General features: G+C 42.5%; 1 long non-coding RNA gene across 1 annotated transcript; it reads right to left on the bottom strand.

Moving 5' to 3' along the window:
• Nucleotides 1–25,567: 25,567 nt before the first annotated feature.
• Nucleotides 25,568–70,857, bottom strand: LOC125465715 (uncharacterized). Its single transcript, XR_007250303.2, has 4 exons — nucleotides 70,726–70,857; nucleotides 50,214–50,363; nucleotides 28,507–28,568; nucleotides 25,568–25,675 (listed from the first exon to the last, which is right to left on the bottom strand). It is a non-coding gene; the product is annotated as an uncharacterized LOC125465715 (long non-coding RNA).
• Nucleotides 70,858–144,179: the final 73,322 nt, after the last annotated feature.

Raw genomic sequence — 144,179 nt, 5'->3', positions numbered from 1 at the left:
AGTCGGTGGGCTTGAAATGCACATCTGTTTCTAGCTGGTTACCTGAGATGGAGACTGAGGTCCAGGAATGTGAGGGATGTGTTGGAGATGACCCAGGTGAACTTGAGGTTGGGGTAGAAGGTGTTGGTGAAGTGGATGAACTGTTCGAGCTCCTCTGGGGAGCAAGAGGCGGCACCGATACAGTCATCAATGTAACGGAGGAAGAGGTGGGGTTTGGGGCCTGTGTAGGTGCAGAAGAGGGACTGTTCCACGTAACCTACAAAGAGGCAGGCATAGCTTGGGCCCATGTGGGTACCCATGGCTGAAGGGTCTAGGCCCGAAACGTCAGCTTTTGTGCTCCTGAGATGCTGCTTGGCCTGCTGTTTTCATCCAGCTTCACACTTTGTTATCTTGGATTCTCCAGCTCTGCAGTCCCCATTATCTCGAAATAGGTTGAGTGTCAACTTATACGTTCTTCCCAAGTACACCAATGGTGAGATGAGGTCATAGCGTGGGAGAGATTCCTGTCAGCCATGCTACCACACAGAGAGAAAAAAAGAGCCCCTAAGTGAAGTAGTCGTGGTCAAGTCAAGGGGAAGTTGGTTTTAGTCAGGAGTTCCCTTCACAGTTAGCCAAGGTCAGCACCCAATCTCAGTCTCAAGAAGATTGATATGGCCAATTGTCTCCTTGTAATGGGCTGGCTCATAGTTTCCATATTATTATTGCCCTGCAGGCCCAGTGCAACCAGTGCAGTAATTATTAATAAGTCAGTTTGGGATTGGCCAGGGGTCTGGTCATTCATCAGTCAGGACTATCATTACCAGCCAATCAGGGCATTGGGAAACAGTCAGCCAAGGGAATTTCTTCAAAGGGGGTTATCAGGGGGCACCACTGAGGTAAACAATTTGGGAATTCAGTTGTAGGGAATGGAGGAAATGCACTAGAATGCAGAGGGGGCAACAATTGTGATTGGGCCAATTCATCATGAAAGGGTAGAAGAAAATAGTTCATTGGAGTACTGCAGGAGGCAGATGCACATCAATGGTCACCATCAAATGTTCGAAGCCAGGATGACACTGTAGCCAATGTTGGTATCACTAGTAGGCTGGGGCCTGGAGGCATTCTGTTGGGAAATAAAAGAGCTGGATTGGAAAGCATGAAAGCCCAAAATTGAGAAGGCCAACAGGGAGTCCATGGAAGAAAGAAACCTGGAGGATTAGGGGTCCCCTAGACGACGAGGCAGAGCCTATAACATACTCTGTGAAACGAGTCATGTGCTGGTTTCCATCCTCATCTAAAACACAAATGGAGAGAAAAAGTGAAAAATGGCTGCCACTACTGAGCAACCTAAATGTATTTTAATTTTCTGTGTGAGGTCACAGCATCTACTTGTGAGCAATGTAAGGCCTTTCAATGGGCAATTGCAGTAAATCAGGTGCTTGCAAAGTAGATTATCATAATGTGGCTGACTTTGTCAATAGAAAGAAACTCCAATCCATCAATGTGCAAGTGATCATGAATACCACGTTAAAGAAATCTGAACCAGGTATAGTGGGAGCTGCCATTGTGGCTACTTTCTCAAGAACTCTCAGGTTCCTGCTTGTTTCAAGACCGAATTAGCTTGCAAAGATGGTTACTAAACCTGACAGCCTCGGAATCATGGCTGTTATGCAGCCCTCTGACAGAGGTAGAGCATAGATACAATGCAGGCCATTCGTCCACCAGGGCCATCATGGAGTGGATGACAGGCCTCCTGCAGATGGGGTTGTGATGCTTAGATGCTTCTGGAGACTCTTGCAGTACAGCTCAGTGCAGTTCTGAAGAAGTGTCTAGGCCCGAAACATCAGCCTTCCTGTTCCTCTGATGCTGCTTGGCCTGCTGGATTCATCCAGCTCTACATCTTGCTTCCTCAGATTCTCCAGCGTCTGCAGTTCCTACTATCTCTGCACATTCATTTTGTTTGTTTCATAGTAAACGCTATCCTGCTGTTTCATAAAATTTAACATCTTTGACTGTCTGAAGGCATTTCTGACATGTGATGCAAACAATGACAAAGTGTTATTCTACCCTGGATATTTGTGAAAAGGTAGGCAGTGTTCTAACATGATATGGCATTATGGATGAGTAACCTGTATTGCATAATTCTTGTAGCTGTAGTTACTATGTCAGTTGATCAGACAAGTGATGGTGTAAAGTAGCAATACCAGTGTGTGCTTGTATTTCCAAGGAAAAGTTACCTGGGGCCTCTGAAGCTGTTATTTCCCATTTTCCTCCCAGTATTTATTCCGCTGGCAGTGGCTGGTAGTGATTAACCAATTGTACAACTGATCTTTAACTATGGTGCCAATAGCGAAAATCTCAGAAGAGCTTGTCAGTGATGAGAATATTCATTGCTGGTGTGATAAAGATGTAGTGCATGCATAATCTGGGGAGATGCGGAGAATCATCTTGGATAACCGGCTAGAGTTCATTGAGAGAAATGAAACTCCACAAAACTGACGCTTTGTTGATTTTTGGTACCACTCAGCCCTCAGTCTCACTCTTGCACTTTGATTCTGTTTTTGCGGCCTGGTGATCTGTGCTTTGACCCTTGTATCAGCAATGGTGATTAGGCATTTGACACAATTGCAACATAATAATTCCACTCAGTTGACAGGATAATACAAGCTTCTGCCACCGTTGCCTTGTTCTCAAATGCTACACTAAGGCGAATGCTTTAGTTTAAAAGCATCAGGCTGACCGCACGCAGTGCATGAGATTTCTTTTGTGTTAGGGATTATGAGCTGACAGTTCTCCATCTTGCTGCAGTATGTCAGGTCTGTAGATGGAATAAGAAGCATCTGGATGACACACACTAAATAATCATCTGCTGTAGTGCACAAAACAATCTGGCTGTTATTTCCAATCTCCCCTTCCCCTACTGCATCCCTAAACCAGCCTAGTTCATCCCCTCCCCCCACTGCACCACATAACCAGCCCAGCTCTTCCCCCCCACCCACTGCATCCCAAAACCAGTCCAACCTGTCTCTGCCTCCCTAACCGGTTCTTCCTCTCACCCATCCCTTCCTCCCACACCAAGCCGCACCCCCAGCTACCTACTAACCTCATCCCACCTCCTTGACCTGTCCGTCTTCCCTGGACTGACCTATCCCCTCCCTACCTCCCCACCGATACTCTCTCCACCTATCTTCTTTACTCTCCATCTTCGGTCCGCCTCCCCCTCTCTCCCTATTTATTCCAGCTCCCTCTCCCCATCCCCCTCTCTGATGAAGGGTCTAGGCCCGAAACGTCAGCTTTTGTGCTCCTGAGATGCTGCTTGGCCTGCTGTGTTCATCCAGCCTCACATTTTATTATCTTGGAATTCTCCAGCATCTGCAGTTCCCATTATCTCTGTTATTTCCATATCTGTGTTTCTATGTATAGCTCAATGTACTGCATTAAGACAATACTTGCATTCATTCTGACACTCCTCACTCAGAAGCCTTGGAGAGCCCATGGGTTTGGCTTCACATTTGCTGATACTTGGGTTCCTATCTGTCAGACTAAGGTGTTTAATTCACCTTCTTTTCTGTGGCAAGTGCCTCATTCAGGAAGGTGAATCATATTCGTTGCTGCTGTCTGGGCTATTTCAGGAGACCGTGCCACCGTCAGACAAGGCTGGCAAGCAAAGAACGATGTGGTCTAGTTTTAGCCATAAGCTCACTGACAGGCATTTTGTGTCATTTCTTTGAGTCCTAGACTGCACTTAAGATCAATCTCCTGTCGTAGCATAATATCAAGATGAACCCTCTGAATAATTTTTCTCTTTTTCAGACTATATTGGTAACTTTAGCAAGGATTTTGTATGCCTGGTCTCATTATCAGAAATGTCATTTTAAAACTAGGCATCTAATCAACCGGTCTCTCGCACTGTGCAATTTGTTTCACTCACAAAATGGCAGTTTAGCTGCTAAGAGGAACATTATAAAGTGTAGCAATGGGGCTGAACCTGAGACCAGCTCTGCACCCTGACAAAGCAAGACTCACGCTTATATAGAAGCTTCCATGACCTCAGAACACCTCCGGGTAGTTTAGAATCGACAAAGTTTTTTTTCTTTTATGTGTAGTCATAATATTGGAAATGTCCACCAAACAACAATAAAATCAATGACTAAGTAATCTCTATTAGATGGAAAGGCTCAGCAGGTCCGGCAGCATCTATTGTTTTGGGTCTAGTGACCCTCCCTCAGAACCAAACCCGAAACTTTAACTCTGATTTATCTTCACAGATGCTGCCAGACCTGCTGAGCTTTTCCAGCAACTTCTGTTTCTGTTTCTGGTTTACAGCATGCACAGTTCATTCGGTTTTTAATCTCTTTTAGGTATTGGTTGTAAGTTAAATATTGGCCTGGGCAACAGGGACAATGTGCTGTTTATTCTATAACATAGTGCCATGGGATCTTCTGAATCACATGAACAAACAAGGCCTTGTTTTAAGGACAATTTCATAAAGACAGCAGAAGTCGGCGTGTTCAAGTTTTCAACCTGTAGTTCTCTGACTCAGAAATGGGTTAACCACAAAACCGTGACCAACTGGTAAATGATTTGATAATCAATCATGTGCTTACTGGGGGAAGACAGAATCAATCTTGGCTGTGATGCCTTCCAAAGTCAATTAGAATTGACACATTGTTTTATGTGCTCGGTGAGCTACCAGCTGGGCTCAACGTCTTCTGCTACACAGAGAGAACCTATCTACGTCAGAACTCTCCATTCACGGAATCCACATATCACCACTAAACACCCACCACTTTTCTCCACATGTGGACACCCATTCTCAGGGTCTACGCATATTAATGGTGCCGCGGAATGCCCACTGTAGATGTCACTACAGGCAAATGGGAACCAACATGTACAGGCAGTAAAACACTTCTCATGATATAGTACGGTGCTTTAATTATTTCACGGTGCTTGGGGCATAATTGAGAATGTCCTCCTTGTTGCCCATCCCTAATTGCCCCAGAAGTGAATGGCTTGTATAGGCATTTTGAAAGGGAATAGCTTGATAAGCGATTGGAGTGGACAATTACAGTCACCTACATTGTGTCGATCTCTGGGTCAAACCAGTGAGGGCAGCAGATTCTTTAAAGAATATTAATGAACGAGCTGTGTTTTTATGTGTAATGACAACTTTCTAGTCACTATTACTGAGACTAGCTTTTGATTCCAAACTTGTGAACTACTGAATTTAATTTGTTTCTGGATGCCATAGTGAGATTTGAACAAGTTTGTGTCATTTGTAGAGGATCTTGTGGTGCAGTAATAGTGTCAGTGTCTTTGGGCCAGAAGCCATCCTAACACAGCTAAACAGGGTAACTAAAAAAAAATTCTCCAGAGCATTATCCTGAGTCTCTAAATTAAAGGTCCAGTAATATTACCACTTTTTCCAAAATTCAAAAACTTCTTGAGACTAGGTATAGACCAAGTTGCCTTTTTTGGGTGAAGAAAATGTGGAAAATTGGTCATTGTAACAAACTAAGAACAAAATTTCTAATGCCTCGTTATAGAATGAAGTGTAAAACTGTGTCTATATTGTCAAAGCAGACATCTACAGAAAGAAATAGAAACAGAAAGTGCTGGAGAAACTCAGTAGGCCAGGCAGCTCTGTGCAGAGAGACACAAAGCTGACATTTCAGATCTGATTGGACGCTCCTTTGGATCTGACCTGATAAAAGAATTGAGTTAACTCATGTGTAAAGTTAATAGACATTGCAATCAAACCCATTACATACACACCTATAAATTTTAATGGTCAGGTTGTCTTCCTATTCATTTATGGCCAGGTTATGCAGAAGAAATTATCAGATACTCTGAACAAATATTAGACAATTGCCAATCGAAGTTTGTTGTTGCAGGATTGTATCTGTGACTTGCTATACATGGAGAGATTCCAATTGTTCAGGTTCAGAACGGGATAGCAATAGTAGAATGAAGTACGCAGTCATCTACTGGACTCTGAGAAGCGAGAATGAGCCCATACCAAAGAGTGGTGGACTTTCTGTTAGTGGAGCTTTTATTATAGTGTAAGTAATAGGAGTTTTGCTGAAACCTTCCATGTAGTCACGGATAGTTGAGCAAACCTTACGAAGACATGGCAGACCCCAGGTTACCTGAAGAGACATCCAAATAAAATCAAACATGCAACAAAACCATAAACAACACAGCTTCATAGGCAGGTAAAGGAAATGAGAAAGAGGGCAGATTTAGTGCCCATGTCCACAACTGTAGTGTCATGTATTTACACAACATCTGTAAGTCCCATAGGAACTATCAGGCTCTGAACACATGTTGGGTCAACAGTTAGGAAGAGTGGTCAAAATATAAAACACCTCATAAATTTAAATAAAACATCCATGCTTCATATTTTATTCACAACAAGCCCCTATGTGACCAGCTTAATGTCTAAAATTGTGTTCTTTTTTCCTGTTTTTGAGCATCCTCTTTCCTGCAAGCAGAGGGTAGAAAGCAAAAACACCATTGAAGTCTCTGCTATACTGTTTGAGTCTGTGTTTGTCTGACTCATTTTCCCAAAAGGCTTTCGCAGTGACAGATTCACATTAAGGGAACTTTAAAACATATTCCTGCAGTCGTGTGGGGCGTACATTCCTATTGTTTATTCCTTTTAAGTCAACAAATTCTAGAGACAGTACTTTTGCTGGAAATATGTTACACTGTTCTCCCTGAACTTATGCTCCAAGATTGTGTGCTGTGTTCTCCATTTCAATGCATGCATCTCAATGTCAAGTGGCCGTTAGTTAATCACTTGTTTAGTGTCTGCCATTACAGTTGTCTGCATTCTCATTCTACAGCATGAGAGAATGGACTGAAAACCCATTCCAGAAAAATGAGCAGAACAGTCCTGGTGGATACTTGTATGAAACATTGATAATGCCACTCTGTTCAAGTGGCTGTACTTTTGATGAGACATTAAACTGAGCCCCTGTCGACTCTCTCAGGCAGATGTACAAGCCTAAGAGGTGCTGAAAATTGTAGGGGAGCTATCACTGATGTCCTGCTGGATGGGTTCTCTTGCAACTGAGGGCAAGTAAGTTGGTAGCAATACGTTGGAGTCAGGACTCAGAAGAAGTCCTGGGGAGTTAGAAAGTGGAGAGCTTGTTTCTTGTTGAATGATTGGAGACAGTAAGGACTGCAGGTGCTCGAAGCTAGAGTCAAGTGGAGCTGGGAAAGAGCAGTAGGTCAGACAACATCCGAGGAGTAGGAAAGTCAACGTTTCGGTCTTGTCAAAGAGTTTTGGCTGAAACATTAACATTCCTAGCTCCTCAGTTGCTGTCTGAGCTGTTGTGCTTTCCTAGCTCCAAATTTACTGACTTTATGTTGAAACATGTCTTGAGGAGCCTTCTGAGCATTCGAACTTCAATGTCGCTGAGAGAATGGGGGCGAAGAAGCCTGCAAGTTTCATTAGATCAGTTGAACTGAGCATACTTGGAGCTCATACAACACATTGAGATGGAGTTGGCTCAGTGAGTCTAGCTGTCAGTTAAGAGCTAGAGTTATATTTGAATACTAGACTGTAGTTACAGAACCCAGAAAAGGGAGGGTGATCAGCCACAATGGGAGCAGTCACTGATTGGAGAAGCTCATGAGAGGAAGTCTCAAGGCCAGATCAGCGGAAGTGAAGATTTAAAATCCCTTGTAACTCTTATTTTGTGATTCACTATGTCATTCATGTATAAAGGGATTTGCTGAAAAATCTGTGAGATCTGTCTTGATATCATTTGGTAATTGAACTACGCTGCAGTGTGTTTGTTTACTCATGTTTCTTACCTATGTTTAACACATGATAATTCTGGCTATTAGAAGTAAGTTGTTTATCTTTGTACTTCGCATCACTGTTCCTGCATTGCGTAGTGAAATTTACTGTTTATTCATAACTGTGGAATCTTTCGACTTTGTTCTCTTATTAACTGTCACATCCTCTCAGATCTAATGCTTTTTTAACTTAAAAACATGTGACATAGTTCCTAGTGAGATCATAACATTTTGAGGTCTGATCCAGGCTCATGACAATACTTACAGTGAGAAAGCCAGAAGCTATGGGAGGTTCTAAGAGAGAGCTCTAGCTTCTCATCCATGTTAGAGTAGGCGGGAGATTGAATGGAGTTGAAAAGGAAGTGAGACATGGTTGTCCAATGTACTCATCTTGTTTAATACCTTTTCAATGATATGTTGAAGGATGTTCTGATAGTTTTGGTACCTCCATTGTGGACATTTCTGGAAGAATTATGGAGCTTGCCTTTTCTTGGATAAAGTTGTGTTACTAGTGGGCACCACCTGAGGATCTGGTGCTCTTTATGTCACTGTCTTGTACAATAGAATAACTGGAGAGAGATCTCACTCTCTCCAGCTTGGTGTTCAAGTTTTGTGTAGCTTAGCAGAGGGTTTGTCATCCTGGTCAGAGGGTACAGTGACTATTCTAGTTGTTGTTTCATATCAGTACCTGGTCCTGATGGATGCTGGCCTTAGCCCTGACAGGCTTAAATCAGAATCAGGGTTGAGAAAGGACAAAAGATACTTTAACCTCTCTTATTTTTCTTCAATGACAACAGAATCACGTTGAAGGTAAATCAATGTAGTCAAACCGCTATTTTTCGTGCTTCAGCGCTCCTCTTTATGTAATACATGGGGGTCCTGTTGTTAGATCCACAATCATGAAGTGAACTTGGTGAAATAAAGGGGAAACAGCTCCGAATCAGAGGGAGGGAGAGCTATGGGAACTGCTTGAGCAGTCTGCAAGGAGCAGTAGTTTCATGTCTACCATATATTTTTACATATGTCCCACACATAAAGGTCGATCTGAGATATGATCTTCTAAAACTTTAAAGCCATAGGTGGGTTGCAAGATCTGTGGATTGATTCTTTGATCACAATAAAAATGCATATATAATGTGCAACTGAAGGAGAAACTTTTGGGTTTGGACTAAGTGTGAGAATGTGCTGTACATGCATGATCTGAGTTCAGACAGATAAATAATTGGTATTGTGCCCCTATCCCATCAACTAATGGAAGCATCAGTCAGGATATAGAGTGTATCAGTGCTGGGGTCTGCAGGCAGACAACAAGTTGCCCATGAATCTTACAGCAAATGGTATTGGTCACCATTCAGCCAATGGTAGCTCCATGACAAGGACTCAAATCAGTAGGCAGAAGGTAACTGTGGTCTCACTGACCAGTAGTCCTGGGAATGGAAGCTCAGAATTAAAGTATTGTCCTATGATGAACCGCAATCCGACAGTTAAAACAGGTAAGCCGTTATTGGTGATTGTTTATAGATGTGGAAATACAGAGACTTAACACTGCGGCTGAGCTTCATTCTATTAAGGGGAGGTGATGACCTAGTGGTATTATCACTGGACTGACAATGCAGAGACCCAGATAATGTTCTGGAGACCCAGGCAGATGGTGGAATTTGAATTCAATGAATATTGTCGATTGCCATAAAAACCCATCTGGTTCACCAATGTCCTTCAGGGAAGAAAACTGTCATCCGAACTACATGTGGCTCCAGACCCACAGCAATGTGGTTGACTCTTCACTGCCCTCTGGGCAATAAGGGATACGCAATAAAAGCTGCCTGGTCAGCAACACCCTCATCCCATGAATGAATAAAAGGAAAAAAAATGCTCTTAATTTTTCCACAAAACAGTGCTCTAAAAGAAGGGCAATCATTGATAGGAATCTTGCTAGTATTGGTAATAATAAGCTGCATGATTTCAGTTGATTCATTTCTGGAAATGTCCTAAAGCTCAAGATCAAGGTTTTTCTGCATGTTAATTTTAACGTCACTGTGGTACAATTGGGCTATTTCTCTATGCTGGCAAATTATAGCTTATTTTCAGCCAAACAGGAACTTGATCTTTGTGGAACTTGTAGTATTTTGAATTTTAAAAACAAAGTCTGTGTGGAGTTTGCACATTCCCCCTGTGTCTGCATGGGTTTCCTCTGGATTCTCCAGTGTTCTCCCACAGTCCAAAGGTGTGCAGGTTAGATGGATTGGCCATGATAAAGTGCCCCCTAGTGTCTAGGAATATGCAAGTTGGGTGGAATAGCCCTGGTAAATGCTGGAATACAGAGATAGGGTAAAGGGCTGGATCTGGGTGGGATTTTGATGTAGACTCAATGGGCCAAGTGGCCTCTTTCCACACTATTGAGAATCTATGATAAAATGTTTCTGACAGCCAGGTGACCAGGAAATATTGGCCCAAAGTGTTCAGAACAAAGGTACTGTGACCAACCTAAGAATGGAAATCAATTAATGTAACACAAACATGGGACCTCCAATGTCCTCAGTACAGCACAAAGGAGGGCACTTGCCATCACGGACCCCAAGTATATTCACATAAGAGAAATTTTATTGGTCTTGTACTTACCCTGCAAATGTAACTATAAGCCTTACGTGAGAGCAGTACATCCATCTGCTGTTTTTTGTACTCTACAGGAGGATGGTCCATTTGCATGATTTCACTCTGTCCATTAAATGCAATCAATGATCACAAAACAGGGTCCAGTGAGACCTCCAGACCATTAAACAAGATGTCAGGACATTTTTTGTTCTTTTCCTTCCCCCTTTGAGAGCTGACACAGAAGCAGAATTAAAATAACAGCAGCTCACTTGATGTAGGTTGGATGGATTTGTGATATGACCCAGAGACTTCCGACAGACGTCTCTATGAAAGGGGAACAGAAAGAAAGTGTGGCCGCGCAAAAGTGTGTTCAAGGAGGTCAGCTGCTCCAAGACACATGGGATCTGTAAATTCCGAGCCTTTAGAAAATAAAATTGATCTCAAAATCAAAGAAGGTTGCTACGAGGGTATACTCAACTACAAATATATATTACACAGTTAGATTTAAACTTTTGAATTTTTCTTATCTTTCTTGATGATAAAGCAAGTGATTCTTTTTAAAATTTTTATTTGCCTGATATTAAAATAAAACAGAATATTGCTTGCGAAATGACTCAGGGTCTGTGATACAGTATTAAAGTTTGCAAAGGTGTGAAGCTTTGGTTAAATCAGGTAGCGCCATAAAAAGGGCATGAGAATCATAGTATGTTGTGAACCCATATCCGTTCATTGAAATGGTACCTAGGGAACCAACATCCATTCGTTGAACTGGTATATAGAGAGCCCACATCTATTCATTAAAATCGTACCTAAGGAGCGCACATCCATTTACGAAAATGATACCTAGGGAGCCCAAATTCATTCATTGAAGTGGTACCAAGGGAACCCACACCCATTCACTAAAAAGGTACCTAGGGAACTCACACCCATTCACTAAAAGGGTACCAAGGGAACCCACACCCATTCACTAAAAGGATATCAAGGGAACCCACACCCATTCACTAAAAAGGTACCTAGGGAACCCACACCCATTCACTAAAAGGATACCAAGGGAACCCACACCCATTCATTAAAATGGTACCTATAGAACCCACATCCATTCATTGAAATGGCACCTGGAGAACCCACATGCATTCATTGAAATATTACCTAGGAAACCCCCCATTCATTCATTGAAATGGTACCAAGGGAACCTGCAACAACTCACTGAAATGTTACCAAGGGAGCCAAAATCCATTCACTGAAATGGTACCAAGGGAGCCCACATCCATTCACTGAAATGGTACCAAAGGAGCCCACATCCATTCACTGAATGGTACCAAGCAAACTCACATCCATTCACTGAAATGGTGTCTAGGGAACCCGCATGCATTCACTAAATAGGTACCGAGAGAACAGACACCTGTTCTCTAAAATTGTACTGAGGGTACCTAGAAAACCCACACCCATTTTTTGAAATGGCACCTAGTGAACATACATCCATTCACTGAAATGGTACCTGGGAAGCACATATCCACAATCCTCTTCCGTAAGCTACCCTTTCAAAGTCCTTATCTCAGCCCCCCTGCAGCAGAGTTAATGTTTGATATTCTTTCCTGGTAAGCTGACACTTGTAGAACCCTTGCCCCTTCCCTGACTATCCTGTCTACAGCCGACACCTTGCACCAAGTGGTGATGAGTGATGTCTTTCCCAGATGTGCTAATCCCATTCAGGCAGTTGTTGTGGAGAGATGGCCATGCTGGTATACTGCAGGAGGCTCCAATCCCAAGGTAGTGTTGCAAGCTTACTGGCATCAGTCAGACCAGGCCCTAGTGAAAAACATCAGAGTGCGTCAGCCAATCATATGGAGTTTTGTGAAGGGCTGAAAGCAGAGACTCGGAAAAGCAATTTATTTCACAGGAAGCAAAGTTGATTTACTCAGCCAAAAATAAAGCCTCTTAAAGCAATGCAGCATAAGGTAAATGCAAGGTGATCTCTACAAACAAGAGCAAACTGACTCGTGACTGAAATTACAACCGTCTTCCAAAGTGTTTTCTCCAGCAAAATATAGCTCATTGTACAATAAAAAATATTTCAAAGCAATCCCAGTTAATGCAGTCTGCAGGTATGATTCAGTAGATTACCCCATCTGTACTCTGAATGTGGAAATACTGTTGTCACTGTTTGCAGTTTTCAGCCTTGGACTGCTTATTGCTTTCCTTCCTTACAAACCTCTAAAGTGTGAAGACGAGGTTATCTCGGTTGAGTTCTGTTCTCCCTTGCTGTTGTAAACTCTGACCGCTCTATTTGATGATTGCTCAGCAGAAAACATGAGTGAGAGTTCTCTCGTCAGCTTCTCACTCCATCTGTCAGCTTCTCTCCTCAGATGGGACATACATCAAGCAGCTCCCTTCAGAAGGCTTGAACTTCTTTTGAGTTCTAATATCAATCACACGTAGATTCAGACTGTGAGATCAGTAGCTGAGAATGTAATGGATTCCGCTCACCACCCTCTCCACAAAGAAAAATTAAAATGGTAAAACTATTTTTTGCACAGGATGTAGACGTTACTAGAAATGGCCTGCATTTATTGTCCATCTTTGATCGTTTTTGAATTGAATGGCTTAATTGGCCATTTCAGAGGGCAGTTTTGAATCAGGCACATTGCTGTGGGTCTGAAATGAGAACAGAAAATGCTAAAAAACTTAACAGGTCTAGCAGCATCTGTAGAATGAGAACAGAGTTAGCATTTGAAGCCCAGTATTAATCTTTTTCTGAGCTGGGCTCAAAACATTAACTCTTTCTCTCTCTCCATAAATCAGCTGAGTTTTTCCAGCATTTCTGCCTTTATTTCTGATTTCCAGCATCCACAGTGTTTTTCTTTATTGCTATGAATCTGGTTTAAATCAACACAAGACCAGCCTGGCAGATATTCTTTCACACAGTAAAACTTCATTGCACTCCCTTCATAGTCAGAACATCCTTCCACAGTTAAGGAGACTAAAACTACGCTATTATCTCACAAAGGCCCTACACACTTTTTTTTCTCGACCTCCTTTTTTTAAATAGTGGGGTTGCATTAGTTATCCTCCAATTCAAAAGAACTGTTCCAGAATCTACAGAATCTTGGAAGATGACCACCAATCCATCCACTACTTCAATGGCCACTTCCTTAATTACTCTGGAGGAGGTGTTATCAATTCTGGAAAGTGTGAAAATAGATAAGTCTCCTGGGCTGGATGGGATTTATCCTAGGATTCTCTGGGAAGCTAGGGAGGAGATTGCAGAGCCTTTGGCTTGGATCTTTATATCATCATGGTCTACAAGAATAGTGCCAGAAGACTGGAGGATAGCAAATGTTGGCCCCTTGTTCGAGAAGGGGAGTAGAGACAACCCTGGTAATTATAGACCAGCGAGCCTTACATTGGTTGTGGGTAAAGAGTTGGAGAGGAGTATAAGAGATAGGATTTATAATCATCTGGAAAGGAATAATTTGATTAGGGATAGTCAGCACGGTTTTGTGAAGGGTAGGTTGTGCCTCACAAACTTTATTAAGTTATTTGAGAAGTGGACCAAACAGGTGAATGAGGGTAAAGCCATTGATATGGTGTATATGGATTTCAGTAAAGCGTTTGATAAGGTTCTCCACGAAAGGCTATTGCAGAAAATAAGGAGGCATGGGATTGAGGGTGACTTAGAGGTTTGGATCAGAAATTGGCTTGCTGTTAGAAGACAGAGGGTGGTGGTTGACGGGAAATGTTCATCCTGGAGTTCAGTTACTAGTGGTGTACTGCAAGGATTTGTTTTGGGGCCACTGTTGTTTGTCATTTTTATAAATGACCTAGATGCGGGCGTAGAAGGATGGGTTAGTAAATATGCGGATGACGCTAAAGTCGGTGGAGTTGTGGATAGTGCAGAAGGATGTTGCAGGTTACAGAGGGACATAGATAAGCTGCAGAGCTGGGCTGAGAGGTGACAAATGGAGTTTAATACGGAAAAGTGTGAAGTGATTCACTTTGGAAGAAGTAACAGGAATACAGAGTACTGGGCTAATGGTAAAATTCTTGGTAGTGTGGATGAGCAGAGAGATCTCGGTGTCCGTGTACATAGATCCCTGAAAGTCGCCACCCAGGTTGACAGTGTTGTTAAGAAGGCATACGGTGTGTTCGGTTTTATTGGTAGAGGGATTGAGTTTTGGAGCCATGAGGTCATGTTGCAGCCATACAAAACTCTGCTGTGGCCGCACTTGAAGTATTACATACAGTTCTGGTCGCTACATTATAGGAAGGATTAGAAAGCATTGGAAAGGGTGCAGAGGAGATTTACCAGGATGTTGTCTACTATGAAGGGAAGGTTTTATGAGGAAAGGCTGAGGGACTTGAAGCTGTTTTCGTTAGAGAGAAGAAGGTTAAGAGGTGACTTAATAGAGACTTACAGGATTGTCAGAGGATTAGATAGGGTGGACAGTGAGACCCTTTTTCCTCGGATGGTGATGGGTAGCATGAGGGGACATAGCTTTAAATTGAGGGGTGATAGATATAGGACAGATGTCAGAGGTATGTTCTTTAGTCAGAGAGTAGTAAGGGCGTGGAATGCCCTGCTTGCAACAGTAGTAGACTCGCCAACTTTAAGGGCATTTAAGTGGTCATTGGATAAGCATATGGATGATAACGGAATAGTGTAGGTTAGATGGGCTTCAAATTGGCATCACAGGTTGGTGCAAATCGAGGACCAAAGGCCCTGTACTGCATTGTAATGTTCTATGTTCTATGTTCTAAGGATGGGTGGCACATTGGCTTAGAGGTGAGCACTGCTACCTCACAGCACCAGGGACCCGGGTTTGATTCTATAGTCAGATAACTGTCTATACAGAATTTGCACATTCTTCCAGTGTCTGTGGGTTTCCTCCGGGTGCTCCCATTTCTCCCACAGTAAAAAGTTGTGTATGTTAGCTAGATAGGCCATGATATGGTGTCCAGGGATGTGCAGGTTAACATGGGTTAGTCATGGGGAATGCAGGGTCACGGATATCGGGTGGGGCATTGGAATTGGGTGGGATGCTCTTCAGAAGGTCAGTGTGGATTTGATGGGCTGAATAGCCTGATTCCACACTGTAGGGGTTCTATGAAAGGACATTAGTGGGCTAGATCAGTTTTAACAACATCAGTGATAATTTTGTGCTCACCGGGATTTATTAATAAAGAGAAATTTCTGGGAAAATACGGCACGTCCAACAGCAGCTGTGGAGAGAAAGCCGAGTTAATGTTTCAGATCCAGTGATTAATTTGATTGATTGATTTTATTGTTAAGTGTACTGAAATACAGTGAAAAGCTTTGTTTCTGTGCTGTACAGGCAGATCACAGCAGGCAAAGGTTTTACAGATCAAAAAGACTTAGAGACATACATGTTACATTGTGGATCACACTATTTGTGGTTAGAGACCATTCAACAGTCTGATAATGGCCAGAAAGAAGCTGATCACGAACCTGCTCATGTATGCGTTCAGGCTTCTGCAGCTTCTGTCTGATGGAAGAGGTTGGAGGAGATCATCACCAGGTGTGACGGGTCTTTGACGATCTTGGCCGCCTTTCCATAGCAGCGAACCTTGTAAATACAGTCCATAGATGGGAGGTTCCTGTGATGGTCTGGGCTGCGCGCTCCACTTTCTGTAGTTTCTTGCAGTCCTGGGCAGACCAGTTGCCGTACCAGGCTGTTATACACCTGGGCAGTATGCTTTTGCTGGTGCATCTGTAGAAGTTGATAAGGGACTTTATGAGCATGCCAAATCTCCTGAGCCTCCTGAGGAAGAAAAGGTGTTGTTGTACCTGTTTGACTGTTGTATTTATGTGGGAATTTCAGGACAGATTGTCAGTTATCATCACTCTGAGGAACTTGATGCTCTACACTGTCTCAACCTCAGTGTTGATGTAGATGGCGGCATGTTCTCCTTTCTTTCTGAAGCCGATCATTAGTCATTTAGTTTTGCCAATGCTAAGAAACAGATTATTTTCACTGCACCGTGTCACCATACCCTTTACCTCCCATCTTGTCGTTGTTAGATATCGGTCCCACTACAGTGGTGTCATCAACGAACTTGGAGACGGCCTTCATGCAGAATTTAGCAACACAGCTGTAGGTGTACAGGGAGTACAGTAGGGGCTGAGGAAGCATCCTTGCAGGGCTCCTGTGTTGAGTGTTATTGTGGAGGAGGCACAGCTACTCATTGTGGCTATGGGTCAGAAAGCTGAAGGTCTAGTTGCGGAGGGCAGAGCTGAGACCAAGGTCACAGAGTTTTGAGATCAGGAACAAAAACAGAATTTGCTGCAAAAACTCAGCAGATCTGGCAGCATCTGTGAAGAGGAAATTACCTTCTGAGGAAAGGTCACTGGAACCCAAATATTAACTCTGATTTTCACTTCACAGATGCTGCCAAACCTGCTGAGCTTTTCCAGAAAATCTGCTTTTGTTCTTGATTTACAGCACCTACAGTTCTTTTGGTTTTCATTTTTTATTCAGTTTTGAGTTCAATCTGAAGGGGATAATGGTGTTGAAATCGATAGCCAGAGACTTTTCCCCAGGGCAGGATTGACTGCCACGAGGGGTCATAGTTTTAAGGTGTTAGGAGGAAGGTATAGAGGAGACGTCAGAGGGAGGTTCTTCACTCAGAGAGTTGTGAGCGCATGGAATAGTTTACCAGTGGTACTTGTGGAAGCAGAGTCATTAGTGACATTTAAGCGACTGCTGGACATGCACATGGACAGCAGTGAATTGAGGGGAATGTAGGTTAGGTTACTTTGTTTTTGGATTAGGATTATTCCATGGCACAACATCGTGGGCCGAAGGGCCTGTACTGTGCTGTACATTTCTATGTTCTCGATGTTCTACGTTCTATGAAAGTGGAGCTGTAGTCAGCGAGCAGGAGTGATCCTTTTTAGAACAGTTAACTCTGCTTTCTCTCCAAGATGTTGCCAGTCCTGCTGAGTTTTCCCAGCAATTTCTGTTTCTGTTTCTGATTTCCAGCACCTGCAGTTCTTTGGTTTTATTTTTGATTTAGTTTTTCTGTAGAGTTAGTCTAGAATTCTGGATTGCTAGTGACATTTCCATTGTGCCACTGTCTGCCTACTTGAAAGGGAGCAGTCAATATTATTTTCAGTATTTCAAAATATATAAGCCTCACTAAGAAAAGTTTGGAAAAAGAATAACAATATAATGAAGATCAACTCAAAACTGAATGGAACTGCAAAGAATAATAGCAGAAGAGCATTAAAAATCAGGAAGGAAGTGTAGAGCTGAGCCCCTGCTCAAGAAGCCCAGAAGGGAGATTATTCACGTCTTTTGTCTATTAGTGGTATAAAATATAAAATTTTTATACTAACAAGCAGGCTCATTAGTACTTGAGAGGGTGGCATTGTGGTTCAGTGGTTAGTTCTGCTGCCTCGCAATTCTGGGGACCTGGGTTTGATTCCCACCCTCCAGCAGCTGGATGGAGTTTGCACATTCTCCCTGAGTCTGTGTGGGTTTCCTCCAAGCGCTTTGGTTTCCTCACACAGTCTAAAGATGTGCAGGTGAGCCGGATTGGTCATGCTAAATTTCCCATAGTATCCAGGGGTGTGTAAATTAGGTGAATTAGACATGGGAAATGCTGGGTTGTAGGGGAATGGGTCTGGGTGGGATGCTTTTCAGAGGGCTGTGTGACCTTGTTGGGCTGAATGGCCTGTTTCCACATGGTAGGGATTCTATGAAAGAGCTGCATAAATGATTCAGGTGGGATTCTTTAACCTACGTTGGTGAAAAAGCTGTGAAGACCTCAACAAAATGAGAAGGAAAGGAGCACAGCAGGTAAAAGGATTACATTTATGTAGCATCTTTCATGATCACTGATAGACCCACAGCACCTCACAGTTCATGTAGGCTTTTTGAAATGTAATTTCTGTTTGTAATGTCAGAAATGCAGTAAACAATTTGCATACAGCGTATAGCAGTTGTCAGATAATCTGTTTATAGTGTAGACTGTAGGGTAAATATTAGTCAGAATACAAAACAGAATGACCCTTTTTGCTCTTTGGGGAAGTGGCTCAAAGTTCTTTTATCTGTAAAGGCAATGCAGTATTGGTTCAACACCTTGGCTGAAAGGTAGCATCACCACAAGTACAACATTTGTTAAGTACTACACTAGAATGGCAGGCTTGATTTTTGTAGCTAACACATGGAGCAAGACTTGAGTCTAGAATCTTAACTGAGTGACAGTTGGCGCTGGAACAAAGCCAGTAGGGTGAAAAATACAAATATTTACATAGGTTTAAGAGTCTGTTATTGGATTTTTCGTGGCTTCCTAATTGTCCTGCATTGCTAAGAATCCAACAACTTTCTCACAAATGTTGCAAAGTTTATAATGAAAACAGCTTTCCCTCACTCCAAATTGACTTATTTAGTTTCCTGAATCTCTGGAAGATGAGTAGACTTTCTGGAGTGCCACTATCAGCACAGATGACAGACACCTACGCTGACACTACCACACATACACAGAATCCATCGTCACTTGTGAATACCTCATTTGATGCAATTTCTGTTCAAGACAGCAAGAGGAGAAATTGATCATGGGCACTGCAGGAAGTAATTGTTCTCTCTCTAATATAGATACAATTTATTTTTAAGATACAGTAGATATTACATGACAGACTTGTCCTGGAGTTTCCAAGATTTATAGATTGATCTCCAGAACACTGCTGCGAGCAAACCAGGAGGTACATTGCAGGTGCATTCCTGGAAATATTATGTTATTTTTCATTTAGTCAGAAAATTTACATTGTCTTGACACAGAAAAAAATGGAGACAGGTGAAAAGCACTGTAGTAACAGTCATGATCCAGTCAAGATTATTGAGCCCAGTCATTTCTGATTAGAGTGGGGGACTGACTTGGAGGTGCCCAATAGAAGGAGCATGGGACCGAATCAAAGTTGCTAGAAAAGCTCAGCACGTCCAGCAGCATCTGTGGAGGAGAAAACTGTTAACATTTCAGGCCCAGTGACCCTACCTCAGAACTGATGGTGGCTGGGAAAACGTCAGTTTATATGCAGAAAATAAGGAGGTGGATGGGGTAGAGAGTAAATGATAAGACAGAGCCCAAAGAGAGAGAAAGACATTTGGATAAACAAAGGAGTTGCTAACAATCAGGCTGGGAGGGTGAATGATAGCTAATGGGGACTGTTAGCCTGGTCATTGGGTCTAGGCCTGAAACGTCAGCTTTCCTGCTCCTAAGATGCTGCTTGGCCTGCTGAGTTCGTCCAGCTTCACACCTTGTTGTCTATAATTATATGCAACTTTGTTTACCTGTTCGCATTAAATGCAATAGGATCCTCTATGTCATGATACATTTTTTATAATGTTTAATTCCTAATCTTTATTTTGGAAAGGACTATTTGGTTAGTGTTTAAGATTCTGCTGACCTGATTCTGACAATTTACAAAGCATGGTGCATCTTAAACTGGAGTTTGCTGCTGTGGGTTTTCATTATATGTGACTGGTAGTTCATTGGATTGCATCATTGCTTCAAAATAAGAAAGTCTAGATTGAAGCTCCACAACAGAGATGCAGGAATATGATCTAGGCTAACAGTCTACTGAGTGAATAAGGGAGTACTCCACTGTTAGCTGTGCTGTCTTTGAAATGCAGTTCTAACTGAAACTATCTTCCCTCTAAATAGGGTACAAAAGATTCCATTCAAATAACACACTGCCCTTGACAACATTCATTCTGCAACAACATTGACGAATGACATGCAGAATGAAATAAGTGCACTTATAATAAAAAGAGATCCATTGAATAAACTAGATAACATTTCTGATGAACAGTCTAGGCCCGAAACGTCAGCTCTCCTGCTCCTAAGATGCTGCTTGGCCTGCTGTGTTCATCCAGCTCCACACCTTATTATCTCAGTTTCTCCAGCATCTGCAGTTCCTACTATCTCCGATATCATTGAATAAACTAAACAACTCTAAAGAACCTCAAATGCCTGGTCTTGCAAACAAATGTTTTAAAAGTATCTGGGTAAGAGATAACAGAAGCATTACTACATATGTTTAATAATTATTGAGAAAAGGATGTAGTGCCAGTTGAATAGATAATGCGGTCCGAGATTTAAGAAAGGGAATATAACATGCCCGGATTTTTATTTATGTCAGACGTCACACAACACCAGATTGTAGTCTAACAGGTTCAATTGAAATGACAAGCTTCTGGAGTGCTCCTTCATCACCTGACGATGGAGCAGCGCTCCTAACGCTTGTGATTCCAAATAAACCAGTTGGACCATAATCTGGTGTTGAATGACTTCTGACTTTGTCCACCACAATCCAACATCAGCACCTATACATCAGGATATTATAGACCATCAGTGGCAGGAAAAGCTACTGAATCTCTCCCAAAGGAGAAAATGGAAGAACATCTAAAAATGAGAAATGTTGCATCAACAGAGAAAAAAAGGGGGAAATCCTGTTTAACTAATATCACTTTTAAAGGAGATAACAGTGTAGATTCTGGTAATGTGGTTGATGTTATTTACCCAATTTTTGCTTTTCTACTTTTCTTGGGATGATTTCTGTGTTTTATGATGTAAAGATAAGTACAACATACTTATTTCTATTTGTGCTATCAATTCAACAATGTAGTTCCAAATGTTCTGTGCATTCACACCTATAATTTATTATTCTGGCTATTTAATATTGCTCCCTAATCTCATCTTATCTTTTTGGCATGCTCTTCTGTTTGTATGCTCTTTCCCTTCCTCTCACCACTCTGTTTATCAGTACCCACATCACTACTCCACACTATGACCTCTTCCTTTCTCCATTACTTTCCAAACCTCACCTCATTTGAACCCTCCCCCCCTACTCTTCATTTGAAAACCTCTCGATAGTCATTGTTACAACCATAATTATATATTCACTAGAACACTGGCCCAAGTGTTGTTCAGGTAAAGGCTATTTCAAATTCCAGCTTTCTTTCTGCTTGGTATTTTTGCCAGTGGTCTATGAATCAAAACCATTTCTCCCATACCAATCTTAATGCCATGTATTCAATTCTCTAATCTTAGTTATCCCCAGGTTAATTTCTTGTGGATCAGGTAGTAATTCAGATATTATTGTCTTTATGGCTCTGTGTTTCCTCGCTCCTTATGTTCCCTCAGTAGAACCTCTTTCCCATATCTAACAATGTCATTGGTACCCACATCGAGTGTGACAACTGGATTCCTGCCTTGACACACCAAATTCCTCTCCAGCACCAGGAGGATGAACTTAAACCTGGAACAAGACAGACAACATAGCCTTTGACAATCACACTCTCAGCTTCAGAGCATAGCCTCTATCCCAATAATTATTCTGTCCCTACTCTAATTAGACTAACTGTTCGTGTGCCCCGTTTTAATGTCTCTCTGTAGTCAGATGGCCATCCCACAAGCAACCCCTTGCTGACCTTCATCCAAGTTTCAAAAATCTTAAACTTGTTGGGTATTCTACTATTGCTATCCTTTAGGCTCTCATACCTGACACACGTCAGATTTTACTGACCCTGACTATGGACCAAGTTTGAAGGAATTAGCTAACCTAAGGGATTTAACTGCGCTCCCCCCCCCCCCCCCCCACCCCCAGAAGAAAATTTTCTGATAACTGGCACCTCCCTAATGTTCAGGCCTCAGCTCAACAATACTGAGCCAATATTTCTTGAGCTACGGATATCTACACAAATATGTTCCAAGAAGGGTCACGGACCCGAAATGTTAACCTGTTTTCTCCTTCACAGATGTTGCCAGACCTGCTGAGCTTTTCCCACAACTTTGTTTTTGTTCCTGATTTACAGCATCCGCAGTTCTTTTCTTTTTTATCTACACAAATGTGTTTGCTGCAGACTCTAGTCTCACCCACAGACTCTAGCTGCAACACATCACATGCCCTAGTGTCTTTAGTGTATTCAATTTTGGAATTATGATTCAGTTGTTATCTGTAGTTAAAACTACATAATGTAACTGTGCAGAATTATGCTGGTAACTAATTTAGGATTGTCAATCCACCTCACAGTATGGCACAGATATACAGGATCCTTTGCAGTCAGACTACAACTATTACACCTGTTTCAATGTGATAAAACGTATCACAGCCATTCACTTGATCATTTTTCAGGGCAATGACCTGATCAATTACAGTCATCCTGCTTGGTTTAAAATTTAAACAAAGCCTGGCAGTTAGTTCTTAATTATCATTAACTGGTGCATTATTCATGACAATGCCTCTATCAATCAGAATCTAATTAATAATCAGCACTTTCCTCTCACGCAGTGTAAGTGTTGGTTTTCTCTCTACTTTAGATGTTCCTGTAAATTGTGCTGATGAGTGTGAAATGAACAGTTTCAACAAAATGCGTCTTTTCTCAAAAGCACTCATGTTCGATACTGTCAAATGGCTATTAGGTGGAAATAGTTAGGCTACATGTGCAATGCAAAATGCATTCTCCCCAGGAACAATAACAGAAGTTGCTGGAAAAACTCAGCAGGTTTAGCAGCATCTGTGAGGAAAAAATCAGAGTTAACGTTTCAGGTCTGATGGTCCTTCCTCAGAGCCTGCTGAGTTCTGAGCAACTTTTGTCTTTGTTCTTGATTTGCAGCATCCGCAGTTCTTTCAGATTTTATTTTGTATTCTCCCCTCTACTGGTTTAAACTTCAGCTCATGTTCTAGAAGTTAAAATACTAAAAAGGTACTGAACAATCACACCTACTTGCTTGTCTAATAGACGTTTTGAGCAATCATCAGATTCAGCATTTGAAATATAATACAAAAAGCACTATTTCCTTTCTATGCTGCACCAAATTTCCGGTACTCAGAACTCGCCAAACTTTCCACAAAATTGAAATCTTAGAGCTCTTTGTTATTTATTGCGAATTTTCTCAATTTGTCACAACTAAACTAGCAATAGTTTAAAGAAAATTTAGCCAGCTTTTCTTCTGCAAGCGCTGAATGGATTTCTGTACTGCCTTCAAATGTACGTTACCTGTAATCCCTCAAACCATATTTCAAGATTTGGGTGCAGAATCTACCATAGCACTTTGTGGGATTGAGCAAAAATCCCCATCCTCTAAAATACTGGATGGGCCCCTGGGCTTTTCAAAACCTTTCTAAAAGTAAAGGGGACAGCTGCACTAAGCTCTGGGAAAAATACGCAAACTCAGAGATGGCCGCCTGGAACCATTGTTTAGCCTAAAATTCCAATTTACATCTCCGTTCTAAGAGAACATTTAGCTGAACCGAACACCCTAGGCTGAAACTAGCTTTGACAACTCAGGCTGCGGGGCACAGGCAGTACCATACATTCAACTTCAATCAAAATCCATTTACACATACTCTTAACAGTCGTGAAATCAAATAAGTTCAGAAAGAAACACCAGAATAACAATGGAAACACAGATTTGAGGGGAGATAATGGAGCATATCGCCTCTATAACTGCCAGCCCCGATCTGAGCTGAGGTGACAGCCTTTTTCAACAACAAGCTTTTGCAGAAACAGCATCCCCACAGGAATACCAGCCCCATCAAGCAGCTTCGGAGCCAAGAACCACAAAGGGCGAACAGGGAAGCTGAACTGGGAAGCCCAACTAAGGGCACCATCACAGCACAGGACGCCTGAGAAGGGGAAAGGCAACGAAGCGCTATCTGAACAAATGCATCCAGAAGCAGGTGTGTTCCAACACCAATCCAACCAACAGTGAGAAACTCAGCAACTGCACACCTTTTAAAACTATGTTTTTCCGAAATGGCGAGCTGAAACTCCTGAGACCCCAAAGTTCTTGATCTAGCTAGCAGGAAGGGGAAGGTGGCTGGGGACAGTTCAAATAACCCAAGAGTAGAAAGCCTGATTCTGTGATTAAAACTGTTATTTAGGCTCGAGGAGTGTTTAATCTGTGTTCAATTTAATAGTGTGTTTATTTACGGCCCTCTGTGTAATTGATTGTGTTAATTTCACTGTTCAGTGTTTTTACCTTTATTTCTTGTTACCTTTTGTACAATAAATAAAAGCAGAGATTCTTTCGCCTTCAAACACTGCCTACTGCCTTCTTCATTTCACATTCCTAAATAAGTCCAGTGTCTACAACCAGGGATCTGGAGGTGATTTAAACACTCAAAATCAGCAAATTACTGGTTGCAAATCAGAACCTTACACCTTAAAATGTGATACATTGACAGAAATTCCTTCCTTCAAACGGGATAGACTGGAACCTCAGTTATTATTTTAGAATGACAGTAAAAATACAAACACCAGGAGGTTCTCCTAAACCTTGGCGAAGTTTCTTTCCTCAACCAACACTGGCAAACACAGAGAAGCAATACAACACATTTAGTATCAACGATACCTGCAGTGTTTGACTGCTCACAGAGAACAGTGCATTAATTTCTTTCATTGTATGTTATGAGTTTTGTGAAAAACTCTAGGAGGGCTGATAAAGAGCTATACAAATGCTTCATTTTCTTTCTTGATTGCCACTCATTGCTCATTTTGATCATTCCATTTCCATTGAGTGTGGGAGAATTGTCACAGCTACTTCCACAGACTGAATCCAATGAGGTCTGTCTAGACAGTGGAAAGAAACTTTCCCAGGAACCTTCAACATTCTGACAGATTGCTCAATAGTGATAATCTTTCAGTTTAGGCTTTCATTTATTTATTCATTGCATTCAACTCATTACTGAGTTTAACTGGATTATTTTCCTTGTAATGTTGGAGGCACTTAATGTAAATTACTTTTCCCACTGTACCATAATCATTTATTGCAGCTTTGCCTGTATATGTTAGCTTCTCCACATAAGTCCTTTCAATTTATTTGCACTGTGTAAGTCTCTCCTGTATTAGCTCATTAGTGAGTCCATAGTTATATACCGTCCCTGTATGGTTATCAGTTCTGGAAACATGCTTCTGATTGCTATTTCTGGTTTATAAACAACTCAACATTTTTAAATACTTTTGATATGTTAATTGACCCAGTGGGGGATATTAGTTTCTAGATTACTCATATTTACCTCAGTGCTAAATGTGTCGAGGTTGTTTTTTTTAATAAGGCAAATTGGAAAAGCAAACAATGCATATATTTCCATTTCATTACTCTTTAATCAGTTTCAATGAAATTTACATAGTGATTTCTTGATGTGTGTCAGTGGTTTCATGGCATTTAGTGGGTGGCATGTGCAGCCTTGTGCCTCAGATGTTGGCAATTGGTTGACATAAGACTCAGAACATCTGCTAGTTGCTGCTCCACATCACTCCCAGGCATTCTGCGAAACAGTGGAGAATTCAGATCCATTGTGATATTATACCATTCAGGGGAATTTTACTGCAATTAACCCATTGATCTTCCCATTCCATTCAGACATGCACACATTAAAAAAATAGGATATTGGAGCCATTAGAGAGCACCTTTGTTCAAGTGATAAGTAGAGATTAAGTTTCAAACACGTACAATAAAATACATTTTACAAACAGTGTGATTTCAACTCTTACATTAATAGACTGAGGACGCTGAGGCCTAGGTGTTTCTGTTGCGGTTATGGAAATTCCTTATGTACCTCCAATGTATTGAAGTGGTAAATTCTTCAGGCCCACTACAGTTTTCTGTTACTTCTGGATTTTTGCCTAAATTAACATTGGGCTCAAAATATGTTGCCTGAAGTTATGTCAGCAAATGCAACAGTACAAATTACAGGCAGTAAACTCACACAAACAAGTAATTTAGTTGAATAAGCTGTTGATAACAAAGTGTGGAGCTGGATGAACACAGCAGGCCAAGCAGCATCTCAGGAGCACAAAAGCTGACGTTTCAAGCCTAGACCCTTCATCAGAAAAGCGGGATGGGGAGAGGATTCTGAAATAACTAGGGTGAGAGGGGGAGGCAGACCAAAGATGGATATAGGAGAATATAGGTGGAGAGGAGAATATAGGTGGGGAGGTAGGGAGGGAATAGGTCAGTCCGGGGAGGACGGACAGGTCAAGGGGGCAGGATGAGGTTAGTAGGTAGGAAATGGAGGTGCAGCTTGAGGTGGGATGAGGGGATAGGTGAGAGGAAGAACAGGTTAGGGAGGCTGGGACGAGTTGGGCTGGTTTTGGGATGCATTGGTGGGAGGGGACAAGCTGGGCTGGTTTTGGGGTGCAGTGGGGGGAGGGGGAGATTTTGAACCTTGTGAAATCCACATTGATACCATTGGGCTGCAGGGTTCCCAAGTGGAATATGAGTTGCTGTTCCTGCAACCTTCAGGTGGCATCATTATGGCACTGCAGGAGGCCCATGATGGACATGCCATCTGAAGAATGGGAGGGGGAGTTGAAATGGCTCACAACTAGATAGTGTGGTTGTTTATTGCGAGCTGAGCGTAGATGCTCTGCAAAGCGGCCCCCAAGCATCCACTTGGTTTCCCCAATGTAGAGGAGGCCACACCGGGTATAGTGGATACAGTATACCACATTGGCAGATGTGCAGGTGAACATCTGTGTGATGTGGAAAGTCATCTTGGGGCTTGGGATGGGGGTGAGGTAGGAGGTGAGGGGATAAGTGTAGCACTTCCTGCGGTTGCAGGGGAAAGTGCCGGGTGTGGTAGGTTTGGAGGGGAATGTGGAGCGGACAATGGAGTCCCGGAGAGAGTGGTCTCTCCGGAAAGCAGACAAGGGTGGGGATGGAAATATGTCTTGAGTGTTGGGGTCGGATTGTAGATGGCGGAAGTGTCAGAGGATGATGCATTGTATGGGGAGGTTGGTAGGGTAGTATGTGAGGACTAGGGGGATTCTTTTTTGGCGGTTATTGCGGGGATGGGGTGTGAGGGATGAGGTGCAGGAAATGTGGGAGACTCAGTCGAGGGCGTTCTTGACCACTGAGTGGGTGTGGAAGTTGTGGTCCTTGAAGAACGAGGACATCTGGGATGTGCGGGAGTGGAATGCCTCATCCTGGGAGCAGATGCGACAGAGGCGAAGGAATTGGGAATTGAGGATGGAATTTTTGCAGGAAGGTGGGTGGGAGGAGGGATATTTTAGGTAGCTGGGGAAGTCAGTGGGCTTGAAATGGACATTGGTTTCTTGGTAGTTGCCTGCTATAGAGACAGATAGGTCCAGGAAGGTGAGGGATGTGTTGGAGATGGCCCAGGTTGGGGTGGAAGGTGTTGGTGAAGTAGATGAACTGTTCAAGCTCCTCTTGGGAGCACGAGGCGGCGCCAATACAGTCATCAATGTAACGGAGGAAGAGGTGGGGCTTAGGGCCAGTGTAGGTGCTGAAGAGGCAACCTAGGCCCGAAACGTCAGCCTTTGTGCTCCTAAGATGCTGCTTGGCCTGCTGTGTTCATCCAGCTCCACACTTTGTTATCTTGGATTGTCCAGCATCTGCAGTTCCCATTATCTCTGAATAAGCTGTTGATTTGTTTTTGTCATTGATGACGGAGGAAGGGACGTGAAGCAAGACACTGAGGAAGCTCCCCCTCCTTTTCGTTTAGCTCAATGCTTTTCATTTCTGCCTGCCTTTACTGTCAGACATAATTTTAATGTTATGTTACACTTGATGTGAAGTTGTCGGTGCTGAACTGGGTTAGACAAAGTCAGAAGTCGCATGGAAGAGCTGAAATCGCAAGCTTTTGGAGCACTGCTCCTTTGATAGGTGAACTGCTTCACCTGATGAAGGAGCAGAGTTATGAAAGCTTGTGATTTCAAATAAACCTGTTGGACTATAACCTGTTGTCGTGTGACTTCTATATTTCACCTGAAAGAGAGGGCTACAGCTCTTTCAAATGTGTGCAAAGTGCGATCCAGATTTGGGGCTCAAACTGATGAAGTTCTGACTGAAAGGTTTGAATCTTCAGCTCTGACACTGAGCTCTTAAACAGTCAGAAAGACAAAAACATGCAAGTTCTTAGTCATGTTAATATACCACATTGGTGCTAAACTTCAAAATTGTGTGTGTGAAAGTTACAGGAGTCTTAGACTGAATTCAAAAACTAATAATGAAGGCAAATTGTTCATGTATGATGCAAATATGATGCCAAGTAATACAGATTAAAGAGTATTGGTCATAAGTTGTAAAAATATTAGTATCTTGGCTAACCCCCATTTTATTAGTATCCACCCTTACCTGCCAAGTCTGGACTCTTACTTGAGATTTTTAAAGCTTCCAGCTACCAGAGGTTCGTTAAGCTGTGAGAGAAGACATCCAACATATCTGTGATTTGGTTATATTAAAGACACTGGGCCCTAGAAAGGCTTCAAGCACATTCCCATCAGGTCCTATCTGCTTGGAGCTCCATTGAAACCATTCCAGGTTCTAGTGGGAGACATGCAATAACACAGTGTAGAGCTGAATGAACACTGCAGGCCAAACAGCATCATAGGAGCAGGAAAGTTGACGTTTTGGGTCTAGGCCCTTATTTTCTGAAGAAGGTCTAGGCCCAAAATGTCAGCTTTCGTGCTCCTATGATGCTGTTTGGCCTGCTGTGTTCAGCTCTACACCGTGTTATCGCAGATTCTCCAGCATCTGCACTTTCTACTATCTCAAGTGGGAGACTTGTTAGCTTTATGGGATAGAGAGTTACAAATGCTCATTATCTTTGGTGTGAGGATTACTTCCTTATGCATCTCCTGCCCTAGCTCAATTCTTAAAATTTTGCCTTTCTGTATTGGATTTTTAATAAACAGAAATTGTTTTATTGACGACAGAATTTTACTGAATTTGCTTGACACACTCCACCCTTCCAGATAAACCATCTGATGCACAACACAGGCAGCCCAAAGGATGTTAGCGAATATGTTGTGCAGATCTGCAATCTTTTATTTCATGTGAGCACAAGCTGACCAAAAACACTGAATCAGGAATTCCCACACAATGAGTTAGAAAACATCTCTTTGTTGCCTAGCTGGTTTGATGACAATTGAGATGATGGTGTTTTTTAACCTCGATGCTTTTAAGTGAAATTAGGCTACAACTTGATCTTTTTGCCCCTCTAGTACGAATAAACACACTTAACACATTTCAATAACATTTTATTGTCCTCTGTATTAGTGAAGGTGTTAACTCATTTCAAAAAAGCCTGAAAAATCTCCCTTTAAAAAGCAGACAAGTGTTTATCACAGGAACATATTAAGTGCTCAAACATTTACGCAGCAAATAGCTTTTTCCAAGCAATTCTTGATTACATGTAAAGACTCAGCAGGGACTCCTTTAACGAGGGCTTTGTCCTTTTCAAAATGAAGAACATGTCTTTGGACGAACTGAAGATTGTTTTTTACACATTTTTAGGACCAAGTACTTGTTTGTCAGGTACAGTACGTCCAGTTGGATCTAGGTTCTTCTCTCAATTCACACAACAACACAGTTTTGGTACAAAAGCTCCAAAGAGCACTTGTTTTGTACCCAGGTGTCATTTCCATTTCATACACAGTCACCATGTTGATAATCCTGAGCGAGACAGGCGTTTCAGGGCCAGTTGCTGTTGAAATATCCACCAAGGACATGCACACACTAGGAACCTGCTTGAGATTGCTCTATTCATTTCACTTAGGACCATGACAGCTATTAAAGAGCAGACTTTGATCCTATCAGTCTGAAATGGATTTAAATCATGGTGTCACAGGTAGAGGGAGGATGGTTTAACTCCTTTCAGCACACAGTCTTTGAACAGAAATGCATTCATCTTAGTGTCAGTTTGGTCCAGGTCTCTTTTACATTAGAATCACAAGATTGTTTGACCTTCAGTCCAGGTAATGTGCAAGTGATTGTAGTTTTCAGCAAGGAGTGCCTCATTGTGCGATTGGTACTCTTGTTTGTTATACTGGAAAGATTTGGTGTTGCAATTGTGACAGAACAAGGTAGCCTGATTACTATTCAAGGAATGTGGCCAAAAAGGAAATTAACTGCTCTTCATCTCACCTACTGCATGTGGCATCTTGCTGTGCAGAGGACTGCTGTTGATTACATTTATAAACAGTGATTGTATTTTAAAAGCAATTGACAGGTTTTAAGAGATGTCCTGAAGTGTGGTAACGCAGATGCAGATTGGTGGCATTGCAAAAAGCCTGAAACTCAGAAAGGTCAGCGCACTCAATTTCTGCTTGGCTCCCCCACCGATTGGAATAGCACTAGCGCGCATCAAAAGCATGCAGAATGGGCAGATCGTCATGGCAAAATAAATCGATTTGCCTGCATCGTATTTTAATTTGCACAACACAGGTTCAGTTAACACCCTCGCAGTCAGGTATGGCCGCGGGATGACCCACAATGCTACTTAAAGCTCTAACCAGAAACACACAAGTGCTTTTAACTTTCCTGGTGTGGAGTCTGTGTTAGTGCTGTTGGAATTCTACTGAAGGGACAGGCAAGGAGAGTTGGCCAGCCAGTGACACCACAAAAGAATTTTTAAGAAAGGATGGATTTTCAAGAGCAGTGATGTTGGATATCAACCACCGACTCCGTAGGCTTGAATGATCGGTTGGAAGGAAAATTGCTTCAGTAACAGAGGCTATCATTTCAGCTCCCCTTCACAGAATAGTTTTAGAGGGATATGGGCCAAATGCAGGCAAATGGGACTAGTTTAATTTGAGAAACCTCATTGGTATGGGCTACTTGGACCAGTTGTTCTGTTTCCATGCCCTACGGCTCTGTAACTAGTTGTTACAGCACAGAAAGGTACTATTTGACTCATCATGCCTGTACTGATTTTCAATCTCCTGACTTTTCCCCATATCCCTGCACACCATTTTTGTCCCAAAAACCATCCTGATCCCCTGAATGTTGTAATTGAATCCATCTCCACCACATTTCCTGGCAGTACATTCCATACCTTAACTGTTCACTGAGTGAAAAGGTTTATTTTCTCCCCACATCACCCTTGCTTCATTTACACATCAATTTAAGCCTATGGCCACTCATTCTTTTCTTGTTTCATGAGCGGGAACATGTTCCTCCCTGCAACTCTATTCAGCCCACTCACGATTTTGAAAACCTCTGTCAGAGCCCTTGAGTTGCAGTGGGACCTGCAAATGGAGCAGGGAGACAACCCAGAGGGAGGAGGAGAGATTTCATTAAAAACACAGCGCCTGGGAGATGTTAGAGAGCTTTTCTCCCATCACCATCTCAGCCAGGAACACTGCTTCGGTGTCATCAAGAAGGTGGGGACTGAACAGTGCCACTTTCGGAAATGGTGCTGCAACCTCAGAGAAGAGCAAGGATGGCACTGCCAGTGGCTGTTCAGGCCACCAGGCCCACTGTCTCAATGACTGACCATTCGTCCAGGTTGGGAGCAGGTTGACATAGAAACATAGAAGATTGGAGCAGGAGGAGGCCCTTTGGCCCTTCGAGCCTGCTCTGCCATTCTTCACGATCATGACTGCTCATCCAACTCAATAGTCTGATCCAGCTTTCTCCCCATAACCTTTGATCCCATTCGCCCCGCGTGCTATATCTAGTCACCTCTTGAATACATTCAATATTTTGGCATCCACTGCTTCCTGTGGTAATGGCTCAGCACTTTTTGGGTGATAAAATGTCTCCTCATTTCTGTCTTAAATCATCTACCCTGAATCCTCATCCTGTGACCCCCAGTTCTGGACACACCCACCATCGGGAACATCCTCTCTGCATCTACCCTGCCCAGTCCTGTTAGAATTTTATAAGTATCTATGAGATCTTCCCCCCCACCGCCCCCAACACTTGTTTGAACTTCAGTGAAAACAATTCCAATCCAGTTAATCTCTCCTCATACATCAGACCCGCCATCCCCGGAATCGGCCCATTTATTTTTCTCTGTCTATCGCTGTACTTAGGAGGTGAAACAGACCTGGTAAGGGAGGAGGGGCTTCATCAAATTGTTTTGGTCCAGAGGGAGGAGCAGGTGGTATGAGCACTTGTTTTTGCCAGGCTAGCCAGGTCTGCCAATGGCACAGAATGTGGTCAGCAGTGCACAGATGCATCTGTGAGGCCTATATGTTGAAACAAATGAATGAATGTTTTATTGTCACATACATCTAGGGAGATACAGTGAAAGCTGTTCTGTTGCCACAAACTAATGCCATTTTGATGTACAGAATAATAGAAAGAAAGCACGGCCAAAATGCCAGAAGATCAGCTTCATTGGCCAGAGTCCCAAACTTAGCTCCAAGACTTCTACAGGGCGCCAGCCCCAGGAGTCCCTGCTCTACCATTGCTGCAACTGACACCCTGCCACCATCCCAGGAATCCATACATCGGGCCCACAAGCCAGCAGTCACCACTAACACTGTCCCAGCCTCCCCACAATGTCAGGAAGGTAATGAGAAAGATAAAAGACAAAAAGGAGACAGAGAAAAACAATGCAGCCAGTGCCACCATCTTGTCACAACGTTGACAGGGAAATGTCCCATAACCACAGGGGCTATGTTCCATTTATGCGCAGTTGGTGAATATGACCATGCCCAGGGGATCCTGTCACTGAATGCCTGATCTTTTGGTAACAGCCAGAATGCATTCATCCTGTGCCAATCAAGTGTGTCCAGTCTGACGAGGAGGAACCACAGCCTGGCTACTGGATGCCATGGCATGCTACACAACTTCCTTTCTCCATCTGATCACATACAGGTAGCATACCTCCAATGAAAAGTATGGAACCCCCTGGAATATGGTGGACTAAACCGTCAATGTCCTTAGACATTAGTTCAGACTCTGAGAGCCCCATATCCCAGAAAAGATTCTCTGATGGTCTCCTCTATCACTTTTGATAGAGGAGGAGGAAGGGTTAGAGGCAGAAGAGGATATCTATTGTTGACCTCTCCATGACTATAAACACAAACTCCAGGTTCCCTTAGATCTCATTCCCACATCACAGTTGTTCCACGCCACAAACTTTCAATCCATTTGATACTCGCTGTCATAAGGGCCAGGACCCCAAATTTATAGTCACCAACAAAAATCCTTTCTATATTTTATCCAGTAGAAATTTGAACAACACGTACAAAACTATTGATGGTACATTTTCTAACATCTAATCTTGTGGGCACCTTTGCCTGGCTGGTGTGTCAATGCTATGCAAACAATATAACAATAACAATAATAATATTGGTAATTTATTATTGCAGGTATTTATGAAAATAGGGTAAAATATGCATCATCATCATTGGCAGTCCCTTGTAGAAGAGGATGACTCGCAGGGTGAGTCAGCAGGTGGTCGTACAGGCTGATGCAGTTACCATAGGCCCTGTTACACTTGGGGAAGAAGGTGGTTGTGGGAAGGAGTGGGTGGGGCAGTGTGCTCCTTTAATACTTTTGCCTGGCTTCTACTTTTCCCCCCAACACCAAGTCTCAAGGCACTTGACACCTTCCCAGATGCTCCCCCTCCACTTTGGATGGTTTTAGGCCAATGATTCCCGGGTGCCTGTGGGAATGTTGTACCGTTTTGGATACTGCTGGGGGGGATGACCTACCAGAGGAAAGCCATAGTAGTCAGTTCTCTGGCACTGAGCCTGACACTGTGGCAAAGAAGGGAAGAGGGCAGAATAGAAAAGTACTCGTGGTAGGGGACTCGATAGTTAGGGGAATTGACAGGAGATTTTGTGGTCAGGATCGGGATTCCCGGAAGGTATGTTGCCTCCCTGGTGCCAGGGTCCGGGACGTCTCCGATCGGGTGTATAAGGTTCTAAAAGGGGAGGGCGAACAGCCAGAAATCGTGTTACATATTGGCACAAATGATATAGCCAGAAATAGGATTGAGAATATAAAAAGTGATTTCAGGGAGTTAGGATGGAAGCTGCAGAGCAGGACGAACAGAGTAGTGTTCTCTAGTTTACTACCAGTGCCACGAGATAGCGAGGCGAGGAACAGGGAGCAGGCGCAGCTGAACACGTGGCTACGCAGCTGGCGTAGGAGGGAGGGCTTCAGATACGTAGATAATTGGGATGCCTTCTGGGGAAGGTGGGACCTGTACAAGAAGGACGGGTTGCATCTGAACTGGAAGGGGACCAATGTCCTGGGTGGAAGGCTTGCTCGAGTAGTTCGAGAAGGTTTAAACTAGTATGGCAAGGGGGTGGGAACCTGAGCTGTATACCGGAGGTGAGAGTTGATGCAGGTGAGGCAGTAGCAAGAGGTAGACCAGCTAGTGGGAAGGAACCAAGGGATCGGTTAAAGTGTGTTTGCTTTAATGCAAGGAGTATCAGGAATAAAAGTGATGAACTTAGAGCATGGATCAGTACCTGGTGCTATGATGTTGTGGCCATAACAGAGACATGGGTTTCTCATGGGCAGGAATGGTTGCTGGATGTTCCAGGGTTTAGAACATTTAAAAAGAATAGGGAGGGGGGGAAAAGAGGAGGGGGTGTAGTGCTACTAATCAGAGAGGGTATCACAGCTACAGAAGCTTCTATTGTCGAGGAAGATCTGCCTACTGAGTCAGTATGGGTGGAAATTAGGGACAGCAAGGGAGTAGTCACCTCGTTAGGGGTTTACTACAGGCCCCCAAATAGCAGCAGGGAGATTGAAGAAAGCATAGGTCGACAGATTTTGGAAAAGTGTGGTCGCAGTAGGGTTGTTGTAATGGGTGACTTTAACTTTCCTAATATTGATTGGAACCTGCTTCGAGCAGAAGATTTGAATGGACTGTATTTGTAAGGTGTGTTCAGGAGGGTTTCCTAACGCAGTACGTTGACAGGCCGACGAGGGGAGAGGCCATTCTAGACTTGGTGCTCGGAAACGAGCCGGGGCAGGTATCAGATCTTGTGGTGGGAGAGCATTTTGGTGATAGTGACCATAACTGCCTCCCATTCTACATAGCTATGGAGAAGGAGAGGATTAGGCAAAATGGGAGGATATTTAATTGGGGAAGAGGAAACTATGACGCGATTAGACACGAGTTAGGAAGCATGGACTGGGAGCAATTGTTCCATGGTAAGGGAACTATAGACATGTGGAGACTGTTTAAGGAACAGTTGTTGCGAGTGATGAGTAAATATGTCCCTCTGAGACAGGCAAGAAGGGGTAAGATAAAGGAACCTTGGATGACGAGAGCGGTGGAGCTTCTTGTGAAAAGGAAGAAGGTAGCTTACATAAGGTGGAGGAAGCTAGGGTCAAGTTCAGCTAGAGAGGATTACTCGCAGGCAAGGAAGGAGCTCAAAAAAGGTCTGAGGTGAGCCAGGAGGGGGCACGAGAAAGGCTTGGCAGAAGGAATCAGGGAAAACACAAAGGCATTTTACACTTATGTGAGGAATAAGAGAATGGTCAAAGAAAGAGTAGGGCCGATCAGGGATAGCATAGGGAACTTGTGTGTGGAGTCTGAGGAGGTAGGGGAAGCCCTAAATGAGTTTTTTGTTTCTGTCTTTACGAAAGAAACGAACTTTGTAGTGAATGAAACCTTTGAAGAGCAGGTGTGCATGCTGGAATGGATAGAGATAGAGGAAGCTGATCTGCTGAAATTTTGTCAAACATTAAGATTGACAAGTCGCCAGGCCCAGACCAGATTTGTCCTCGGCTGCTTTGGGAAGCGAGAAATGAAATTGCTTCGCCACTTGTGAAGATCTTTGCATCCTCGCTCTCCACTGGAGTCGTACCTGAGGACTGGAGAGAGGCAAATGTAATTCCTCTCTTCAAGAAAGGAAATAGGGAAATCCCCGGCAATTACAGACCAGTAAGTCTCACGTCTGTCGTCTGCAAGGTGTTAGAAAGGATTCTGAGGGATAGGATTTATGACCATCTGGAGGAGCATGGCTAGATCAAATACAGTCAACACGGCTTTGTGAGGGGTAGGTCATGCCTCACAAACCTTATCGAGTTTTTTGAGGATATGACTAGAAAAGTTGATGAGGGTCGAGCTGTGGATGTGGTGTATATGGACTTCAGTAAGGCATTTGATAAGGTTCCCCATGGTAGGCTCATTCAGAAGGTCAGGAGGAATGGGATACAGGGGAACTTAGCTGCTTAGATACAGAATTGGCTGGCCAACAGGAGACAGCGAGTGGTAGTAGAAGGAAAATATTCTGCCTGGAAGTCAGTGGTGAGTGGGGTTCCACAGGGCTCTGTCCTTGGGCCTCTACTGTTTGTAATTTTTATTAATGACTTGGATGAGGGGATTGAAGGATGGGTCAGCAAGTTTGCAGACGACACAAAGGTCGGAGGTGTCATTGACAGTATAGAGGGCTGTTGTAGGCTGCAGCGGAACATTGACAGGATGCAGAGATGGTCTGAGAGGTGGCAGATGGAGTTCAACCTGGATAAATGCGAGCTGATGCATTTTGGAAGGTCAAATTTGAAAGCTGAGTACAGGATTAAGGATAGGATTCTTGGCAGTTTGGAGGAACAGAGGGATCTTGGTGTGCAGATACATAGATCCCTTAAAATGCCCAACCCAAGTGGACAGGGTTGTTAAGAAAGCATATGGTGTTTTGGCTTTCATTAACAGGGGGATTGAGTTTAAGAGTCGTGAGATCTTGTTGCAGCTCTATAAAGCTTTGGTTAGACCACACTTGGAATACTGCGTCCAGTTCTGGTCGCCGTATTATAGGAAAGATGTGGATGCTTTGGAGAGGGTTCAGAGGAGGTTTACCAGGATGCTGCCTGGACTGGAGGGCTTATCTTATGAAGAGAGGTTGACTGAGCTTGGTCTCTTTTCATTGGAGAAAAGGAGGAGGAGAGGGGACCTAATTGAGGTATACAAGATAATGAGAGGCATAGATAGAATTGATAGCCAGAGACTATTTCCCAGGGCAGAAATGGCTAGCACGAGGGGTCATAGTTTTAAGCTGGTTGGTGGAAAGTATAGAGGGGATGTCAGAGGCGGGTTCTTTACACAGAGAGTTGTGAGAGCATAGAATGCGTTGCCAGCAGCAGTTGTGGAAGCAAGGTCATTGGGGTCATTTAAGATACTGCTGGACATGCATATGGTCACAGAAATTTGAGGGCGCATACATGAGGATCAATGGCCGGCACAACATTGTGGGCTGAAGGGCCTGTTCTGTGCTGTACTGTTCTATGTTCTATGTTCTATGTTCTATGTTCTATGTTCATGAGTGAGGCCTTGAGGGTATCACTGAAGCATTTCCTCTGCCCACCTGGGGCTCACCTGCCATTTCAAAGCTGGGAGTAGAGCACCTGCTTGGGGAGTCTCATGTCGGCCATGTGGACAACATATCCAGCCCATCGTAGCCGATCAAGGGTCGTCCGTGCCTCAATGCCGGGATCGTTGACCTGGTCGAGGATGTGGGTCTGTCTTTCCTCCCCATAGATTTGCAGGATCTTGTGCAGGCAGCATTGATGGTATTATCCCAGTGCCTTGAGGTGTCTGCTGTAGACAGTCCACGTCCCAGAGCTATATGGGAGGGAGGGAACCACAACAGCTCTGTATACTATGATCTTGGTGTTGGATCTGATGTCATTGTCCACAAACACTGTTTTTCTCAGGTGGCCGAGAGCTGTTCTAGCACAATGGAGGCGATGCTGGGTCTCTTCATCAATAGCTGCTTTAGCCAAAAGGACATTCCCAAGGTATTAGCAGTGGTGTAAAAATTGTAGATAAGTCACCGTAAACCAGTGACATTTGAACGATGTGAATTATAAAAAAGAAATAAATCATACAAGTTTTTTTTCATTTTTCTGTTCTATCCAAGGCTTCATGATTTTCTAAATGGCTACGGGGACGTCACTTCACTCCACGGCTGCCAAAGCTATCCGTGAGGCCACGACACCAAGGAGCAAGCATTCTGAAGTAGCTCCTGCTGCCAATGAGCAGACCCAGAATGTCACCTCTGTCAAGACCATCTCATCTCTGCTGATACTCCAAACGTCACCATAACCAAGAGACCATCCCTACTCTCCAGGGCGGGCTCCCATCTCAACTTCCAAGAACCAGTTGACCATCTGAATTAATTCCCGAGAACTGATGAGATCGTTCACTCTGCTGCTGCTGCAAATGCTGCTAAAATGTCAGAGGAAAATGTTGCTGATTTTTGGAGGAAGGGACACCGCTAATAACCTTGCATGGTCACCGCGACCAGCTCTGGGCCTTGGACTGAAAAGGAACACCGGTGTAGTGGTGAAAGCAGAAATTCGATCAGTGATAGAGGATGACAGGCCCTTGTTTAGTGCAGACCCTGTTAGTCCACTGGGTGACATTGTCAGAATTTGTGTGGAAAGTCTGCAAGTCCCTTCAGGAATTGGTATCTGCAGAAGCAATAGCAGCAGTGTAAGCCTGCATAGCTCCATCCTGAGTTGCACAGCATGGCCTGAATGTGAGCTTTTCACTGCAGAGCCCAGATACTGGGTTGCTGTAATGATTTGACAGAGCGACCATTAGATGTTCCGAGCTGTTCTTTCAACGTTTCACAAAGCTGTCTATCGCTTTTACACCAGGCATGATGGACACAAGATGTTACCCAATGCCCTGTGCCAAATTACAGAGAGATTCTTCCATTCGCCTTGATCATGATAAGACTCTGTGGCAGGTCAATGCACTAAATATTTGTCTGTAATTGTCCATCAGCGGCAGCCCGTACACATCTTCCTCCTTTGCAGTGTCTGGGAGCTCATCGTCCAATGCACTGGCACTCTGATATCCTTTCCCCCATGTCCTGGTTATACCTGGCATCTCATCCCATACTAATCTAATCTCCACACTGCCCTCTGAGGTAGACACTGTCCCAGCACCACAGCTGGTGGTTGTAAGGGTGAGATTGTGTAACAGAGCTCCACAAACCTTAATGAGCTCAGCACGTTAGTGTAAAGACGAGGCTGAAATATTTGCTTCTTCATCCAGAAGCGCTGAGTAAGAAGATTTGTTTTAACCACCCTCTGAGAACCCCAGCATCACAGCTTTCAGTTAATCTGATACACTCCCAGTTGACACTGCAAAGGCTACTAACCCTGGCAATATTCAGACAATGGTACTGAGGTCTTGTGATCCAGAACCAGACATTGATGTAGTAAAACCTACATCAATGACTTCTGTCCAGGAGAAGTTGTATCCTGCTTACTCACACACAAAAAACAGGATCTACACAATTTACTCAATTTCCATCCTACCTGTCTTCCCAATAATCAGCAAAGTGATAGGGTAGGAACAGAACCCAATGTTGGCCTAGCCGGTGACATCCACAACTCATAACTTTTTTAAAAAATCACTGCTGAAATTAGGGACTATCAGGAATGTCACTTTTAGTTAATGTTCAAACTATGCTGAATGCATTAGACAAAATTTCATTGATCTGAATGACCCATTAGTTGACTAGAGTGTAGAAAGCAGGGCAACGGTCAGATTCAATCAAACTGCGTCAACTGCAATTACTTATCTTTTTTTGGGAGCATGGCACAGTTTTTTAGGATTTCAACTCCCCATCTTCAGGGTGGCATGGTGGTAAAGTGGTTAGCACTGCTGCCTCAGAAACCCAAGTTCAATTCCACCATCAGGTGACTGTCTGTGTGGAGTTTGCACATTCTCCCCATGTCTGTATGGGTTTCCTCCCACAGTCCAAAGGTGTGCAGGTTAGGTGGATTGGCCATGGGAAATTGCCAGTAGTCTGTGGGCTATAGGGGGATGGGTTTGGGTGGGTGCTCTGAGGGTTGATGTGGACTTGTTGGACTGAAGGGCTTGTTTCGCCATTTTTAGGGATTCTATTCCAAAAATCTCCTTTCTTCGACTCCGACTGTCATTATCATTCTCTCTCTCCTTAAATTGTAAGGATCATGAACAAAGCAGGACCATTTGCATCTGTTGCCATTCAGTGCTAGGGATGGTGCTGCAGCTAAAACATGGCACCTCCCTGACATCAAGCTGTCCTGTTTTACTGAAGGCAGGCTCTCTGCAGAGAAGTGGTAATCTTGATGATTATTTCTGCCATTAAGGGTGCCTCCCTCTTCAATCTGGCTCTGCTGCTAGAGGTGGCAGCCTGGAACAGGTGATCAAAGTTGTCAGTCAGGGATTCTGACCAGCCATATGCCTGAACTGTGGCGTGAGTGTAAAATATATATTTTAATTGATGCCCTGTGTATTGTTCACTGCAGGCAGAGGAGAGCCATTTTGCAGAATTGATTTAACTCTTGCCTTGTTTAATCAATTCCTTCTGTTTCACCTTGCCTTTGATTGGTACAAACCTTAGGAAAATCGAGCAAAGCTCATCTTCAGTGGTCTTAGTTATGCTTATTTCAGCTTGCAGCATCCTGCAGTGCACATAAACATCAACAACTTGCATTTGTGTAGCACCTTTAACTAAACAGTCATACAGCCTTAGAAATGCTACAGTACAGAAAGGGGACATTCAGCCCATTATATCAGGCCCGACAGAATAAAGTAGCCATCCTTTCTATTCCCACGTACCAGCACTAATCTTTAGCCTTGCGCAGTGGTTCAAGTACAGAGCTAGGCCCCTTTTAAACGAGATTTTCATCATCCTTTAATGTCAAGGGAACATTTCTATGGCGCATTGTAATTAGACAGAAACGGATGCTGAGGTAAAGAGGGAGGCATTAGGCAGGGGTGACAATGAGGTTGGTCAGGAGTTGGCATTTAAGGAGGATCTTATCAGAGAAGAGAGAAACTGAGAGGTATAAAGAAGCAATTCCAGTGTCTGCAGTCCCAGGTGCCCAATCTGAAGGACTATGGAGGTAGAACTTCACAAGACACCAGGATCAAAATTCGTTGTAGATTATTATATATTGACTTGTCGCAATGTCCATGTAGTGTCAGACCTGATTTCTGAGAGAAGGATAGTTAAACCCCCTAAAAGAGGCAGGTGAACACAAGATGGAGTGTAACTACAATGTGGTGTAGCACTCAGATTGGCTTTTGGATGAATCAAATTTACTGAAAGTTGATTCAAATTTTTAGATAGTGCAGACAGATGAAGATGTATATGAAATGTCGTAATCACGAGTACTCAATGTGTATCTATGCCTAAATGTAACCACTCCAATACTCTCAGGCTCTGGTTGGAGATCTAGCCAGAAGCTGTGAATAGAGTATAGAAGGAAAGTGATTGAAATGTATGTTGTATTTTTTACACTCAGGATATTCCAGGGAACTATTTTGGAATTGTAATCACTGCTGTTAAGTAAGCAAATGTAGTAAGTAATTTGCACACAGCATGGTCCCATCAGCAGCTGTATGATAAATGATCAGCTAATGTTTTTGGACAGTGTTTGTAAACTATTGGTGGAGACATCGGGTGAATCCCTTGGTCTTTTTCTGAGCAGTGACATGGGATCTTTCACATGAAGCTGAGCAGGCAGGCAGGACATCGATTTAATGTCTCCTCTGAAAGACAGTGTCTCTAATAATGCTGTGCTCCTTCAGTATTACCGAAGGACTGACAGCTTGGATTATATCCCCAAGCTCTGGAGGAGAACACCACCTCCTGCCTCTTGGGTACAACTGTTAACCGGGCTGTCTGATCAGGACCAATACTGCAAGGAGCAGTTAGAAACAGTGTGAATGCAGCATGAAAGACATTACACTGTATAATATAAATACAAGAGTTTGTTCCTTCTTTCACTATTTTATACTGGTCCGTGAGTCACAGACTTATACCTAATGGAAGCAGCTCCTGTGGTCCAACTCACCCATGCCGACCAGGTATCCTGAATAAATCTGTCCCATTTGCCAGTGTTTGGCCCATATCCCTCTAAACTCTCCTTATTCATGTACCCATCCAAACGCCTTTTAAATGTTATCAGTGTACCAGCCTCTATCACTTCCTTTGGCAACTCCTTCCATACACACACCACATTCTGCATGAAAATGTTGCTCCTCAGATTCCTTTTAAATCTTGCCCCTCTCAACTTAAGCCTGTGCCCTCTAGTTTTGAGATCGCCTACTCTGGGAAAAGGACCCTGACTATTCACCCTATCCATGCCTCTCATGATTTTATAAACTTCTATAAGGTCACCCCTCAACCTCTAATTCTCCAAGGAAAATAGCCCCAGCCTACTCAGCCCCTCCCTGTAGCTCAAATCCTCCAATTCCAGCAACATCCTTGTAAATCTTTGCTGAGTCTTTTCAAGTTTAACAACATCTTTCCAGGGACACTAGAATTGAATACAATATTCTAAAAGTGGCCAAGCCAATGTTCTGTACAGCTGTAACAAAAATCCCAACTCCCTTACTCAATGCACTAACCAACAAGGAAAGTGTGCCAAATGCCTTTTTCACCCATTCTACCTGCAACTCCACCTTCAAGGAACTATGCATCTGGACAGTAAAGTCTCTCTGGCAACACTCCTGGGAACCCTAACAAAATTAACTGTATAAGTCCTGCCCTGATTTGAATTACCAAAATGCAGCACCTCATATTTATTTAAATTGAACTCCATCTGTCACTCCTCAGCCCATTGGCCCATCTGATCAAGATCCCATTGTACTCTGAGATAAGCTTCTTTGCTGCCTGCTGTGCCACCAGTTCTAAGTGTCATCTGCAAATTTTCTAATCACTCCTCCAATATGCACATCCAAATCATTTGTATAAATGACAAAGAACAGTGGCACCAATCCTTGCAGCACTTGCAACATGCCTTAATGACTACTGCTCAGAGGCTCTGATATCCATAATCATGAAACTTGTCAAGAGGCTAGTCAGGACCCACATCAACTCCAGTTTCCCAACCTGCATCAATCCCCTGCAACCTGTCTCCTGAGCAACAGGTCCACAGCGAATGCCTTTTCCCAGCCCTGCACTCATCCCTGGAACATCTAGATAACAAGGACACCTACACCAGACTCCTACTCATCGACTACAGCTCCACCTTCAACATCATAATCCCTCCAGATTAATCTCAACTGTCCAAAGCCTTGCTCTCAGGTCTGCCCTCGACAACTTGATCCTGAGCTTTCTGACCCATAGGCCACAATGAGTGAGGGTAGGTAACTGCACCTCCTTCACAATAACACTCAACATCCCCCCCAGAGATGTATCCTCAGCCCCCTATTGTACTCCCTGTACACCCACGACTGTGTTGCCAAATGTTGAATGAACTCCATCTACAAGTTTGCTGATGACACCACTGAGGTAGGATGGATATCAAACAGCGGCGGGTCAGAATACAGAAAAGAGATAGAGGGCTTGAGAGCTGTGCAATGAGAACAACTTCTCTCTCGATGTCAGCAAATCTAAAGAACTGATCGTTGACTTTAGGAAGAAAGGAGGAGGACATACTCCCACCTACATCGATGGAGCTGAGGTAGAGAGAGTCAACAGCATCAAGTTCCTTGGAGTGACGATAACCGACAAACTGTCCTGGGCTTCACACGTAGATGCGACAGTTAAGAAGGCACAACAACGCCTCTTCTTCCTCAAGCGGCTCAGGAAATTTGGCCTGTCCGTAAGGTCCCTCACTAACTTCTACAGATTCACCATTGAAAGCGTACTGTCTGGGCACATGACAGCCTGATATGGCAACTGCTCTGCCCAGGGCAGTAAGAAACTACGGTAGGTTGTATGCACTGCCCAGACCATAATGGACATCAACTCTCCCATCTATGGACTCCATTTACACTTCACTTTGCTGTGGAAAGGCTGCCAACATCATTAAAGAGCCATCGCACCCTGATAATGCTCTCATTCAACTGCTTCCATCAGGCAGAAGACACAGTAGTTTGAACACATGCACCAACAGGTTCAAAAACAGTTTCTTCCCCGTCATTATTAGACTGATGGATGGACTCTCTTACTTCAAATCATCTGGACCATGCTAATGTTGATCTCACTTTGCACACTTCCTGTGCAACGTAACCTGATTTCTATTGCCTTGTTTGCTATGATCTGCCTACACTGCTCACAAAGCAAAGCTTTTCATTGTACTTAGGTACATGTGACCACAATAAATTAATTCAAATCAAATCTCAAGCACACCACTGGTCACTGGCTTCCAGTCCGACAAACAACCCTCCACCACCACCCTGTATCTCCTACTTTCAAGCCAATTTCACATCCAAATGGCTAGCTCCCCTGGATTCCATGTGATCTAAACTCTGCCAGAAAGTCTTATGTGCAGAACCTTATCAAACACCTTGTTGAAGCCCGTGTAGACAATACTTACTACTCTTCCGTCATCAATCTTCTCAGTCACTTCTTCAAAAATTAATTCAAGTTAGTGATATACGATTTCCCATGCACAAAACCATGCTGACTATCCCCAATCAGTCCTTTCCAAATGCATGTAAATCCCATGGCTCAGAACCTCATTCAACAACTTACCCACCAGTGAAGGCCTGTAGACAGCCAGCAACTTTCCTGTAGGCAGGACCCACATGATACTGTTCAATGCCCAAAAGTGTTCACAGCAATGCTGTTACATTGTTGATATTTAACAGATGATATAATAAGTGCTGATATTTTAGTAACTGCAGTTTCAGAACTAACAGTATCTTGTGCCCTGTGAAAGCTAACAAGTTGTTCTTTTTCCCCTTGAGACGCATCTTGGGCAGTGTGACTAGCTGCAGGATTATACATATGTCAGTTTATTTTCACTGCATGATGAGACAATTTGCTGCGATGCCCAGATGTTCACTGGAGATCTGAGTGAGACACATTTGCCAGCACAATAATTATAGCTGATCTAGCATTGTGCCTCATGTCTTTAATTGGCTACCTCCACAGCAAAGAATCCTAATAAGACCATAAGACATAGGAGTGGAAGTAAGGCCATTCAGCCCATCCAGCCCACTCCGCCATTTAATCATGGCTGATGGGCATTTCAACTCCACTTCCCTGCACTCTCCCCGTAGCCCTTGATTCCTTGTGAGATCAAGAATTTATCAATCTCCGCCTTGAAGACATTTAACGTCCCGGCCTGCACTGCGCTCCGAGGCAATGAATTCCACAGGCCCACCACTCTCTGGCTGAAGAAATGTCTCCTCATTCCCGTTTGAAATTTATCCCCTCTAATTCTAAGGCCGTGTCCACGGGTCCTGGTCTCCCCGCCAAACAGAAACAATTTCCCAGCGTCCACGCTTTCTAAACCATACATTATCTTGTAAGTTTCTATTAGATCTCCCCTCAACCTTCTAAACTCTAATGAATACAATCCCAGGATCCTCAGCCGTTCATCGTACATTAAACCTACCATTTCAGGGATTATCCATGTGAATTTCCGCTGGACATGCTCCAGTGCCGGTATGTCCTTCCTGAGGTGTGGGGCCCAAAATGGGACGTAACTGGAGCTTTATAAAGCCTCAGAAGCACATCACTGCTTTTATATTCCAACCCTCTTGACATTGCAAGAGCATCTTGGAAAATAAGGAGGTCAGAGTTAAGTATTTTAAGTATTTATATATGCAGATCATTGTCATATTGCACTCTTCCTCTGGTCAACACATTTCAAAAGTGTCAATCCAAGAGTAATAAGATCTGCAAGCTAATGATGGCATAATGCTCCATTACCTCTCTTTCATCTTGTTTCATAACTTTCTCAGACATGGATGCTAAGTATCAGCTAAACTCTAAGCTTTCCACCACCTCAGGCTCTCCCAAATACTACGTGTTCTTAACTGAGAGATTCATTCAAAAGGTCCCATCATTACTCTTAATTCTTGGGCAAATATGCTCATCCATAATTAGTAAATCTCTCTCTTTCTTCTAACACTTGCCTTGGCTTTGAAAACTTTCCTTTAAAACTAAATGATTCTTCCCAATGTCCAAGATAGCTTCAGTCCTTTTGATATCTCTGAGATCCTTTCAAAAGCAGATTACCCTCAGTCTATGTCTCTTTGAAGTGTTTGATATCCATCTATGTTAAAGTTATGTCCATCCTCAGGCTCTATACTTGTTTTTCTTACACAGATTATATCTAATTTCCCCTTGCATAGATAACCTTGAACCTGCAACAGATTGTTGGTCCTACCAAAGTGTTAAAATGCTTCATGTTTTTCACTGCTCTATTGTTCCCTCACTGTTAGACACTCCCAGCACTTTCCTAAAGGCCTCACATTGTTCACTCTAATGTCTTGCTGTTTGTTATGTATATTTTTACTTTTGCTTCATACTTAAATTTCTCAAATACCCACCATTAGTTCTGTTTTTCTTAATTTGAACTTGTTAATTCCTGATCTAGATTGCTGCAACCTTTCTCCATTACCGTTCCTGACTTACCCAAAGCTCATCTCGATTTTTTATCATACTCTCATCCATTTCTAGTTCATCAGTTGTTGAACCTATTAGTCGATTCAGCACTTTCATCATTCTTAATAACATGAGCATTACTTTTCAAGCTCTGTTTCACCTTTATTTTCCATGTCCTTGTTTCATTTTTTGAGGTGAAACTTTCTAGTTTCCTTCTCATTTTCCCTTGCTTGATTAGGCTCCACCATCCAAACGGGGAAGAAATTTTTTCTTCTAATAACACATGGTTAAAATCTGTCAGGACACCTCACAGTGAGCCAGGCACAATGAATTATGTTGAAGTGCTGCCAGCAATTTTGTGCAGTGCAATATTGCATCTATTAATCTTGTTTTTATTTAGTGTTGATTATAGAGTGAGAAATTGTTCCCATCCTTTTTTTAAAATGGTGCTTGAGATTTGTAACAATCACCTCAACTTAATTGGCTCCCCATCTCCTCTGATGACCCATACCTGAAGTAGTGGAGCACTCTCTCATACTGTACTAGCTCCAAGGCTATGCACTCAAGGAAGGACTGGGGTGATTCAGAAGCAAGAGTGCACGGTTAACAATTCAGAACAACAGTGCAAGGCTGATGAAGTGCTGCAATATTTCTGCAACACATCCTAAACGAGCAATCCAGCAATAACTTTCAATCTGCTGTTTCCTTCCTGTGGGAAGTTTTCATCTTGGCCCAAGATGGAAGAGATTGATGAACTGAACATAGGTACCCAATGCTAAAGTAGCAATGGAGACGTTGAAGGAGATTTAAGAATGGCAACAGACATGGCACTAAAAGTGTCTAGACACTCTGAAGCAGAAACCAATAAAGTTAATGGAATGCTGAAATGAATCCTAAATCACCGGAGTAAAAGCAAGAAGATGTAGTGTTAAATTTGTGCAGGGGTTTGACCAAATAATGCCTTGTGGGTTACAACCAGCGTGAATCACATAGACTCAAAAGTTGACATTCAAACTCAGGATGATTTGAAGCTAAGCAAAGAGGTTGTTCCCTTGCATTCCATGGGCTGAGTTAAAAGAAAAAGACAAATTTGGGGCTTTTCAGTTCCAAAAGCAGTTGCCACACTGCGAAGAGACAGTAAATGTTACATATTCAGCGATTGTGCTGACTCCTGCCAGCTCCAAACATGATAAAGCCAATCCGAAGATCACAGGGAAGAAATGAATGCCCCACCCCACCCCCCACCCCCATCCCTGCATTCATTTTGACAAAGTTTGCAGAACGGCAGGTTTGCATGACTGCCTGAGGCAGGCTTTGCTCCTCATGACTTCATAAACAACTTGGGCCAATGTCACAATTGACCTGCTGCATCTCACAAGGGAGGAACTTTCCTGAATTTTCTGTCTTTTCCTCCAGCTACCAGCCAGATGTCTCAGTATTGTGTTCATCTGGACAGCTAGTAGGCTGTCCTGGGGCAAGCATTTTGTACCTGAAGCTTGCCTGCCCTTTCTCAATGGCCCTCAGTTTGGATCTAACTTCCTATCGGCATGATGGGGGTTGGCCAATTTGCATTTTTACTGAAGAGTTGTCCCAAAAAAACCATGGGATAGAAACTTAACCTAATATTTCAAACTAATGAATGGCAACAGGGCAAAAAGGGCACACGTTTGAGGTGGTATATGAGAGTCAGGTCACTTTTATTGTAATTTGTTGAACACTGAAAATACACAAATTAGAAAATGTCCTATGACTAAAGGCTGAACAGGTTGAAAATCTCTTCAATGGAACTTAAAAGATTGAGAGATTCTTAAGGGGCTTGACAAGGTAAATGCTGGAAGGAAGTTTGCTCTCATGGAAGAGCCTAGGGCCAGAGAGCTTAGACTGAGAATAAAGAGGTACCAATTTAAGACTAAGATGAGAAGGAATTTCTTCTCTCAGAGGGTTGAGAGTCTTTGAAACTGCTTGCCTCAGAGAGCTGTGGGGGCAGACCCCTTGTCTATGTTTAAAGATGAAGCTAATAGATTCTTAATCAGCGGGGAACATTAAGGTTATGGTGGAAAGGCAGGAAAGTGGCTGTGACCAATGTCGGATTAGTCATGATCCTTTTGAATGGTGGAGCAGGCTTGAGGGGCCAAATGGCTTACTCCTGTTCTTATGGTCTTATGATCTCAGTATGCAGTGGAGCCAAAACTTTGCAATTAAAAGATGACAGTTGACTGGATCTTTGGATAGTGACATTGAATAATATTTGGGACGAGATTGTAAATCCTGAATGGTCTGTCATAGGTGAATCACCTTGGGATTTTTTTTTATTGAGTATAGGAATAGGGAAATCTTGTTTTAATTGTAGAGAAGCTTGGATAGACCTCACCTGCAACAGTGGGCTGTTGGCCTCTTTATCACAGGAAAGATATTGTTACCATTGAGGGAGTGCAACAAATATTCCTCAGTTTGTTCCCGGGATATTAGAATTGTGTGAAGATATAGGAAGTGAGGTGGGGGAAACTGGGTCTGCATTTACTGGAGTTTTGAAGAATGGGGAATCTCATTGAAATCATAACATATTTAAAGAAATAGATTAGGATAGATAATAGCAAGTTTTGAGAAGATTTGTAGCTCAGGTTGAGGTTCTGGACGTGAGTTTGTTCACTGAGCTGGAAGGTTCATTTTCAGACGTTTCGTCACCATTCTAGGTAACATCATTAGTGAGCCTCCGGTGAAGCACTGGTGTTATGTCCCGCTTTCTATTTACCTGTTTAGGTTTCCTTGGGTTGGTGATGTCATTTCCTGCTCTTTTTCTCAGAAGGTGTTAGATGGGCTCCAAATCAATGTGTTTGTTGATGGAGTTCCGGTTGGAATGCCATGCTTCTAGGAATTCTCGTGCATGTCTCTGTTTGGCTTGTCCTACGATAGATGTGTTGTCCCAATCAAAGTGGTGCCCTTCTTCATCTGTATGTAAGGATACTAGATAGTGGGTCATGTCTTTTTGTGGCTAGTTGATGTTCATGTATCCTGGTGGCTAGCTTTCTGCCTGTTTGTCCAATGTAGAGTTTGTCACAGTTCTTGCAAGGTATTTTGTAAATGACGTTCATTTTGCTTGTTGTCTGAATAGGGTCTTTTAAGTTCATTAACTGCTGTTTTAGTGTGTTGGTTAGACAAAGGGTACATAAAGCTGAGATATTTCCAATTATTTGGTAGCGTGGAACAAGGACACAACTTAAAAATAAGGAGGATGTCATTTAGGACCATAAAAACATAGAATCTCAACACTGTGGAAGCAGGTCATTTGGCTCACCCCATCCTATCCCTGCATTTCCCATGCTAATCCACCCAGTCTGCACATCCTTCGACACTATGGGGCAACTTAGCATGGCCAATTCACATCTTTGGAGTGTGGGAGGAAACCAGAGCATCCAAAGAAAACCAATACAGACACAGGGAGAATGTGTACATTCCATATAAACAGTCACCTAAGGCCAGAATTGAACACAAGTCCCTAGGGCTGTAAGGCAGTAGTGCTAACCAGTGTGCCATCCCAAGATGGGGAGCTTTATTTTCACACAGATGTTTGTAATAGTTTGGAATTCACTAACTCAGATGGCCGCGGAAGCTTATTCTTTGAGTACATTTAAAGTAGAGATTGATAGATTACTGATTACTAGTGGTGTATGTGTTTGTGGGGATTAAGCGTGCAATGATCAATCAGCCATGAATGTATTAAATAGTGGAGAAGGCTCGATGGGCTGAGTGGCCTGCTCCTCTGAAAAGAGAAAATGAGAAATGTCCTACCGTTGGCAAGATAGCTGGTTGGTGATCCAGAGAGACACTGACAGTGAGGGTTCACTTCCTGCACCAGATCAGGTTACCATATATGCTTGTCAACCTCACCCCTCGCCTGAGAGGATCATGCAATCCTCTCAGCATGATTTGTCTCCCTGTCTAAAGAGAGAGCAGGATTATGGTGACTTCACCTTTACTGCAGGAATTCTAACATTACCAGTGACTATACATTCTGTTCCATGATGAGATAACAAGGTGTAGAGCTGGAAGAACAGAGCAGGCCAAGCAACATCAGAGGAGCAGGAAAGCTGATGTTTTGGGTCTGGGCCCTTCTTCAGAAAATGACCATCCTCCCTCCAGAAAGACCTCAGTGGATCTGTCTCCCACTGCAACCCTCTTGTAATCTCTTCAGTCCTGAAATGCCCGGCCTGCTGTGTTCATCCAGCTCTACACCTTGTTATTTCAGATTCTCCAGCATCTGCAGTTCCTACTGTCTCTGTTCCATGATGATCTGTGATCCCCACATGCACCCTAATATCAACACTCATTTAAGTTCCTGTACCAGTGTTAGTATATCCTTGTCAAACTTAAAAAAATAGTTTAAAGCCCATAGATGCATTTAAAATCTGCATTAAAGCAGATAGAATATATTTGGGTGGTTTTGTAAATTGGTATGTCATTTTGATAATTTTATAATGAATCACCACATTACCAAGAATTATTTTTATTTGTCCCTGAGTTTTCTTCTTGAACCTACACTATTGCTTAACTTCAGTTAATAAGTTTCAAAAGTCTGGCTGTATGTGGCATTGTTTCATTGAGCCATACAGCACAGAAACCGTCCCTATGGTCCAACCAGTCTATGCCAACCCATGCGACCTAACTTTACTAATTAGCCCACTATGTGGAACCTTGCCAAAGGCTTTACTAAAGTCCAAGTAAAGCTCAGTGGTTAGCACTGCAGCCTCACAGCGCCAGGGACCCGGGTTCGATTCCCACCTCGGGCGACTGTCTGTGTGGAGTTTGCACATTCTCCCTGTGTCTGCGTGGGTTTCCTCCATGTGCTCCGGTTTCCTCCCACAGTCCAAAGATGTGCAGGATAGGTGGATCGGCCGTGCTAAATTGCCCGTGGTGCTCAGGGGTGTGTGGGTTATAGGAGGATAGGTCTGGGTGGGATGCTTCAAGGGGCAGTGTGGACTTGTTGGGCCGAAGGGCCTGTTTCCACACCATAGGGAATCTAATCTAATCTAAACTGTATCTACCACTCTGCCCTTATCAATCTTCATGGTTACTTCCTCATAAAAACTCAATCAACTTTGTGAGACACGAGTTTCCTCACACAAAACCGTGGTGACTGTCCCTAATTATTCTTTGCCTCTCCAAGTGCTTGTAAATCCTATATTTTAGAATCTATATTCTGCATATAAACTGACATTTTCCCAGCCACAATCAGTTCTGAGGGAGGGTCATTGGACCTGAAATGTTAACTCTGTTTTCTCCTTCACAGACGCTGCCAGACCTGCTGAGCTTTTCCAGCAACTTTGTTTCTGTTTCAGAATCGCATCCTGGTCCCAATGCAGCTAAAAGTGGGGCCCTTTGTATCCTGGCCAATTTTCTTGCTCCCTCAATTGTAATAAGCTCTGCATCTTGTTTCACATTAGTGTTTGACCATCCAGGACTGCCTCCTTGAAGTTTCCTGTTGCTCCCATGTTACTCAATGCAACAGATCTAAATTAACATTCTCAATTAATAATTTCTTCACAGCCTTGTCCAGCTACATTCTTTAACTTCTCACACCATTCAATCTCAAAGCTAATATTCAAATCTCTTACGAAAGAAGGAGCTACTTTCATAAAGGAAGGGGAAATAAGTCAATGAATTTATAAGGCCTTAAAAATTATGAAATGATGAGGAGATTTCAATAAAGGTTAACCACTTTCCAGGAAGAATAGAGATATTAGATACAATGGGAAAGAGCGGTAATTTTTCAAAGAGGTTTATGAGGCCATGAAATGTGCGACCTGAATTAATGGTTGAACTGTATTAACATTTAAGAAGAAGTTGGGTCAAAGCAAAGAAAATGAGAGCATAGCAGGTACATCAACTGCTTAGCATCAAAGCTCTGTTGCACGATGTGATCCCTCACTAATTGCTTAATCTTACCACATTGATATTTCCTTCTTTTCTCTTAAAATCCTTTCAGATCTTCGATATTTTGGATGCTTTTGGACAGCCCTCGCAAATCTGAAATCAGTCTCTCCATCCGTCTGATTCGTCCTGCATTCACCGATTATCTCTCTCTTAACTCCTCCGTAATTCAGTCCATTCTTCCTGAGTCAAACGCTATTGACTCCGGCAAATGCTGCATAGTTCAAATCACCCCATTATCTCCCCTCTTTCTTTGTTCTACTGTTTGTCTACTTCCTGACAACTATAACAGGACACAAGGAGGATCTAGATGGGTGTAGATAGGTTGGGTGAATGCACAACAGTATGGCAAGTGGAGTAAAATGTGTAAAATTGGTATGTTGCTCCCTTGGCAAGTTCATAAAGACTCTTAACAATTTTTATAGATGCACTATAGAAAGCATCCTTTTTTGATGCGCCATGGTTTGGTGTAGCAACTGCTGTGCCCAGGACTGTAAGAAACTACAGAGCGTTGTGAATACAGCCCAATCCATCACATAAGCCAACATTCCATCCATTAACTCCATCAACATCTCTCTCTGACTCAGGAAGGCAGCCAACATGATCAAAGACCCCTCCCATCCCGGTTATAATCTCCACCAACTTCTTCCATTGGGTAGGAGATACAAAAGCTTATACACACATAACAAAAGATACAAGAACAGCTTCTTTTCCACCATTATGAGGCTTCTGAAATGGGCTTCCCAAATTTTCAATTAAATGTTGGTCTCACTCTTTGTACACCTTCTCTGCAGCTATAACATTGTATTTCTCATTTTGTTTTTACAAGGCTACACTTTGTATGGAATGATCTGCCTGCCCTGCACACAAAACGAACTTTTCAGTGTACCCTCGGTACACATGACAATAATAAATCAAATCAGATCAAATCTGACTGGAAGCTGTTCATGCCAAAACATTGGATGTTTTCAAGAAGAAGTTTGATGGTTCTTAGGTCTAAAGGAATCAGAGGGTATTGGGAGAAAATGTGGACTGTTGGATGATCATACACAATCATATTCAATGACACAGCAGGTTTGAAGTGTCAAATGTTCTACTCTTGATCCTATTTTCCATGTTTCCATCACTTTCTGTCTAGTGTCACACATGAAGAAAGACCATTTGGTAGATGTGCGAGCGTAAAAATAAAATGGAATGAACCAGAGTTGTGAAGATTGGTAGAGTGTGTGTGCTTGGAAAAGGAAAGAAAAGCTTCCATTCACATCTTTATTCCCCTCTGATCCCTAAACAACCATCAATGAGGGAGATTCTCAGTCATTGTGAATCAAACAAGCACAATGGATCACTTGCAGGCACTAACTCTCTGAGGCAAGAAGTTTGGCCTTCAAGTCCCACACCAAAACCTGAGCATAAAATCTTTGTTGATACCTCAGTTCAAAACTGTGTGTATACTGCGTCATTGGGGGTGCCATCTTACAAGGCTAGTCTGTGACCCTTTCCGCTCTATCCCAAATTTCAAACAATTTCCCTTGTTGTCTTACCAAACATATCCATCATGCAATGACTCAGATAATCTGGTTATTCTCTCAAGGCTGCTCTTGGGACATTGTTATGCGCAAATTGGCTGCCAGAGTTCTGACATCACAACAGAGATTACAATGAGAAACATTATTTCATTGGCTGCAAAGGTCTTGTCACACTGAGGCTGTGAGAGGTGCTATGTTAATGCAAGTGTTCCTTTCCTTTATTGAAACACTGAATCCTAAATCTGAAGTGCGGTAATCGAGGCTATATTAGCAGTAATATGATTGAAATACATTGAGTTACACAGCACAAGTATACCATAACATTATTGCACTGCAACTTGTCTATATTGCTAACCTTGGAGTATTCTGCACTTTAGTTTTGAAATTAAGAATATTCATTGTTAATTTCCCACTGGGGCAATTCAGCTACTTAAAAATTTCATGCCCATTTACTACACAATCGAAGCAAAAAATTAAATCTTAATGAAAATAAAATGGTGCAATTACTGAAGGTCTGGTGGAGGTTAAGTGTGCGCGCAATCTCCTGTGGCCAAAGAAAAAGAAATAAAATGCGGAAACTACCTGCGAAAGGCTGCACCATCTCTGTCATGTGTTATTCAGAAATGACTGGGAACAGATGGCCTTTAATGAACTTACTGAAGGGGGACTGTCAAGTTTCTCAATACCAGCCCACACTTCTTCAGCAGCTGCAATGTGTAAGTCTTCAGGGAGGTAGAAGCGTTTGGCTTGAAAATTTATCATTCTTCCTTCAAATGTTCGAGCTTGTCCTTTCCTCTCTCTAATATTTAGCGTCAACCCCTCTTAGACTGGCATCTGCAGTTCAGATGACTGCAGGAAGAACTTTCCCCTCGAGGGAGAATGATGGCAAGTGAGTTGGCTTAATCAGATGAGAGTTCAAAATTCCAATTCATGACGTGAAAGAAAAGCCATTCTGATTAAGTCCTCACTCCTTAGGTAACCAGCTGAGAATCTCACTGATGGCATGGTGAGAAGTTTAATTCCATACATTTACATTTCATTATGAGCACTATTATTAACATTGCATTTTTAATCTTCTTCACTGCCTTTGAGGAACTTGATGGTGCAAAAAGTCAGCGAGTAGCACAGACGTGTTACTGGCAACTTATCTCATCAGTGTCTGGTGCAGCGCACAAAACGGCTGTGCCTTCTCTCCAGCTTCGGGAGACATGGTGCTACTTCTTCTGCGCAAAATGCCTCCTTGGTCAGTGACCACACACTTTTCATGGACCCTTCTTCCACACACTCGCCTTCAACAAAGCAGTAGCCTCACAATATCATCATACCCGTTCTTTGCCACAGAGCCATAGAGTCATGCAGCATGGAAACAGACCCTTCAGTCCCAACCAGTCTATGCTGACCATATTCCCAAACTAAACTATTCCCACCCACCTGCTCCTGGCCCATATCTCTCCAAACGTTTCCTATTCATGTACTTACCTAAGTGTCTGTTAAATGTCAGAACTGTGCCTGCATCAACGCTTTCTCAGGAAGCTCATTCCACACCTTCCTCTGTAAAAACAATTGCCCCTCATGTCTTTTTACCGTCGCCTTCAAAATATGCCCCTAGTCTTGAAACCCCCCACCCTAAGGAAAAGATACCTAACATTAACCCTATCTATCATGTTTTAATAAACCTCTGCATGTCACTTCCCAACCTCCTGCACTCCAGTGAGAAAAGTCCCAGCCTAACTCAAGCCTTCCGTACCTGGTAACATCCTGGTAAATCTCTTCTGAACTGTCTCAAGCCTAAAGATATCCTTCATAAAACCAGATGACTAGAATTTACAAGGATGTTGCCAGGCTTGGAGGGTTTACGCTGTATGGAAAGGCTGAATAGGCAAGGCTATTTTCCCTGGAGCCTAGAAAGCTGAGGGCTAACCTTACAGAGGCTTATAAAATCATGAGGGTGAATGGACAAGGTCTTTACCCCGGGGTGGGGAGTCCAAAACTAGAGAGCATAGGTTTAAGGTGAGAGGGGAAAGATTTAAAAGAGACCTAAGGGGCAACTTTTCCACGCAGAGGGTGGTGCACGTATAGAATGAGCTGACAGAGGAAATGGTGGGGGCTGGTACAATAGCAACATTTAAATGGCATCTGGATGGGTATATGAATAGGAAGGATTTAGAGGGATATAGGCCAAATGGTGGCAAATGGGAGTAAATTTATCTAGAATATCTGGTCAGCATGGACAAGTCGACTGAAGGGTCTGTTTCCATGCTGTACATCTCCATGACTCTATGACTCTATAACTAGATGCAGTATTCCAGAAGAGGCCTCACCAATGTCCTGTACAGCCTCAACATGACTCCCAACTCCTATACTCAAAGGACTGAGCATTGAAGGCAAGCATGCTAAACACTTTCTTAACTTCAAATAATTATGTACCTGAACCCCTAGGCCCCTCTGTTCTACAATTCAGCCACAATGTCACATCTTCAGGCACCATCTTCAGAGAACAAGCACAGCCATGACTTACATGTTCGTGGCAGGATGTTTCTCACCCAGGGACAGACAGATAGCTAAACCAGGCTTTTAGTGCAGACAGTGAGTCAGACACCTCTGTGTCTTAGCCTGCTTTTTGGCTCCTACAAAGCGGGAAGCATCCAGTGGGGGGATCTGAACACTGAATGTATCAGGCAGAGAGCAGGTGTGAAACCAATCCTGAAGAAGGGTCCTGGCCCAAAACATCAAGTCTCCTGCTCCTCTGATGCTGCCTGGCCTGCTGTGTTTCTCCAGCTCAACAACATATTGGGTGGGAATATCTCACTGTATGTCATAGTGCTGAGTCAACATCAGAGTTGCATTATTTGCCAGCAGCTTGAATTGGCAAACACATGTGTGCTTGAAGTCAATTTCCAATAGCTTATAGTCAATAGGAAGTACTTGAAGTTGGGGATTCAAATAGGCCATGGTCACTCTTAACACTGCAGAGGGAGAGTTTACACCAGAAAGGTTATAGGAACCTCCAGAGTCATGGACACTGGGGAAAAATTGGGCAAATTAATGTTGATGTAATGGAACTTGTCTGAAACAGAGAGGCCGCAGGATTGCTGGTGAACCAGCAGCAAGAACACAAAAGGGAATATGAAGAATTGGGGTTCGTCTGTGGATCACAGGCAGAGCCTGCAAGTCACTCACTCAAACGCAAAGTTAGAACCTTGTCATATCAGATCAAAAATTCACTGCATGTTAAGTTCACAAAATGGACCTGAGACATGCAAACTGGAAGACTGTTTGAGAGATAGTAGGAACTGCAGATGCTGATTTCTGATTTCTGAAGAAAGGTATAGGCCCGAAACGTCAGCCTTCCTGCTCCTCTGGTGCTGCTTGCTCTGCTGTGCTCATCCACGCTACACCTTGTTATCTCAAACTGGGAGACTGTTTTCTTCCAAAAGGAGAAATTTGCAACATTATTTTTGTGTGCTGCATGAGGCAATTGCAACAATCGTACTTTTACTGCTAGAAGCATCGCTTTTCAATCTGTCTTCAAATCACAATTCTTCAGGAGATCAGTAATTATCAAACGCCTTGAGCAATCATAAGCATTAACACGTGCCCACTGATTGACTCCTTGTGCCGTAAGCTCGACATGTCTCAATATGACAAGGAACTACAAGCTGAACCTGATGCTTCCAATTATCAATAACAACCTATACAAGTACTGGAAGATGATGTACAGTACCTGCCATTTTCCCACATAGAAAGGTAAGTCTGAGTTGTGAATGGAACGTTGGGGTGTGCATTTTAAGGAGCCCACTGACCAGCCAAATTCCAAATGGAGTAGAGACACTTTGTGAAATAATTTCACAGAGGCCGATATCGCGTCACCATATCACCCTACACATGAACTGTCCTTGACTTCACTACTAAAATCTTGCCTCTCACATCTCCTTTAAACTTATTGTTTTTACCTTAAATCTAAATTCTCTATTAATTGACAATTCTACCCTGGGACAAAAAAAAGACACTGACTTTTAATTCCATCCATGCCTCTCATAATTTTATAAACTTCAAATAGCTTGCCCCTCATCCTTCGACATTCAAGTGAAAATAAACTGAGTTTGCCCAGTCTCTCCTCATAGCTACTGCCTTCCAAACCAGACGACATCCTGGTAAACCATTTCTGTACCCTCTCCAAGCCTCCATGTCCTTCTGCTAGTGTGGTGACCAGAACCATACACAAAATTCCGAATGCAGCCTAACTAAAGTTCTATACAGCTACAACATGATTTGTCAATTTTTATTGTCAATTTTTATAGCCTGGGCTGCTACCAATGAAAGCAGGCATGCCATATCCTTTCTTGGCCATGTTATCCACTTCTGTTGCCACTTTCAGGAAACTGTGGATCTGTACACCCACATCCCTCTGTAAGTTGACACTGCTGAGGGTTATGCCATTTAATATATGCTTCCCTCCTAATTTAAATCTTCCAACATGCATCACCCCACATTTGTCTGGAATAAACCAAATCTCTCAATTCTCTGTCCAAGTTTCTAACCTGTCTATATTCTGCTCTATCCTCTGGCAATTCTCCTCATTATCCATAGCTTTGTGTCATCAATAAACTTACTAATCAGTACGTCTACATTCTCCCCAAAATCATTAATGTGTATCTCCAACAACAGGGGTCCCAGCACTGCTCCTTGCCGAACACCACAGGTCACAGACCTCCACTCAGAAAAATGCACTTTCACTGTTACTCTCTGTCTTCTGTGACTAAGCCAGTTCTGTATCTATCTTAACAGCTCACCACAGATTCCACGTGACTTCACCTTTTGTGTCAGTCTGCCATGACAGTCTTTGTTAAAGGCCTTGTTGAAGTCTATAAAGACATCATCCATCACTCTATGGTCATCAATCATATTTGCCACTTCCTCAAAAACTTCAATCAAGTTTGTGAGAGACGATCTTCCCCACACAAGGCCATGCTGCCTATTACTGATAAATCTATATTTTTCCAAATGTAAGTAAATCCTGTTCCTAAGAATCTTCTCCCATAATTTTCCTACCACTGACATTAGGCTCACTGGCCTGTCATTTCCTGGATTATCCCTGTTGTCCTTCTTAAATAAGGAACAATATTGGCTATTCTCCAGTCCTCTGGGGCTTCTCCCATGATCGAAGAGGATACAAGGATGTCATAGAAGGCCCCAGTAATTTCCTTACCTGCCTCCCTCAGCAGTCTGGGATAGACCCCATAAAGTCCAGGGACTAGTCTAAGTTACTGCTTTTCAAAACGCCCAACATCTCCCTTTTAATTACGAACACCGAAGGAAGGTATTTGTTGAGGACACCAACCATTTTATCCGACATAAGTTCCCTCCCTAGTCTTTGACTGGGCCTACCCTTCTCTAGCTACCCTCTTGCTCCTTATATATGTGTAAAATGCCTTGGAATTTTCTTTAATCCTGTTTACCAAAGACGTTTATGGCTCCTTTTTGCCCTTTTTTTTGGTTCTCCACCCTATCTTTGTATTCTTCAAAGGCCCTGTCTGTATTCAGTTTCCCTAAACGTGATGTATGCCTACTTTTCATTTTTGACCAAGCTCACAATTTCTCTTGTCATCCATGTTCCTGAATCTTACCATCCTTATCCTTCATTTTCGCAGGAATGTGCTGGTCCTGTACACTAATCAACTAATCTTTAAAAAAGTTTCACATCCCAGATGTGAATTTACCCTCAAACAGCTGCCCCCAATCCATACCCCGAGTTCCTGCCTAATATTGTAGTAGCTAGCCTTCCGCCAATTTACCAATTTCATCCAAGGACTACTCTTCTCCTTATCCATAAGTAACTTAAAACTTACGGATTTATGGTCACTGCTCCCAAAATGCTCCCCCACTGAAACTTTGACCACCGGGTTGGGTTCATTCCCCAAAACAGCTCCAGTGTAACTCCTTCCCTAGTTAGAATAATGACATACTATTTAAAACAAGCATCCTGGACATAAGTAAAAAAATACCCCCCCAAAACCACCACCCCCCGTCACTAAGGGAGTCACAGTCATAGAAGCATGGATTAGAATCATAGAATAGTCAATTTAGGGGAAGTTAAAATCACCCACCACCATCCATATTCTTTTCTTTCATCTTTTTCACATTTTTCCATAACTTGTCATTATATCTGCTCCTCTGTCTCCCGCTGGCTATTCAGAGGACTGTAATATAACCCTATCAAAATGATTGTAGCTTTCCTATGCATGTACTATACCCATATGATGTCACTGGATGAGCTCTCAAGGTGTCCCCTCCTCAGTATAGTTGTGGTATTCTCCCTGATAAGTAATGCAACCTCCCCACCTCTTTTATATCCCTCTCTATCTTGCCTGAGATATCTAAATCCTGGAAAGTTGAGCTGCCAATCTTGACTTTCTTGCAGCAGTAAACACGCTGAGGGTGTATGGAGCAACATCATAGTTTTATGTATTAACCCAAGCACTAAGTACATCTGCCTTACCTGTCATACTCCTCATGTTAAAACGAATACATTTCAGCCAGTCCCGCTGTGTTCAGTACCCTCTCGCTGTCTGTTCTTCCTCTTAGTCTTACTGACTTTAGTTTGTAACTCCCTCTTGGTCATTTTATTTGTTGACTCACAGGTTTGGTTCCCACCCACTTCCATGTTGGTTTAATTGAGTGACATTAGCAAACTCTCCTCGCAGGACATTAGTGCCCCTCCAGTCTAATGCAACCTGTTCTTGATGCACAAAAAGGCTACTTATCTCTCATATGGTAGGGCTGAATCAGGTCCCGCAGTAAAATTAATACCACAGCAGATATTGTAAGAGTACAAGCGGAAATATAATGGGAACAGAGACAGTTAAGTTACAATGATGCAGCTCCTGTGTTGTCCACGCACCCTCTGTATGTTCTGTTCTCCTGTTCTTTCCCAATACAGGCTGTTTAGTTCTGCCTTCCACAGCAAGGATGAAGGGAGCCTGTTGTGTGGTTGACCCTGTGGACTTGCAAATCATGTCCTGGTGCCTTTTAGCCTCGAGTGCCCTCGTTGCTGAGAGTCTCCTGCCCAGCTGTAGTTCCACCGTTTTCAGCCTGAACTGCTGCAGCTTTGGGATCGCAGACAATGCAGAGACAGAGGGACAACATGCCACTAGAGTAACCGGAGAAGATCCTGGAGTGTCTGTGATTCACCCCTGGCCTCTGTGGGTGCCTATTGATACCACGTGAAAGAAAGGGGCACCTGGAGTGAGGTCAAAGTTCCTAAGTAGCCAATTGCATGCAAGGCCAGCACATATCCAGAAGCTACTAAGTATTCTTGGGATCACCAAGGCAACTGCCAGCCTTTCTAAAACAAAACAACCAGATGCTGCATTGAAAACTAAAGACTTTATCATCTCTTGCACCAGTCAACTGAGTATTTCTGGGACTCCTGTCTGACATTCCTCTGTCCCTTTCTGAGGGTTGATCAAGTCATTACTTTCAGAGGTGAGCACAACAGTGTGAGGCTAGTTCCTGGCTTGCAGTCTCTGAAGGGATAACGGTGACAGAGCCTTGGAAGGTCCCAGCAGTGACAAATAATTCTGCCTCTTCCTTCCCAAGCCATTCACTAAGTAACATGCCCAACATCTCACTTGTCTAACTAATGAGGTGAGAAGTGCTTGGTTGCACAAGTCACTAGTCCAACACAATGACAGAAATAATGGAAAGAAACTCACTGGCCACAATCCTTTCATCCCAGCCTTTGGCTTCAAGGCCCAATCCTAGGAAAGGAATATATTACTGCGGCCAACTTTCAAATGCACTATTCTGGGAAATGACTGTTTTTAGACGAGATGTTAGAAAAAAGAGGACTCCCTGATTCTTCAGATGGACATCAGATAACCCGCATAGAAGAACAGGAACATGTTTGGTGGTACTTTAAATTTTATATTTTAAATTCATCTCCTGGGTGTAAAATGCATGTTGTGTTTCAGTCACAATCAAAATGAATGGAGATTAAAATGTCTGTAATGTTTTGAGGATACACTGTAACATCGGTTTTATATCCAGACAGCTAATTAAAAATTTACCACCCATTGTCTTGGCTGACGTCAAGACAAGATTCATTCATTACTTACCTGAGCCGCTGCACATCAGAAGAGAGTCAACTTTGAAGCAACTCATTTCCATGTGAAATGCTTTGGGATGTGGCAATATAATCAGTTGTTTTGTAAGTGTTGTTCTTTTTCTTTCTCTTCTGCAAGTCAACTCCTTATTGGTATATAGCTGCCTCGGTTACCCTGCAGCTGGTTAATATTTAACTACAACTGCCTAACAAAAAATATATTACAATGGAACCAAATTCTTCCTCTCGATTCACCTGTTTTCCTGCAATGGGATCTAGGGACAACCAGGATTTGCCCAGTCCCTAACTCAGGGCAGTGTATGGCAAGTGTAACGCTGGTAGTGCCGTGTTTGCTGAGATATTCTAATTCAGCACTGACTGGGAATGAATTGTTTGACCTTCCTGATATATTTTAGTCACAGTTGGTATATTTTCCATCAACGACTGGATGGTGGGCGGGAAGGATGGGGAGATGCTTAACTGTATTGTCTGTTAAGCTAGAAATACTCTTGTCCTCAGTGTCTGTTATAAATGTATCATCAGATAACATTCAAGATTCTCCACTCTCACTGCTATCTAGTCAAGAAGTCTTAGAGAGTTTTTTTTTGCAAGATACAAAATGCATTTCACTCAACTGACACCAGATGATGGCCTCAGGATCTTTTGTGAAGAAAAGCATCTCCCAATGCCAACAAGCCATGGCCCCGTGTCCGTACTGAGCCTTCGGTTGCTTCAAAATCTGGTACAAAGAAGAATCAAAGACAATATCCTTTCTGGCTCTAATATCCTTTGCTTCATTTCTCCAGTCAAGTGGGCATGTTAGAATTGTTGGTCTTCTCTGTTCAGGTATGGCATTGGGTCACCATTTCCAAAAGATCTACGGGAAAATTGAATCAAACATGGATATGATGCAGGCAAGTGATGCAGATTCACTCACATTCAAAATGGGTAAACAGCTTAAGTGTTTGGTATCCTGCGTTGACAGTGATGTTACAGCCAGCACATTCCTTTCTGACTTGTAAGCTGCATACTATTCACAATGTCAATGTTATTTAACAAGACCCTATCTCCATCAGGTCGTACTACTACACAGAACCACGATTAACTCTAAGGTCACTTAATTTTGTTCCATCAATTTAGGAAGTATTTTTTGTTCAGCAATGACTAGAGATAATGAATAAGAGAAGTTACTAATCCAGAAAGTGTCTGCGGGTTTAATTAAATTCCACAAGTTGATGCAGGGATCGTCGTTAGGCCAATGATGATCTCCTTTGGTGTCAATTCTCCTCCTGACACTCAGCTTCAAAGGGAATCTGAAGATGAGACTCATCTTTTGAATTACACCTAAATCTCATATTAGGGTTTGTTTCTATGCCAATGTTCTACTTTGCCTTGGAGGGTGCTGGATTTCCTGCTGAAGATGGCCAATTCTAGAAATACTTATGCACTTGCAGGCAGTCTCCAGCAGGAACACACAATGGAAGTTAATGAATGTTCTTCCTCTGACTTTCTGTCACAAAAAGGAATGAAAGAACAGTTCCTCAATGGGCATTGCTGAAGGGCAGGACTACCTACCTACATTTGGTCTTTACATCATGCATGATCAAGTTGCCAACTGATTTTCCAGTAAATGTTAGAAAATTGGTTTTTGCTGCCAATGCAGCATCCCTTCCTATCTCCTGCCATTTCCTCTTCCTGCCTAGTGTATCAAGTTAATACTTTTCGCCTTTATTTTCAAAATACTCCTAGCCTTGTCATCTTGCCTTAACTTAAACCACACATACACACTTTGCTTCTCTAGTTCAGAGTTTTTCATTACATCTCTCTGTAATCCCCTCAGTTTGTGGCTTGTAGCTGCTGATTCAGCCTCCACCCCATCACTTTGTCTATTCCCCTTGCTGTTCTCCTTGCTTTGTTACTGTTTGTCTTACTTTTGAAAACCTCCTCAAAATCTTCCACTTCAAAACATGCCTTTGGTTTCTCTTTATAAATTCTCTTGTTCTCTATGTCCAATTTTCCCTTTTCTTTACAACTGCAAAGGATTGAGAAAAAAGCTCTACCAGACCAGTTTTTTTCCTTAAACAGGGAGGTGAGTGGAGATCGGAGGTCCGTGCGTGAAATGCAGGTTTAGGGTATATGTTAGATGGAAGGTTTGGGGCCCCATTGGGCAGGAAGGTACCCAATAGTTAAGGCTCCTCAGACAGGCCCCTGAATCTAAGGAATAATGATGAGGATAGTTACCTCCTAAATCTCAAATCCTCATCATGATGAAGTTTCCTATTATGCAGAAAACCTGGGCCTTGACGACAATGTTTAAAAATCTGAACTACATCGAGGCTTTCAGAATCATTGTCATTGCAACTCCTTCCTTAAATTATATTGGTCATCCAACCAATCATCTACTCCAGTTTACATTGGAAATGCATGAATTAGTAGAGGTTTGTGGCAGGGTACAGATTTCTCACGCTTTAAGGCTCCCTCAGCAACTCTCAACTCAGCTCAAATCCACCTAATTTGATTCAGATCAAACTCAGACTATTATTTTCATCATTGTTCTTCTATTCTTTCTCTGTTATACACAAAATATTTCCATTGGGAAAGTGTAAATATCAAGCCATCAATTAAGCTAAGTCCTTTTTTATCCCGCTCTTCATTTCTCCTGCTTCACCATTTTTCTTCTCAAAGGCTATCAAACAATAACAGTGTCTGAGATGTACCTAAGTGCAGCCAATAAAGACCAGGAAGCAAACCTGAAAACATCTGGAGCAGCAAATCCTAAAGGAGAAATTGCCAACATGTTGCAATGATGAGGGAATTTCAAAAGCACACCTGTTCAGTGCTTGACATTGGGGCCTCAAGTGTATTCCACTGGCTAATTTAAGAGCCTTTGCTCATCCCTGATGATGAATATTCAATTTAAATTACAGAACAATCATATCCTATCGTTTGTCATCTTTGAAGCTGCTGATATCTGACTTTCTGCACAAGCCCCTTAATTGAAGTTTCACCATTATGCTCCTATAAATAGATCAAAATAAATGCCTTCAGGAGGGAATCTGGTATTCATGCAATTGCTGCGCCCTCCTTTCATCACAGACCCAACATGATTTCTCCATTTTCCGGCTAGGTGGCAAAACAGAACAGCCAAACATGGGTTTGCAATTCCCTCAGTCATGGAATATGAAGTGAAGATGCTGGTGAATCATTGGACGGCGACACATCTTGAAGAGGAGACAGAGGCAACGAAGAACAAACAAATTAGCGTTTAGGCAGCACACGTCACATCTTGACAAGCGTCAAAGAGCTTTTCATCCAATGGATTTCTTTTGAAGTGCAGTACTGTTGTTTAATCAGAAAATCCAATTGCATTAATTTGTTCTCAGCAAGGTGCCATAGATGCAATGAGATCGATGGCCAGAAAATCTGCTTTCATCACAATTCCAAAACATCAAAAACCTGAATTAGGTTTATTGTCACATGCGCTGACATGAATACAAGTTTACAAGTTGCCTCTTCCAGCACCACCTTGGCTACAAAAGTACAACGTACAGAATTTTGGTAGAATGCAGAAAAAAAATTAAAATGTTAAACATTACAGCCCTACTTACTGAAACGTAGGAAAACAAAAAAACGTAGTTAACAGTGATAATGGGAACTGCAGATGCTGTAGAATCCAAGATAACAAAGTGTGAAGCTGGATGAACACAGCAGGCCAAGCAGCATCTCAGGAGCACAAAAGCTGACGTTTCGGGCCTGGACCCTTCATCAGAGAGGGGGATGGGGAGAGGGAACTGGAATAAATAGGGACAGAGGGGGAGGTGGACCGAAGATGGAGAGAAAAGAAGATAGGTGGAGAGGAGAGTATAGGTGAGGAGGTACGGAGGGCATAGGTCAGTCCAGGGAAGACGGACAGGTCAAGGAGGCAGGATGAGGTGGTAGGTAGGAAATGGAGGTGCGGCTTGAGGTGGGAGGAAGGGACGGGTGAGAGGAAGAACAGGTTAGGGAAGCAGAGACAGGCTGGGTTGGTTTTGGGATGCAGTGGGGGGAGGGGATGAGCTGGGCTGGTTCAGTGATGCGGTGGGGGGAGGAGACGAACTGAGCTGGTTTTGGGAAGTGGTGGGGGGAGGGGACGAGCTGGGCTGGTTTTGTGATGCAGTTGGGGGAGGGGACGAACTGGGCTGGTTTTGGGATGCAGTGGGGCAACGGGAGATTTTGAAGCTGGTGAAGTCCACATTGATACCATTGGGCTGCAGGGTTCCCAAGTGGAATATAAGTTGCTGTTCCTGCAACCTTGAGGTGGCATCATTGTGGCACTGCAGGAGGCCCATGATGGACATGTCGTCTGAGGAATAGGAGGGGGAGTGGAAATGGTTCGCTACTGGGAGGTGCAGTTGTTTGTTGCGAACCGAGCGGAGGTGTTCTGCAAAGCGGTCCCCAAGCCTCCGCTTGGTTTCCCCAATGTAGAGGGAGCCACACCGGGTGCAATGGATACACTATACCACATTGGCAGATGTGCAGGTGAACATCTGCTTGATATGGAAGGTCATCTTGGGGCCAGGGATGGGGGTGAGGGAGGAGGTGTGGGGGCAAGTGTAGTACTTCCTGCAGTTGCAGGGGAAGGTGCTGGGTGTGGTGTGGTTGGAGGGGCGTGTGGAGCGGACAAGGGAGTCGCGGAGAGAGTGGTCTGTCCGGAAGGCACACAAGGGTGGGGATAGAAAAATGTCTTGGGTGGTGGGGTCGGATTGTAGATGGCGGAAGTGCCAGAGGATGATGCGTTGTATCCGGAGGTTGGTGGGGTGGTACGTGAGAACGAGGGGGATCCTCTGGAGGCGGTTGTGGCGGGGGCGGGGTGTGAGGGATGTGTTGCGGGAAATGCGGGAGACGCGATCAAGGGTGTTCTCGACCACTGTGGGGTGGGGGGCAATGTTGCGGTCCTTGAAGAACTCGAACATCTGGGATGTGCGGGAGTGGAATGCCTCATCCTGGGAGCAGATGCGGTGGAGGCGGAGGAATTGGGAATAGGAGATGGAATTTTTGCAGGAGGGTGGGTGGGAGGAGGTGTATTCTAGGTAGATGTGAGAGTCAGTGGGTTTGAAATGGACATCACTTTCTAGCTGGTTGCCTGAGATGGATACTGAGAGGTCCAGGAAGGTGAGGGATGCGTTGGAGATGGCCCAGGTGAACTTGAGGTTGGGGTGGAAGGTGTTGGTAAAGTGGATGAACTGTTTGAGCTCCTCTGGGGAGCAAGAGGCGGCGCCGATACAGTCCTCAATGTAACGGAGGAAGAGGTGGGGTTTGGGGCCTGTGTAGGTGTGGAAGAGGGACTGTTCCACGTAACCTACAAAGAGGCAGGCATAGCTGGGGCCCATGCGGGTACCCCTGGCCACCCCCTTTGTCTGTAGGAAGTGGGAGGAATCGAAAGAGAAGTTGTTGAGGGTGAGGATGAGTTTGGCTAGGTGGATGAGGGTGTCGGTGGAGGTGGATTGGTTGGGCCTGTGGGACAGGAAGAAGCGGAGGGCCTTGAGGCCATCTGCATGAGGAATACAGGTGTATAGGGAATGGACGTCCATGGTGAAAATGAGGTGTTGGGGACCAGGGAATTGGAAGTCCTGGAGGAGATGGAGGGCGCGGGTGGTGTCACGGACATAGGTGGGGAGTTCCTGGATCACACGGGAGAAAATGGAGTCCAGATAGGTGGAGATGAGTTTGGTGGGGAGGGACAGGCTGAGACAATGGGTCGACCAGGGCAGGCGGGTTTGTGGATTATTGACCTCCCACCCACAGCCTCCAGCCTCATTGTTCCCCAACCCCGCACAGCTTGTTTCTATCTCCTTCCCAAAATCCACAAACCTGCTTGCCCTGGTCGACCCATTGTCTCAGCCTGTTCCTGCCCCACCAAACTCATCTCCACCTATCTGGACTCCATTTTCTCCCCTTTGGTCCAGGAACTCCCTACCTAAGTCCATGATACCACCCGCGCCCTCCACCTCCTCCAGGACTTCCAAATCCCTGGACCCCAACACCTCATTTTCACCATGGACGTCCAGTCCCTATACCCCTGTATTCCTCAAGGCCATCCGCTTCTTCCTGTCCCACAGGCCCGACCAATCCACCTCGACCGACACCCTCATCTGCCTACCAAACTCGTCCTCACCCTCAACAACTTCTCTTTCGATTCCTCCCACTTCCTACAGGCAAAGGGGTTGGCCATGGGTACCCGCATGGGCCCCAGCTATGCCTGCCTCTTTGTAGGTTACGTGGAACAGTCCCTCTTCCGCACCTACACAGGCCCCAAACCCCACCTCTTCCTCCGTTACATTGAGGACTGTATCGGCGCCGCCTCTTGCTCCCCAGAGGAGCTTGAACAGTTCATCCACTTTACCAACACCTTCCACCCCAACCTCAAGTTCACCTGGGCCATCTCCAACACATCCCTCACCTTCCTGGACCTCTCAGTATCCATCTCAGGCAACCAGCTAGAAAGTGATGTCCATTTCAAGCCCACCGACTCCCACAGCTACCAAGAAAACACCTCCTCCCACCCACCCTCCTGCAAAAATTCCATCTCCTATTCCCAATTCCTCCGCCTCCACCGCATCTGCTCCCAGGATGAGGCATTCCACTCCCGCACATCCCAGATGTCCATGTTCTTCCAGGACTGCAACTTCCCCCCCCGCAGTGGTCGAGAACACCCTTGACTGCGACTCCCGCATTTCCCGCAACGCATCCCTCACATCCAGCCCCTGCCACAACCGCCTCCAGAGGATCCCCCTCGTTCTCACATACCACCCGACCAACTTCCGGATACAACGTATCATCCTCTGGCACTTCCGCCATCTACAATCTGACCCCACCACCCAAGACATTTTTCTATCCCCACCCTTGTGTGCCTTCTGGACAGACCACTCTCTCCGCGACTCCCTTGTCCGCTCCACACTCCCCTCCAACCCCACCACACCCGGCACCTGCCCCTGCAACTGCAGGAAGTACTACACTTGCCCCCACACCTCCTCCCTCACCCCCATCCCTGGCCCCAAGATGACCTTCCATATCAAGCAGATGTTCACCTGCACATCTGCCAATGTGGTATACTGTATCCATTGCACCCGGTGTGGCTCCCTCTACATTGGGGAAACCAAGCGGAGGCTTGGGGACCGCTTTGCAGACCACCTCCGCTCGGTTTGCAACAAACAACTGCACCTCCCAGTAGCGAACCATTTCAACTCCCCCTCCTATTCCTCAGACGACATGTCCATCATAGGCCTCCTGCAGTGCCACAATGATGCCACCTCAAGGTTGCAGGAACAGCAACTTATATTCCACTTGGGAACCCTGCAGCCCAATGGTATCAATGTGGACTTCACCAGCTTCAAAATCTCCCCTTGCCCCACTGCATCCCAAAACCAGCCCAGTTCTTCCTCTCCCCCCACTGCATCACAAAACCAGCCCAGCTCGTCCCTCCCCCCACTGCATCCCAAAACCAGCCGAGCCTGTCTCTGCTTCCCTAACCTGTTCTTCCTCTCACCCATCCCTTCCTCCCACCTCAAGCCGCACCTCCATTTCCTACCTACCACCTCATCCTGCCTCCTTGACCTGTCCATCTTCCGTGGACTGACCTATCCCCTCCGCACCTCCTCACCTATACTCTCCTCTCTACCTATCTTGTTTTCTCGCCATCTTCGGTCCACCTCCCCCTCTGTCCCTATTTATTCCAGTTCCCTCTCCCCATCCCCACTCTCTGATGAAGTTTCTAGGCCCAAAACGTCAGCTTTTGTGCTCCTGAGATGCTGCTTGGCCTGCTGTGTTCATCCAGCTCCACACTTTGTTAACGTAGTTAACAATTCAATACCACAGTCCATAAGCACCTGACCACAAGTGCTTGACCTCTCCCATTTCAGTTAGAAAGACCATCAGTCTGGAAGATCACACAAAACTAGCATTTCCTCATGTTCCATGCACTTCCTGTTACATGACCTTCATTATTGCTACCACCCTTTCTTGGATTAAGTCTTACTAATCCAGTTCAAATATAAAATGTAAGAAACTCAGACCTGGAATATTCCCAAAGTGGAAGGGTACAATCTTATAGGACCCAGAACAACATGGGGTCTTGCAAAACGAGAGTGGGAACTAGGAGACATCAGGAAAAAATTGCTGTATTTCTCAGCTAAGTTCTGGGCATTGAGATGAGATTCTCATTTGGTGTCAGGAAAATACAGGGATTATTGTTTGTTATCATTGTGATGTAAACTGTGGGACCTACATGTATAACTTTTAATGCCAGTTACTGTAAGCTTGGCTTTCTGATCTTAAGTTTAGAACTGATGACTTTTTCCTGTGTGTTTGAAATGAACTGTTAACTACTTTCTTGGTGGAAGAAAAGCAAAGAGTTATGGAGAGAGGAGAGAGAAAAGCAGAATGAACTGCAAAGAGATAGAATTTTTAAAAAACTATGGCGGGATAAGGAACTTTGAAAACATGAGCTTGGCAACAAAGAACTTAAATGAAGAAAGAAAATAAAAGGAAGTAACATGGATGATGATTCAAATGTCAGCAAGGGATTTGATTTAACCAAGAATTTATCTTAAGTTTCTGAATTTAATAAGGATTGAAAGGCATTTTACCTAATTTGAAAGGTAGCTGCACAGATGAAGTGATCAAAACAGCTTTAGTTGTTAATGATGCAAAGTGTTTTGAAAGGTTAGACTCTTTCCATAAACAGTTTCCTCAATCCTCCACTCACCTGTAAGTCTCTTCATTCCAGGGGTTAAACAGTCCATAATAGGGGAGAAAAGGGCCACATTAGTACTGGGCTGCTCAGGAAGAGAGGATGTTGACCTTGACCAGCTAAGCAGTGGGCTGACTGTGTTCACGCCTTCAGACTGTTACTGGAGGCTGCTGTTGACTTACTGTGGCAAGACCTCCTGACTAAAAGGCTATGTCGCTCAACTTGGCTGAGGATTGCTGACAACAATGGCAAGGTTCCCAGCTTTCTGCCTGTGCTAAACGACAAGGCCAGACAGAAAGTCTGGTAGCACTGGCTGAGGGGTCAAATGCAAAGCAAGAATGCTGTGAACATTGTGTAAAGCTAAAACTGAGTGAGCATTAAGGAAGCGAGCCAAGAGCCTTGAGATGCAGTCTAGCCCAGGCTGGAAGCTGGGTGCTTATCTCTTTACACAAAGTATCCTTGCAGCGGCACTGCAATTCCAGTTGCTGATGTGCCCTAAGGTGCAGAATTGAAGTGCATATTTATCCTGAAGTTTGATTGGAGAGATACCAGGTGCATTCTGAAAAGTTGGTAGGTGTTTGATGCCAGCATCTGTAATTCAGGGGTTGTGTATGGCTGATACTGGAGTAGGCCCTGAAATGTTACTGCTGGGTGTCCAAGGTGGTGGACCAAAGGCTCAAATGACAAGCTGGGGATGCCAATTACTCATTCAGACTTTCATGACAGTGAGTGTCAATGTCCAGTTTCCTAGCAGCAGATGATAGGATAGGGAACTGCAGTTAATGTGGCCAGTATCAATGTGACTGTTAACAAGCAGACACAGATCTCTTGCGACACAACGGTAGTAACCTACCTCTGGGCCAGGACACAAGTGTTGAAACCCCTTCTGTTCCAGGGGTTTATAATAACATCTCTGAACAGGTTGTTCAGGAACTATTTGTATAAGGACACCCAGGATATCAACAATTCCCCAATAATCAGCAGTTCACACCGAGAGAATCTCACCTCGAGGTCTGGAATGTAGTTGGAAAATAGAGTAAGTTGCTCTTAATATAGAAAAGACCTGACTGGACTTATAGAACATAGAACTTAGAACAGTATAGCACAGTACAGGCTCTTCGGCCCATGATGTTGTGCCGACTTATTATCCTACAAAGAAAAATCTACCCTGCATATCCTACATTTTACTATCCTCCATGTGCCTATCCAAGAGCTATCAGTGCTGGCAGTGCATTCCACATGCCCACCACTCTGACATCTCCCCTATACCATCCTCCAATCACCTTAAAATTATGCCCCCACATAATAGTCATCTCCGCCCTGGGAGAAAGTCTCTGTCTATCCACTCTATCTATGCCTCTCATCATCTTGTAAACCTCTATCAAGTCACCTTTCATCCTTCTTCGCTGTAATGATAAAGCCCTAGCTCCCGCAAGCTTTCTTCATAAGACCTGCCCACCAGTCCAGGCAGCATCCCAGTAAATCTCCTCTGCACCCTCTCTAAAGCTCCCACATCTTTCCTGTAATGAGGTGATCAAAACTGAACACAATATTCCAAGTGTGGTCTAACCCGGGTTTTATAGAGCTGCAGCATAACCTCGCAGCTCTTAAACTCAATTCACTGACAATGAAAGCCAACACACCATACACCTTCTTAACAGCCTTATCAGCTTGGGTTGTAACTTTGAGGGATTTCTGATGGTATTCTCTTAAATTATCTCATTGTGACTCCTGTCATTGAGGTCCCTACAAGATTCCATTCTTTATTTTTCAGTTGATGATAATTACAAACCACACCTCTGCGCAATAAGCATGGGCAGTATGTCTCAGAATGATTCTGAAGGTTTGTCTGATTGAGGTCTCCTTTCATGTGGATGTATTGATGATTTCAATGGGATGTGATGTCAGATGGCATGAGACTACATTAGGCCGTTCAGTATACGAACTGGGAGGTCAAAGCATTGGGTTGGGGCATCTTATTGCAGCTGTAATAGACATTGATGAGGCCACATTTGAAGGAATGCATGCATTTCAGGTCACCCTATTAAAGAAACACTATTAATAAACTGGAACACTAGAAACACTATTATTACTAAAGAGAGGTTGGACAGGCTGGGATTTTTATTCCCTGGAGCATAGGACACAAGGGTGACCTTATAGAGTGCTATAAAATCATGAGAGGTGCAGTTAAGGTAGATAGCCTGGACCTTTTCCCCATTGTAGGGGAGTGTAAAACTAAAGGCATAGGTTTAAAATGAGACGGGAGAGATAAAAAGGATCCAGAAGGAGGTGAGTGTCTGGAATGGTCTTCCAGAGGTAGTGGTGAAAGCGAGTACAATTTTGTCATTTAAGAAACATTCAGACAGATACATAGATGGGATCGGTATGGAGAGATATGGACTAAACGCAGGCAAATGGGATTAGTTTAATTGTGAAAACAGGGTGGTGTGGGCAAGGCGGGCAGAAGGGCCTGTTTCCATGCTGTACACCTCTGTGACTCGATGCCTCTAAGTACACAGAGGACTTTCAAAAAAATTTGTTGTTAACCCATTCTTACCCAACAAGCCTCGATTCAATAGCCTGATGAACCTCTCTACCTAGATTCTTGGATGAAGGATGAATCCGAGAGAACTCACCTTAACCTTCAAACTCTGTCCTAACAGAGTCAGCACCTTCAGCGCAGTACAGTGGAAAATTGAGGAAAATATGATGTTGCACTTTGCTTTAAGCAAACAGTGATACAGAAACCAAAACAGAAACCAGCGGTGAAACTCAGCAGATCTAGCAGCATAATAAAATGTGAGGCTGGATGAACACAGCGGGCCCAGCAGCATCTCAGGAGCACAAAAGCTGACATTTCGGGCCTAGACCCTTCATCAGAGAGGTGCTCCTGAGGTGCTGCTTGGCCTGCTGTGTTCATCCAGCCTCACATTTTATTATCTTGGATTCTCCAGCATCTGCAGTTCCCATTATCACAGATCTAGCAGCATCTGTGGGGACAAAGCAGAATTAACGTTACAGAGAATTCTTTCAGTTCCTTTCTATTAATTAAAAATATACGTCTTATAAGTGTTCTCCTTTCTTCTTGCAGGACCTGAAGCACTGAGGTAACAAGGTGTACAGCTGGATGAACTCAACAGCCCAAGCAGCATCTGAGGAGCAGGAAAGCTGACATTTCGGGCCTAGCCCATTCTTCAGAAATGGTATTAACACTGAACTGTTTAATCCAGCAAACCCAGGTAATGTTCTGGGGACCTGGGTTCAAATCCCACCACAGCAGATGGTGGAATTCAAATTCAATTTTAAAAAAAATTCTAGCATGAAGACTTGAATGATGACTGTGAATAGATTGTCAGAAAAACCCATCTGGTTCATTAATGTCTTTTAGAGAAGGAAAAAGCCATCTTTAATGAAAAAAAAGTGTGGAGCTGGATAAACACAGCAGGCCAAGCAGCATCTTAGGAGCACAAAAGCTGACATTTCGGGCCTAGACCCTTCATCAGAGAGGGGGATGGGAGAGGGCAGAACCCCATCCCCCCTCTCTGATGAAGGATCTAGGGCCGAAAGGTCAGCTTTTGTGCTCCTAAGATGCTGCTTGGCCTGCTGTGTTCAACCAGCTCCACACTTTGTTATCTTGGATTCTCTAGCATCTGCAGTTCCCATTACCTCTGAAAAAGCCATCTTTCCCTGGTTTCACCTCCAAGTGACTCCAGACCCACAGCAATGTGGTTGACTCTTAACTACCCTCTGGGCAATTCGGGATGGGCAATAAGTCCTGCTTGGCCAGTGACACCCACATCCCATGAATGAATAAAGGAGGGTAATCTTTCAACACTACCTTGATTATGAGTAGTGTTGGGGTATCTAGGGTTTTTGAATAATTTGCATGAATGCACACATTTTCTTTCTTTGTACATCAGTACTACTATGAGCTTCCTGTTGCCTATGCTAACTCGCTTTTATGTCACTCATACTTTGCAGGTGCAGCTCTCGCATTCAACACCTAACAGTGCAGCTCAAGGCTCCATCATGTAGAACTAATGGGTCTAATTCTTCTCTAATCTGTAATAAAAGAACGACATGCTGACGCTCGACAATTAGCTGTGCTTATGCAGGATCAAGTTTTGTTATTTGTACACAATATGTACAATTTTCAGCTGATCAGCTTTGCCTATTTAGCGTGACGCTTAATGTTATTCAATGTCTTGCTTGCTCATTTTCTCTCACTTCAAGATGCATCCATTTTAACAAATAATGGTTCGACAAAAGATTCTACACAGTCAATTTGTGATAAAGAATATTATTGAACAGTAGCATAGCCAGTGGGATAATGACCTGGGGACAGCATGGGAAACTGCATTACTTGTATTTTATTTACAATTGCAATTGAGGAAAGTCCTCAAAGAAGACTATGGTGAATTGGGATGGTGTATTGGTTCAATGCTAAGAATGCCATTGTAGTTTCTTCTCCCAATGCCAACTGAGCAAGACCTGAATCTTAGTGATTCTTAAAACAGATGTGAATCTACCTCTGATACTTGGTACTCAATCCATTCCACTACAAATTAGCCTGAAGCTTATCCGTGGTGCTGAATAAATGTGAGGTTGGAGGTTACTGAAGATCGGTGCCTGCATGACTAGGTAATACTGCTGACAAACCTTTTGTTGTCATCACAAATTCCAAAGGAACAGATTTATCAGTCACTTGCTTCTGAGATTTCAGGTGATGAAGAATTCTTGCACTTTGTTGATTCATCGAAAGGAGCCTATGGTCAGAAAGGAGTTAAAGAGAAAAATGAAATGAAATGATGAGGGTGCCAGGCTGATCCTTCATGAAGACTATTCGAATTACTGGGGAATATCACCGTAAATTATTGGTAGAGGATTTTAGTCAACTGTCAGACAATGAATGTAAAGTACAGGCATTGATTAAACGCTCTCTGCCAATAATGGAACTAGTCAATCTTTCTTTCTAAAAGGACAAGGTATATAATCTGATAACGGACTGAGATGCAAATTCCCAGAAGGGCTTTAAAAAGAAGGCCCCCGATTAGTTTGAGGAATTCAACATGCCAACGCAGCACAGAATAGTATCAATTAGCCCAGCAGTGGCTGTTTAGATTACTCAAATGGGTTGAAGGACAATGTATTGATTTTTATTCTTATAAATTAAATCATATCCCTCTTTATTATTTAAAATGCTGCTTAAGCAATTTGATAATGCAATGCGGGGGCTTCCTGAGATTTAAAGGAGGAAATCTCCCTGACAAGCAACATAGGCCAAGAAGATTTACACACCTTATTTACATTAGCAAAGTATTCATAAATTACAACAGGTCATAATGTGCATCAAGCGAGATCCATTTTTCTTCCCTGCTCGGGACCGAGTGATTATGTGGATGTGCAATCAACAATGAATTTCCTTATTAAAGCGTATAAGGTGTGCCAGCTGATGGAAGACTGCTTGTCATTAAGCTGAATGATGAGACTCCTGGGAGTGCAGCACTTTCTCATTGTGCTCAGAGGCAGCTTCAAGTGGTCTGTAGTCAGGTACAGTGCAGGTCATATTAAATGTGAAGCTTCTCATACATTTCAGCTTTCGCATGTCTTCATTTTAGCTGCAGGGAAAACATGAACCCCATTTATTTGACTCTCAGCATTTCTTCTGATACCCATTCCTTCCATCTCCAATTTCCACCCTTCCCTGCCTTCAAACTGTCTGGTATTTTGCAGAGTAGATAATATCTGCTTTTTTTCCCCTACACTCCAACAGTGATTATACTTCAAAAAGTACTTCAATGGCTATAAAATACTTTGAGATACTGAAGGTGGTCATGATAAATGCTGTATAAACACTGGCAAAGTTGAACGGCAATAATACAGTAAACAAAACCAAGTGTTGATTCAGAATTCAATGTGTGGAGCTATAATTGGAGGCTCAAGCCTCACTGTTGCATCTTACAAGTTGGTACTGCAGCAAAATGTGCTAAATATTTCCTTATAGTGACAGGTTTTCATGTACAGTTTGGGAAATTTCATTAGGAAGAGAATGAAAAAGGCAATAGAGATCATTCTGTGTAGATTGTTGTCAGGGATGAGAGAATACAGTTAAAGACAGTTTAGAGTTTTTCTCACATAACCAAGGAAATTAGTTGAGTACCTGAAGTAACTCCACAAAGTTATGAAGTGCTAAAAAATGACAAAAAGTAATTGATGAATTGGTTGGTGCTATGGTAAAAAGAAGGTGTTAGTTAAACTATTCAGAGAGCGTGTTCTTCTGACAAGATGTGATCTGAATTGTCAGATTCTCTACCTTACAAATTTTGTTGAGGCCAAGTTCATAAATAGTGCTAAAATTGATAACTAACAAATTCCATTTAAAAGGAAAATAGGCATCTTAAAAACAGGAATATAAATCAAAGTGTACCAACCAGGAAGTGGAACTAAATGTAGGTAGCTCAGATGAGGCGAAGCACTGGAATGGGCTTGATGGGCTGAATGGGCTTTTTCTATGATTCTAGCTTTATATTTTCTTTCACAGTCTTCACCAAAAGACCTGCCTTTGTGTCACTGGGTGAACAGCCAGAAATGGAGCTCCCCAATTCAAGCACGATGATATTTTGTGAAAAGTGCAGTGCTGGTATGATTTGATGTAACTGATGAGATGGCGTGGTGCATTTGTCAGCAGAAAGGTTTACCTTCTTTTAATGAAGACAGTGACACATTAGCTTTGGATAGCAGAAAGGAACAGGGCACATTCTTTAAATAAACATAAGGATTGTAAAAAGTATCTCAAAGAATAAACTGGATCGAGGAGTGGTCATTAAATAGTGCAAAGCTTACATTTCAAAAACTTGAATTCCTGTCTTAATTGGCTCAATAAATATCCAGTATGTAACTCCTGGAGCACATACAAAGTTTGAATCCAGTTTCGAATTATCTTACAGGTACTTCAATTTACAAATAGATATGTGCAAGCAAAGTAGGAGCAGTAGTAGACCAAATTTTGGATTGTATTGACACACGTTGATTTGATGATTTGGGACCTATCTGCTAATGAAGCAACAATGCTAGGACCAGTCCAGCCCAAACATCCATGGAGTTCAAACAACACAACTAGAGCCAAATTGCCTGGAGTTGGAGTATCGGGTTTCCAACGTCAGAGGTCAGATGTGGTAGTGCATCTAAAACAAAAACAGAAATATCTGGAAAAGTTCAGCAGGTCTGGCAGCATCTGTGAAGAGAAATCAGAGTTAACATTTCAGGTCTGGTGACCCTTCCACAGTTCTGAGCTTTTCCAGCAACTTCTGTCTTTGTTTCTGATTTATAGGATCTGCAGTTTTTTTTTGTTTTTTATATAGTGCATCTATAGTTTGGAGGTTAGAAAAAAAACTGAAGAGTGCAAAGGATTCCAAGCTTGGAAGCCTTGAATCCAAGTGAGGTAGTGTTCGAGAGAGTGCCATGTTACTTGGGGTCTATACATTTGCGGAGTGTGGGAGGAGAAGGAGTATGCAGTTGATCCTTGCTAACAGTTAGAGGCCAGTTGCCATGTATCAGTAAACAGTTAAGAATAAAATGATATAAAGTTTAGGAATGTGATTATCATTGAAATACAGGGAGATCTGAAAGGCTACAATGGAGGGAAAGAGATTTTGGAGATTAGAGATGGGAGAAGAATGATATTCCAAGCAGGAGTGGCAAATAGAAACTGGAAGACAATGTTGATTTTACTAATGGATTTGAATAAATAAGAACTTTTTGAATTGCAAAAGAATTCATTTTACTTTTTTCTTAATCTCAAGCCTTCCATACTTTTGTTTATATCATAAATGTAGGAGCTCCTGTAATCATAAAATCCCTACTGCGTGGAAATTGGCCCTTTGGTCCAATAAGTCCACACTGACCCTTGGGCCATCCCACCCAGACCCAGCCCCATTTAACCCACACACTTCTGAACACTATGGGCAATTTCGCACAGACAATCCACCTAGTCTGCACATCTTTGGATGATGGGAGGAAACTGGAGAACCTGGAGAAAACCCATGCAGACATGGGGAGAATGTGCAAACTCCACACAGACAGTTGCCCAAGGCTGGAATTGAACCCAGGTCCCTGGTGCTGAGAGGCTGCAATGTGAGCCACTGAGTCACTGTGTCACTCCCTTAACCTTAAATGCAGCTCATCCCTACCCAGCTTCAGCATAACGGCCAACCAATACAACAGGTGACCAGCGCAAGTGGCAGGCATGGGATTCAAACCCACACCTCCAAGGAGACTAGACCCTGAATCTAGATCCTTAGGCCACTTGGCCAGGCTACCATACTCAATGAGCCTGCCTGTAAGCCAGGAGATCTGGATTCAAGACTAACTGCTTCAAAGATATGTTAGAACATTTCTCAAAAGATTGATAGCAAAATGTGGGGATAAATAAATAAGTGGAACTCAATCAAAATAAATGTGGGAAAATGCACAGAGGGAGGACAACAAGGCAAGGAAATACATAATAAACAGTAGGCCCCATAGCCACATCCAATGGCACGGTGCTTGGCATTACTGCCTTACAGCACCAGGGACCCAGGTTTGATTCCACCGTTGGGTGACTGTCTGTGGGGCTTTCTTCCGGTTGCTCTGGTTTCTTCCCACACTCCAAAGATGTGCAGGTTAGGTGGATTGCCATGCTGGGATGTGCAGGATAATTGGATTAGCCAGGGGAAATGTAGGGGTGTGGACCTGCAGGGGATTCTCTTTTGAGCGCTGGTGTGGACTTGATGGGCCAAATGTCTAGTTTCCACACTGTAGGGATTCTGATCAAGGTTTAAAATGAATCTCCATGTGCATGTCTACTGGTCCTTTAAGGTAGTTAGACAGGAAGATAAAGTGGTTAAGAAGGCACATGGGATACTTGCTGAGAGCAGGGAGGTTATGCTGGTACTGTATAAAACTTTGGTTAGACTTCAGCTAGATTATTATGGGCAGTTCTGGAATCCACGTTATAGAATAGATGAGACTGAACTGGAGAGAGTGAGAAGATTTACCAAGACGTTGCCTCAGCTGAAGAATTTTAATTATGGAGACAGTTTGGATTATTTTCTTTGGGGCAGAGCAGACATGATTGAGATACATAAAATTATGGAGGGTAGACAGGAACAAATTTCACCTTGGTGGAGGGGATTAATGGGGAAACACATTTTTATTCACCCAGAGGATGGTGGGAAACTGGAACTCATTTTCTGTAAGGATGGTGAAGGCAGGAAACTTCGTAACATCAAGAAGTATAGAGATGTGCACTTGAAAGCCAACAAGTCCAAGGCTATTGGCCAAGTGCTGAAAAAATAGTCAGGTGGTTGTTTTGACCGGTTCAGACTTAATGGGCCAAAGGGTCTTTTATCCTCTCTAGTAGCTCTCTGACACTATGAATTGTCTTAGTTACTGTCTGCCATTCATGAACCAAGCTTTCTTTCCAGTATGCTGCATTTTCATGCAACCATAGGTTTTATGGCTATATTTTAAATAAAACCACATCACTCTATTGATCTGTACATTCAGTTGGCTGAAAACCAATTAACCAAGTGGAGGCTTGGTGACCGCTTTGCAGAACACCTCCGCTCGGTTCGCAATAAACAACTGCACCTCCTAGTCGCGAACCAATTTAACTTCCCCTCCCATTCCTCAGACGACATGTCCATCATGGGCCTCCTGCAGTGCCACAATGATGCCACCCGAAGGTTGCAAGAACAGCAATTCATATTCCGCTTGGGAGCCCTGCAGCCCAATGGTATCAATGTGGATTTCACCAGCTTCAAAATCTCCCCTCCCCCCACTGCATCCCAAAACCAGCCCAGCTTGTCCCTGCCTCCCTAACCTGTTCTTCCTCTCACCTATCCCCTCCTCCCACCTCAAACCGCACCTCCACTTCCTACCTACTAACCTCATCCTGCCCCCTTGACCTGTCCGTCCTCCCCGGACTGACCTATCCCCTCCCTACCTCACCACCTATACTCATCTCTACCGGCTCCATCCCGGCCCCTTTGACTTGTCCCCCTTCTCCTCTCCACCTATCTTCTCCTCTATTCATCGTCAATCCGCTTACCCCTCTCTCCCTATTTATTTCAGAACCCTCTGCCTATCTCCCTTTTCTGATGAAGGGTCTAGGCCCAAAATGTCAGCTTTTGTGTTCCTAAAATGCTGCTTGGCCTGCAGTGTTCATCCAGCTCCACACTTTGTTATTCTAGTCATTCTATTCAGACATGCTTTGAAAGTTGCTCATTCAATTTTAGAATCAAGTTTTAGCATGATTATTTTTAATAATAATTTCACAATGTTAACAGGCCACTTTTGTAGAACACGTTAAAATTTTAAACAAGTCGATAAGGAATGGGTCAAACTGAAAATATGCATTCTAAAGGCAAAAATAATGAAGTGTTTTCATTAGAATTGGAATTTTGCTTATAGTAAGCCTTTTGGTAATTTAGGCCTCATTTTCCAACAATAAATGATTTTCTGATTCTTGAGTACATTAGTACTATGTTAGTATTTCTTCCATTGTTTTGGAAATGAGAACAGAATTAGTCAACCCAGGAGGACCGAAAGTTCACTGAAAACCATCCAGCAGTCTAAAGATTAAATAAATACCTCAGAAATCTGTCAAAGTGAAGGTAATCAAATTGAGACACAGTTATTGTGACCAGGGCATTGCATAAGAGAAGTTATAGAAGCAGACAGCACACTGGCTCTGCGGTTAGCACTGCTGCTTCATAGCACCAGGGATCTGAGTTCAATTCTCCTCATGTTTGTGTGGGTTTCCTCCCATAGTACAAGATGTGTGGATTGGGTGCGTTAAATTGCCCCATAATTCCCAGGGATGCATAGCTTAGTTGGGTTAACAATGGGAAATGTAGGGTTGGGAGGGTCAGGATAGGCTGAATGGCATGCTTCCACTCTGTAGGATTCTATGATATGACCATATTTTCACATTAAAGGACTAAACAATTTTCTCTCTTTCAGAAGTTGAACAATCTGGATTGATGTGACAATCTCTCCCCTCACTGCATTTTCTGCTCTCCACCTCTCTCAATTTCTTTCTTGCTTCCTTCCTCCTTTTGAAATATTGGTCTGGCCTGAATTTAACACCAAGTGGGCACTGTCAATGAGATAGATTAAAGGAATAGCAGTAGTGCAGGTCCTGAAGGAAGTCATTATGAAGCTGAGCTGAAAATTTTTAACACAATCAGTCGGTAACTGAAGCCTTCACCAGTCATTACATTTTGAATCTCCCTTCTCTCTTTGACAGTCCATTTGATTCAATTCAATCTATATTTTGGACTAATTAACTCTTTGCAATATTAATGGCATAATTTTGTGCAATCACCTCCTCTTGTGGTCCAATATACCGTCAAGTCCCATATTGTGAATCCCAATATCTTTCTAAATTGAAGCTATGAAGTCAGTGTAATCCACCTGAATCCCTTGGTTGGATTAATACAAACTTCTTTCTATGTTAGTCCACAGGACTTGGGCATAGCTAGGTGGGCCAGCATTTATTGCCCAATCCTAATCGCCCTGGAGAAGGAGGTATTGAGTTGGCTTCTTGAGCTGCTGCTTGGTTTTGGGTATAGTATAAAGAGAGTTCCAATATGTTCTTTCTTCACCTCTGGATTTGACCTAAAACCACTGCACTACCCCTAATGCACAGAATTATTAATAATGGTGGAACATAGTGAGAGAAGGTGCTTAGGAAGTAAACTGACTTGAACGGTGTTCCTGCTGGTAGAGAATTTAATCCTTACAAAAATACCTATAATGAGCATTTATGGCTGCTGCCTTTCTTCCAATATAGTTTATGGCCTGGTAATGCTGAAGGCATTGGGTTTCAATAAGTAGGCTGAACATTTGCAATATAACTACAAATACCACTTGTTTCCGAGTCAGTGCATCACCAATCTTTCTTCTCCAGGACAATTGCACAGTGGAGCATTCTGCCAGAAGAAATAGCCACAGCTGCCAGTGTCCCAGGCGGGCAAAAAGCGGGAGAAAGTAGGACCTTTTCCTCTCAATGGGAGAAAAGTTTCCACTCTTGGGAACTGTAGGCCAACTGATTGACTCACAGCTCTGACAGTGCTGGAACCATGAGAACATTAGGGCAGCATGGCAGCTCAGTGGGTAGCACTGCTGCCTCACAGCGTCAGCGACCCATGTTCGATTCCACCCTCAGGTGACTCTCTCTGGAGTTTGCACCTTCTCCCTGTGTCTGTGTACATTTCCTTCGGGTGCTCTGGTGTCCTCCCACAGGACAAAAATGTGCAGGTTAGGTGGATTAGCCATGCTAAATTGTCTATAGTGTCATAGGAATGTGTAAGTTAGGTGGCTCATTCATGAGGAAGTTGCAGGATTATAAGAATAGAGTAAGAAGGTTGGAGTGGGTGGGATGCTCTCCAGAGGGAGAGTGGTAAGTTGATGGGCTGAATGGCCTGTTTCCACATTGTAGGGATTCTATGATTCTTAGAACTCAATCGCAACTGCCTTAACACTGCAAGCAGGCCCAGGAAGATGAGGACAATGGATCATAGAGGACCGAACATGGAGAATTAAGGGGCTGGACAGCTTGCTTAAGGAAAAGAAAATGGCCAGTTGGAAAGTAGAGAACAAACTCTTTCAGCCATAAAAGGTGGTGACTATTCTCAACAAACTGACTGTGGGACTTCTGTTCCTCACTGGGGAGAGAGCCCCGTCCTCTCCCTAGAGCTGTCAGCCAATCTGTCATTGTGGAATCATTGATGTGAGAGCAACAGTTGAAAGTTTTCAGGGTTGTAGTTAGAAAAAGTATGTCTGTATCATTTTGTTATCACCTTCACCCTCATTAGAAGTGAACAACATAGCTGGAGACCCGATAGCAGTTTAGAGAAAGAAGGACAGCTGTAGGCACGCAAGTGAACACCACACCCACTGGTCTCCTTCGAGCCAAGCCTCACCTGATTGGGAATGTATTCAAAAATTCTCCCCCTAACAGCTATGTGCTCTACTATTTATGTCTGAAGCGAGGTGAAATTTCTACATTCAGGAAGTTGCGAATCTTTGGAAATTTCTACTTTCGAGGGCTGTGGATGTCCAATCAATGAGCCTCGTCAGAACTAAGATCTTTAGTACAAAGTTCTCTCCCCCATCTAAAAGATCTCCCGATATCAGTGGCATGCAATAATTTGAATACTGTTCCCACTAAATGTGGTACATTTTGTTAAACCACACAGCAATCATATGCTCACAATGGCACTGGGTGCTTAGATAACTTTGAACTTTAGTCAATTTAAATATTAGTCCATTGACAAATATCAATGTATATCTTCAGAATGGTTGATGAAAGCGTTCATCCCATAGCAGTGACAAGTTATTTTCAAAGTCATTCTTTACACTCCTTTCTTGCTATGATTGTGTATCATTTACTCTGTGTTTTTGGCAGATATAATTGTTTTTTTAAAATATATCACAGCCCTGTCTAAAAGCTTCTTCCAGATGTACTCTCTCCAGGTGCCTATTTAAGGCCTTGCAAAAAAAAACATAGACAGCTGTCACACTTATCAATCCTTGAAGCTGAGGCAGAGAAAACATTTCCATGACTTTAACGAGCACAAAAAAAAAGTCTTTTCTCTCTCTCTTGGCACAAGTACAGGGCAATTTGAGAACTGTTCACCCTAGTCTTGACATAATTTCCCATCATGCCCTCCTGTTCCCAAACCCACAATGAAGTTTTTCAGTCAGGCAACCATTCTTTGATTTTTTTTCACTTCACCACTACAAGACAAAACTCTGCACACAAGATTCCACCACAATCAATTTATATTCAGCAACTTGAAAGAAATAAAGGAACAGCGACATGGTTCAAAGTGATTAATATAATACCAAGATAAATAATGCATTAGCTGACATTAGAGTTTTGGGATGTAAATAAATCAAGGAATTGACTGGGAAAGTAGAGTTCAAGTAAAAGCTTGGCATGATTTTATTAAATGGTGCAGTTGGCTTGATAGGGGATGACCCATAGCTGCTCCCGATGTTTATGTTGTTTTTCAGCAGATGGCACAGGTTGGCATCTGCATTTCTGAAGAAACAATGTCCTTCTTGAATAGGTTCCCCAGAAATGCTTGTTGTGATCTTGGCCTATTTCACCCTTATGACATAGCTGTGCCTGGCACTCAGACCTTGTAGTGATGGCACCTAGCTTTGCTAATTTAATCTCCTTTGGAAAGACATGCTTCTGCTAGTGCACCATTAGGGGGAGTGATAATGGGAACTGCAGAGGCTGGAGAATCCAAGATAATAAAATGTGAGAGATAATGGGAACTGCAGATGCTGGAGAATTCCAAGATAATAAAATGTGAGGCTGGATGAACACAGCAGGCCCAGCAGCATCTCAGGAGCACAAAAGCTGACGTTTCGGGCCTAGACCCTTCATCAGAGGGTGATGAAGAGCCTAGGCCCGAAACGTCAGCTTTTGTGCTCCTGAGATGCTGCTGGGCCTGCTGTGTTCATACAGTCTCACATTTTATTACCACCATTAGCGGGAGTTAATGTTACTGAAATGGTAATCCGGAGGACCAGACTGAGATAAGAGTTCAAATCCCAATTTTGTGGAATTTAAATCCATTTAATAAAATATCTGGAATTGGATGCTAGTCTCAGTAATAGTGATCATGACATCTATTGTTCATTGTTAGTAAAAATCCATCTGGTTTAATGTCTTCAAGGGAAACAAATTTACAAATCTTAACCTCTGATGTGTCTCTGACATGGCTAAGCGAGCCACTCACTTCTGGGGCATTTAGGATTGGGGACAAGGTGCTGCCCTTACCAGTGCCCTCCACTGGCCATGAAAGAATAAACAAAAGAAAACTTTGGATGAAGTGGGGTCACTCACAGCTTTTCTGTGGATGCTAGGTTACTGATGTTGGTGAAAGAACACAGATCATGTCCCCTCTCAACTCTTTCACAATAAATTCTTTCACCCAGAGTTTGGTGGGAATGTGGAATGCACCGCCCATGGAGGCAGGAAACTCACAACCTATAAAAAGTATTTGGGTGAGCACGTGAAATGTCATAATATTCAAAGCTGTGGGTCAAGTGCTGGATGTGAGATTATTGCAGATATTTGATAGGATTTTGTTGCCAGTGCAGGCTCAATGTGTATGGTCTGCATGACTCCATGATTCTGTGGTGATGCTGTGGCTTTAGAGGTTATTTTATCCCGATTTCTTTTAAGAAAGAGATTGAACAAGAGATGCCAGGCTGGTTAAGGCCAACTGAGTAGACAGTTTGGGAGGCCTTGTTTTTTTTTAAAAACAGCTTGAATGGATACGGCCAGATCTCACAGATCAGGATTTCTGGATTTTGCTTTATCAGTAGCATCAGAAGCTATAGGGGTCTCAACAGATTTGGAAGCTTCAGTGAGTTTCTGAATTTTCTCTTGAAGGTTTTTTCCTTCTGGGTTGGAGAATTGAATGTGAATTTGCCTTTTTGCCAAGGGTTATACTAATGGGATATTACTATACTGGAACAGTTAACTAGTAATAGTTACTATATCTATCAATTCAGAGATAGTAGGAACTGCAGATGCTGGAGAATCCGAGGTAACAAAGTGTAGAGCTGGATGAACACAGCAGGCCAAGCAGCATCATAGGAGCAGGAAAGCTGACGTTTCGGGCCTTCTGAATTTTCTGAAGAAGGGTCCAGGCCCGAAAAGTCAGCTTTCCTGCTCCTATGATGCTGCTTGGCCTGCTGTGTTCATCCAACTCTACACTGTATCTATCTATTATTATGTTAAGTTTTCCAATAGAGTTAAATTATTCTAAATTCCTCTTCCTTTGGCTGTGTTTTAACAACAGTGTTTAAATAAACTGTGTTTTACTTAACGTCAAGTAGCTTGACCAGTTGCATTGTATCCGGAACAGGCACTTCACTTTTAACTTTAAAGGTAGGTAAAAATTAGCATCTAGGCTACCTCCTTAAAATATTTTGAGAGGGTCTGGTCCATAACAATTCCATGACTCTTCCCTTCTTTCAAAGGCATTTTCTTGGAGCATCACTAATTGAAAATCATTCAGCTACAATAATGGGAATCGCAAACAAACATAAAACAATGAAGAATGCTTTAAAGGCCTAAAAGACTAACCAGAGAAATCTTGGGCATATGAAAGCTGTAAGTCTGCCCAATAACTCCTTTCAGCCAAACTTTGAAGAGATATGAGTCTTCTTGTACTCAGGCCGGGACATGGAATGGTAGATTTGTTCCTTGGAAGGAATAATGAAGTTCAAATATGATTTGGGCAACTCTCCAAAATGATTAGACAGGACCCCAATCCAGTACGTACCAACTGAATTCTGAGGAAGGGTCACTTGACCGGAAACGTTAACTCTGAGTTCTCTCCACAGATGCGGCCAAACCTGCTGAATTTTTCCAACAATTTCTGTTTTTCTTTTTGATTTACAGCATCCACAGTTCTTTTAGTTTTTTTTATTTAACAACTGAATTGCATTAGATTTCATGGTTTATATGTTTCATTTTCAAGTCCTACCTGCTGCAGAGGTGTGTAATAACATCTCCGAACAGTTTAATCGGAAAGAGAGAGGTTAAATACCAAAACAAAGCCTCCATTAGCACGTAAAATTGAGAAGTAAATGAGACCTTTATAAATTGGACAATTTGTTAGTTTCCACTCGGAACTAACTTCCCCTTCTCCCTCTGAACTGACTGCACTCTGTGCATTTTGATCTAACCCTGATTCTGTTATTAAGCCTACTAATAAGGGTGATGCTGTTGTAGTCTGGCATACTGATCTTTACCTTGCAGAGGCTGAGTGCCAGCCCTCAGATACTTTCTCAGATCTTCCCCTGGACCATGACCCCACCATGGCATATCAGGCCACTGTATCAACTACATGAATTGACCTTAGTTCATCTGGTGCCCTCCCCTTCCACTGCCTCCAACCCATAGACTCCCAGCCCCACACAGCTTACATCTACCTCCTCCAAAAATCCACAAACAGAACTACTGGGCAGACCCATTGTTTCAACCTACTCCTGCCCAACGGAGCTCCTCTCTTCCTACCTTAACTCAGTATTCTCTCCTCTGGTCAAGCCCCCGTCCACATACAATTGAGATTCTTCTGATGCTTTACACCTATTTCAGAATTTCCAGTTTGCAGGCTCCAGCCAGCCCCCTCTTTACCACAATCCCTTTACACATCCATCCACCCCAGGATGGCCTCAGTGCTCTCTGCTTCTTCCTGAACCATCCTCACCCACCACCACTCTCCTCCGCTTGGCCAAGCTCGTCCTCACCTTCAACAACTTCTCTTTTAACCCTTCTCATTTTCTTCAGGTAAGAGGGGTGGCCCTGGGTACTTGCATAAGGCCCCAGTTATGTCTGCTCTTCATGGGGCACGTGGAATATTCCTTGTTCCAGTCCTATTCTTGCCCCCACCCACAACTCTTGCTCCGATATATCAATGGTATCATCTGTACTGCATCCTTGTCTTGTCCGGAATTGGAAAAGTTAATTGATTTCACTTCTAATTTCTATCCTGACCTCATTTTCACCTGGTCTATCTCTCACTACTCTCTTCCCTTCCTTGACATCTCTGTTTCCGTTTCTGGGAATTGACACCACCAACTCCCAAAGTTACCTGAACTATACATCTTCATACCCTCTTTCCTGTAAAGACACCATCCCATTCTCTCAGTTCCTCCATCTCCGTGGCATATGTTTCGATGAGGCCAACTTTGACAAGGGAGCATCCAAATTGTCCACTTTCTTCCTCAGCCGAGATTCCCCACCTCCAGCACTTCGGCCCTCACCCCCTCTTTTCCCTCCCGCAAGAGTGATAAGGGTCCCCTCGTCTTCACTTACCATCCCACCAGCATCCACATCCAGAAAAACATCAGCAGCCATTTCCACCAATTCCAACAAGATGCCACCACCAGAAACAAAGTCTCCTCCCCTCCCTTGTTCACCTTCTGGAGGGGTCGTTTCCTCGGGGCATCCTGTTCCACACTTCCTTCACCACCGACAACTCCCCACAGCCCTACGACACCTTCCCCTGCAACCACTAAAGGTGTAACATTTGCCTTTTTGTGTTCTCCCTCCCCAGTATCCAAGGGCCTGAACATACCTTCCAGGTGAAGCAGCATTTCATCTGCACTTCCCAAAATTTGGTCTACTGCATTCGCTGCTCACAATGTGGTCTCTTCTACAATGGGGACACAAAGTGTAGGTGGGTGACTGCTTTGTAGAACTTTTATGTTCTGCCCACAAAAAAGACCCTGAACTCCCAGTTGCCTGCCACTTTAACATACCACCCTGTTCCCTGGCCAATATCTCTGTCTCTGGCTTGCTGCAGTGCTCCAGCGAAGCTCAGCACAAGCTGGAAGAGCAACACCTCATTTTCTGTTTGGGGATTCTGCAGCCCTCTTGGACTCAATATCCTGCTCAATAATTTTAGAGCCTAAACTCTCACCTATCCTAGCCCCCTACCCCACACACCAGGCCTTGTTATCACATAGCCTGCCATTACACACTGCCTGTTGTTAATCACTGACAGTCTCTATTCACAGTTATTCACCCTCCTAGCGAGATCATTATCAAATCCTTTGTCTGCCCAACTGTTCTTTGGGATCTATCCCCACCTCTTATTTACTCCATTTCTCTTCCCCCCACTCCTACCTTCTGCATATAAGCCGACATTTTCCTAGCTACCATGAGTTCTGAGAAGGGTCACTGGACCCAAAACATTAACTCTGATTTTTCTTTTCAGATGCTACCAGACCTGCTGAGCTTTTCCAGCAACTTCTGGTTTTATTTCTGATTTACAGCATCCACAGTTCTTTCCATTTTTTTAGTTTTCGCTGCTGTTCTTCAGTAATTTCTATCACTGGTCTTCTGCAAAGGCACACAGGTGTGTATATCCAACACACAGTTTATCAGAATTTTAGAAAGGAATTGAACAGACAACTCTCTGAGGATATAAACAAACTGTCAGCAACAAAATTCGATGTGCTATCTTTGAAGTCACGAGGAATCGTAATAATTGAAAATACGCTGTGAAAGTTGTTGTTTAGAAGCCAAATGTAACTTTACTCCCCGTAGAAGGCTTGTGTGGGAGCTGACAGTGTGATAAAACCCAGCTGCAGTGTGATAGTGAGTGCAAGGCCAGTGCTGTTTAAAATGAAATCTCTACTCTGAATATATCTCCTACTGTGTGATATGATTTCCATTAGCAGGAGGTCAGTAACCAGGGGTTACAGCATTCAGGTTATTGGCAACAGTATTTGAGGGGACTTAAGAGGAATTTCTTTAAAGCAACGAGTTCTTATGATCTAGAATTTAATGACAAAAACAGTGACAGATCAGATTCCATAGTAATTTTCAAAAGGTAACTGGATGGCTGTTTGAGAAGCAAAAGAAATTGCAGGGCTAAGGGGAAAGACAGGCCACTGGTTCAAATGGAACTTTTCCAGGACAAGCACGATGGATCAAATAGTCTCCCTCTGTGTAATATAATTCTATAAATAATTTCAGGATTTTACCTGTTTTAGATTAACTTTAAATCTCCAAGCAATCCTGTTCTTCCTTTGAACTGAATCTTAAAGAAGTCTAACCCTTTGAAACTAGTAACAAAGGATTAGAATGAACTTAAATATCCCATTAGCTTCCCTGATAGCTCAAGGGATTAGTTGTACTGTCTACTGAGGTACTGGGTAGCCACAACCCAAAAACAACAATGTCATTATTCCTGAATGATAATGGGAACTGCAGATGCTGGAGAATTCAAGATAATAAAATGTGAGGCTGGATGAACACAGCAGGCCCAGCAGCATCTCAGGAGCACAAAAGCTGACGTTTCGGGCCTAGACCCTTCATCAGAGAGGGGGATGGGGTGAGGGTTCTGGAATAAATAAGGAGAGAGGGGGAGGCGGACCGAAGATGGAGAGAAAAGAAGATAGGTGGAGTGGAGAGTATAGGTGGGGAGGTAGGGAGGGGATAGGTCAGTGCAGGGAAGACGGACAGGTCAAGGAGGTGGGATGAGGTTAGTAGGTAGATGGGGGTGCGGCTTGGGGTGGGAGGAAGGGATGGGTGAGAGGAAGAACCGGTTAGGGAGGCAGAGACAGGTTGGACTGGTTTTGGGATACAGTGGGTGGAGGGGAAGAGCTGTGCTGGTTGTGTGGTGCAGTGGGGGGAGGGGACGAACTGGGCTGGTTTAGGGATGCAGTAGGGGAAGGGGAGATTTTGAAACTGGTGAAGTCCACATTGATACCATTAGGCTGCAGGGTTCCCAGGCGGAATATGAGTTGCTGTTCCTGCAACCTTCAGGTGGCATCATTGTGGCACTGCAGGAGGCCCATGATGGACATGTCATCTAAAGAATGGGATGGGGAGTGGAAATGGTTTGCGACTGGGAGGTGCAGTTTTTTGTTGCGAACTGAGCGGAGGTGTTCTGCAAAGCGGTCCCCAAGCCTCTGCTTGGTTTCCCCAATGTAGAGGAAGCCACACCGGGTACAGTGGATGCAGTATAACACATTGGCAGATGTGCAGGTGAACCTCTGCTTAATGTGGAAAGTCATCTTGGGGCCTGGGATAGGGGTGAGGGAGGAGGCGTGGGGACAAGTGTAGCATTTCCTGCGGTTGCAGGGGAAGGCGCCGGGTGTGGTGGGGTTGGTGGGCAGTGTGGAGCGAACAAGGGAGTCACGGAGAGAGTGGTCTCTCCGGAAAGCAGACAGGGGTGGGGATGGAAGAATGTCTTGGGTGGTGGGGTCGGATTGTAGATGGCGGAAGTGTCGGAGGATGATGCGTTGTATCCGGAGGTTGATGGGGTGGTGTGTGAGAACGAGGGGGATCCTCTTTGGGCGGTTGTGGCGGGGGCGGGGTGTGAGGGATGTGTTGCAGGAAATGCGGGAGACGCGGTCAAGGGCGTTCTCGACCACTGTGGGGGGAAAGTTGCGGTCCTTGAAGAACTTGGACATCTGGGATGTGCAGGAGTGGAATGCCTCATCGTGGGAGCAGATGCGGCGGAGGCGGAAGAATTGGGAATGGGGATGGAATTTTTGCAGGAGGGTGCGTGGGAGGAGGTGTATTCTAGGTAGCTGTGGGAGTCGGTGGGCTTGTAATGGACATCAGTTACAAGCTGGTTGCCTGAGATGGAGACTGAGAGATCCAGGAAGGTGAGGGATGTGCTGGAGATGGTCCAGGTGAACTGAAGGTTGGGGTGGAAGGTGTTGGTGAAGTGGATGAACTGTTCGAGCTCCTCTGGGGAGCAAGAGGCGGCGCCGATACAGTCATCAATGTAACGGAGGAAGAGGTGGGGTTTGGGGCCTGTGTAGGTGCGGAAGAGGGACTGTTCCACGTAACCTACAAAGAGGCAGGTATAGCTGGGGCCCATGCGGGTGCCCATGGCCACCCCCTTAGTCTGTAGGAAGTCTCACCCTCTCCTCTCACCTATCCCTTCCTCCCACCCCAAGCCGCACCTCCATCTCCTACCTACTAACCTCATCCCACCTCCTTGACCTGTCCGTCTTCCCTGGACTGACCTATCCCCTCCCTACCTCCCCACCTACACTCTCCTCTCCACCTATCTTCTTTTCTCTCCATCTTCGGTTTGCTTCCCCTCTCTCCCTATTTGTTCCAGAACCCTCACCCCATCCCCCTCTCTGATGAAGGGTCTAGGCCCGAAATCTCAGCTTTTGTGCTCCTGAGATGCTGCTTGGCCTGCTGTGTTCATCCAGCCTCACATTTTATTATCTATGTCATTATTCCTCCAGCTCAGGAGAGTCTAATGAAGTATTTGAATATCTGTCTATATTAAGATAGGAATCCTATTGTGAACAGGCATTTAACTAGTTCATTCTTTAAAAGATTTGTTGGCAGCATTTCTGGAATCCCTATAGTGTGGAAATGGGCCATTTAGCCCAACAAGTACACACTGTCCATCCAAGAGCATCCTACCCAAACCCCACACGTCTAACTCACTGTCTACAGACCCCTTTGCCTGCCTCCAACAAACCTCATCCTCCTGACACCAGTGATGGCTTCCTACTCTTCCTCAACCTCTTCATTTCCAGCTGCCATTAATCCAGCTAACTTACACACCCCTGAACACTACGGGCAATTTCCCATGGCCAATCAACCTAGCCTGCACATCTTTGGGCTGTGGGAGGAAACCAGAGCACCCAGAGGAAATCCATACAGACATGGGGAGGATGTGCAAACTCTGCACAGTCAATCACCTGAGGGTAGAGTTGAACATGGGGCCTTGGCACAATGAGGCTGAAGTGCTAACCACTAAGCCACCATGCCAACCCCATGAAATCCCGACAGTGTGGAAACAGGCGGAGGGAATGTAAGTCCTGGGAAGATACGAAGAGGATTTAAGGAGATCTAGACAAGCTAGGGTGTTGGACAAGAACAAGAGAGAATATAATTTAGAAAAAAATGATATCCTCAACTCTACCCTAGAAACCAAACACATCCAACCCCAAGTCCTCAACACTATCCAGGAACTCCAACTCAATGTGCCTGATGTAGTTAATCATGTAATAACTACGGAATATACATCAATGAATTCTGTTCATGTTTGGACGTCGAACACTTTTTCCACCATCCTCTGCCTCTGTGCCTATGTGAAACCAGCCCATCTCATGGCTTTGTCAAGTTCTGAGAAAAATACAGTTTTTATGGAGTCTGTGCTAAACTTTCTTCCAACTCCTCTCTTCTTGAAGACCGGGCTGTGATTGTCAGTCATGCTCTGTATCAACCTGTAGATGAGCACTATTGAATACACTCACATACAATGTCAGCAGGAGAGTTGTAAGTGCGGAATTTTGTTTTTAATTTGTTCACCTCAGGTGGGCAGTGCAGGGTAGAACATTACCCATCCTGTATTTCCCAGAGGGCAGTGAAGAATTAATTAGGGCAACACATGGCTCAGTGGTTAGCACTGCAGCCTCACAGCACCAGGGACCCGGGTTTGATTCCACCCTCAGGCGACTGTCTGTGTGGAGTTTGCTCATTCTCCCCGTGTCTGCATGGGTGTCCTCCAGGTGCTCTGGTTTCCTCCCACAGTCCAAAGATGTGCAGGCTAGGTGGATTGGGTGTGTTAAATTGCCCATTGTGCCTGAGGATGTTTAGGTTGGGTGGGTTAGACATGGGAAATGCAGGGGTAGGGGAATGAGTCTGGGTGGGATGCTCTTTGGAAGGTCGGTGTGGACTTGTTGGGCGAATGGCCCATGTCCACACTGTAGGGATTCTATGATTCCATGATATACATTTCTGTGGGGCTGGAGTCACGTGTAATCCAGACCAGATATCCCTCTGTAAATTGGCAAGGCAGATGAATTTTTGTGGCAATTCCCAAAATTTTGGCTACCACTTTGCCAGCCCTTTATTTCAAATGTTTTTCCCCCAAAATAAATTCAATTATCACCATCTGCCTTGGCGGGATTCAAACCCACATTCTTTGAGCTCTGGCCTGGAGGCCTGGATTGCTAGCCAAGTGACATTACTACTACTCCACTGCCACCCATTCAAGGGCAGCACAGTGGCTCAGTGGTTAGCACTGCAGACTCACAGTGCCAGGGACCCGGGTTCAATTCCAGTCTCAGGTGACTGTCTGTGTGCAGTTTGCACATTCTCCCTGTGTCTGCGTGGGTTTCCTCCCACAGTCCAAAGATGTGCAGGCTTGGTGGATTGGCCATGCTAAATTGCCTGGGGTGTGTGGTTTATAGGGGTAGGGGTCTGGGTGGGATGCTTCAAGGGGCGGTGTGGACTTGTTGGGCTGAAGGGCCTGTTTCCACACTGTAGGGAATCTAATCTAAAACTGCATTAATAATCCCAAGGCCTAGTCTAGTTTTCAGGGAATGTGGATTGAAATCCCAAAATGCTGGCTGAATTTAAGTTTAAATGAATGAAAATCAGGAATTGAAAGCCAATTTCAGTCACAGAGGCCATTTGATTATTGGGGTTCACCAATGCCCCTGGAGAGAACAAGTTCAGTCATCCTTACCTGGTTTGGTCTGCATGTGACTCCAGCTCCAGATGCTTTACTGTTCTTTGAAATAGACTTGCAAGTCATTCAGTTCAAGGCCAAATATTCTTACAAGCAATGCTTCACACCCCACAGCAAAACAGAAACTTGCATACAATTTGAACACAGGGAAGGTAGCATACAAGAGAAACCCTGGCCAAATAGTGGGAGGCCATGAACAGATCTCCAGTACTGCTTGGTCTGAGCTCAGCTGGCGATACTTAACACAAGCAAAACTGATAACATGCAGTATAGTGTCCCTTCCTCTAGGACAGGAGACTAAGTTTAAGCCCTACTTGTTGAATATTAGCAATTCCGAGCTGATCAATTCAGAAGCAAAGCCAAGGGGAGCAGGTGTGAGTGAGGGGACAAGCAGAATGAGGCATGAAAAAATAAACTGAACCTACTGCAATATGTGTCATGTTAAAGCAAATATATTTCTTTTTGATCCGGAATAATTTGTCCAAAGAAAGAAAGCGGAATAAGAATGTTTGCTAATCATTGCTCTGATAAATAACTGCATATATTACATTAATTTCTAGCCTGTGCTGCACCATACAAAACAATAGATTGTCAAGTACTGAAGCACATAACTCATAACACTGTAATCAACCAATGATAATATGTAGCTCACAGCAGCCTACTGGAATCCCATATTTTGTTATGATGTAAGTCTCTATTTGAAGGAAGAATCAATGTGACATTCACTTTTCTTAGCATTGATCCAATTTCAGAAAGGTAAAGAAAGTAAATTAATTGTTTGTCAGCAGACTTTACATATTCATTGTCAAAGAGCAAGATGCATACTGAAGGCTTTTTGCCTTACTGAATGCAAGATAACAAAAATTTGCTGGTAACACAATCACAGAAGTGAGAGCTAGAGATACCAGTCAAGTGTTTAATGTACCCGCGTAAAATTTCTTTTTACAGCTGTAGCTTTTAATTTTCATAGATTGATGCCTATAGCAAATAGAGGAATGTCACTTGAAATTTCAGGTGGTTTCTTGAGTCAAACACCATTGCCAGTATTGAATTTGTTTGACCATCTCACATTATGTGTACCATATAGTGCAGTGGTATTGTCCCTGCCTTTGAGTCAGGTGACTGGATTCAAGTCCCACCAGTGATATATAATAATGCCTCTGTCCAGGTCAAATAAAAAATGCCCATATACAAAGATCAGATGCCATGAAATTTATTAACAATTTAAGTTGCTGTAAAATCACAAACTTATAAGACAATTTGGGTTCTGTACTCATTGACGTTACTGCACATGGCATTCACATAACTGACTGACTGAACCCACTACCCTGACTGCATTGCACTGCAAGCCTGATTGAAGGTTACCTTTACAATGGAACATCACATTCTGTGTTATATACTGGAACTGTCTCACAGCGACACAGACTATCTGGTCTGGAACCTATGCAATAATACAACAGGACTGGTACCTACTTGTTCACTTGGGTTACCGTTAATTTTCAAGTACCTGGGCTTTCTAATTTTTGATATATTTCTTCTATTTTTCTATCAGTCTATTGTTATTTTGCGTCCAGTTACTGAGTCCCACTCTTTTCTCTATAAGGTACAAAATCTGTAAGCTAGAATTACAACGGTAATAGAACATAGAACATAGAACAACACAATACAGAGCAGGCCCTTTAGCCCTCGATGTTGCGCTGACCTGGGAACTAATCTAAGCCCCTCTCCCTACACTATCCCATCACTATCCATATGCTTATCCAAGGACTGTTTAAATGCCCCTAATGTGGCTGAGTTAACTACATTGGCAGGCAAGGCGTTCCACACCCTTACCACTCTCTGAGTAGAGAACCTGCCTCTCACATCTGTCTTAAATTTATCACCCCTCAATTTGTAGCTATGCCCCCTCATTCAAGCCAACATCATCATCCTCAGAAAAAAGACTCTCACTGTCCACCCTCTCTAATCCTCTTATCATCTTATATGTCTCTATTAAATCCCCTCTTAGCCTTCTTCTCTCCAATGAGAACAGACCCAAGTCCCTCAGCCTTTCCTCAACAATTATTTGCAATTTATATATACAATTATGTCAAAGCATCACTACATTGAAACTACTCCAGAACTTTAGATTAGAAATCATGGATATAATCACCTGTAATTAGGCAATCGTACCTTGCATTAAGTATAATGATGGAGCATTCCACGAGACTTTATTGTCTCTATGGCCAAATTTTTGTTATGTCTTCATTGTTTTAAATTCCTGACAAATTTGACAGTCACATGTGCCAACAACCACAGAATTACCATTGAAGTCAGTTCCCGTTGTTATGTAAGAAAATACAGAAGCCATTGCACACAATGAAACTCAATGAATTAGGTAAACATCAATTAAGTGCTTTTTGTGAAGTCAGCTGAGAGTATATGGCATTTCAAATATAAGGTTAATTTAGGTCAGGAATGACAATTTTTAACCTTTTTTTATTCAGTCACAGGATGAGGGCTTTGCTGGCTAGGTCAGCATTTATTCCCTGTCCTTAGTTGCCCATAAGACCAGTCAATCACATTATAGTGGGTCTGGTGTCACATGTAGGTCAGATCAGGTAAGGAGAATGTTTCTTTCCTGAAAGAACATTAGTGAGCCAGATGGGCTTTCCAACAATTGTTGTCATTAAACTCCAATTACAAATTTTTACTGAGATCAAATTCCAGCATGTGCCATGGTGGGATTTGAACCTGGGTGCACAGAACATGACCTGGGTCTCTAGATTAACAGTCCAGTAATAATACCTGTAGGCCACCATGTCCCCAAATGTCAAATAAACCAAAGAATTCCTGGACTGAAGGGCTAACAGACAGTCTGTGTTGATTATAAGTCAAAAGGAGGCCCATATTATGTTAATAAAGTCATGATGGGAGGTTTGAAGAAGGGGTCTCTTCATGAGGGGTGATGAAAGGCAAGTGATTTAAACGTATTCATATCATTTTTAACAAGTTTGGATTTCAAACTAACGACATGTTGGGCATTTTTGGGTGAAGAGATTTAAAAATTAATTAGCCCTGTAATTATGGAACAATTACTTTAAGCCAGTATGCAGTTAACTGCAAGGACTCTTGGAATGTAATTGGAAATTTTCTTATATTGTAGGGATTTATGGCAAAAGAGAAGCAAGGTTATTTTAAGTTCGTTGAAAAGCTTTTGGATTCAGTTCAGTTTTTACAGCAACATGAATTAATTATTTTTAAATAATGTATCAAAAACTCCACAAACCCATCATTTTTGTTTTGAGCTTTGCTTTGCATTTACTCACTTTCTGTTTATTTGAACGATCACAGGATCTCTGTTGTGCCTTGATTTTTAGCTCAGGCTGAAAGTTAGGCAGCTTGTCATGTTTGCTACCACTGAATTGTTAACATATTGGAGTATAGTACTACAGTCAAACAGTTGCAGTTTGGTGGGGGGGAGGATGGAGGGTGAGGGGGGGGATGCGAGGAAGAAATGGCTAAGAGCCAATGAAGGAAGGATGCTGCATGCAAGAGTGAGAGTGGAAGACCATGTACGTTAGTGGCAGGTGGGTTGGAATGGAGAGGTGGTGTGGTTGTACAGTTATGAAGATAAAGTGAGTGCAAAGTAGTAGAGAGAAGACAGTGGCACTTACCTTTGCTCAATGTGGAAGGTCATTAACTGTCCAATGGCACTCCTGTGTGTTCTTTTGGATCAGAGACACTGCATTAACCCAAGTGACTATTTCACAGCAGGCTGTCAGCTTTGGAAATAGCATGCAGTTGAGATTCCAAAATGGCATCCATGATGTCAATGTCGTAATATTCTGGCACAGGTTTACAGTTCCATAGCTGCTGAGGGCAAGATTGTGTGAGTGGTGGTGTGCTAAATATTTAAGAAGGTGAGCTAAGCTCATGAAAAGAAACCTGTCATTAAAGTCATCAACATTGAATTTGCCAAATTTGAGGAAAGACCAGCCCATGGTAAAAAAAACTTCTTCCTCAAGCCGTCTCCATGGCAATGTCGCAGGCATAATCTGTCTTCAGTTTAAAATGCAAATTACTCATTTGTAGCTTTAAGTCTTTCACTTGATCTCAAAATTATATGGATACTTTAAACCATTCCCTGTCTGCTCAATCCTTCTCTGATTTGGAAAGATGAATGAATAAATTAAGCCCTCTCCTAAGCCCTCGGCTTTGATCCCAGGGGCTGAATTGCCTCTTCCTGCTCCTAGTTTTTATGTTCTTATGTTATGAGAAACAAGACCCCAGATGTAATTTGGCTTCATAGATCATATTTATTTTAAAACATAAAGCACACTGAAACATAAGGACAAAAAGCTGCAGATTTGGTTTTAACAATAACTAGAAGTTAATTACACTAAAGAAAATAGAAATAAAACAAATCAAATAAAGCTATCTAATTATAATACAGTTTGAAAGACTTCAAAACATATGGCAAACAAGTTGTCCTAAACTCATCACTTTTCCAAATAAAAACCAAAAGAACCATGGATGCTATAAATCAGAAACAAAAACAGAAATTGAGGAAGGATCGCTCAACCCTCTTTCTCGCCCTGAATGCTAGTTTTTCTAACAACTTCTGTTTGTGTTTTATCACTTTGCCATTGTTCTAAATCCAGAGTAACTTTTTCTCCCTATCAGAAATGTACGTTTGACTTAACTGATTCTTGTCAGTTTCTGCTTTAAGTGCTGTAAGTATTTTCCTTAAATATACAACTCAGAGCTTCGACTTTGTCAGCCTTAAATCACACCTGTGTCTGGGAGTTTCACAATTACATTCACTAATATAACTCGTTTTTAACTAGTCTGAAGAGCCCCATTTCTTAGCAGGTTCTGTACTTGCTATTGATCCCAGTCAGGACTTCTTCTTGTGAACAAACACAAAAACTGTAGAATTGTTACAGCAAAGAAGTTACCCATTCACTCCATGCTGGCTTTCTGCAAGAGCAATTCACCTCATGTGACCTGCCCTATCTTTTATCCCATAGCCCTGTATTTTTTTTCCCTCTTCAGATAATGATCCAATAACTGTTACTGTAGGTGTCTATTAGGTGTTGAAACCCTGATCATACTGATGTGGAGCACAATTTCACAACCTGTTAAACTACAGCAAGTGAAATACCAGAATCTGATTTAAGTTGGCAAGTGCAGTGTGTTTACAGCAAACTCCAAAGCACGAACAAAAACAGAACTTGCTGGTAAAGCTCAACACGTCTGGCAGCACCTGCAAAGAAAAAAATCGGAGTTAATGTTTCGGATCCAATGACCCTTCCTCAGAACTTCTGTTTTTGTTCCTGATTTACAGCAGCCACAGTTCTTTTAGTTTCTATACTCCAAAGCACAACGTATTGCAAAACTCTTTTGAACTGAGTCTAGTCTGTAATCTAAAGACGAGATGAGTTTGGTCGGAGTGTTGTGAGATAAACGAGTCATTGTTTTGTTATTTTTATTGATGTTCTGAGATGTCAAATTGAGAGAGAAACAAATCGGATCCTAAGTGCTATGGGGTTGCAGGTAATTTTTTAAAGCATGTTACCTTGTTCTCTGGTCTTTTGTGTAACATAATTGAATATTGAGCTGTGTACAAGTTTGAGAATGGTCAGTCACTTTTGATTTCTGTCGGCTGAAGCTTCAACAAGTAAAGCAATCTTAACATTTGGAAGTCTCAATAAGTTTCATCCTGCTATCCTTTGTGAATTAATGGGAAAATTGAGGTGGTTGATTTCAGAATTCTAGCAATGACTCAGAGAATTACAGCCTACAGTACTTGTATTGTGTGTTTAATGGTGTCACCCACTACTACAGCTCATTGATAGCTGAATTAGACCATAAGACCATAAGACATAGGAATGGAATTAAGTCCATTCGGCCCATCAAGTCCACTCCGCCATTTAAATCATGGCTGATGGGCATTTCAACTCCACTTCCCTGCACTCTCCCCGTAGCCCTTGATTCCTTCTGAGATCAAGAAATTGTTGACCTTGCCTTGAAGGCATCCAATGTCCTGGCCTCCACTGCACTCCCTCGCAATGAATTCCACAAGCCCACCACTCTCTGGCTGAAGAAATGTCGTCTCATTTCAGTTTTAAATTTACCCCCTCTAATTGTAAGGCTGTGCCCACGGGTCCTAGTCTCCCTGCCTAACGGATTCACATCTAACCAGTGAATAAAGTCAGATTTCATCCTCTCTCCCCCACTTTCAGCCAACTGAATAGTGCTCTAAGTAAAGGAAGCTTTCCAAGAACCCATAATAATAGTCGGACCTGCATCATCAGAACGAATTAGAGGAAACAAACACATTACATTGGTACATTGATGCTCTTTTGATTCTTATGATTAAAATACTAGAGTAGGAATAGAGGAACAGTGAAAGGCTCCTCAAACACACATGGACCTGCCAATCAGATTATGGTTAATTTGCCATTTAGCCCATAACCTTTGAAGTCCGTGCTCAGCTGATCTCAGTTTTAACGTTCTTGATTGAGCATCAACCCACTGCTTTTGATGGGAGAGAGTTCTTCAGTTCTGCCACCCTTCACATGAAGAAATGATTTCTAACTCATCTTCCCAGTGGCCTGCTTCTGATTTCAAGGTGATGGCCTCCAAAACAGGAACAGATTCCTCCAACATCTATTTTAGCCATTCCTTTCAAAATCTGAAATCAATCAAATCATCCCTAATATTAGATACTGTGGAGAATTTAATTCTAGTTATGTGTTATTTCGTCGTAATCTAATCTTGATGATGCTGAAAGTTTCCCAAAGCTAACATATTCTCCAAAGTACGATGGCCCAAACAATAATTCAGATCTGTCCTATCTAGCACTTTAAATATAAAGGCTGCCATTCCATTCACGTGTTTTTGGCAAGTTTTTTGCATTGCAAGTACTTACACCTCAAAATGTTTTCGTACCAACAACATTTCAAATGTTTTATTGGTTAAATAATACTCTCCTTTTAGTTTCAAAGTGTGCAATCTCTGATTTGTCTCCCTTGAAATCTATTTGCAAATCTGTTTCACCCATTCACTTAATGCCTTTTGTTCCTCTAATCACTTGGTGCTCAGAATGTTGCAAAGATTTCTTCTGACCTCCTGTCCTTATTCCATTGTAAAGCAAAGAATCTTTTGAAGTGGTGAGTGTGATCTAAATTACAAAAAGAACTTTCATTAATATTAAGCCTTTCACAACTTCCTGATGTCCCAGGGTGCTTTACAGACATTAAGGCACTTTTTCAGCATCAGCACAGTCCTCATGGTAAAAGGTCAGATTTGGAGACTGATATCTATATAGGGGATGAGCAACATAAAAGTGCATATAATAGGTTAGAGTGGAAATCTCACTTCATGTGCCAAACCTTATTGGAACATAATAGCGTTAAGTAAAGTGGTGGCACATGGCTCAGTAGTCAGCATGGTTGCATTACAGTGCCAGGGCCCTGGGTTCAATTTCAACCTTGGGTGATTGTACAGAATTTGCACATTTTCCATACCTGTGTGGGTTTCCCTTCACAGTCCAAAGGTCTGCACGTGAGATGGATTGGCTGTGCTAAATCACCCATTGTGTCCAGGGATGTGTTGGCTAGCTGGCTTCACCATGGTAAATGTAGGATTCCAGAAATGGTCTGGGATGGAGGCTCTTCAGAGGTTCGGAGTGGACTTGATGTGTTGAATGGCCTGCTTCCACACAATAAGGATCCTATGAAAATGATACCATTTAACCAATCAGTTCTAAGGTGAATGGATGTGTCCAAGGTGAAAGATAGGAGCGTGATTTCAAAAGTAGGGGAGTCTGAATATTTTGTCATTGTGGGCTGCAGATTTATGGACACTCATGAACTTAAATTAACGCTAAAGCTTTTTTATGTCAATTGCACTTACAATTCGCTTGCTAGTATTAGTAGATCATGGTATCCTGATCTTGTTTTATGCATTAACAACACTAAAATAACCTCTTTTAAACCTTTAGATCCACCCTAAGAGATATTAACATAAATAGGACCCCTTGAGACATTTTTCATGGTTGACAGTACTGTATACATTATGACAAAGTTGCCCAAGTTTCCAATGGGTTTAGAAGTTGTGCATTGACGACAGGCTACAGTTTGGACATGATCATCGTGGGGAGCAATGGATGAAGCCAATCAGAAAGGAAATTACTGCAATCGAATCCTGTGGGAGCTGATCTAGTGGTGTGCAGAAAGGGAAAGTTCATTTCTGAAACTGACATCCATCACTAATTTATTTAGTCATGAAAAATATTTTTGTCAGTATGCCATATCCGAGGATAATGCATTGGTTTGTTTTACTGCTCTTTGGTCATTTGTTTCCAATTCATTACATAATCAATAAGAGTTGACCAAGCGTTTTAGATCTCCAAAGCTGGATTATAAAGATAGTGCATCTACATTATAATAAATAAGGCAAGAGTTTGGAGATTTTTACTCGTGCTATATTGAATCAGCATTTCCAACGAAAAGAATAACTCAGGCTCCCAATTACCGTTGACTTCAAGGGCAATAAAATTCAGAAGACATGTAAAATTGGCTGCCAATTCACTGTTATTTGTTTTGCACTGCATCACAAAATCAAAATTGCCTCAATTTGGAACCAAAAATAATTTCTGAAGCTCCTAAGCACCATTGGGAGATAAAAACTGTCCTTTTTTTACTCTCTCTTTTGTGAATTTTACGCTTATCAAGTTTAAAGATTTCACACTTGTAAAAAGAATGTTCTATTTCAGACACCAACATTAAGTGCTCCCAGGTGCATGGTTGAATACAAAGGAAAGTTCCATTCAATTTCTAACTTCTCCGAGTAAGTTTAGCAGTTTTTCTCCTGTTGTTTTGAATGGCAAATTATGTAGCAATGTAATGCTGTACACATCAGAGCTGAGAAAATAGATCAGAGTACTCTCTAAGTGGTGAGCAGCAAGGAATTATGAAGGGGGCAGAAAGATTTATCTCTTCTGGTACAGAAATTATTAATATCTGGTGGAGATGTTGCAAAAAAATTGAAGGCTTACTGGAACATTAGTTTTTATCTTAAGCTTAGAAGTCATGTTAGTTTTGGATAGACCCATATACAGTGTTCAGTTCTTAGCACTGTATCTCAACAAAGATACATTAACTTTGAAGAATGTGTAGTGTATGGTCACCAGTATTATATATATGTTAAATATTGAGTATAGGAATTTAAAAGGTGATCTAACTAAGGTGGCAGGATGCTTTTAGGAATTGATGGGGTCATTTAAGAGCAACAATATTTCCAGTCCAGAAGGGAGGAAACATAGCCTTAAAATTGATGGTAGGCCATTCTTGGTAAGAAGCAATTCATTCCGAATGCCATAGAAACCTAGAATTCTGTCCCAAAAATAACATTGTTGAGTCTGGTTAATATGAAAATATCAAATCAACAATTGATAATTAGGTTATTAATTCTTACAAAATCAAAAAACTGGATTGGACAAGTCATATACATACTGTGGTGACAACAGCAGGTCAGAGACTAGAAATCTTGCAGCAAGTAACTCACATCCTGACTCCTCAAAGCCTGTATCTACCATCTACAAGGCACGTATATACAAACATAAGATAACAAAGTGTGAAGCTGGATGAACACAGCAGGCCAAGCAGCATCTCAGGAGCACAAAAACTGACGTTTCGGGCCAAGACCCTTCATCAGAGAGGGGGATGGGGAGCGGGTTCTGGAATAAATAGGGAGAGAGGGGGAGGCAGACCAAAGATGGAGAGAAAAGAAGATAGGTAGAGAGGAGAGTATAAGTTGGGAGGTAAGGAGGGGATAGGTCAGTCCAGGGAAGACGGACAAGTCAAGGAGGCGGGATGAGGCAGTAGGTAGGAAATGGAGGTGCGGCTTGAGGTGGGAGGAAGGGATGGGTGAGAGGAAGAACAGGTTAGGGAAGCGGAGACAGGCTGGGCTGGTTTTGGGATGCAGTGGGGGGAGAGGATGAGCGGGGCTGGTTTTGTGGTGCAGTTGGGGGAGGGGAAGAACTGGGCTGGTTTTGGGATGCAATGGGGGAAGGGGAGATTTTGAAGCCTGTGAAGTCCACACTGATACCATTGGGCTACAGGGTTCCCAAGCAGAGTATGAGTTGCTGTCCCCCTCTCTGATGAAGGGTCTAGGCCCGAAACGTCAGCTTTTGTGCTTCTGAGATGCTACTTGGCCTGCTGTATTCATCCAGCTTCACACTTTGTTATCTTGGATTCTCCAGCATCTGCAGTTCCCATTATCACATATACAAACATAACCAGGCTGTATCTGGAGTTAAGACACAGTTTTAGTTCCCTTACTTCAGGAAGGATGCAATTGAATTGGAGGTAGTTCAGAGAAGGTTCACTAGAATAAATATAGAGATGCAAGGCATCTCTTATGAAGAGTAATTGAGCAGTTTAGGTCTATACCCCTTGAGTTTGGAAGGATGAGTGGTATACAAATATATCAAATAATGCTGATCTTGCTAATGTTGGTCTTGCCTAGCACACACCCTGGTGTAACATGTATGCCTCTATCCAAGATTATTTTTCACCCAATGGTCTGTATGTCTTTGCTTACTATGATCTGCCTGTATTGTTTGCAAAATAGAGCTTTTCACTGTACTTAGGTACATGTGACAATAAGTCAAATCAGATCAAATGTTAAAACAAATCGACAATGCAAATGCAGAACAATGTTTTTCCTTGAGCAGCCACCTAGAACAAGAAGTCATAGTTTTAGGAATAGGGGTGGCAGATTTAAAACAGAGATGAGAGGGAATGACTTTTCTAAATGGGTTGTGAATTCGTGGAATTCATTACACCAAATGATGTGGACTCCAGAACACTGGATTAATTTAAGGAGGGGGAGATAGGCAGATTTTTAATTATTAATGGGTTGAAGTGTTATGGGAAACAGGCAGGAAAGTGGTGTTCAGGCCAAAATGAGATCACCCACGACTGTATTAAATGGCAGAGCAGAATCAAGGGGCTAAATTACTTACTCTTGCTCCTCGTTCTTGTATGCTGAGACAAGACTGAGGGGACAGAAAGTAAAAGTAAATAGGGCTAAAATCTTGACAAAGTCTGACAGACAATGATCATTTTCTACATAATGATGAACTCATTCAAATACTACTGGCCTTCTTGAACCTCCACAAACACATACTACCTTACAAAAGAGCTTTTGCAATTTCTAAGTACTCCTGTTGAGATTACCAATTTGGAGAAGCGTCCTCACCTTCTACACATTCAAGGACTCAATTCATTTGTTAGTCCAATTTTCCGATTGTATGTCCAAATTGAGATTTTTTTTGCAACTATCATCACCAAATAATGAAAACAGGCACATATTCTATTCTGGACAGCAATTCAGTCCTGAAGACCATAAGCTGGGGAGAAAAACATCATTCTGTTAGACTTCTGGGAGCCCTTGATCTTTTTAAACATCCAACTTATTGATTGTTTGAACAAGTTGTAATCAGATAGCTGCAGAATTCAATTCTTTCACTTGTTTGTGCTCACTCAGTGCCCCTTGAGGTCATTAATACGTTAAACTTGGGGAGAGAGAATGAGTAAGTCATCCAGTATTGATCAATTCCCAAGTGGATGACACTTTATCAATACAACATTAATAATACACAGGTACCAGAGCTAACAAATTTAATACAGACTGAGTTCACCCATCGCAATCCTGCAATGACCTCGGTTAAATCAAGCGCTATAAAACAATGACGGGAGGACTGTTCAACCTTTTTAGCTTGTACATATTCCTTCAAGCTTTCAAAAAAGACACTTTGTACCACAGACCACCTACAAAATATAGGTTTCTGTACTTTGCAGGTTTACTTAAGTCTAAAGTAACCCCTTTTCTAATGTATCAATATGCACACGAGATAGATTCGTTAGACGAAAGCTTGAATTAGCATTTAAAGCATGTCAGATAGTTGGCTTTGAGATGATGATAACCCTCCTTCTCAAATGGCTAGAGTCTGCAAGGGTGAGAGTGCTGTTATGTAAAATGCTTTATTCAATGCCCATCGGGGAACAGAGATGTATGTATAAATCACAGGGGGAACCTAGAGGTGTTTGCATATATCTGGTCTGTGCTGGGTGGTGGATGTTACATGTCTGGAGTGGGTGTTGGGAAACCTTTCACAAGATGCTGCAGCACATTTTTTAGACAGTGCGCATATCGTCAACTGTGCACCAGTGGTGGAGGGATGGATGCTTTGGCTAGTGCCTGAGGTGACAATCAACTATTTTGTTCTGGATGGTGTAAATCTTTATTTGTGTTGTTGCAGTTTTATTGATCAGTGCAAGTGAAGAGCATTTCATCACACTCCAGACTTCTGCCTTTTAGATGCTGTTTAGCTTTCGAGTTAGGAGATGCCCGACTCTAAGGCGAATATTCAACTGTTGATCTGTTTTGGTAACCGTGGCATTAAGTGGATAACACTATTTTCTTGCTGTTGGTGACTCCCAAAATGTTGGTGTTGGTGGGCTCACAGTTCCAGTGGGTGAGGTTACTGGAGTGTTAGAGATCAAAATTATTTTTGTGAGCCTCACAGGTGCACTTTAGGCTTGGGCTGACGTGTGATAAAAATGTTATTGAGCACCTAAGTGCCGCACAATAATTATTTTCAATGATAAGAGAAACTAAATGGCTTCACTTAACATTAAATGGCATGAACATGTCTCAGACCCTAGTTCAAAACCTTTCTCAATTCATCCATCTTCTGCATTATTTTCAATGTATTGTGGGCTCTGTATTACTAGTTTATTTTATGTTTTAATCGAACACTGCTCTCTGCATATTGAGATACCAGTCCGGAGTATCTCAGGCCGTGGGTGTCTGCACATACTCTGTCCCTGAGACTGCTTTCTCCTCATCTCTACATAATGGTCTTCAACTCCTGAGGTACTGTAATACTCTTAAATTTATAACACTACCGCATAATCTCAAATAAAGATCACTAGTGTAAATGTCTAAGACCTCTTTCTTCACACCGTCATTCTAGTCTGACCACTTTTCTTTCTTAAAAATGTCAGGCCCATGTTATCAATTACATCATTCTGTTTTACATGAATTTTACTATAACACACACTTGACAACCTTTACATCTGTTCTGTTTAGTTAGACTTAAAATTAGAAAATGACACAATACCAACTGGCATTTGTGGAAGAGCATGTCAACTTTTCTATTGAAGAAATGTATTCTAACCTCATGCTTGAAACATAATTCTTATACCATTAGCCCTGAATTGTTTAACGGGGAGAAATTGTTCTCCTGCATTGATCTACTCTAAACAAAAATTTCCAAAATTTACATTGTTACTCCACACAATCTTTAAATTTCAAGGAATTAAATCCTAGTTTGTGTCATTTGTCTTTTCAGTTAACCTTTGCAGTTTGATTATCAATGTAATACATCTAAACTGCGCTCCCTTGAGAGTCAAGTTCCTCACATCTGGTACCCAGAACTGAGTAGAGTATTCCAGTGTGGGATAACCAGGGATTTGTTTGGCTATGACATTACTTTTAACCTCTTTTGTTCAATCCTTCAAGATTGTTAGCGTTCCATTTTTGGATTATCTTTCCTATCTGTCCATCATATTTGTTATGGACCGGACAAGCCACCACTGCCCCACCACACCCCAACCCCCTCCTCAAAATATTCAGAAGTTAGTCTAGACCTTAGCTTTTTCTTATTTTAAATGTAAATGTCAGGTGCTGTGTTCCAGATGCAATTTGATTGGTAATTCTACTCAACATTAAGCAAAACGCTATTTATTCAAACACTATAGTTAAAAAGCAACAAAAGAAGGAAGAACATGGAATAGCTTAACTCTACTGGAATAACTTAACAGGACACTAGATACAGCAACTGTTACTAATTAACTATTCCAATATAGCAACATTCCAGAAACACACTCTTGGAAAAGACAAATTCAAAAAAAGATTGTCTCACATGTACTCCAGTAACCCAGGAAGAAAAACATCAAGAGAAAACTCAGAAAGAGTGGCAGCCAGGAGATATTTAATGCAGCTTCCAACCCCACTGAGACTTAAATAATCACTGCTGAAAACTAAGCCTGAAATCCTTGGTTCTCTGGGTGGGACCCTGACCACACCCATTCAAGCTGCTTCTATTATTCCAACTTTTAAAAGAAAATACCCAAGGCTTCACTAGTTGTTTATATTCTCAAAGACTGCTGGATCCCTGGCCCCCAATCTCTCTGTCAAAGAAACCAGGATAAAACAAACCTCTTACAGCCACAGCTTCACCCCATATTTTAATGAACTATTTCTATGGAACTCTAAGTTTCTATGGACCACCGTTACTTCTAGCTCAATTCTTAATTGATCCAAACTGGATCACCTTATACTTGTCCATATTGATGTCCATTTGCCACTATTTTTAAACTGACTTGATTTCTTTAATTGGTATTTCTTTGTTATTTGGTGGCTTGACTGTTAGAAATCAAAAGAAGGTTTAGGTTGTTTATATGGCAAGAAAATGTGAGTTATTTACATGTGGAAACCTGCGCGTTAGCAGTGGAAACTGGGATTCTCACAAATCCCAGAAATGTATTAAGAATGTCAGGCTAACAGTTACATTGTAAACTGCTTGTCTCATCCAAGATGAGAGGGATTTGAGCTCTCAGGGGTTGCTAGTTAGCATTTCTACCTGAACAAAATGCCCATATAATTCACATTGCTATGGGGTAAAACAAAGATGAGGCTATTATAAACATCAGATTATAACTCCCTTAGAAAATTATTAAATATCACATTACTTTTTAGGTCTTTTTTGGGCCTGCTTGGATCCAGGAAAAAGGGAGCAGTTAGAGATCCAAATGATCCTTATATATTTTTTTTTCCCATGAAAACTAACCAATGGTTTGAAAGAATGAAATTTGTGAAGTGGTAAGTGAGACTGGAAGAGTTTCTTAAGCTTGGGCCAAATGTAGATATGGAAAACCCATCTTGGAAGATGACTGAAAGTAACTTCGACAAGTCTCTAGGTTGAGAAAACAAAAGAACAGAACTTGAGACTAAGAATCACTCGATTGACTTTTGGAAAACTGAATTTCTACATAAAGGACAATGTTAGGTACAGCTGAGAAGTAATTATTTTGTCAATTGGGCTAAAAATGTGAAAGGAGGTATTCTCTTTTGTGGCTTAATGTGTAAGCTTCGTATAAAAATAATGTTTAGTTAGTAACAATAATGGGAACTGCAGATGCTGGAAAATCCGAGATAACAAAGTGTGGAGCTGGATGAACACAGCAGGCCAAGCAGCATCTTAGGAGCACAAAAGCTGACATTTCGGGCCTAGGCCCTTCATCAGAAGGGTCTAGGCCCGAAACATCAGCTTTTATGCTCCTGTGATACTGCTTGGCCTGCTGTGTTCATCCAGTTCCACACTTTGTTATCTTTAGTTAGTAGGTATTTTTTAGCCATTTGCTACAGTAAATGTCTTTGAATAGGGAATATTGAGATCCCATTTATTTGGCTGTTAACTGTAAGTGTTACTTTCTTCATAAAAGTCATTGCTTTCCATGGTGATTGTTACAATGCTCCCTGAATTGTTTTGTCACAGTTTGTAATTCTTTCTATCCCTCACATTCGTCAGGATCATTGCTAATTTTGAATGCTTACATATTTATTTTATTTTCATTTTATGCTATCCTTTTGGTGTCCATACCATAGTTGTTTCCCTTGGCAAGTAAATGTCTTAACCCTTAGGGGTATAAATTGGTTTTTGACATGATCAATTCTTCTTTGAAAACTTCTCACTGACCTTCTGCCATGTCACTCTGACACATTCACACCTTCACTCAGCCTGTTTATCTCATTGATGACTTGTGCTTGTGTTGTATCCATTAACAATGTGTTGGTGCTGGTCCATTGAACACAGTTTAATGTGGCAACAAGAAACATCAGTAGAAACGATTGAGTAAATGTAAATTGCCTGGTGCAACCAGACTGCAGATGAGCCCTTAACTTAATGTGCTGAATTTTAGAATAGAATCACAGAATAGAAGCGTAGAATCTGTATAGTGTGGAAGGAGACTATTTGGTGCATCGAGTCCACACTGACCTTTTCAAGAGTATCCTACCCAGGCCCACTTCATCCCTGTAACTCTTAATTTCCCATGGCTAGACTACACATCTCTAGGCATTATGGGCAATTTTAAACGGCCAATCCACTTAGCCTGCACATCTTCAGACTGTGGGAGGAAAGTGGTGCAGTCAGAGGAAAACCATACAGGCCCAGGGATAATGTGCAAACTCCACACATCTAGTCACTCGAGGCTGGAATCAAACCCAGGCTCCTGACTCTGTGAGGCAGCAGTGCTAATCATTGAATCAGCATGGTTTGAAAAGAAGGAAACAGCTCCATATCATGCCCAAAGATTAAAAAATATAAATGTCAAAGAAAAGCTTTAGTTTTTGGACCATTTTGTGGTGACTTAACACTAATTAGGCATTGTCACCTACCAACTACTAAAATGCTATTTTCTGCTTCTCTCTATAGTCATTTATACGATAATCAGTTTCGACTGGGAGATCTACTCCATCCTCATGTTATCCTTCCAGACTTCTTCCCTGCCAACTCTAAAGTTTGCCAGCAATGAAATGACATTGCACAATTAACATTTCTTTCCAACTTTGAAGTGTCATTTGCTCCTGCCAAGGTAAACACTGTTCAGAACAGTGGGCCTCAAAACGCAATTCAGTGGAATGTGATCTTAACAGTTAATGTGGGGAAATGTATGTGGGGGTGTGGGTGGTGGGAGTCTGTGCACAAAAGAAGTGGGTTGATTTGCTTTGAGTTATTATTGCCACATGTACCTAGGCACAGTGAAAAGTTTTGTTTTGTGTGCAGTACAGGCAGACCATACCATACAACCATCACAGAGTGGCAGAGCAGAATATGGAATACAAAGAAGGTGCACAGAGAATGAGATCACATCAGATTTGAAATTTGAGGTCCATTCAGCAGTCTAATAACAACAGGGCAGAAGCTGTTCTTGAGCCTGTTGGTATGTATGTTTAAACTTTTGTATCTTCTGCCTGATGGAAGATGTTGAAAAAGATTATAACCAGGGTGGGAGGGGTCTTTCAAGATAATAAAATGTGAGGCTGGATGAACACAGCAGGCCAAGCAGCATCTCAGGAGCACAAAAGCCGACGCCTCGAGCCCAGACCCTTCACCAGACCCTCTGGTGAAGGGTCTGGGCCCGAGGCGTCGGCTTTTGTGCTCCTGAGATGCTGCTTGGCCTGCTGTGTTCATCCAGCTTCACATTTTATTATCTTGGAATTCTCCAGCATCTGCAGTTCCCATTATCTCTGGGATTGGTCTTTGATGATTTTGGCTGCTTTTCTGAGGCAGCGAGAAGTGCAGATGGAATCAATGGATGGAAAGTTGGCTTTTGTAATGGACTGGACTTTGCTGACAACTTCCTGCAGTTTCGCATGGTTCTGGGCAGAGCAGCTGCCATACCGAGCTGTGATGTATCCACATAGAATGCATTCTATGATGCATCTATGAACATTGGTGAGAGTCCATGTGGACATGTTTGTTAAGTCATTCTGTGTAATGCCTGCTAGGGGCAGTTTACCAGCTGGAAAAGAATCCAGGAAGTTATTGAGATCGATTTATTTTCTAGCCTGTCAGTACTAGCCTTGTTCGGGTTACAGACTGATTCTGACTAGAATGTCTCCCATGTTTCAGTCAGTAGTTACATATTTTAGTGAAAGTTGCTTGCCCACAATGTGAGCAATTCCAAATAACTCACTCAAAGATGCTGAGAAACATAGACATTGGAAATGAACAGCTCAGAAGAATGATGGGCATCTAAAATCCTTTGAGCAATTTTCAGAAACCAACCCATGTGTATTTCTACAATAACATCTGTTCCAAATGATACAAGTACTTTGGTGTGATCTACAAATTAGAGCAACGGGTGTTGTGTAAGACAGCTTGTATCTGATAGAGCTCATTGATATCATGAGATAGGCTTTGCCAATCAGGTTTGTCATAACCATGTAAGAATCTCAAAGTACTGTGGATATTTTTACTTATAATTTCAAAATATGTTTTTCATAAAATGACTGCAAAGAGAGTGACCCATAGAATGTTACACGAAAGAATGCAAAGGGAGCTTTCAGCAACAATCCTTCAATGGGGTTATCGGGCTGGTCAAAACAGATTGGACTCTTGGCACTCCAAGGACAACAAGGTGATGATCAACAGCAAGCCACCCTTTGTACATTATGTCCAATACTACTGGCATAGTTTGTGCTTTGCCTTTGAAGAACATACAAAGGCAGGAGATCCATAGTCAATTACAATTCTACTGGAGTAAGCTCATGGGACTGAAGGTTTTCATGCGTACATCCTTTGCATTAGAAGGTTACAGTGGAAAAACTATCCTTTTGTCACCCTGCACTCTTGGTAAAGACTCTCCAACTCTGGCTGCTAAAAGTCAGCAAGAGAAAAGGAAACTGGAGAACAAGAGGATCCTTTGTTACTCCGTATGCTAAGAATTAACTATGGTCAGAAGGTATCAGGATTACAGAGTCAAAACCGATCCTCAAAACTAAAGATTGTAGCAAAAACTGTCTAACATACAGCTATCAGTAACCTCAACTGCAATAGCTTCAAGTTTCAATGACTTGCTCTTTGCAAACAATTCAGTGCCTGATCTGTATATTTGCTTCTTAAATTTCATCTTTTGGGAAACCCCTCTTATTGCTGTGTACAGGCTGCATTCTTCATTCTTCTCTCCATTAGTATTTTTGAAACTAACTCAAGGAAGCCTGGTTAAGTTGGTTCCTTTTAAAACATAAGATCATTTGGATTTGGCAGAAAGGCATCTAAAAGGAAAGAGATACTCAAAAAAATTAATCTTCCTGTATCAGCATGGGTGAATAAAGAAAGGGAGCCAGCTTATCCCTCCTCATCTGATTTGGGTATCCCGTATTGAATTTATAGTGGTTGGAACTAGGCCTGGTGGATCTCATTGACTCTGAGATCCCTGAGTGATGTTGTTAACATGGACCAATCAGGAGCTCTAGCTGACAGATAGAGACAGAAGATTCAAAGAGTCTTCCCAATCCAGGGACTGGCTCTGAGCTGGCTGATCAGTGCCCATGTACTGTGCACAAGTAAATAAAGGGTGACTTGCTGATGTGATACCAGCCTCTGTGCAATTATTTCAGAATTATAACAAACTGAGGAACCCAACCCAGTGTCTAGGCATAACAGGATATCAACGGCCATTCCTGGGAGGAACTAATCAGTTTCTGGTACAGATTTCCAAATGCTTAGTTCTCTACAGCTAATGAGTAATGTGAACTTATTCTTAAGGCTAGCCTAGGTCTTACAAGGGATTTTTAGTGTAACGTAATTAGCTCTGAAATAGTACATAATAAACATGTTCTGTTGAATAAAACCTGCCAAAGACTTTTTTGTAGGCATCACTCCCCAAGTGGTACCAGTGCACAAACTATAACCAGCACCATTAAGAAAGACTAGTGGCACTGATTCCATTAATAACACATCAGATGGTATTCTGGTTGACATGGCCACAATGTTTTCTACAGTGTGGATTTCAACTAGCCTGGAGAAATTTTCAACTCTTCAAAAGCCACAGCCATCCTAGATCAAGAAGGGATAAAGCAGAAAGAAAGGAAATAAAATACCAGTGAAAAGGGAAGTGTCTTCACATTTTGTTTCCCTTTATTCATTAACAGGATATGGACATCACCGGCTAGGCAGTATTTATTACCCATCCCTAATTGCAAGAGGGCAGTTAAGAGTCAACCCCAGGAGTCACGTATAGGCCAGACCAGGGAAGGATGGCAGTTTCCTTCCCTAAAGGAGATTAGTGAAACAGACAGGTTGTTCCTGACAATCAACAATGGATTCATGGTCATCATAAGACTCCTAATTCCAGCTATTTATTGAATTTAAATCCCACCATCTCCCATGGTGGGATTTGAACCCTGGTCCCCAGAACATTGCCTTGGTCTCTGGATAAAAAGACTAGTGATAATACCACTAGGCCATCACCTCCCCATTCAACATAGTCAACAGAAAAGGCACAGAGAGCCTGTCAGCTTCTGTGAAAGCAATATCAGTGATAAGCATGGCTGGACAAGCCAGAACATCTAAAAAGTAATTTTAAAAGCTGAAAAACGCTTGTGAAGACAACAGTCTCACAAAAACTACAAGGAGAAATGGCTGAACCTTAAGAGAAAACAAATGATGTTTGCTATGCAAACAAAATGTTTTAAAGGGACAAAAAACTGTGCAATCTTTTTATTATTTGGTTTGGAAAGGACTGAGTCCCACAGGGACAGCACAAAGACTTTAATTTTGTTAAGAGATGGTGTTGAATCACTAAGGAAAAGGGAATATGGTGTGCACTTACAATCCTTCCTCAATCTTGGAAAAACAAAAAGACAGATTTTCTTCATTTTAAACATTTCTTTTGGCAGAAACAGGAAGATTGTCCTGAAACATTTATAAACTTTGTAACATTAATGATTTTTGAAAAGAAAAACAAGGAGATAAATATTAAAAATTACAAACAACAATGCTTAATAATAAGACTTCATTAGCAATTCATTGTCTAGCAAAATTAAAACAGTTGCAATGTTTAATTTTTTTAATAAAAGCATGTTGAACATTTAATACTGTTGAAGTGTCTAAATTTTAAAGTGAACTGCAAAGTCTTTTAAATGTTGTAACTGTGCCCACTGCCCTGGCAGCCCCAGAGACACCTGTTCCTTTGGTGGAGAGGGGAGATCCATTTGATCTTAAATAAAATGTGAAAATGCTGGAGAAAATCAGCAGGCCTGGCAACACCCAAGAGTGACCAGTATGACTCTTTTTCAGAATCAGAACATGGTTCATCTACATCTACATCAACGAAACTGAGGTTGAGAGGGTACATGTGACAATCAATCTATCAATCAATCAATCCATCACTCCCTGTGGAAAGTCATTCTGCGACACACCACTCTTTGTCTAAAAGAATTGCCCTATATGTCTTCCTTCTTACCTTAAAAATATGCCCCTTAGTCTTGAAATCCCCACCTCATTTCCCCTGTCTACAGCCACAAGAATCATCCACACAGCCTCTGCCCTCAGGATAGCATCCTCTCCAGCCAACAGCACCCATCATCTTTGAGGAAGAAGTCATAGATCCCTCAGAGGAAGGATTGGCACAGCTCCCTTCTCCACTGTCCGATAGTTGATGTCTCTTCCACGAGGCGTTTTGCTAGATGGAGCACATTCTGGTGAGCGTATGACTGGTCTATCTCTGCAGCTGCTGGGCAGTCAATGCCCCAGGTCACTGGCACTCAGAGGACTGCCAGAGAATGGGCACTTTCTCAGTTCCAGGCAGGTTGTCAGCCATTAATACTTTTTTTCCAAACACACAAATAGACAGAGGGACAGCGGGCAGGTTTGTTGAAGTTTGTATGAGATTGCTATTGCAGAAAGTGTGTGGCTGACTGCGTTAATGGATAGATAGGCCTCTGCCAGAGACAACCAGGCCCAGCACTCAGTGTTGGCTGGATATGTATGCAGATTTGCATGCTATTGCTCTAGCAACAGAGATGGGAGATGAGATGCAGTGACTTCATTGACACTCAGCCAGAGATAGAACCACGTACCGGGCCCTCAAGGTGTCATGTCTCAGGACACTCCAGAGGTGTGCATATCCTGACCTTTACCCTCTCTGAAAGCCCTGATCCTGTTCAAGGCAAGAAGTGTAAGTCTGTATCTGGCCAGAATATTCTCTGCAAATATTGGGCTCCCTAGCCACAACTCCACACAAGCTATGGGCCCTGGGACTGCAATTCAGATGTACAGCCTAATAAAAGCCTCAAGTAAAATCAGAATACTGCAAAATACTGCAAATACTGAAACAAACGCAGAGCATGCTAGAGAAACTCAACAGGTTTGGAAACATCTGTGGAGACAGAAACAGAGTTAATGTTTCAAGTCCAGTATGAGTCTTCTTCAGAAGCTCTGAAGAAGAAACTTCTTAAGAAGCTATGAGATAGAAGTACATAGGAAGCAAAAAGGATGCTTCTTCGAAATGGTGAATGGTGAAATGGTGTTACTAAACTGTGGTTCCACTGACTTTCTTTTTTCTACCCATAACATACATTTTCCTGTTACCCATGTCTCTCTGTAAGTGTGTGCAGAGTTTAGAGTTTCAGCTGATAGAGTTGAATGCCTAAAATTCAAAGTTTGCATACTTACGGTTAGAGTTGATGCCTTTGTAATACATGGTAGTTTCCTCTTAAATCTCATCAGTGTTCTCTGTTATCCTGAATTCAACAAACAGGAAAATTGAAGACTTTGAGTAATTTGATTTAATCATTAGCTTTTGTGATGAATCCAGGATTATTGGTGCTTGGATGTCAGCGCACTTTTCCAAGTAGGTCACAGAGGTCACAGTAAAAGGCCCTTTGGGGCATTGAGTTTGCACCAGTCAGACACAACAATCTAACTATCCTAATCCCATTTTTTAGTACTTGGGCCATTGTCTTGTATACCTTGGCATCACAAATGTACATCACAATACCTCTTAAATGTTACGAGAACTTCTTCCTTAACTTCCCTTACGAGCACTGAGTTCCAGATTCACACCTCCCTCTGAGTGAAAAACAGTTTCCTCACATCCCCTCTAAACTTCCTGCATCTTTCCTTAAATCTTTGGTCCCAGTCATCGATCCCCCCCCACCAAAGGAAAATGTTTCTTCCTGTCTACCCTATCTATACCCCTCACAGTTTTAAGCATCTTAATCATGTCCCCCCTCATTCTTGTCTGCCCCAAAGTCAACGACTCAGTCTGTCCAATCTGTCTTCATAACTGACGTTACCGTATTATCTGAAATCACCCCTTGATGGAAGAGAATGAAGTTCCAATTTTCTGCCTGAGTAACGTGTGATGCAGGTAGAACATCATTCAGCATCACAGGAATACTGAGACCCATCGAGTGCTAGATTACTTAGACTAATAGGAGAGTTGGTAGCAGTGATACGCACAGTATCTCAGATGGTGCTGTGAGCACAATGACAACATGTACCCCAACATAGTCCTGTTTACACTCTGAATAAAAATACTCTTCCTGGCACTACCATAACTTGTGCTCTTTTGAGCCTTGTCTGTTCATATCCTGACGAGTGTTGATTACCTCAAAGATAGGCATCCAATCAAAAATGTATTATTCTAATCTTTTAGCTGGAGATAAGTGTTAATATATTTATGTAACATTTATTTTCTGACTATTCTAGTACGTACATTTCCAGCCTGCTTTTACTGGATTAACCTTTCTTTTCTCATCTAGTGGAAAGCTTGGATGGTCAAAATCTGAGCTAGGATTAAAAGGCCATCTTTAGGATAGAGACACAAAGAGGTTTAGGAAGAGAATTTCAATGCTTAGGACCTTGACAGCTGAAGGGCCTCAGCAGCTGTCAGAGTCAGGCAAATTTATAAAACTGGAACTAAAACCAAAATCGTTGGAAAAGCTCAGCAGATCTGACAGCATCTGTGAAGAAAATATCAGAGTCAACGTTTCGGGTCCAGTAACCCTTCCTCAGAACAGCTTTTCTAGCAACTTCTGTTTTTGTTCCTGATTTCCAGCATCTGCAGTTCTTTCAGTTTTTATTATAAAGCCGGAGTTAGGCAAATAGGTGATCTTAATGATGGTGTGGAGCACTATGATATAAAGTGATGCCTGGGTGCTGCAGTGATTGTAACCAGGACAGCCAGCTGGACCTCATAGAATATAACTCCCCAATTGAGGCTTGTTAACCTGGTACAATCAGGGAGCCCTGGCTGACAGATATAAACAGGAGTGTCAGGGATTCTGTTCACACCAGGAGCCAGCTCTGTGCTAACTGGGTCTATGTCATGTACTGTGCAAGTGTAAATAAAGGGTGACTTGGTGATGGGATATCGGCCTTTGTGGAGTTATTTCAGGTAATAAATATTGTTTACTTGTATTTGGGATAAAGTTCTGCCTGTAATCCTCCTATTCTAAGGGACTGTTCACCAATCTGTGGAAGAGGATGGGTCATGAATAAACCACAGCAAAAGAGGCTCTTATCTTAGATAAGAGGATGTAGTTTGTGACATAACAGTACCTATGCACAGGTTAGTTTAACTCCTAGGCATATTAACAATTGCTAACAAAATAAAGAAGAGACACTCATATGTTCTTCAGGTCTTCATGCCCAAGGTAAATCAATTGATTGTCCACCCATTGTCAAACTGGCAGAGCTCAGTATCACTCAAAATTAACTCTTTCAGAGCCATTATCTTATACAACATGGCAGTGTGGTCAACAGTTAAATGTGACACTATAGGTGCAGATAGTGAGGTTGAGTTTGAGACAGTTACCAGTGATCAATGGAATTGGGGAGGCTGAAAGATGAATTTCTGGGAGGGACCGAGGACATTATCTTTGAACTCCCCAATATTTTGTTAGAAGAAATCTCTTCTCATTCAATGCTATATGTTGAAAGAGAAATCTGATCATCTGGAATGGGTTGAGAAGACATGAGAAAGGTGATAGTAAGGAAGATTTCATAGGTACATAAAATGCAAAACATTTCATTGTATAATTCATACAGATGTTACATTATAGCCATTACACAATAGTAACCAAGATAATAAAATGTGAGGCTGGATGAACACAGCAGGCCAAGCAGCATCTCAGGAGCACAAAAGCTGACGTTTCGGGCCTAGACCCTTCATCAGAGCTGATGAAGGGTCTAGGCCCGAAACGTCAGCTTTTGTGCTCCTGAGATGCTGCTTGGCCTGCTGTGTTCATCCAGCCTCACATTTTATTATCTTGGAATCTCCAGCATCTGCAGTTCCCATTATCTCTGACACAATAGTAACCACACTGCCAGCAGCACACTATAAACAGACGGCACAGTGGCTCAGTGATTAACATAAAAGCTGCCTCCCAGTGACAGGGACCTGAGTTTAATTCCACCCTCAGGGACTGTCTGTGTGGAGTTTGTACATTCTCCCCGTGTCTGTGCGGGCTTCTTCCGGGTGCTCCGGTTTCCTCCCACAGCTCAAAGATGTGCAGGTTAGGTGGGTAGACCATGCTAAATTGTGCAGGGATGTGCAGGCTAGATGGATTAGCCACAGAAGATCTGCTGGTATTATACAAACAGCTATCCAGCGTTCACAAATTTATCAACAGACAAGGAGTAAAAGCCACGGCCAGTGACAACAACCATTGTCAGACAAGCAATACCAACAAGTTAAGATTTATGAGCACAGTAAGGCAAACAGCTGCTACTTTCATAATGTGCAACTAAACTATCAAACTGATGTATGTTCACACTAAGGGCACTCTACTGCCAGACAACTGCCTTGGAATAATTTCAATAGCTCCGTATCTCAGTCTTTCTGAAAAAGACCGATAAAAAATTAAAATCCCTTTGTGTCTGTCCTCATCATTCTTACAAGTGGATGTAATCAGATCATTATTTAAAACTGGGCTCTGAAGAATGTATATTTATATTTGTGAAGCTGTTACACATGTTGGTCTACAGTCCTGCACAAATATTTTATGAAGCTTTGTCAATTAGAAAGAACAGTTTTGACAACCACGGTTACTTTGGAATACGGAAGCCTGACAAGCAATGTTGTGCACCCATGCCACAATGTGATAGTCACCAAATAATGTGTCTTAGTTCTTGGCTGAAGGATAAATATTGCCTTAGACACCAAGAATACATCACCTGCTCTTCTTCAGAATAATTCATTTCAGTTAAGCAGTGACTAAAATTGCAATTACTTCAGCTAATCAGAGAACCTCTCATAGGTCTAGTATTCCCTCTAATTTTCTTGCTGGTTTCGTAGGTCTCTGAGGACAGTGTATGGCAGCTACTTCTGGAACTGGATATTAATGCCGTGATTGGAATGCTAATGCTAATCGCCATGTGCAGAACCATGGAGTCATTGCAAGTGCAGCTTAGAGAGAAACTGGCATATGTCCACTTATTCTTATTCAATTGCGAGATGTGGGTGTCACAGCCCATGCCCAACAATTAATGTCCATCCCGATTTGACTTAAAGAAGGTAATGGTGAGCTAACTTTTTGACCTAGTGCAGTCCATACGGTGTAGCTATATCAACAACGTTGTTGGGAAGTAGTTGCAGGCTTTTGACCTAGTGACAGTGAAGGAACAGTGACACAGCCAAGGCCAGCATGGTGTGTGACTTGGAGGAGAACTTACAGGCTGTGGTGTTTCCAATAACCTATTGCCCATCTCCTCCTTGGTGATAGCATTTCTCGGTTTAGAAGGTGGGGTGCCAGGAGACAGGGTGAGTTGCTGCAATGCATCTTGTAGATGGGACATGCAGTTATCATAGTATTTCGGTGGTGGACAGAGTGAACATTCAAGTATTAAATGAGATACCAATCAGGCAGAGTACTTTGTATTGTCATGTTAATGCCACTGCCTCTGTGTTATTGTTGTAACTGTATTCATTCATGTCCCGGAAGTCAAGTATACCGGCTTCTTTTTATTATTTGCAGGATCTGGATAACTACAGCTCTGAAGCCTATTGAAGATGCAACAACTGCCAGCACAATGAGAAATTTGGGCTTATTATGTGCCTGCACATCTAAACAGACAAAATTAGAATGTGACCAATATTTCAATTGTCTACTTATGATTCACACGAGGATTGAGGCTTAACCACTTTCTCCTTCTACTTTGTTGGCCATGTGATTCTCTCTCTGCTGCCCACTCCCCTCAGTAGTTATCACAGAACTATTCAATGATTTCCAAGCAGCTAACGCATTGACTCATTCTCTGTATTCTGAGATTTGCAGTTAAACTAAACCCTAAGCTAAATAAGATAACCAGGCACATAGATTAACTGAGTTCACACAGAGTATTTCGCACAGCATTTGTCTTAACTCAGAAATCATTCTTTTTTATTTAAATTTATCAGGCTTTTTCTTTTATGTTTCTCAAATTCACTGGAAACATAAATGTACTTGATATGAATTTATTTGGCAGTAACAATGACTCTGACTTATCAATATGTCTTTGTAGAGTTATAAAGATTACAAATAACACTTACTAAGTCATCCTTGATGAGCTGCACTACCTGCTTTAGTAGTAAGCTGATGTTAGACTCTCTATCGTCTGAGAGTCATAGAGATATACAGCATAGAAACAGACCCTTCAATCCAACACATCCACGCCAACCACATATTTGAAATTAAATTAATCCCATTTGTCAGCATTTGGCCCACATCTCTCTAAGCCCTTCCTATTCATAGACCCATCCAGATGTAATTTAAATGTTGTAATTGTACCAGCCTCCACCACTTCCTCTGGCAGTTCATTCCATACACACACCACCCTCTGTGTGAAAATAGTTGCTCCTTAGGTCCCTTTCAAATCTTGCCCTCTCACCTTAAATCTATGCTCTCTAGTTTCGGACTCCCCTACCCTGGGGAAAAAGACCTTGGCTATTCACCCAGTCCATGCTTCTCATGATTTTATAAACCTCGATAAAGTCAGCCTTCAGCCTCTGCTCCAGGTAAAATAGCCCCAGCCTATTCAACCTCTCTCTGTAGCTCAAACCCTCCAATCCCAGCCACATCCTTATAAATATTTCCTGCATTCTTTCAAGTTTAACAACATTCTTCCTATAGAAGGGAGACCAGATTTGAGCCCAGTATTCCAAAAGGTGGCCATATTTTGCTAACATTATTCACTGGGAGTGCCACTCACTCTGATCACATTGTTTCTTTGAGGCAAAGTGCCATTTCCCCGAGTCCTGTCCCATATTGCCCTGTAATAAAATCGACATGTTGATGAGTGAACCAGACACGCCTAAACCTGTTCCTGGTCAGTCCAGATTTAGATTGTTAAAGTTGATTGCACAATGCCAACTCAGATGGAGAGATAAATTTGCCAAGATGTTTATTCTAGTGACTCCTGCTCATCAGTGTGTGTTTCAAGATAGATAAGGAGAAAGCCGACTTCATTATCAAATGGTTAGACAGCTCAATTCAAATGAACAAATCTTCCACTGAATGATGAACATGGTGTAAAGTGGACATCCAAACTATACCTGTACCAGTTCCGTACAGTAAACTAATTTAAAATTTGATCTTGGAATGTGTGAGGCTAAATCAATGGTATGGAGCAAAAGGAAAGTAGAACTGCTCAAAAGAGGCAAAGCTGGAGGAACATTCAAACATATGGATCAGAACTAAGTCATTTAGCTCCTCGAGACTGCTTCTCCATTCAATAAGATCATCTGATTGTGACCACAAATCCACATTTCCGCCTATCCCTGATAAATTTTCACTCCTTTTACTTAACAAATATCTGCCTCTGCCTTTAAAATATTCAAGGACTCTGCTTTCACCACCTTTTCAGGAAGGAAGTTTCGAAGACTCACAGTGGGTGGCACCAGATTTTTAAACTGGAATAATGCCTAGTTCTAGGTTCTCCTGTTAAAGGAAATATCCTCTCTATATGATGATGCGAAGATGCCTCAAGATCTTCGGTTTCAATCTTCTTCTCCCAACCTCTAGCAAATACAAGCCTATCCTGGCCAACGTTTCTTCATAATGCAACCTTCTCATTTCAGAAATTAATCTTGTAAACCCTCTCTGAGCTGACTCCATTGCATTCACTTCTTCCTGTAAATAAGGTGGCCAATACAATGCACAGCACTCCAGGAAGTAAGGAGTCAATTGAGTTTTAGAAAATTAAATCAAATGCATCACCTATCCCACTAGCCACTTCTTTCCAACACCCCCAGGAGAAAGTTCATCAGGATGCAGCCCACAGTTCCAACAATTTACTCAGTAATACTTCACTGGTAATTGTAATTTTCCTCAGCTCCTCCTTCCTTTCCATTTCCTGATTTATCACTGCTTCTGAGATTTTTCATTTTATTTGATTTATTACTGCCACTTGTGCGGAGGTACAGTGTAAAGTTTTGCATGCAGTACGGGCAGATCATACCATACAAAGTGCATTAAGGAGCTAGAACAGAGTGAAGAACACAATGTAACAGCTGCAGAGAAAGTGCATAAAGAGCGAGATCAGCATTAAATTTAAAATTTGACAGGTCCTTTAAGAAGTTAAATAACAATGGGGAAGAAGTTTTTCTTGAATTTGTTGGGTTTTTAAGTTTTTGTATCTTCTGCCGGATGGAAGAGGTTGAAAAAGATTGTAACCAGAATGTGAGGGGTCTTTGGTTATGTTAGTGTCCTGCTTGAGACAGCAAGAAGTAGACAAAGTCAACAGATGGAAGGTTGGCTTGTGTTACGGAATGGGCTGTGTTAACAACTCAGTAGTTTCTTGCAATCCTTGGTGGAGTATGGACAGAATCAATGGATGTTATTTATAACTTGTGAAGACTAATGCAAAACACTGACTCAATTCACCTGCCATTTCCTTATTTTCATTTCCAATTGCCCAGCTTCAATTACTATAATTTCAATGCTCACCTTGATAACTCTTTTCTCCTTTAAATATTTATAGAAACACTTCCTCAATGGCTTTTATGGACAGAACCAGGCAAGTTCCTAACTGGTGCTCATTGCTGCTTGTTAACAGTCTAGCGAACCACTGGGTGTGAACTTCCCAAACTTTCCAAACAAACTGGATGTGGAAAACAGAGAAGTTTCTAGGTGGGTTCAAGTTGCCACTTGTTCCAAAAGACCTACATATTAAACACAGGGCACCAACATCTTGGACACGCTCTGTGGGTACCAGGTTACATGCACCACATGCCCAGGTACATTGGTATCTGACATGTGCCAGCCTCAATGACTGCCATGGCACCTCTCCAGTCCACCTACAGGGTGCTACTGCACTGCAATGCTGCACCTCAGACTACACCTATAAGTCTCACTGCAATGCTGCAGCAAGAACACTATGCGCTCAGGAACACGGACCCAGCTCACAAACTGGATCAGGTTGTATCTCTAGACTCTATTCTTGCTGTCATAGCGCTCACTCACTCTGAACCTACATGGATGCTCACTGCATCCTTGCCTTACCCTATCTTGCTTTGCCTTGACATATTGCACTTTGCCCCTCTCAATCAGAGATATCCTTTCCAAGTTATTACAAGACTGCCAAGCAATTTAGCACAGCCACAAAGCCAAGAGGTGTACCATGGTTGTCAGCAGAATGCAGTCCAGTCATTGAGTTATATAGCATGGAAACAGACCTTCTGGTCCAACCAGTCCATGCCAGACATAATCCCATACTACGCTGCCACCTGTCTGCTCCTGACCAATATCCCTCCACACCTTTCCTATTCATGTACTTGTCTAAGTTTCTTTTTAAAGCTGTAACTGTGCCCTCATCCATCACTTCTTCAAGAAGTTCATCCTACATGCAAACCACCCTCCATGTAAAAACTTTGCCCTTCATGTATTTATCCTCTTACCTTAAAAATATTTCCCTTGTCTTGAAATTCCCCATCCCAGGGAAAAGAAACCTATTATTAACCTTATCTATAACCCTCAAGAATTTATAAAACTCCTGTAAATCCCCCTAACTGTACTGACACCTACTGCTATAACATTCCTTCCTAACTCCTCTTAAATGGCTTCCTTCATCGTGTTGCCACAGTCAAGTGGCTCATCCAACATATAGGCCTCCCTCTTATTCAGACAAGCTGAAAGAAACTCAAACCTCTTGGATAGTTGCAAAAACCGAGGCTCATGTGCACCTGACCTTTGCAACCCCCTATGTGGCTCATTCACATTCTCCTGTCCCTGAACACTGGCCAAATCAGATGAGCCAACTCAAATTAGAGTGTCCACCTCCTCGTACAAAGGATACAGGTAGCTTCTCCCAGTCTTTTTTGCATCACATCAGTTCAGCCTCCAATCTCTGACATAAATTTACTCAAAATTCAATCATTTGCTGGAGACTGTTTGTTCTGGACAAGACAACATTGTGCAGCAAATATGAAACATTTTCTGTCCTGCCAACTTTAATAGAACTACCTTTTTTTTTACTGAATTATGTAGTTACTTAAATTTGTAGTGCATATTAACAACACTGCCAGTTACTATATATGTTGAAATTTCAGAACAGATACACCTTAACAACTTGCCAGGTAGATACTTAAAAACTAACTTCTTCTTCTGTAGTACAGTAAGGATCAATCTACAGGCTGAAAAGGTTAAGGAAAAGCAAAGACAACAGAGTATCTCTTCTCCTTCCTCCCATTAACTTCCTTAGTCAGTTAACACTGGTTCGCTATCGCACACGTGTGCTAAGTTGCACTAATATGGTTAATTTTTATAAGCACCAAAGACAATAAGCCTAACATAGAACATAAAACATAGAACAATACAGCGCAGAACAGGCCCTTTGGCCCTCGATGTTGCACTGACCTGTGAACTAATCTAAGCCCCTCCCCCTACACTATCCCATCATTATCCAAATGCTTATCCAAAGACTGGATCCATTTTCAGAGAAAATAGGAACTGCAGACGCTGGAGAATCTGAGATAAAGTGTGGAGCTGGATGAACGCAGCAGGCCAAACAGCATCTTAGGAGCACAAAAGCTGACGCTTCGGGCCTAGACCCTTCATCAGAAAAAATCTGGATCCATTTTCAGCTGCTCCTTAATTCACCTCAACTGCTCTTCCACTGTGGGCCTTATTAAAACTCTACATAAGGCTGAGAAATACAGAATCTAGACAATAGATTTCAGTTTAATGTCAAATACAGGCTGTGACAAAATTACATTTACTTTAGGTAAAATTTGGTGCCCATTACCCAATAACTGAAAGCACTCGGATCAAACTAAGTTTGATAAGTGTAACTATAGGCTTCTAAGACAAAAGGTCCTTCTGAATCACTGACGTCCGTTGTCTTACCTCACAATATTTAATTTGGTTTCTGCATTCTCTTATTTGGTATCCTCCCTTCTTTTAAACTTACCCTCCTCCCCCCGCAAAAAAAGTACTCCAGTTCTGTTTTATTTGCTATCCTCACCCTTTGGCTCTTAAGCATCAAAATTGGGTGCAGAGAGCTGGTGGAATTCAACAGTTTGTGCCCAAGAGCTTCTGGTGCCATCAAAGCTCAATGCACAGCAAGGTCTGTGCCCTGAAAATAAAAAAGAGACTAAACAGATGATAAACACAAACCAACCAGTAGGAACACACATTACAAGATCATTTCTTTAAACAATAAATGGGGCTGAACAGAGACTTTGCTTGATATTTAATATTAAAGTTAGGTCCACCTCTGTGCTTTACTGGATAAATGCTACTGTGCATTCATGTAGCTCAGTGATATTGAAATTGTATTCTGATTTAAATACATTTTCTTTTGGTTCTCCATTTGCTGAGCCTTGGGTTTAAACGATTCCTTTTGATGCTTATTAAAGATCAAATTATTATTTTTTTTCCTTTCTGTGCCTGGTGATTGACATCACAATAGCTTCTTCAACAGCTGAAAAAAGGTCAGAGTAAAATTTAATCTATTTAATACTGCCAATGCATAAACATGACTCTGCACTGAGACCCTGCTGGCTGAATTAACTGTGATAAGAGGTTATTGGACACATTCCAGAGCTATTACCAGCATTAGGCCATTTAAGTCTCTGCTGATTCCTATCAGGCCAAGAAGTAAATGGAGTATTCAGATGTGAACCAGTGTTGCCCACGAGAAGCTGAAAGTGCTACCACAGTGATATGGCATCATTTGACCTTTTTGAGTTTCCAAAATGAGGATTCTGAAATGCACCTTCTCAGTAACGTATTAGAGATGTTCAAGCAATGTGTCTTCCGTGACACAGGCAGACTTGTCAAATTGCTTGTGAGAGGCTATAAATACTACTTGTTTCATCAGCAATCACATCAACAGAATACCGAGAAGTAAGCTGCTTATGGTGATGGCACAGATTATGTTTTGGTTTTGCACAATAAATTGGTAGTTTGCAGTTGGGGTATTGTGCTGCGACAAAACACCTTGCCTATATCAGACCTAAGGGCCTTTTTGTTTCATAGTGGACAAGAATGAACCATTTATGAGTCTTAACAAGAAAAAAAAAATTGTCTTGATAACAAGATGTGGTTTGCTGCATGATAGCAAGAAGTGCACGTTGCATTGACTCATCAGGCATAGTGATCAAGACTAACAAGAATCAGAAAACATATGAATGTATTAGCACTCAGACTGAGACTCCTCAATTCATTACCCAAGACTGTGTGACATCATCATATTGGATGGAGCCTAATACAATTTACAGCATTAACCCTTTCAGAGCATTTATGCTCTACAACATCTCCCCACCGGCTTTCTTCCACTGAAGTTAACATTGATACATTCAGATATTTAATTACATTTACATTTATTACTACCCCATCTTTCCCTAAGTTTCTGACTTTGCAAATTCAAATATATACAATTCTTCCAGACAGCATTTTCTTCAGTGTTGGAAAATTGGTAGGTCACTGGTTTGAGGACAGTTGATCTTGATTCTAAACATTTGTAAATCATTCCTCCCTTGGAGAATCTTTTATATATTGGACGTCCTTTGCAGGGGATGTTGCTCTGACTAAACCCAATAGTCAGCTCATTACGTTATGCAGAGGACCATCTTAATCTCCCAAATTGCCTTTGCAGAGGAATTCATTCAATCCAGTCAACTCCATTGGGTAAGAAGTCTTTGGTTCCAGTTAACAGCTGGCATGGGTTGATGTGGGTTTGTGTGCCACTCTGAAGCCCAGTGGTCATCGGAGACTTGCGGTCAATTCGGATATATTCTTGATGTATGGTAGCGTGATGAGTGTTTTAGGACATGCAGTATCTTCCTGTTGTTGTTTGTGTGATAGGCATCACAACTAAAGGAAGATACAATACACTCTGACACACTCACGATGCTAGCATACATCAAGAACATGTCCAAACTGACCACAAGACTCCTAAGACCATTGGGCATTAGAGTGGCACACAAATCTACATCAACCCTATGCCAACTGCTAATTCAAACCAAAGACCCTTTACCCACTATGGGCAGAACCAACATGATATACGAGATCCCATGCAAATACCGTGACAAACATTACATTGGACAGACAGGAAGGAAACTGGCCACAAGAACACATGAACACCAGCTAGCAACAAAAAGACATGACCAATACTCACTCGTCTCTATTCACACAGATAAGGAGAATCACCAGTTCAATTGGGACAACATCAAGATCCTAGGGCAGGCCAAACAGAGAGAAGCACAGGAATTTCCAGAGGCTTCGTTCTCCACCAAGAAGGCCATCAGTAAACATGTAGAATTAGACCCTTTATAAACACTACTGCAAAGAGAATCCGGAAATGAGGTACCCAATTGCAACAGACCGCAGAGTTTAAATAAGAGGCGGGAAAATACAATGACACTTCATCATCGGCTGCAACGATGATGCTACCCTGCAAGGTAATGAAACGTTTGCAACTTGATGAACCAGCTTGGCAAGTGAACCAACCACAGCATCCACAACCTGAGCTATAAATTATTCGAGAACCTTAAACAGAATTTCATATTCGCAATTGTTGTAATAAACGATTGCTGCTTACTTAGCACTATTGTTGTCATTCGGACTGATCATTTTTATTTGAAAATCAAAGGTTTGAAATCTTGCTTCAAATTTGATGGCTTATCATTGGCATCAAAGTCAAATTGACTGTGTCCGTTTGTTGTTGAGCAGATTACTTTGCTATCTAACCAACTTCAGTCAAAAATTTATCAATGAGCACTGTGGATTGTACGGCTCATTCCTGCTTTCGTTATTTGCTTCCTCTGGCATATTTTTTGTACTCATTCAATATTTGTCTTCTGATCGATCTTTAGTAATGGTAGGGACAGAAAATATTTCCACAAACTCCTGCAAATTTGCAATCTCCCTTCTTGTCCACAGTATGATCTTTTATGCCAACCTCAGTCATCTTAATAGATTATTTCTTCTTTTTGGACTCTTCCATGAATACAAGCTTCGATTAATTTATCCTCTGGTGGTCAACAATAACTTGTTTCGTAATTAGCTGTTCTGTTTACACTAGTTGAACCCCTTCTGTTACAGCAAGAATGTTGCATTTGAGACATGTGCAGGCTCAGAAGTCTTGAACATGAGTTCCATACACATTTTCAACTGTCTTTCACACTTTGTGTTGTAGTGTTTCTTGCGGCACACCTTTAATCTTTAGTGTTATTCCACCTGGACGATGTCATTTTATGCCTTCAGCCATGGTATTTGATCAGAAGGAATGACACTCTTTCCTGTATCAGGCTCAGAATTAATGCAATGTCCATTGACATGAATAGAATTCCTGTAATATGGAAGTAGGCCATTTGACTCATTGAGCCAATAACCCCCCAAAGAACATCCCACCCAGATCCATCCCCTTACCCTATCCCTGTAACTTTACTTTTCCCATGTAACCTGCACATTCCTGGATACTTTGGGCAATTTAGTATGACCAATCCACCTAACCTGCACATTCTCTGACTTGGGGAGAAACCAGAGCACCCAAAGGAAACCCACACTGACACGGAGAGAATATGCAATCTTCACACAGACAGTCACCCGAGAGTGGCATGTAATCTGGGTCCTTGACACTGTAAGGTAGTAATGCTGACCATTGAGCCACCATGTGTCTAGGAATAAGTTCTGTCAAACTTGGGTTCCTCAAATCAAGGTAGCCAAAGACAACAGAAGAGAGAAAAGCAGAGTAGACGTTGTAAACAGTGAGAGGGAATGATAACCTGAAGATAGCACCTAAAGGGGACCATTCAGCCCCTCATTTTCGTGTCAGCTCCTTGCTTCTGGTTTCATTAATAGTGATGATTGTTTATTGTAGTGTTGAGTTATTTACATGTGTAACCCCAACAAGTTTGTATTCTGAAGCTCTGTATCACTTTTGGAACTGACCCTTTTTTGAAATGTTTCATACATTTCGTTTGGCATTGCTGCTTGTGCTCGTAAGGCCTTTTTGTTCCACAATGACGCCTTTAATTATTTACATCTGCTATTTTGTCAGCAGTTTGTGTTAGCCTGCCAACTGTGTCTATAGATGGATATGGTATGTCGTACTCCTGTTAAAAGGATGCCCTTCTCTTCTGTCTGTCTTCTAGTTTCTGCTCCCAGTCCAATTTGATTAACTTTATGCAAAATCGCATGGTATTAAATCTGACAAAGACTCATCAATAATTTCAACAGCAATTCTGTCTCTTATGAATTTAGTGTTCAAAGCTCCAAAGTCACAAATTTCCACCAATCTTTGATCCGAAGATCTTGTTAATGAAATTATGTACAGGTTCCCCACATTGCTGAACTCATCTGCTAGATCTTGCTTCAAGAATTTTATTTCTTTTTAGATTAAAATAATTATCACAAGTTATATCAGCTTCTTCAAAAATATCCATGCCTTCTTTTATGTTTGGTAATTTATAATCTCATCAGCTATAAGATCTGCAAAATAGGAAATTACATTTATATTTTCAGATCAAAATTTAGCATTTAATTTTGAAGCGGTTCTGTCTAAAGAACTGTTCTCTCTGAACCCAGTGTTCTGTTTAGCCCACCTCTGATGTTAAATATTTGAGGGAGTATTATTTTTCTATCTGTTGCTGTTTAATGTGATTATTATTGCTATTACTTTAAAGCTATTTTAAACTTATAACATTACGGTGCCATTTGTAGTCTTCTGGCTTTTAAACTCTTAATTTTGTGGCAACTTAATGCTGTTTTAAATCCTTAGGTTTACAGTTTCTTCAAGCTTTTAATGGTATGTTTTTGCAATGCTGTATTGTTTGGCCATTGTGATGAAATCCTTAAGTGACATCCATTGTTTTTATGCTGAGCAAGCCATTCTTCGAGGATTAGTGACATTCGTGAAACTGCCCATCCCATAAATCCTTGGGGGCAATGTTTTGTTCTTGCACAGAAATAATGGAGGGAATTGTATGCAAGATTTATACGTCACTCAAACAGTTTGGTGGCCACTGAAGAATTGTTCAAAACGTCACAGTCAAGACTGATATTCAGTGAGTTGTGCGAGAGAGAAAGAATAAACTCCTTGGAAGGAATAGCCTCTGCAGGACGGTAGCTGAACTAAACAGGTTCTGAGTAGAGGAAAGTGGGTTAAATCCCAACAGCAGCTGGATAGCTTTGTGCTGTTTGAATAAAGGCTAAGTTCTAGCAGCTAATAGGAAGCCAGCTGTTTCAGTTAGGGATAAGTAAATGTCCTGGAAGTGGTGATGGATTTCAAGAAGCCATCTTTCACTCATAGATCAATGAAGCTGAAAATGGGGCTTGACAAACCAATAAGCAGCATTTGCTTCTTCAATTGAGGATGACTAGGGCCCAGGGAGAACCCAGGGACAGATGTAGCTTAGAGAAGCTAACAGTCAATGAGAAGGTAGGATTGTGACTGTGAATAACAGCTGGAGTTTAGTTTTCAGACCCAAGGGGAATGGAATTGAATAGGAGCAGTGTTGAACATAAGAACGTAAGAACTAGAAGCTAATGTTGAAGCAGTGCATAATGGAGAACCTCCTGAGAGGCAGTTTCAAGTTCAGATTGGCAGAAGTGTAGAATTATAATCCCTTGTGAAGTTTAATTAGATTTGAAAGCCCATTGTGTCAATAATATTTGCAGGCAGTTGCTGAGAAACTCATGGGATTAGTCTTGATCACATTCAATTTTAGATGTGCTTTGTGGGGTTTTTGATCACAATATGTTACCCATGTTTACCACATTTAATTCTGTGTGTTAGAAATAAATTATATGTAGCAGACTGATTTCCTGATTTCATTTGTATAATAAAGGATTTTTTTTTCAAAACTCTGGAATCTCGTGGGTTTATTCCATGAGTAAGTCACATGGATCTCATCTTTGATCTGCTTTATTGGTCTTAGGCAGATCACAACCCGTTTAAGTGGTCTTGTGTAGGGCAATAAATTGTGTAGCGTTGTCTGGTCTCAAATCAACATGGCACAACGGACACATGTTGCCTTTTATGGCCTAAAACAAAATTTGTGACCCTTTGCACAATTTTTCAAAAAGACTCTATAAAAAGCTGCAGACTAAATTAATCGCCCACACAATTCCACATTTTAAATTATGTACGTCCTGATGTTGTCAATGTCTTAAGCTTCGTCTACTTTTCTGACTTCTAAATCTTATGAAATTGCATGTTCCCAATGCTGTGGTTTCAATATAAATTCATTGAATAACCGTAATCTTGCCTCATGGAATGCGCTTGCTATGACTGCAATACTTGCTGGAAATAATTAAGTGCTCTTCTTTCCCTTCTTTCTCCCCAGCCTGATCTTTTACACCATTATTTTAAAGTTTGATTGCCCTTGCTAAGAGGAATCTTTAAGTTTATTACAAAACAGTTGCTTCCCAGCCAAAACTTGCATCAGGGTCCGCCCTTACCAACCCTTCTTCTGTAAGGACACTGCAAATGGCATGGGTGACTTGTATTTTACTCCATTACTGTCCCAATGTCTTTTCTCGACCTCTTATCATCTCTGAGGTAAATTGCTTATCTGGAGTATTCATATTACGCTGCTGCTCCTTTCACAAGCTTCGCTGACTGCCTCTATGCCTGGCCTCTTGCTGCCACTGATTGACTATCTGAATCTTCTTAACACAGTACTGTTTTTAAAGCGGTAAACTGACTTTTCTTCTGAAATTTCTTTCAGAAATTGGTTGGGCTGAGAGGATGTTTCTCACCGTTGTTACCTTGTGTTGTTAGTGCATTGAGCTTCACCACAGATCACCAGGTTGCGGTGCTAATCACAGACAGTTGGTGTATGGTGTGTAGAGCTTCCTACAATCTTCCTCGAACTGAGGGTTTATTTGGTTCACAGTGGTGGAGAGCAAACCATTGTCAGTCTTAACCAGCTGAGGCGTTTTTCTTTCTAAGATATAGTTCTTGTAGTTGGTTGGCTCGCCAAGCTGGTTTGTTGCTCCACAGACGTTTTGTTACCCTGCTGGGTAGCATCATCAGTGCAGCCTCTGTTAACACGCTGCTGAGTTTTCCCACCTGGCTTTTAAACTCTGGAGTCCATTGAGCTGGATTACCTCACTTCCGGTTTTCCTTCGCAGTGGAGTGTATGTGGGTTCTGGCTCTGTGTGTTTGCTGAAGGCTTTCTTCATGGAGGACCAGGCTTCTAGGAGTTCCTATACCTGTCTTTGCTTTGCTCATCCCAGGATCTTGGTGTTATCTCAGTCGAATTGGTGGTTCTCCTTATCCATGTGGATAGAGATGAGCGAGCATTGGTCATGTCTTTTTATAGCCAGATGATGTTCGTGTACCCTTGTTGTTAATTCCTTCCTGTTTGTCCGATGTAGCGTTTCTCACAGCCTCTGCAGGGAATCTCATAGATGACATTGGTCCTGTCCATTGTGGGGAGCGGGTCTTTGGATTGGGTGAGCAGTTGTCATAGGGTTGATGTGGGTTTGTGGGTTATTCTGATGCCCTGCGGCCGTAGAAGTCTTGTGGTTAGTTCCAATGTATTCCTGATGTAAGGTAGCATGATCATCGGAAATCGGAATGAACCACAAAACACACTGATGCTTCATCGGAGGCTGCACTGATGATGTTACCCAGCAGTTTAATGAAATGTCTGCCGGATAAATAACCATCTCGGCGAGACAACCAACCACAACATCCACAACTGAGCTACAAATCTACTCCAAAACTTTAAAGATGTAGTTCATTCTATGATTACTAGTTACATTGGCTAGTTAGGCATAAAGATTAAGACAATGAAGAGGCATTGATGACATATCTAACCTCTTTGGGATCTAGAATTAGAATCCACAGTTCTCCATCTAAGATGATGCGACACCATCAGATTGTATTAGGCTCTAACAAATCTCCAACAGTAATCCTTCCATATGCTATGGTACCTGAATCAATAGGGCATCAGGGTGTAAATGAGTATATTAGCGAAATGTTTCATTGTTTGTAGGAAGTCTGAGGAAGTTATTATGAAGTCTAAACTATGTGTCTTCTTTTACACCTTCTTCCTTGTCATTCTCTTATCTGATGACCCTGATAATGCCAAAGGGTACCACAGCAGAAATGGAGCAAATAGGGACATGATAATTTTCTGCATGCATCATAGTTAAAAGGTGGCAAGTCACTGCACAACTTTGTCATTTTGACTGGGACCCTTTTGACTGTGACAATGTTCTATGATCTTGGCCACATTCCCAAACGGTGCTCCCAGCAATGTCTGGACAATGACCAAGCGGATGTCATTGGTTTGCTTGTGTTACACTGAAGAATGGGGAGGAATAAAGTGTGACAGAACAGAACTTTAGGCTTTGTGATGACTTCCTCAGCCTTCCTACAAGCAACAGCATTTCAAAACTCAAACTGAGGCAGAAGGATTTTTGAAAACCTGCAGCTGTGACAGGCATTGCTGTAAAATACTCAAATCAATAGCGTTAAAATTAAAATAAATTCCTTGAATAAAATGGATATTTTATTTGGCTATCATTTTTTTAAAGTCCTGCATGTGTCTTGGCACTCCTCCTGATGACCAAAGACAGGTCTGAGTCACATAGATCGGCAGATCACAGGCTCCATCTTTGGTCTGTTTACAGGCCTTATGGGCATAATTGTTGACAATTGTTGAGCGTTGACAGTATTTTCACAACGTTGGTGTCAGGACTGGAAGAAAAGCCAATGTTTGCTCCTCTTGCTCACTTTACAGTGACCCTTACTGGAAGTTGCATTTACGTCGACAGTCAGTGAGATTAATAGCAGTCTGGCTCTTTATCCTTTTAATCTAATATCCACACATTCTTCATATCCATACTCCATTTACTTTCCATCTCTCTGTCACCTCTTAATTGATCCAGTGTTTCTATTTTTTGGTGCCGAGCATTTCACATGTTCACAAACTTTCATGGATAGAAAGATTTTCTGGATTCATTTTTAATTGGCATAACAATAGTTCTCAGATTTGGTCACAGAAATGTGAATGACATAACAATAATATTGGATGCACTAATGCATCATCAGCCCATTATCCATGTATAAATGAGCCATTAACTGAGATCCTTAGTTGACTGCTTTGCACTTACAACCAGCTCTGTACAGATATTTCACCTGTAACACGATAGTTGAATTCTTGTTTGACTTCACATTGTAGAAAATCGCGTTATAGAAAAATCACCAGAGAAAATCGCTAAACCGTACAATAGAAAATTCACGTTTTCCAAACAGAGTCCACTACACATCAATTGCATTACGGCCAAATTCACATTAATGCATTATAGCAGAAACACCTGTATTTTTGCAATTTGTTGCAAATCACAGCCACGCACACTGACTCTTCGCTTATTCAGTTTTACTGTCCCCAAGCAACCATACCTTTTACTTAAAACTTTGTTATGCGATCATAATGTTGTTGCTCCAGAGCTGCAGTCTAGTGTCACATTCAGCTCCTTATAAAACCTAAAGATGATCTTGCCTTGTGTTGATAGTAACCATGGAAATTATCGGGAGCTTAGGTAGCCTGATTAATAAAACTAACACTCCACTGACATCAATGAAGTTAATCCATGGAACAAGGGTGATCATCGGAATCATCTTATAATTATTAATATTTTATTAAGCTGAAGAGGGCTTAGCAGAGATTTACCAGGACGTTGCCGGGAATGGAGGGTTTGAGTTATAAGGAGAGGTTGGAGAGGCTGGGACTTTTTTCAGTGGAGCGTATGAGGTTGAGAGATGACCTTGCAGAGATTTATAAAATCACAAGGGTATAGATAAGATGTCTTTTCTGTGCAGTGGGGACTTTCAAAACTAGAGGTCGTATTTTTAAGGTGAGAGAGGGAAGATTTAATAAAGAGATGAGGGGCAATTTTTTTTCACAGAGAGTAGATTGTGTGTGGAGTGAATTTCCAGAGAAGGGATAGATGTGGGTACAGTTTCAATGTTTAAAAATCATTTTGCTGAGGAAAATAGGCATGGTGCAGGCAGGTCGGACTAGTCTAGCTTGGGATCATAGTCAGTTCGGTCTGGTTGAACCGAAAGGTCTGTTTCTGCGTGCTATGACTATATTACTCTATAAAATTGAAGGAGTTGTGTTCAGTGAAAAATAAATTTTGAAGATGACCTTAATTAAATTTTTCAAGCTTATATATGTTGTTGGATAGGTCAAAAAAAAAGCTGATCCAGGGAAACTGTTCTTTATAGTGATGGATTTAAATATCAGGAAACACAATATGGTGGTCAGAACATTAATGGTAAGAAGCCAAATCACACAGTTGTAAAAGGTAATTGAGATATAGAAGAAGTCATCTGGGAAGGGTGTTGAATCATTTGACACAAATTAATTTAGTAAGTAATATGTTGGATCCAGGAACATAGGAGTTGCCAAATGAGGAAAGATCAAAGTCAAATTTAGTTCATTTTCTATCACGGCAACTACATGATACAAAGATAATGGACGTGTTATGTTTGATTGAGGTCAGTCTTTTCAGCGCCAGGTATCTCTCAGGAGTTCCTCAGGGTAGTGTTCTTGGTCCAACCATCTTCAGCTGCTTCTTCAAAGACCTTTTTTCCATCATGAGGTCAGAAGTGGGATGCTCGCTGATCATTGCACAGCATCCAAATCATCCCCAGCTCTGCAGATACAGGGAGAGCGCTTGTCCAAATTCAGCAAGCCCTGGGCAATAAGCACACTTGGGCTGACTAGTGATAAGTAACATTTGCATCATACAAGTGTCAGACAATGATTACCTCCAACCACATGGTATTACTATTACTGAATCCCCATTATGAACTTCCTGGGGGCCTACCATTGACTAGAAATTGAACTGAATGAATTATACGCATATCGCGACTACAAAAGCAGGTCAGAGCCTGGAAATTCTTCTGTAAGAAACTTCCATCCAACTCCCCCAATCTTGATTACAAAGCACAATACAGAAATATGATAGAATACTCCTCACTTGTCCGTATGAGAGCAGCTCCAAGAATCATTCATAAAGTCAGCAGGTATGGGATACAGGGTGATTTGGCTGTCTGGATTCAGAATTGGTTATCTGACAGGAGGCAGAGAGTGAATGTAGATGGTAAGTATTCTGTCTGGAGGTCAGTGCTGAGTGGTGTCCCACAGGGCTCTGTTCTTGGGCCTCTGCTCTTTGTAGCTTTTATAAATGACCTGGATGAGGAGGTTGAGGCGTGGATTAGTATGTTTGCTAATGACACAAAGGTTGGAGGTGCTGTTGATAGTATCGAGGGCTATTGCGGACTTCAACGAGACATTGACAGAATGCAAAGCTGGGCTGAGAAATGGCAGATGGAGTTCAACCTGGATAAATGTGAAGTGATGCATTTTGGAAGGTCGAACTTAAATGCTGAATACAGGATTAAAGGCAGGATTCTCGGCAGTGTGGAGGAACAGCGGGATCTTGGTGTTCAAGTGCATAGCTCCCTCAAAGTTGTCACCCAAGTGGATAAGGTTGTTAAGAAAGCCTATGGTGTTTTGGCTTTCATTAACGGGGCATTGAGTTTAAGAGCCAAGAGGTTATGCTGCAGCTCTACAAAATCCAGGTGAGACTATACTTGGAATATTGTGCCCAGTTCTGGTCACCCCATTATAGGAAAGATGTGGAGGCTTTGGAGAGGGTGCAAAGGAGGTTTACCAGGATTCTGCCTGGACTGGAGGGCTTGTCTTACGAGGAGAGGTTGACTGAGCTCGGGCTTTTTTCTTTGGAGAGAAGGAGGAAGAGAGGTGACCTGATCGAAGTGTACAAGGTAATGAGAGGCATGGATAGAGTCGATAGCCAGAGACTTTTCCCCAGGGCAGGATTGACTGCCACGAGGGATCATAGTTTTAAGGTGTTAGGAGGAAGGTATAGAGGAGACGTCAGAGGGAGGTTCTTCACTCAGAGAGTTGTGAGCGCATGGAATAGTTTACCAGTGGTAGCCGTGGAAGCGGAGTCATTAGTGACATTTAAGCGACTGCTGGACATGTACATGGACAGCAGTGAATTGAGGGGAATGTAGGTTAGGTTATTTTATTTTTGGATTAGGATTATTCCACGGCACAACATTGTAGGCTGAAGGGCCTGTACTGTGCTGTACTTTTCTATGTTCTATGTTCTATGTTCTATGTTCTAACACTTATCCTGAAGACCTACGATAGATAAAACCTACTGCTGAGAGTCCTTATTCCCTTCCTCCCTCTTTTAGAACCTTCTCTTGCTCTGTACGACCTCTGTCTTCTGTATTGTAGGATTATGCTTATTAGTGTTCCTATGGCTACTTCCATTCAGTCACCCACTCATGCTGTATTTCAAGGACAATACCTATTAAAGCACCCATGTCTGAAAGGAACTGATTCCTCAAGAAATTTTAAAGTCAGTTAAAAAAAGCATTTTCAGCACCATCTACGCACTGCCTGCTGAATTCAGTAACTGAAAGGCTCAGTGCCTGAGCCTGTGAAGTGTGATACCAAGTGAAGTTATATCTCTATCATCACTGTCCCTTTGCTGTTCTTGACCTATCTGAAAGGAGCAAGGCACTGGTTAAAGTTATGGAACGAAGAGGAACAGCAGTAGGTGTTTGCTTCTACCAATCATATACGATGTAAATCAGAAGAGATTGTGGAATGAGGAATGTGGGATGTGCAGAGGAGGAATAGTTATGAGGATATTACCATCTATGATGGCTTCAGCCCCAGTTTTGACCGCGGTATCAGCAATAGAAGACCCATAGTACCAGTGCTGTCCCCTCTTGTGCATTTCCTGCAAGGTGTCAGTGAATGCCTTAGTGGATAATTTAGCTGGCACAGTTGAATGTGTGGCTGTGTGTATAAACTGTGCGTGTTATGTGCTATAAGACTGTGGTATAGGAAGTTAAGCATAACTCCTGATTAACAGAGATTTTTGGAAACTGAGTGACAAATGCTGTGATGCATTGGTGTGATGTGACATTTGAAAATCCATTCACTGACGTTGACTGCCCATGTGATGTCTTTCTTGCAGCACTGCGTCTAGTTTCTTGGAGCCTGAGTCCTGACAATGACCACTAGGTTATCTGTTTCCATTGGCTTTTAAGGACCTTTTGTGGATCTGAAAAGTGGGTACAGGACATTTCTCTTTCCACTTCCTCCATCAACATATCATGTATAATATTTGTATCCCCTTGAGTCTGCACTCCTGTATGTGTTTCTATTTATCACTGTTTCCCGGAACAGATTCACTTCTTGCATGACTCCCAGCTAATGCTTCAACCACAATACATTTTGCCTTTAAGTTGTGCGAGATTTTCAATCTTTAACTGGTGCTGGGAAGTGACAATGTCACCAGCACCCCACCCTCTCCCCAACCAGCCAATCTGGGCAACCAATAAGCAGTTAGTGATTGTTGCATGCACATTATTGTAGTGAGCAGAAATTGCAAAGGTGTCAATGTTGTCCGTGAACCAGTCAAATGGGATAGAGTATTTCCACAGCAATTTTATCTTGGTTATTTTCAGAGGTTATTGAATTTAGCCCTGTCAATATTGAAAAGTAATTAGACTGTTTAACGTAGGCAAAATTTCACATCGTCTGGTCTGACTGCATTTTGTCCATATTTCCACCAATCAATCCCAATGCGACTAATGCTCATTACTAAATGCAGGTCTCCTAACTCCCAATTGTCAGATACTTCAGAGACTTTTAAGTGACTCTTGGACAAGCACGTGCATGTTAGTACCATCACTTCCTCAAATGAAACTAGGGACAAGCAATAAATGATGGTCCAGCCAGTAACACCCATTAGATAAAGAAAAAACAATGCAATGTCCATATGTTTTGGATGACATATCTAACATAAAACACTGACATGGAGATAGTAGGAACTGCCGATGCTGGAGAATCTGAGATAACAAGGATCTAACGCATAATCCTCTGGCACTTCAGCCATCTGCAATCCGACTCCACCACCAGACATTTTTCCCGCCCCATCCTTATCTGCTTTCCAGAGGGACCACTCACTCCGTGACCCCCGCGTCCACACCACACTCCCCACCAGCCCCACCACCCCCGGCACATTCCCCTGCAACTGCAAGAAGTGCTCCACTGCCCCTACTCCTGCCCCCTCGACCACATCCCAGACCCCAAAAAGACATTCCACATCAAACAGATGTTCACCTGTACATCTGCTAATGTGGTATACTGTATCCACTGTTCTTGATGTGGCCTCCTCTACATCGGGGAAACCAAGCAGGGGCTTGGGGACCACTTTGTGGAACAAATATGCTCGGTTCTCGACAAACGGCTGCACCTCCCAGCTATGAACCGTTTGAACTTGCCCTCCCACTCCTTGGACGACATGTCCACCCTGGGCCTCCTGCAGTGCCACAACGATGCCACCTGAAGGTTGCAGGAACAGCATCTCATTTTTAGCTGGGGAACCCTGCAGCCTAGTATCAATATGAACTTAACAATCTTCAAAATCTCCCCTCCCCCAAGCATCGGCTTCCCAAAACCAGCCTAGCTCGTGCCCACCTCCCTAACCTGACCTTCCTCCCACCTATCCCCTCCTCCCACCTCAAGCCCCACCCCCATCCCCTACCTTCTAGCCTCAAGCCACCTCCTTGACCTGTCCGTCCTCCCTGTACTGACCTATCCTCTCCCTAACTCCCCATCTACATTCAGCTTTACCGGCTCTATCCATGCCTTTTTGACCTGTTTGTCTCCTCTCCAAACATCTTCTCCTTTATCCATCTGCTATCCGCCTCACCCTCTCTTCCTATTTATTTCTGAGCCCCCTTCCCGTTCCCCATTTTTGAAGAAGGGTCTAGACCCAAAACATCAGCTTTTCTGCTCTTCTGATGTTGCCTGGCCTGCTGTGTTCATCCACCTTGTTATCTGAAACACTGATATATGTTTTGTTGTCCACAATTAACATAAATGCAATTGTGAAACCTGCTCTTCTCAAAAGAACTGGCTTTGTTAACAAGGAAATGCTTATCCATTGTTTTTGTAACTTATGCTAGGCTCGAACATTCTTAAATCAGCGGCAGCAAGGTGCAGAAATAAAGTCGCTGGATCATACAGGAAACTTCTCAGTATTTTAAAGGCCTGGCCAGTGTGAGCACTTTCTCTTCACTCAGACAGAGATTCCACCCCCTATCTTAAACCAAAGGCAAACCTGCATGCAGTGTGTACTATCAACACAAAAGTTCCATTCAAATCTAGAATCTTAAAGGATATGGGCATCAGGTGTGCAGGAACATCTTTGATCCATGCTCCCCTGCAAGTCACACACCATCAGGATTTATACATATGACCTTTCATTCATCTGTAATGGAACTCCCGATTCAGCAGCACCTACTTTCGCACATCAGGTGCAATGGTTCAGTATGAGGAGTTACCCCACCTTCTCAAAAACAACTCAAATAGAATGGTGAGAGCATTGAAGGAACTCATTCAGCCCGTTGAAGTCATGTTGCCCCTCTTCAAGAAAAAAAAATTAGCTGGTTTCACAGTACTGCTCATTGTACACGGTCCTGCAAATTTCTTTTCCTTTTGTAGCTTATACTATTCCCTTTTGAGCTGCTTTCATTGCCCTTTCAAGCTGAGCATTTTAGATTGAAATTGGATATAAATGAATGCCAGCCTTATTGGCAAACACTTATTTAGCGAATGAGTTAAGATGGTTCCCCTCCTACATGATGCTTTTACCCATCTGAATTATTTACTTGAGGCAGGAATTCATGTGAGAACACAGTCAAACAGTAAGATTTGGGTGGCAGCAGTATGATGGGGAAAAGCCAGAGAAAATAGTTCGTTTTCGTTGCAGTGACAATCACTCTGCAATATTGTCTTCCATTTATATAAATTTTCAAAGTCAAACGTGTTCCAGTGAATCTAAAGAGGTCAAATTCTTTAAAGAGAAGTAAAATTACCGATTTGTTATAAAGTGAAATAACTGTTCTATGGATTTTCCCTTGACAGATCCCATTTGTCAATTAGGTGTGGAGTTCCTCACATCTATTGCTTTGAACAGCTAAATGTTAACTTGGTTTTTAAAATATGTCGCTGGCCAGGCAAAATGTCCTTTAAGTTCTGGTAGAAAACATCTACAGTGATGAGGTTAGGAATTCCCATGTTTGCCACATTTCCACCTGCACTGACATCCATTCCGGTCTACAATGTCTCATCTCTGTTTATCAGCAGACAGGAAAACGTTGCTTTTAGTCGCATTCAAGGAATTGCCTTCCATTTGTGTCATGTCTTTCATATCTTCAGGACATTTGATGGCTTTAGAGCCAATTAATTCCTTTTTGCTGCATTGCCACTGATGTGATACATACCATTACTCACTTTCTCTTCTTCAAAGGTGTTGGGATATTTCACTTCAACCTGAGAGGGCAGATAGGATGTTGCTTTAACAGTCCATTTGAAGAATGGCATCCTCCAATTAGACTCATGATTACGCTCTTATTTTCCAGTTTGAATGTCTATGCCAATCCTGCCTGGGTAGGATAATTTGATCAGTACACAGGCTTCAGTACACCCAAATATTGTTTCAACTCGTTATTGCACCATGGATAATATACACTTGTGATCATCTAGAGGAGTATGTATCCACCTGTGTGGATAATCAGGCCTGAATAGATTCTGAAGTTGCTGCTACACCCATTATGTGATCTGCAGACTCTCCCATTCTCCTGGAAAAACAAAATGAAGCTCATTGTATTGCCTTAGTTTTGTTTGGAGTGATGTGCAAGTCAATCAGTTATAGTCGTTTGTTGGTACAGAACTCGAGGAGAGCTGAAAAAAGACTTTTTCTCAAATCTTTTGGTCTCACATCGATCGGGATAATTTGCAAGAACACCATTTCATGGGGAAAACCAGTATTTCCTTTGCTTGAGATGAAGGTGCTAATTGGTTGGCAAGTTGACTCTGATTGGTAGAGTTTTTGCCGTGGAAAATACAACAAGTAACGATGATCAACAATTAACTGTCAGATTCTGTTTAAACTTTAAACAAGGTAGGTTGTCTCTGATTAGTCAGGGTGCTGCCCTGAGAAAGCAATGAAAGGATGGCTGTCACCTATCTTGTTAAAACAAAATAGGTGCAGTAAATATTCTTTCTATCTGCTGAGAACAAGATTTCATGCATTCTTAGATGCAGCTTCCATTGCAGGCAAGTGTGCCTCAGAGCAAGCACAACTGATAATCCTAATTTCACCATCAGCATAATTGTTCACATGCTCAAGATTATCCAGCAAATATTTTGATTTTGACTCAATGCCTATGAAAGAACAATGATATTTTGCCAAGTCTGTGACATTGGAGGGGAACTTGCAAGTTAT

Source organism: Stegostoma tigrinum, chromosome 30 (genome assembly GCF_030684315.1).
Source record: "Stegostoma tigrinum isolate sSteTig4 chromosome 30, sSteTig4.hap1, whole genome shotgun sequence".
Lineage (NCBI taxonomy): Eukaryota > Metazoa > Chordata > Chondrichthyes > Orectolobiformes > Stegostomatidae > Stegostoma > Stegostoma tigrinum.
Note: the sequence above shows the minus strand (reverse complement) of the source record. Positions and strands in the feature narration are given on the sequence as shown.